A 144179-nucleotide genomic window follows, 5' to 3' on the forward strand; every position below is an offset into this window, starting at 1 on the left:
TGACATAGCTCCTTGAAGAGTTGGGCCTTGAAGGCTGTTCCTCGGTCCATTAGGACAAACTCCGGATACCCAAGGATTTGTACCCAATGAGTGTAGAACATCTGGGCCGTGGTTTTGGCTGTAAGGTCCTTAACGGGCACTACGACAACCAACTTGGAGTAATGGTCCACCATGGTGAGAGCATAAGTGTAACCGAACCGGGCAGGAGACAACTTGACATGGTCTAGCGCGACCCACTGGGCAGGCCTTTTACTCTGGATGGATGGAGGGGTGCTCTGGCATCTTTGCGCCCATTCTTGGTAACGTTGCAGACGGCACACTCACTGCACCATTTCTCGATGTCTCTCCGCATCCCAATCCAGTAGAACCTTTGTCTTACAGTAGCTTCGGTTTTGTGGACTCCAAAGTGTCTCGACTGATCATGGTATGCGTTGAGCACCATCGCTGCGTCTCTTTGGGGAACCAGAATCTGATGAAGTCGATCACCAGAAACCGGATCCAAAGAGTTTCGGTACAACTGTCCCTTGTGCATGAACAGTCGTTTCAACTCGTCACACTGGGCCCGATGTAGACGGGTTGGTACCTTTTTCATCAGAAGGTAGTCCAACAGATCCCCCATGACTCGACTTTCATCTTGTAGAGTCTTCCAGGTGTATAGGTCTTCCTGGACCTTCTCAGACTTGGGTTCACCCTCTTCAAGGGCGGTCACAGTATTCTGACGCACAAACCTCTGGTAACATGGGGGCATCTCCATGTCTTCCCACTCGTCCTCGACAGGTGGTACTTCGCCGGGGGTCATTCGAGACAGTACATCGGAAGTGACATATGACTTGCCACTTCTGTACTTGATGGTGAAGTTGTAGTTGGCTAATCTTGAGGCCCAACTCTCCTCATTAGCACCCAATTTGGCAGTATTCAGATGGGCCAATGGGTTATCATCCATGTAGATAGTGAATGTCGTGGAAGCCAAGAAGCCTTTAAACTTCTCAGTTATGGCCCATACAAGGGCGAAGAGTTCAAGTTTGAAGGAACTGTAATTTCCATTGTTCTTATCTGCTCCTTGCAGATTACGACTGGCATAGACTATCACTTGCTCTTGCCCTTCTTGAACTTGGGACAGGACAGCTCCCAGACCTCCAAAGCTGGCATCAGTATACAACCGAAATGGCTGACTGTAGTCTGGATAAGTCTGGATGGGTGGTTCAGTCAACAGGTGTTTAAGAGCTCAAAACATTGTCTCTTGCTCTTCGGCCCACTCAACAAGTAGTCTTCCACTGTAGTTCTCCTTCGCCGTACCCCTGAGGAGAGCCGCGAGGGGTTCTGCAATCTGAGCGAAGTGGGGAATGAAGCGGCGGTAGTAGCCGGCAAATCCCAGGAAGCTCCTGATGTCTTTCACTATGTGCGGGGTAGGCCAGTTCTTGACAATCTCTACCTTCTCAGGATTAGGCTGGACTCCCTCGGCGCTGACAACATGACCAAGGTAGTGTACTTAAGGTTTGAGCAGATGGCACTTTGACGGCTCAATCTTCAGCCCATGTTTGAGCAATACTTGCAAGATGGCTGATAGGTGACTAAGGTGCTCCTGGTAGGACTTGGAGTACACGATGACATCATCTAGGTACAACAGGACACTTTGAAAGTTTAGATGGCCCAGGCACCGCTCCATTAGATGCTAAAAAGTAGCAGGGGCATTGCACAGCCCAAACGGCATACTCTTGAACTCAAACAGTCCCATGGGTGTCACGTAGGCTGTCTTCTCTCAGCCTTCCTCTGCCATAGGCACTTGCCAGTAATCACTGGTTAAGTTCAGGGTGGAGAAGTGTGCTGTAAGTGACTCTTTGATTCTTGGAAGAGGATAAGTGTCCTTATATGTGACATTGTTCAGTTTCCTGTAGTCAACACAAAAACAGATGGTCCCATCTTTCTTCTTAACCAAGACAAGGGGCACCGCCCAGGGACTCTGACTCTCTTGAATAACGTCAGCGTCCATCATGTCAACCAGCAACCAATCATTTGATACATGCCTGGCGTAACCGGACGGTGTGTTTCTTTGATAGGTGGGCTGTGCTGGATCATGGACGTGTGTCCAAAGTTTGTGGAGTGTTTATTGAAAGCCTCGTGGTACCTCTTGGCGACATTGATGACTCCACTGACTTGATCTCTTGGAGTGGTCTCGTCTCCCACTTGGAGTTGTGCCCACCAGAGTTCAGGGGGACTTTTGGCGGATCCCAGAGTCACTTGGGCTGCCCACTGTCGGGCCACCTTGCGTTCTGTTAAGATGTCCCTTGACTCTAGAACATACAGCTGGGCGACCGGGGTGTACTTAAGAAAGACTGTAGCAACATAAGGCAGATTTACTATCCGGACTGGAACTGTCCCATTGGTGACAGTGACAAGGCTTCTTGCGGCTCGGACTAGGGAATGATCTTCCAACTGCATAGGCTCTAGCAGGGCTTGCTAGTCCTTGTTTCTTACTCCAGGACGAGCACGGCACCAGATGTTTGTTTTTGTGTTGGGTTGTAAGGTCACCTACCTCATGTCCTGGATTCGTACTCTGCAGATTTTACCATGCTGGTTGGCAAACTTCTGCTCCGCCTGTAGGACCTTCAAGTGGTACTGCGCAGCCCGCTGGCCTGAAGCGGATATTTAGGGGAGAAAGGCATGCAAAGAACCTATGATTCCAGCAAAACAGTGTTTCATAATATTCATCCCCAATATAAACTCTGCAGACCCCTTATCAGAAACATCAGTTACAATCCCTCCCTGCCCTCTGAGTACATGTTTCCCCAACTGGATGGTTCGCTCCCAATATCCATGCCTGGGTATTGGTTTCCCGTTACCTGCTACTACCCTAAAATCAACATCATCAGGTTCACACAACAAATTAGCCTTCCAGTATTTATAAAAAAACATTTAGATATAGTAGACACTTGTGGTCCTGTATCTATCAATGCCTCCAATTGTACACCTTTTACAATGATCTTTACATAGGGCAGTGCTTCTCAAATAGTGGGGCGCGCTCCCCCTGGCTCCGTAAAGGGGGGCTCGTTTGACCGGATATTGGATATTGGATTGTCATATTGGATGTCTAGATCGGATTATCCGACTCACTCGCAAGCGGCGTCCCACACGGCGTCGGTTGCCTAGCAACTCTACAGCTGGATCTTACTTACAGCCCTGGGTTGTCAGTGTGGCTGCCTGGGAGAGGCGCTTTGAACTCCGGGGTGGCGCGCTGCTACGTTCAGACGTGAGGTCACATCACCGGGGTGATGTGACCTCACGTCTAAGCGCAGCAGCCCACCATGTCGGAGTTCACTGTGCCACCGAGCCACCGAGCCGCCGCCCTGCTCTCTCTCGTACAGGCCCTGCTTGTCCTCAGGTACAGATCCCTGCTTGTCCTCCATGTAAAGAGCCCTGCTTTTTGTCAGTGTACAGAGCCCTGCTTGTTGTCAGTGTACAGAGCCCCGCTTGTTGTCAGTGTACAGAGCCCTGCTTGTTGTCAGTGTACAGAGCCCCGCTTGTTGTCAGTGTACAGAGCCCTGCTTGTTGTCAGTGTACAGAGCCCTGCTTGTTGTCAGTGTACAGAGCCCCACTTGTTGTCAGTGTACAGAGCCCTGCTTGTCAGTGTACAGAGCCCTGGTTGTTTTCAGTGTACAGAGCCCTGCTTGTTGTCATTGTACAGAGCCCTGCTTGTTGTCAGTGTACAGAGCCCTGCTTGTTGTCAGTGTACAGAGCCCTGCTTGTTGTCAGTGTACAGAGCCCCGCTTGTTGTCAGTGTACAGAGCCCTGCTTGTTGTCAGTGTACAGAGCCCTGCTTGTTGTCAGTGTACAGAGCCCTGCTTGTTGTCAGTGTACAGAGCCCTGCTTGTCCTCAGTGTACAGAGCCCTGCTTGTTGTCAGTGTACAGAGCCTCATATACGTTAATAAGGATACAGTGTTATGCAGAGGTGTACTTATAACAATTTTATAGACAAATGATACTATTTACAGTCGCGCGGGGGGCGCAAAATGTTTTCTTCTTCCTAGGGGGGGGGGGGGGGCATGACAGAAAATAATTGAGAAGCACTGACATAGGGCCAGGGGGCGACATAAAGTAAGAATCCCGACTTAGGGCGCTCTGGGTCTGGACCTGGTGACCTGGTTTTCCTGAGGGCCGGTCGGCGACCTCAGGAGAAATCTGTTTAAATCCCAACATTGCATTTTCCAATGTGCAGATTTATTGCAATAAGTACAGAAGGGTCTTTGTGTCCCGGGGGCCTATTGGGTGGAGGATTGCGGGGGTTAACATGGCGGGGAGCAGAGACAGGTTTCCTATGTAGGGGCGGTTCACGGTCAGGTGGACCCCGACTGGCAAGCTCCTTTACAGCCTGAGTCTATTGTTCAATGTCCTGCTTAACACTCTGGAATTCTGAGGCTCTATTGACTTGTAGGGTAGTGGACACTGGAGCGGGGGCCGATGGTGGTGGTGGAATGGGTCCGGCTACTGCTCCTAATGGCTCTGGGACAGGGGCACAAATTTAATCCGACTCAGTCCTGGACTCTGTGACCTGAATAGTCAGCCTCTTAAAAGCGGGGAAGGACAAACTGGGGTTTTGTACTGCTAACATCCTCAACTGAGCTTTGTCCCACTAATTATGAGCCCCATCAATAAATCTGTCCATCAATACTTTGTGCCCTGATCGGGAGTTATACCATCTAACTTTTAAACAGACTCTAGGGTATTTTGTAGGGCTACGGCATAAGCTCTTAGTCTCACCTGGTTTCTGTCACCTCTCATATAACCGAAGACGTATCTGTGACAGAGAATGTGACTCATATACCTGGTACAGTACTTAGAAGATCTGCTCTACAGTCGCCTTCTCAGAGGCGAGCCAGGTGCGGACTTCCTCAATTTCTGGTACTTGTAATTGTCCTGTGAGCAGCTGCACCTGTTGATTAGGAGGGGGAGAGTAAAATACAAACAAACTCTGGATCTTCTCCTTGAAATCCCTTAGGGTGAAGGGGGTCTCCGTTGTAGGTAGGGAGGACAGGATTCCCCAAGAACACTAGTGCTGATACTGGAACCCCTACATTGTTGATGTGGACTGCAAGCAGAATCGGCAGCATTCCGACCGCTGGAGCAACAGACGCTCCCGCTGCTGGCTATGAATTGGCACTGTCGCCAGTTTGATCTGGAGAGCTGGGTGCTGACATCCTGTAGATCTCTTTGAGTGCACTGTCACTTTAAGATGATTTGAGTGCGCTGTCTCTTTAACCCCTTAAGGACCCGGGGTTTTCCCGTTTTTTTTTTTTCATTTTTTCCTCCTTACCTTTAAATTTTGCACCTAAAAATCAATATGATGGCTTATTTTTTGCGCCACTAATTCTACTTTGTGACGACATCAGTAATTTTACCCAAAAATCTACGATGAAAATGTAAAAAAAAAATCATTGTGTGAAAAAATTGAAGAAAAAACACCATTTTGTAAATTTTGGGGGCTTCCGTTTCTACACAGTAAATTTTTCGGTAAAAATTACACCTTCTCTTTATTCTGTAGGTCCATACGATTAAAATGATACCCTACTTATATAGGTTTGATTTTGTCGTACTTCTGGAAAAAATCATAACTAAATGCAGGAAAATTTATACATTAAAAAATTGTCATCTTCTGACCCCTATAACTTTTTTATTTTTCTGCATATGAGGGCTAATTTTTTGTGCTGTGATCTGAAATTTTTACCGGTACCATTTTTGTATTGATTGGACTTTTTGATCGCTTTTTATAAATTTTTTCATTATATAAAAAATGACCATATATACACTATTTTGGACTTTTGAATTTTTTTGCGCGTACGCCATTGACCGTGCGGCTTAATGATATATTTTATAACTCGGACATTTCCAAATGCGGCGATACCACATATTTTTATTTTTTTCACACCGTTTTTTTTTTTATGGGAAAAGGGGGGTGATTCAAACTTTTATTAGGGAAGGGGTTAAATGATCTTTCTCAACTTTTTTTCCCCACTTTTTTTTTTGCAATGTTATTGCTCCCATAGGGGGCTATAACACTGCACACACTTATCTTTTACATTGATCAATGGTTTCTCATAGGAAACCATTGATCAATGATTCTGCCGCTTGACTACTCATGCCTGGATCTCAGGCACTGAGCAGTCATTTGACGATCAGACACCAGGAGCAGGTAAGGGGACCCTCCTGCTGTCCTACGGCTGTTCGGGATGCCGCTATTTCACCGTGGTGATCCCGAGCAGCCCGCTGAGCTAGCTGGGGGTAGTTTAGTTTCACTTTAGACGCGGCAATCAACTTTTAATGCAGTGTCTAAAGGGTTAATAGCGCGCGGCACCACCATTAGTGCCGCGCTATTAGCCACGGGTCCCAGCCATTGTTAGAGACCGGGCCAGACCCGCTATGACGGGGCCTCGCGTTATAGAACGGGAGCGGACTAAGGGCGTACAAGGCCCTTGGTCCTTAAGGGGTTAAGAGGATTTGAGTGCGCTGTCGCTTTAAGATGATTTGAGTGCTCTATCTTTTTGGTGATGTGCTGCAGCAGCTTAATCTTGGCTGACTGGGACCCTCTGAGTGACGCTCCCCCGCTACTAGTGGCCAGTACCCGGTGACACTGCTGGGCAGTAAGGGGTTGATGTGACTCACCACCAGTGCTGGAGACTCACTGCACGAGATCGTTGGTTTATGCAGAGTCTGCGCTGCAGCTGGTGCTTGACTATATATCACAGAGCCAGACGCAGCCGCCGGAACCTTCAATACAGCTGCGCCCAGGGAACTTCCTGTTTGGTCCGGCTAGTAAAGTCTTCTCCCGTGCAACACAGAGCGGATCTTTAGTTCCTCCTCGCACACTGAAGAGGCGGGGAGGAGCTGTGGCCACTCGCACATGGGGTAAAAACCTTTAACCCTTTCAGGTACTGACTTTGTACACTCTGCAACGGCAATTAACAGTCTTTCCTTCACCTCCCCCTCTATTTCACCAGCACCACCAGTAACACTTTGTAGTGACAACAGTCCAGTACACTTTTCTGGTGCAAACTTCTGTCGCATCGGCATGCGAATTTTCTCAGACACAGTTCAGACTGGGGGAGGGGGGAGTACTTGTAGCTTTGTGGCATATGGCACACACCCGAATCCTGTTCATAATGCCAAAAGAGAGTTGTGGTGCGCCACGGGATGTGATGTGTGGTGTAAGGGGGCAAATGTAATGTCCCCAGGGGTAGATGGTATTAACCCTTTCTTGTAGTGACACCGTGGTTTGGCCTTATAACCACCTGAAGGTAGTACCACTAATCCTAGGTTAGGCAGGCGCAATAAAGAGTCCAAGGTCAGGTTAAGTGTAACGGTAGCTTTACTGAGGTAAGACAGATGGTACAGTCTATGCAGTTCAGCCAATATCCCAGAGAGGTGGCCAGTGACACAGGGAGACCTCACAGGCTTGCAGTGACTTGACTATAATGCAGGCCACGGTGACTATAGATGACTTGACTTGAGATGGTGACAGACAATTGAGATGACTATACTTACTCAGGACAGACTGGTGGCTGTAGGACTTTAGGCTTGAGGCCTCCAATGGCTGGACACAGGCACTGGAACACTTGACTGCACTGGACCTGAGCAGGAGCTCAAGAGCATGAAAAGAGAGAGATTACAGCCCCTCCCCATATTATAAAGGGGGGCAGTGCAAGGAGCCCATAGGTCACTTGGGAGGTCACCTGGTCTCTGGGGGTCTCTGGGTAACAATATAACATGCGGTACAGATTTAAAGGTATATTACACTTATAATATATAACTATATATGACGTGTAAATATTATAGGGTTTGCTGCAGGAGAGCCCCAAGGAAACACAAGGACTCTGCCTGACAGGGCAGAAGTACAGTACGGCAACATCCCGTAATGGGACATTACAATAGTGTCTATTTACCTCCCACTAATCTCAACCTGCACCCTCCTCCTCCCCAGAGAGTTACTTAACTTTGATAAATGGCACCCAGTTGCAGGCATTGAAAGTCTTCCTCTTCCAAGATATGAGCTGGTGGCCAGGTCTGTGGTGGCGCACGAAACACAAACCAAGTGCCACTGCTCCACCAATAGTGTGGGGGAAGGGGAGGGGGCGTTCCTCTCTGCTCTCCTCCTCTGATCTTCTCTTTCTAGGCAGGCAGCGCGCCCCTTGTGCTGATTTTCCAGGACCCCATGCTGCAGATGTACAGAAAAAAAGATTGCTGGCAGCAACGTGCCATCTCTAAGGCTCAGACAGCGCCTGTCTGCTTCTGGGAGAAGGAGACTGCTTTACCAGCGGTCTCCTACTTTAGTGCTTGGCTGCTGCATGGGGGTGCAGCTGGGGTCCGGGTCCTCTGGGAGCCCGAGCCATTTACTGCTGTACTGGCTGTACCCCTGATGACGGCCTTTATCGCACTTTATTGCATGTTTGGCAGTAGGGCCTTTAATGGGGTACTCCGGTGCTAAACATCTTATCCAAAGGATAGGGGATAAGATGTCTGATCGCGGGGGTCCCACCACTGGGGACAGCTGGTACGGCACTCCCGTCATTCATGGACGAGCGAACTCCGCTCCGTGCCAAATGACTGGCGAGTACAGCCACCACAGCCCCTCCATTCATGTCTATGGGAGGAGGCGTGATGGCTACGTACTAGCCGTCATGCCCCTCCCATAGAATGAATGGAGAGGGCGTGGCGTGATGTCACGAACACGGAAGCTCCAAGCTTTCATGTTCCGGATGCCGCCACTGCCGGCCTGGAGATTGCCGGCCTTTGGATAGGGGATAAGACGTTTAATCCCCTTCCTGTGCCACTCTAAATTTTCAGATTAGCCCAGATCAGATCAACACAGGTGCTGAAAGCAGCTCCTCACTTGGCTCTAAGGTGAGTCAGTCTGCACCAGTTTTTTTTTTGCCTCATAAAGGGGACATTATAACCTGTGTCAGTAACACATTTGTTGACTGTGTTAGGTGGCTGTTAGTCAGCCACCTGTGGTGGCCCAGTATGGGATGGTGTTTCCCCGTACCTTTCCTGCCCAGTCAGGCAGTGTCCCTCAGTGTCTCAGTGTTGTATCTTTAATAAATGTACCATGTGATTGTTACTCAGGAGGTACTAGTTACCAGCTGACCCCAAAGGGGACTTATGGGCTCCCTGTTGGTCTCCCCCATATAAACCCTGGGTGGAGTTAGCTTCTCTCTCTTGTTCCTGAGGTCCAGTGCAGTCAAGTCATCCAGTGCAGTCAAGTCATCCAGTGTAGTCAAGTCATCCAGTGCAGTCAAGTTAGTGTGTGTGTCCAGAACATTGGAGTCTTCAATTCAAGTCCTGCAGCCACAAGTCAAGGGCAAAGTAAGCTAAAGTCACAGTCCTGTCGGTCAAGTCAAGTCTTCTATCTATCCAGTGTGGCCTGAACTAAATTCTCCTGTCCACTACAAGTCCCAGCAAACCTGCGAGGTCTCTGTGTCACTGGTCACCTCCTTGGGCCCTGGATGTACTGCATAGACTGTAACAACTGTCTACCCTCAGTAAAGCTACCGTTGCCTGTAACTTGGCATCGGAGTCTTAATTTCCCCCGTGCCTAGCCCAGGATCCAGCGGTATGCCTTCGGTAGGTTAAGGCTAAACCACGCCCTGGCATCAGGAATACAAGGGGTTACTACCATCTGCCCCTAGGGCAACAACATCTGCTCTGTACCACACACCTCGCCATTACCACACAGCTATATAAACAGGACAGAGATCTATATACTGTATATGGAGCTTTTGTTCTGTGTTGTGAGGCACAGTTTATAGCAGGTTGCCAATTTTATGGGGGTAGGGCGTTGTGTTCATCATAATGAAGAACTCCATGCTGCCGGCAGCCTTAATTTTGCCCTGACGAAGAATAATTTTAATACTAATCATTGACTTCAGAAGATTAACTTACAATTCTTGAATATGGATTTTCCAGCTTGAGTTCTGCCCTCGAGTCACTGAATTGTTCGCTGCTAGGTGAAAGCTCTTTGTACTACAAACAGGCTTTATACGTTCCTAAGCGGCGCGAGACTGCCGCGTCCTTTCTATCCGCAATAAAGGAATACAAATATTCTTATAAATAAGATATCCTGCGCCAATTTGTAAGAAAGGAGATTGTAGCTTTATAACAACAATTAGGAGCTGCAGCCCCTTATTATGTTTTTATTCATGGTCTAGTGCTTTCGGCGAGATGTTCTGCGCAGCCAGACAAACAAAGCAAGCGTTTTGATATTCTGCCAATTTAGGGAGAGTTTGTTCTCTCTCAGGGCGGCAGATGATGTATCGTTGCATCATTAATAGGTGGCACAAGGCTCATTCATAATGAACAGCAACTGTTCTATTTGTGCTCTTAGCATGATTTTAGTCATTTAGGAAAAACACTATATTGCGGTCTTAGCGAAGGTGTTCTGTTCTGAGGAGATAATCATCACACCGCTGGCTTTCAGGGGTGACCAGTAAATAAATCTTCCCATGTAATGTTATTTCCAGGACTGTGCTCTGCATAGCGCGTGGACGGAATAACAGAGCGTACCATGTGAAAAATATAGGAAATTATCATCGCCTGGATGCAAAAATAATATTCTTTTTCTATTGGATCAAAGTTTCTCTGGTTAGAAGTGTCAGTGTTACTTTAAGTAAGATACGGAAGGTTATTAAAAGCTTTAAACAGATGCATACATTCTTAAAGCCGTACTCTACAGGCCAGCGTTCGGCACTAAATGTTCCGAACGCTGTTTTTTGCACTGCGGGGGTCGGCCACTCCCCTCGCGATGTCACAGCCACACCCCCTCAATGCAAGTCTACGGGAGGGGGCGTGACGGTCTCCCATAGACTTTCATTGAGGGGGCGTGGTCGTGACATCACGAGGAGTGTAGCCGACCCCCGCAGTGCAAAAACAGCATTCGGAACATTTAGTTCTGAACGCTGGCCAGTGGAGTACCCCTTTAAGGGTGCGTTCACACGCTAGTAACTAGCAGCGGATTTCCCGCCGTGGGAAACCTGCTGCGAGTCACTCTACCTTTCATTTGAATGGGTACGCAGACAGTCCGCAAATCTGACACTATTGCGGACAGTCTGTGGACCCATTTAAATCAATGGTAGCGTAACTCGCAGCAGGATTCCTGCAGCGGGAAACCCGCTGCTAGTAATAGCGTGTGAACACACCCTAAAGAAGATGTCGAGGGAAACAAAATGTATTCCCTATGCGGTCGGACCCCCCACGATCTCCCATATGGGGCCCCAGCTCGGCTCGGCTCTGCTCTACTAATGTGCATTTCGTATCCAGAAGGTCAGGTGGTCGAAACATGCCCCCTCCATTCATCTCTAAGGGAGAGGAAGAGACACAGTTGCTGTGTGTTCGCCTCTCCCATAGAGATGAATGGGGGGGGATTGTATCGACCAGCTTGGTGCGAAACATAATTTCCTGGAGCAGAGTCGGGGCCAAGCCGGGTCCCAGTATGGAAGATCCCCACGATCAGACACTTATCCCCTTTTCTGTGGATAGGGGATACATTTTGTTTTGCTGAACATCTTCATTCACTTATCTCTAAACTCTAGATATCTTGTTTTCTATTGTGTCCTGTAATTCTATTGTGTCCTGTGCTGAGCCTACACTGCTGCAGAAGGGAGCTCCCCTCTGCAGAAGCTCTGCACAGGGGATGAAACAGCAATAGGAAGATGCCAGCTGGACATCTTTTTATTACCTAATGAACTATAGAACTATGGGCAGTGATTTCTAAAGCTAGCACTTCTGTTTTATTGGAAGGGATACATTATTCACATCTGTATTTTGTTTGGCCAATATAAAAGGCAAAATGTGTGGTCAGAAATAATTCGGAATACAACCCAAGGCCTCATGCACACCTTGGTATTATGGCTACACCTTTGTACAGAGCTGCAAAATGCATGGGGCATTACTATACTTCCATATGCATATTTTGTATTGTGCTGTAAATCTCTTATAGAATTCTACGGGAGACTATCCCAGACATAGTGAGCAGTGTTCAATGAAGCACCATATGGACATACACATATGGAGTCCCTGCATCTCGCTCCATGTGCTGCCATAGACACCGCCTCAGGCACACAGCTCTTCCAACGTCCACTGACAACATTGAGTACAATAGAATATAATTTGGGTAAATTTTTGCAGGGCACAGAATGTCAAAATTTAAGAGATTGTCTCTCAAAGATGTCAACTTTGAGACTCTTCTATAATGGACCTTGCCCATCCATGCATTACATTTTTTGCCAACCATTTTAATTGCTGCCAAATGTGGATGTTCCTGTCAAGAGAAGCCAATGTTGTCAGATTATCATAACGCTGTGGCTATTTTTTGTGAACTGGCAATTTCCTGTTGGAGTTTTCTTCTTCAACTACAAATCCCATAGTTCCTTGTTTGTAAGTGTGAGGTGACTTTTCTCTCTCCCAAACATCAGCCACCCCACCCATTGAAACACAAAATGAGCTGCATTCCATTTAATAGACCAGTGTTCTCCAACCAAGGTGCCTCCATCTGTTGCAAAAATACAGTTAGTTGCAGAATGATCTCCCTCCCACCCAGCAGTCGCTCCACCCATTGAAGCAGGACAGGCTCCATATCATCACTGTAAGACAACAGTAATTTTGTATGCTGTTCAAAATAAATATTGGGGCAAAAATTACAGACCACCATCACACACAGGTACAGAAATTATATTATGAACTACACTAACTTTACACCCCCCCGTAGCATAGTCAAATCTCCCGGAATACCCCTTTAACTTCACCAACTAGAAAGTACCCAATGAAAAGCTATGGGCCTTAGTAAGGGAATGGGTTCAATTCACAATAGAAGGTGCCCACAGTATAACAGTGTAAAACCAGTATAAGACAATAAGATTGCGAAAGTGCAATGCAAAATGAGCACAACTTCAAAGTGATAGCGGGGTCAGCTGGCCGGAGGGAAGGGTAATGGTCCACACTGGGACAGATGGGCGGGCGGCCAATCAGGTGGATGAGCGGGCAGTCACACTTGCGGGCAGACCTGCTACACTGCGGAAGGAGAAGGGCTTCCTGGACTTGGTGCCGTATGTGCCCTGCCTCTCCTCCTCCACTTAATGCAGCGGCAAGGCAGGGGTGGGACAGTCACGGCGTGTCCCCGCCTATCCCAGGTCCTGATGCTGCTGCCCTGCCCAACGTCCTCATGCAGACTCCGCTGCTGCTGGACGGACAGGTCTGCTAGCAACAGCTGTCATACTTATTTATTAACATGATGGCAGCGCCGGCCATCATGTGAGTGTGGCAAGGGGGGCCCTCCCGGCCCCCCTCGGCTAAGGGGCCCGTTTGCAATGGCGACCATTGCGACCTCCATAGCTACACCACTGCTAGAAAGATCTCTGTACTGTCCATTCATATATTTGTACATTGTGATTAAATCGCCCCTGAGACATCTTTTCTCTAAACTAAATATGGATGGAGTTGACAAAACCATCTTTGCCAAATTTTTGGTGTATACAAATTGCATTTTTGTCACATTATTGACTTTTTTTTCCCCTATTTTTGCATTTCCCTTGCAATAACACTCTCCAGATATATGTATGTCTATACAGAGAGCTGTCAATCACTGAGCAGGACCGCCTACTTTTCTTCAAGAATGAGCAGAGATTTACATGAATAAAACTATCCTGGAAAATTTTCAGCAAAACTGTATATCAATGTGCTCAGCTGATTGATCCCTGCAGAGTCAATATGACAGGTTCCCTTTAAGATCGTAGAATGATATAGTCTTAATAAATTCCCTCATATGTGACCCTTGCTAGTCTGTTGGCCTTATGTCTTGGGCTTCCTGCAAGCGCATAGCTATGGGGGGGGGGGGGGATTGGGGTCAGAGGTAATCTTACTTTGTCCACTAATGGGCCCCTCTGCCCATAAGTGGATGTCAGTATCATAAATGATGCCTGGTGTGTGAAGGTCCCTGCATTAGGATTGTATTAGGAAATCAAACCAATGGGAATAACTATAAAAGTATAAAGTAACTTTCAAAAGAAATTGCGTTTAAAAAACACCAGTTCGTGATAGTGAATATGGTAGTACGTTAGGACTCCAGGACCTAGGTAATCCAATGCAGATGGCTAGTTAACACCTCCACCACTGTTAAAGGTATATCACTCCTAAGTACAAGGTGTCGTACATAGGTAATAAATGCAAAAATACCTAACACCGCCCTCCCTACGTGTTTCAGTCAAGTATACAAGACATCATCAGGGGACAAAAAGCAGTGTGAAAATAAATTTGCATTGATTTGCAATGGGTCCAGAAGCCTCGTGTTCTACTTCTGGCTCTTTGGCAGTGCTTATTCAGCACAATCAGATCTACATTTTGACCAAATAATTTCCACTTATGAAGCATCTACCTTATCTTAACACCCCAATGTAAAATGATTTCACACACCACAATAATTATCATTCATATAGAACAGAATTTTACAGTCCTCAGTTGCCTTTCCACAAAAGATTAGTGACAAGCAGATGGCTACTTGGCTATAGATTCTGTACATTGCGGCATTGAAAAGCATTATCTGACATAGATAAGACAGAAGGGAGTGTGACATGATATCTTGGAGGTTATGTCAGCGGGTGGCTTATTAAGGATGGCTTCCTTCTCCAGGACTGAGCGGCGCTCCCAGCAGGGACGTCATTTGTGAGTTGCTCCAGGTATGCTATTAGTTGTCTGATGAGATTCACCGGCATGTCACTAATGATTGACAGACATTATGGAATCCCAAGCGATGCCACTTATTTGACTGTATCTCCAGTTTTTAAAAGGTTGTGTATTTGACAGGTTGATAACTGATCCTCTTGCTGAAGTGCTAGTATTTCTGGAATGTGTCCTATTCTCAGCTCTATCTAAAATTAACATAATGAGAAATATAAACTTTAAGGTTTTATTTCTGTCGATGAATTATTGATCGTACCGGCTCATTTACATATAGCATTTACCTCAGTTAGCTTAGTGCTGCTGTTAACTAGCTGGCTGAAATGAATGGGGTTGTCTCCTCGCTGACAATGCTATGAGACCCCCCAAAAAACTGATGACATTTTAAGTGCAAGGCTGCGTATATCTCCAACAGCGAAGGCTACGGAGGAGATGTAGTTGTTATGTACAGCTCTGTTCGCACCGTTATGCACCGTTCCCTCTGATCCTCCTGCATCCTCTTGGTAGTTGTGTCATGTTGATAAGTGACCTACACCTGCCACTTACTTTACTGCCAGGAATCCATTTGTTTCGGGTGGTCTGTTTAAAGGGGTACTCCGGCCCTAATACATCTCATCCCCTATCCAAAAGATAGGGGATAAGATGTCTGATCACGGGGGTGCCGCCGCTGGGCACCCCGCAATCCGCACCCACCTTTGTAAGCTCTCCGCAGCACTGGAGGCTCCAATTGTGAAGCCTTACGACCACAGGGCCGGAGTATCGTGAAGGACGTCACGATACTAGGGCCCTATGGTCGTAACGCTTCACACTCGGAAAAGAGTGGACAAAACAAAAAAGAAATTCAAAAAGTATAGAATTTTCTCTGCAGCATACAGCTGCTAACAAGTACTGGAAGGGTAAAGATGTTTTAATAGAAGTCATTTACAAATCTGTTAACTTTATGGCACCAGTTGATTTAAAAAAAAAAAAGTTTTCCACCGGAGTACCCCTTTAATCCTGGTGTCTTCCCTGCTCACTGGATACTTTGATAAAACATGTATGTCTTAAAGGGATGATCTGCCCTAAATGGTGGCCCCCAACTGGTCAATGGACTCTACTCTAGCACAATGCAAGGGAAAGGGAAGTCAGACACATCTGAATTAAAGTCAGCATGACGTAGGGAAAACTATTAACAAACCAAGGGTGATATCGGAAGAACAGCGCAGTGAAGGATCATGGACAAAAGACACCTAAGATCAAGTCAGGTCAAATCTGAAAGTCATGTAAAATCAAAAATCACAATGCAATAAGAGAAGTCAGAAGAAGCAAGAGAGGAGGTCAAGAAGTCAGGGAAATTAATAAACTAAACATCAGTGGAACACAAGGGCATCAAATACATCCACTGTCAGGTTTAAGTATCCTTCCCTCCAGAGTCCCCTAGGTGCCTGCAATAGGCCTTGCTGCTCAGGTGTTCCTTTAATATTTGTTATGACCTTTGTCTGTTAATATTGTGGAGTGATCCCCCCAACCTACGTTGACCCCACCCCGACATACAATCATTTCAACATACAATGGCCTCTCAGAGGCCATCGCATGTTGAAGGCAGCATCAATATACAATGCTTTTGAATGTCGGGGCCATCGCATAAATGGCTATCCGGCAGCGCAGACTGCTTTAGCTGCCACCGGCTAGCCGTTTAAGGTGCCCAGTCACTCAGATGGTCACTCACCTGTCCCCGGTGCTCCGGACCGTACTCTTCAGGATCCCCTGCATCGCCGTCGCTCTCCTTTGTCGTCATCACGTCGCCACGCACGCCGTCCCATCATTCAATAGGAGCGGCGTGCGGGGTGACTTGATGGCGATGAAGAGCGCAATTCCAGGCAGCAGAGACGGTCTGGAGCGGCGGGGACACCCTGGGAATGCGGCGACAGCGATGGAGGGCGATATCCAGGGCAGCGGTGATGGTCCAGAGCGGCGGGGACAGGTGAGTATAACGTCCTATACTTTACATTGCACGGATCCCTCAACATACGATGGTTTCAACTAACAATGGTTAATTTGTAAGGATTTACCATCATATGTTGAGGGACAACCATGTTTAGAATGTTCTGCACTATATGTTTAAGAAATGTACAGGATATCTGTAAGGAGGTATGATGCAGAGTCACCCTGACTGCCCAATGGGGGGTCCCCTAGCTAGGCTATACATTGTAGGGGGGGGGGGGGGAGTTATACAGTGTTAGGAGTTTAGAGAGCTTAAAGGGGTATTCCCAGAAAAAACTTTTTTTTTATATCAACTGGCTCCAGAAAGATAAACAGATTTGTAAATTACTTCTATTAAAAAAATCTTAATCCTTCCAGTAGTTATCAGCTGCTGAAGTTGAGTTGTTCTTTTCTTTCTGACAATAGTGCTTTCTGCTGATACCTCTGCTTGTCTCAGGAACTGTCTGAAGCATTAGAGGTTTGCTATGGGGATTTGCTCCTACTCTGGACAGTTTCTGAGACAAGCAGAGGTGTCAGCAGAGAGCACTGTTGTCAGAAAGAAAAGAACAACTCAACTTCAGCAGCTGATAACTACTGGAAGGATTAAACATTTTTAATAGATGTCTGTTTAACTTTCTGGAGCCAGTTGATATATATATAAAAGTTTTTTTTTCCTGGAATACTCCTTTAAGTGCAGAGCTCAGTGTGAGCTGCAGTGTGGAGTAGAGACAGCAGGAGTGTAAGATGATTCAAGGGAAGCCTAAAGCAAGCCTTAAAGCAAGCGACCGCACCATTATGCATGTGTTCCCCACCCAGGAAGAGCCAGTGAGTCGACAGGGCACACAGTGATAGTTCATACCCAGGCTATGTAGCATTACAAAACCCTAGTCAGAGTGGGAGGCCTCAGAATTAATTCTAAAATCCCAAGTATACTACTACAAGTCACAGCTAGTCTACAGGGCTCCCAAGGGTTACTCTGCATCTCCTCTACTCTAATCTGCGCTGTAACGATTGTAACATCTACTCCTGCCTCAGTAAAGACAGTTATCCTTAACCTGGCAGCAGTGTATTTATTATCCAGCGCCTGCCCAGGAGAAGCTGTCCTATCCTTGGACTATGTAGGTTAACGGTGCCCTGGCATCACGAATTGATACATCTCACCACCCAAGTCACGTACCATACCACAGTCTGTCTAACTCTCCTTGGCTGCCACACATAATTCTTAATACATTTTGCATATTTTACTGTATCATAAATTTCTCAGCTCTATTTGCTGCTTAAAGCTGCAGGCAATGTTGGATAGCTGGTACATAACCAAAGTGTACATTTTCTGGAGCTGATGGCAGTTTCCAAAATGGTCTTTTTTACTTTTAAGCCAAGTGTCAAGGAGGTAGTGTTGAGTTGCTTAAGTTTCAGAGCCTGGCCCACCTTCTCACTTGTCCTCACCTCCCAGCGCCTCTTTGATTCACATGAAGCCCTGAGCAAGTAGCACTTGAACAGCTTGGCTCTGCCTCCTTGATACTTTCCCCATTATGTTTAAAGGGGTTCTCCACCATAAGGTGATTTTAGTACGTACCTGGCAGACAGTAATGGACATACTTAGGAAGGATCTGTGCTTGTCTTGGGGCTAAATGGCTATGTTGTGAGATTACCATAATACTGTGGCTAGCTTTTTCTTCTTTTGCCTACAAATCCCATAATTCCATTTTCCTCCCTCCCACACATCCATTCAAAAGATCTGTGGTTTTCAATCAGGGTGCCTACAGCTGTTGCATTAGTTGCAGTTTGATCTTTCTCCCACCAAGCGATCGCTCCACCCATTGAAGCAGACAGGCTCCCTGTCATCAGCTGACTAGTGAGTCAGGTCTCGGCCGCAACCTGGGAAAAATCCGAGACAACAGTCATTTAGTATGCTGGTAAAAATAAATATTGGGGTAAAAATCACATCAGAATTGTGAGAAAACCGTCACACACAGGTACAGACACTATATTATGAACTACACTAACTTTACAGCCCCTGTAGCATAGTCAAATAAAAAGAAATCCTGAAATACCCTTTTAATGATTCCTTGCTACTTTTTATATTGGGTGCTGGTTGCTATGTAGCTTTGCTCTATTCATTACAGCTAAATAACAACTGTTTAATCATTGTCGCAGGTGATCGACTGCCTGTCTCATCAGACATCTGATCTGACCTTCCCTCATGTTTCACACTGCAGCTCTGCTGGTTGGGGTGTTAAAGGGGTACTCCGGTGGAACACTTTTATTTTTTTTTTTTTTTTATATTAACTGGTGCCAGAAAGGTTTACAGATTTGTAAATTATTTATATAAAAAAATCTTAATCCTTTCAGTACTTTTTAGCTGATGAATACTACAGAGGAAATTTTTTTCTCTTTGGAGCCCAGTGCTCTCTGCTGACATCACGAGCACAATGCTCTCTGCTGACTCCTCTGTCCATTTTAATAACTGTCCAGAGTAGGAGAAAATCCCCATAGAAAAAATATGCTGCCCTGGACAGTTCCTAAAATGGACAAAGATGTCAGCAGAGAGCACTGTGGTCATGATGTCAGCAGAGAGCACTGTGTTTCAAAAAGAAAATAATTTCCTCTCTAGTATTCAGCAGCTAATAAGTACTGGAAGGATTAAGATTTTTTAATAGAAGTCATTTACAAATCTGTTTAACTTTCTGGCATCAGTTGATTAAAAATAAAAAGTTTTCCACCGGAGTACTCCTTTTAATGGAACACATTACATTGCAGATCTGTAGGTTGTTCATTCTAGCTATCTTGGAGGAACATTTTTTTTTCAGTGAAATAAACTAAAAACAGCGGAGGTATCTCTTAATTTTTTCGCGACAATGTGCAGAGCGCGCCACTTAATTATCTGCTGTTGTTTACATTGCTGTTTCTGAATATTTCATCGTAATGCGTCTCATGTTTCGTTAAGCCCTTGTTAAGCCATTTATTACCCTGACATGACATAATGTTAATACACGTGAACAAATTCTATGTGCAGGTTGCTCAGTACTTTGAAGGCTCCCATTAATATTACAAAGCCCCATTAATAATGGAAAACTTCGTTTTTAACCTGATGGAAGAATGCGTTTTAGTGTAATCCTGAATTTCGCGCATCATCCGAAATCACGTCAATAACATTGTCATTTTTCCAATCCAATACCGAAAGTATGCAGCTCCCCTGGGAGAAGACTTTGCTGGAGTTAGAGAAGTCATTCATCAGGACCATATCATTTTAACCTTTCGTTGTAAGAGGGTCACTTCCTTGAACCAACCGCGGTCCTTGTGGGAAATCATAGGGCTGTGCGGCTGCTCTGGTTTACATTGGTCTATATTGAAAGCATCTATCACTATTGTTGGCCTTCAATTCATATTTTATGCCCTGAAAGACATCAGATCAGTAATGTGCTGTGTGCAGGAGTCAAAATCTTGGAAATAAAAGAAAATGTAAGTATGTGAGATGTTTCTGTGCCTGGAACAAGTGCCGGGTCATCAGGCTTTCTGGATTTTTAAATGATCAAGTTATAAGGGAAACATGGAGGTGTTGATCAGTGTAAGCTGTATTTTTTGCTCTGGATGACCTGTCGAATTCTGCATTATACAGACAACACATTAATCTGAATGAGCACTATGTAATATATATTTTTCTCTATGTTGGTGCTGCAGGAAAGTTCAACCATATACTGCCAGGTTTCCTCACAGATTACAGCCTATTGCATGGGTGGAAGCAGAGAGACGCCTTATGATGAATTTATTTGTCTAGGGACCCTTTAAACAAGTAAGGATTGTCCAACATGGAGAACCCCTTTAAAGCGTACCTGTCATATTACAAGAAATAATATTACACATTAGGTCACGCAGATGCTTTACATGTCTTTTTTGTGTGTCTAGCCTTAGTATTTCACACAAACCCTTTTGTACTGCTGCTTGCTCATTCTGACATCCACTGCTCAGAAAGGGACATATCCGAGGCAAACACTGAGCCCGCCCTCACTCACCATGCATTCACTTCCTCCCTGAGTCTGTGCTGTGCTGGGCCTCTTTATCCTATGTGTGCGTTCACACTGTGGAATTTACGCTCGCTGACTTCCGGCGCAAGGGCCGTGGGGCACTGAGCCGTCACCATTGATGGCTATGCAGTGCTCGCGGAATCCGCGTAAGGAATGAACATGTTCTTTCTTTGCAAGGAACAATATCAGTGGCGGAATTGTCCGCTGCAGAAAATCCGCAGTGTGAACGGGTCGCGGAGACCCATTCACACTAATGTTAAGTTCACACGGCGGAATTCCGCTTGCCGAGTTCCGCTCCTGGAATTCCGTGGGAATTCCATAGTGTGAACACACCCTATCACTGCAGGCTGCTCTGTAACCCCTTCCTCTCTGTTTTCATGCTGCAGTCTAATAGGACAGGAGTGAGCACAGAGGAATGCTAGTCCCGCACTCACTTCCTGGACTTTGTCGCAGCCTGTGCTTCAGCTGGTACAAAGAATTATGTTCTGGATGGTACGGGGACACCTAGTGATCTTTTTTTTTTTTTAGATACTATACTATACTAGGAGCCCACATGAAGTTATGATATTATTCCTATTATGAGTTTTGTTATTATGGCTATGTTAAAACTCATCACTGGAACTTTTAAATAATCAGTATCTAATGTTTTGAAAATAAATATTGTAAATATTGTAGTATTTGTAAACCATGAATAAAGAAAAGACAAATCTAATGCCTTTGTGTGTTCTACTGTATATCCTATCATCCCTTCAAGAATTGGTAAGTTTCAAGTACACATAACAAAAAATGTACTATAGAAAATATGGTGGGTCGGTCCATCACATAGCCAACCAACCAATCACTGGTTGAGGTGGGACACCACTGTGGCCAGTAATTGGCTGAGCTGCACTGTGATGGATCAATCGCTGGAACATAGGAAGGTATGTACATGTTTTTCTTTATTAAAGGGGTACTCCGCACCTAGACACCTTATCCCCTATCCAAAGGATAGTAGATACGATGTCAGATCGCGGGGGTCCTGCCGCTGGGGACCCCCTGGGATTTCGGAAGCAGGACCCACCTGTTGCGGCTTCAGGAAATGCTGGAGGCTTCGGCTCCTGACCATGGTGACGTGAGACCGTGACATCACGACTCCGCCCCCGTGTGACATCATGCCCCGCCCCTCAATGCAAGTCTATGGGAGGGGGCGTGACATCTGTCACGCCCCCTCCCATAGGCTTTTATTGAGGGGGCAGAGCGTGACATCACACGGGGGTGGAGCCGTGACGTCACAATGCGAACACGCTCCAAGGACTGATTTTAACGGCGGGTGGCGTGCAAGATCGCCAGCGGCAGGATCCCCGCGATCAGGCATCTTATCCCCGATCCTTTGGATAGGGGATATGATGTCTAAGCGCCGGAATACCCCTTTAAGTTCTGCAATCTGGGCATTTGTGTGTAAACAAGCTTACCACCGGAGTACCCTTTAAGGTAAAATATACAGTACATTATGTACATTGTAACAATTTTTCACTAGTTTTAAGATTGTTGCTTGATGTTGGTGAATAGAAAAAAAAAATCTTTCTATGGACTGACACAGTGTACGGCGCTCATACACTGCAATGACCCAGACACCTCTGTCAGCCAGACATGATCAGGACGGGTTATTTCAGCCTCTGGATGTATTAGGAATAGTTACGTCTTTCCTTGGCGTGTTTGCTCATGACGTCTACCTTTCAATGGACTTTCACAGTTTGGTTCATTTAAGGACTGGAATAAGTTGCTTTAAATGAAGTGTGGGGAAGAAGCACAGAGCTGACTACGACAGAAACCCAACTTATCATCGAACTTGTGATCACTGAGCACCAGCTGGGGACTCTGTCACATTATTGGCACAGCTGAGCTGCTAAAACAGATTACTCCATGCTTTTCATCAAAGACACCTCCAAATCTCATATTTCTAGTTGTAACACTGCATTCATCTTGAAGACTGTGATCTTAATACCCAACATGTTAGTAGAAATTAGAAATGCATATCGCCAACATTGCAGCACCCAGGAATCTGCATCGATTGCTTTTATTCACCACTGGAATACAACCTGCACAGGGGTATTCTGCCATCAGAAAATTGTTTCTACATAAAGCTACCACCCCAAAAATATACAGAGACCAATGGACTTCAAAGGTGCGGTGGGTCTTTGGGGCGCTGACTCGGAACAGGCACATCAGGTGAGTATAAAAGGTTTATTAAAATACAACGCGTTTCACCGCACATGCACAGCATGTGCGGTGAAACGCGTTGCATTTTAATAAACCTTTTATACTCACCTGATGTGTATGTTCCGAGTCAGCGCCCCAAAGACCCACCGCACCTTTTGAAGTCCATTTGTCTCTATCTACTTGGTTGGGAGGCTGTAGACCGGGCTCTAACAATCCTTACACGCTGTCCATTGTTGTGTGTGAGCTCACACAACCACCTGGGGTAAGAGGCTTCAAAAAGAATCCTTCTACCAATACCTACCCAGTCGGTTTTTACGCTATGCAGCGCTCTCTTTTATATTTTTAGATGCCAAAATATACAACTTACTAATATGTCAGATAATAAAAGCGGCACTCCAAGCTTGAGAAAGGCCTCATTGTGAGGCTGAAATGTCGTACTTTATAGGTGAATAAATCAGTTTTGGAGTCTGAAGAGGAGAGCACCCACCTGTGACTTGAAGTCATTTCTACAGTGCCGGTTTCCCTTTGCTACAACTGTTTCAACTTACTAATATAGTGTTATCACAAATTGTATTTGCTTCAGCATGTTTTTTTGTATGATTCACCCCTGACCGGAAGTTGTGTAGTCCTCTCAGTGTCATTGTGGTGTTGTCTCAGCAGCTCCTTGACTTCTCAGGGGGGCAGGGCTAGAGCTCAGTGACAAGATCCAGCCAAGACAGTAGAAGATGATATTAGGATGTCTGATCAGTCTCTACAGCTACATCACCATCTCCGTCATACACCGCCAAACATGGTATGGGTCATTAAGTAGGAAAATTACTCTTCCTATAGTGAGATAAATTTAAACTTTTTTTTATATGATCATAAACCACTACATACGTCTATGACTTGGTATACAGCAGGGGTGCTTGATTAAAATTCAAAGAGGTCCAGTTAGAGAAAATGTCTTTAAGTAAAGTTCTGGAAACTCATAAATCATCTTGTGTTATCATTCAGTGCCATGGCCTGTAGCTAGTAGCCCCCTTATAGGTAGCGGCAGCCCCCCCTGTAGGTATTGGCAGCCCCCCTGTAGATATTGGCAGCCCCCCTTTAGGTAGTGGCAGCCCCACTGTAGATATTGGCAGCCCCCCTTTAGGTAGTAGCAGCCCCCCTATAGATAGTTGCAGTCCCACTAAAGGTAGTAGCAGCCCCCAGTGTAGATAGTAGAAGCCCCCTGTAGATAGTAGCAGCCCTCTGTAGGTGGCAACAGCATCCTCCCTGTCGATAGTAACACCCTCCTTGTAGAAAGCAGTAGCCCCCTAAAAATAGTAGTACCCCCCCCCCCCCCCTGTAAGTAGTAACAGCTTTCTGTAGAAAGTAACAGCCCCCTCTAGATAGAAGCAGCCCCCCCTGTAGGTAGTAACACCGCCCTGTAGATAGTGGAGTCCCCACCTGTAGGTACTTACAGCCCCCCTGTAGGTAGTAGCAGCCCCCGCCTGTGGGTAGTAAGAGCTCCCCTGTAGGTAGTACCCCAGCACTTATAATGTACTACGGACAAGTTCAGCTCTGCTTCACCATCCTTTACACTGTGTCCTATGGATCAGCTTTTGACATTCATGTCTCTTCTGCTTGAGCGCAGTGTAATGCTATAGAAGAAGCAGAGTTTTGTGAATGCCACATGTTTCTCCACAGAACGCCATGTTACAAACCGGGGAGTTGAGCGGCAACATTTTACTGAAAACTCATCCGTAGTACAGTATATGAATAAGTGCTCCCTTTCAGGGACCGCAGGTATACAGGATGGGTCATCACTGCCAGACAAAAATATCTATACTGAACCATTCAACCTCTCCTCAAACTAAACTAAAAAAAAAAAAACAATAAACTCTATAGGTATAGTCACACATACTGTATCCTGCGCAGGATTTGATGCACAGGATTTTCTGCTGCAGATCTCATTGTAAACTAAATGGCTGAGCGCAGCTTCTAATCGGCAGTTACAAATCCCGCACATCAAATCTGCGCAGGATCCTGTACGTGTGAATGTACCCTATGGGAGAGATTTCTCAAAACCTGTGTAGAGGAAGAGTGGTGCAGTTGACTATGGCAACCAATCAGATTGCTTTTTTTTTCCACAGGCCTTTTTAAAAAGAAGAAATCTGATTTGTCAGTATAGGTAACTGAAACACTTTTCCCCTACACAGGGTTTGATAAATCTCCCCCTATGAGCCAGAGCTGACAGCTATCATCGGCTCCAGCTCTGATGGATAGAGTCAGCTTCTATTAACATGATGGCCATACACTGTAATACATGATAGATAGTGTATGGACAGATGTTGTCTGAATAAGACAATCCCTTAAAGGGGTACTCCCCCCCTAGACATCTTATCCCCTATCCAAAGGATAGGGGATAAGATGTCAGTACGCCGCGGTCCCGCTGCTGGTTCGCTCTGTGCGTAATAACGGGCGATACAGGAGACTGAGCCGCGTGACGTCATGGATCCGCCCCTCGTTACATCACGGCCCGTCCCCTTAATGCAAGTCTATGGCAGGGGGCATGATGACCGCCACGCCCCCTCCCATAGACTTGTATTGAAAGGGGCGGGCTGTGACGTCACGAGGGGCGGAGCCGTGACGTAACGATGCTCCGGCCCCTGTATTGCGCGTCATTACGTGCAGAGTGAACTCGCTCTGTGCTGTAATGAGAGCGCGGTGCCGCAGCGGGGATCCCGGGGCTCCCCAGCAGAGGGACCGCGGCGATCTGACATCTTATCCCATATCCTTTGGATAGGGGATAAGATGTCTAGGGGCGGAGTACCCCTTTAAAGCGTTTATATCACTCATCCTAACCATGTACATCTAATTTTTATGTGTCTAGCACCTTTATTTATTTTTTATAACACTTTTAATTTAGCTCACTAGTCTGAATTCCTCTCAAAGGGAGGGGGCGTGGCCTCACTGTGCGGGTCTCCGCCCCCTCCCTCAGTATGCTGTCTGCTCACATCTCCCCTAGCATTACCAAAACTACAACTCCCACTTTGTCCTCACTGACAGTATCAGGACACAAGCTGAGAGTGGGAGGATTTTTCCTCCAGCTATGAGCCCTGCGCTCACAGCTGTCAATCAAGGAAGTGTGTCCATGACATAGGTGATGACGCATGGACACAGCAGGACTAGTCAGTAGTTTGACTGGCTTTTTCAGTATGAAATACTGAAAATTTTCTAATGAAAGCAATTGCAAAAGAAATTGGTTTTGCATGCTTTACAACATATCAAAAGTTTTTGTATCTGACAGTGCCCACTTAAAGCATGCCTGTCAGATCCCCCAAAAAATCCTAATTTGAAAAAATCCTAATACATCAAATTTTTATGCCTCTATCATCTTTATTTATTATAACAATACCTCTTTTCATTAGCTCACAGTGTTAGAAGTCCTCTCAGGGGAAGAAGGTCTTGTGGTGGTGGGAGGTGATTAGTGTGTCTGCTCATGCATTCTTGTCCAGGAGTCATCTTTTGTCCATGACTCATGGACAAGCTGATGCTGCTGCAGGACTGGTTAGTGTCCCAATAGATATGGGGACCCCTAGTGGTGGGATTTTCAGGAGCTGTTTTCTTTATTATATATTTAAAACATTTAAACAACCAGATTACAAAAGGTCTTTCTTCACCAGTAACAACATATAAAAAGTTTTTGGATCTGACAGTGCCCATTAAAGGAAACTAACCATAACCCAATAACTTTGATAGCTATTTCTGTTCAGCAGCTATTTGTCTTGACTACCCCCATATAAATAAATCCTTGGCTAGACTGACTATCCATCAGTAAAATGGCTCTATAATGCTGCCTACAATTCCCATGAATCATCTGGCTGAGGGTGTGACACTTGATCACTGCACCTGGTCATCTAATTACGCTGCTGGTGCTAGACTTCAGCTAGGTGAACTTATAGACTCATAGGTGGGTTTAGGTCAGTTCACAATGTGCAATGTTAATGTGTTTTCTTATTTAAAGTGGGCATTTTTTGTTGTTGAAATATTGCCACAAGACGAAAGTGATGTGACGTATAATGCGGTATGCGATATCCATAATGCAATATCATTCGTCATCAGTCATTTTCTAAAATCAAAGCAAAAAAAAAAATGACGCGCTTTACCAGATAATTATGTTAAATAGCACCTTTCTGGCCATGATTTTGGGAAAATCACAATAAAAACAGATGAAAAACAACAAGAAATGCAATGTGTGACAGTCTCAGGAGAGTTGTATAACTTCTATACATCCTGATGCCATAGAGATAGCAACAGTATACAGATAGAGCTGGAGGGTGGTGTATAACTACTATATATCCTGATTCCATTGAGACAGCAGCAGTAGTATACAGTTTTGGGTGGGGAGTAGTCTAAGAGATGCTAGGAGGGATCTAGTAGGTGATGATGTCCCCTGCAGTTCAGAGGACACCAGCTGACCCAGGACTGACTTCCTTTCGATGCATTAAGCATACTGTATGACATTTTGTAATATATCTTATTAGACAAAAATGCTTCTCTCTTCTGTTATCAAGCTTCTTTTCTCTCCCCCGCCTCCTTTTTAACTGTATTCTACTCTGAAAATCAGCTCAGCTTTTTCCTTTGTCAAGACATCCAATACAAGTCTATGGAAGGGGGATGAGGGAGCTCTGCCCTCCAGCACAGCTCCCCCCCTCCATAGACTTGTTAAGCTGTGTAACATTCTGTGAGTCAGACTAGTGATCACATGACCACATTACAGTAATGGAATGCATGAATTCAGCTGTGCTGGAATAAAACAGATGGCGCTGTATGACTAGTGAATGCGCGTGATATGGACAAAAAATGAACAAACCTGGAGTGCTTCTTTAAATACCGTATTTTTCGTCCTATAGGACGCACCGGCGTATAAGACGCACCCTATTTTTAGGTGCAAAATCTAAAAAAGTAAAGATTTTGAACCCAATAGTGGACTTCAACCTGCAGACCTGTAGTTTTGCAACATCTGGAGGTCTGCCGATTGAAGACCACTGCATAGGAGGTAATACTCACGTATCCCCGCCGCACCGGACCCGTCACCGCTGCCCTGGATGTCGCTCCATCGCTGTCGCCGTGTCCCCGTCGCTCCGGAACATCTCTGCTGCCGGACGAGTATCCTCGCTCTCCGTCGCCGCCATCACGTCGTTACGCACGCCGACGCACGTACGCGACGACGTGATGACGAGGAAGGTGAGCGCCGGCCATACAGCGGATCCCTGAACGGAGAAGACACCGAGGAGGCAGGTAAGGTCCCTCCCGGAGTTCTGTAAGCACTAACCCGGCTATTCAGTCGGGCTGTTCGGGACTGCCGCGGTGAAATCGCGGTGGTCCCGAACAGCCCGACTGAACAGCCGGGTTAGTGTCACTTTTCCTTCAGACGCGGCGGTCAGCTTTGATCGCCGCGTCTGAAGGGTTAATACAGGGCATCACCGCGATCGGTAATGTCCTGTATTAGCCGCGGGTCCAGGCCGTTGATGGCCGCAGGGACCGCCGCGATAGGTGTGTATTCGCCGTATAAGACGCACCGACTTTTCCCCCCCAGTTTTGGGGAAGAAAAAGTGCGTCTTATACGGCGAAAAATACGGTAGGTCAATATTTTCTCCATTTTATCTTCATATCCTAGAACTTCCTTTGTCAATATAGTCCTGGCTCCGAGAATAATTTGTCACAGTAAGAGCTGTATTGAAGGCCATAGACCAAGCTACAGTATACAGTATACATTAAACTACCCTTTTTGGTACAAATACACTGGCTTAAAGTAAACTGAAGCGTAAACACATAGCCGACTTCTAAAGAAACATTCTCTAATCCGAGCCATCTGTGAGCTCATGTCGCTGTAATATACATGATAAATTAATAAATCAGGAAGTTTCACAAAAGGAAAGTATCATGAATAAATGGCGAAATACGTGACAATCAGTCACATTCATAGGCTCTAACACTTCAGCCCATATGCTGCCTGGTAATTGCGGAGTCTCAGTTAATGTATGTTGGCACGTCAACACACATAGTGTCTGCTTGGCAAACCTAGTTTATGTCACTTCTGCAAGTACTGGTAGAAAAAAGTAACATATGCAATGGAAGTATCATCGTCACCTTAAACTTTTATATCCAATTTATGATAATCTGTGCATTTTATTTTTAAACTCTTCTAAAGCTCTTAAATTTTCTGTATGTGGCATTCGAGAAGGTTTTGTGTTGTTTTTTTTTAAAGGGACATAAATCTAGTTTGAAAAAAAAAATTATACAAAGCAGTTCTCTATAAAGCTGAAGAATTATTATTATTTATAATAATAATAATAATAATTATTATTATTATAACAATTATTATATATTTGTTGTTATTATTATTATCAATAATACAAATACTAATCAAAATGTATTAAAAAAAATAATTATTATATTATCATCAATAATACTAATAGCTATAATTATAATTATTATTATTAATGATAATAATAACAACAAAAATATTATTATCAATATTACTAAGAATAATACATAATACTACTACTAATAATAATAATAATTATGTCATTGTTATTATTATTATTATTATATATTATCAATAATACAAATACTAATACAAATGTATAACAATAATAATAATTATTATTATTACCATCATCATCATCATCATCATCATCAATAAAACAATATTATTATCAATAGCACTAATAATAATTCGTAATAATAATAATTGTTGTTATTATTAATACTACTACTACTACTAATAATAATAATAATTATGTCATTATTGTTATTATATATTATCAATAATACAAATACTAATAAAAATGTATAACAATAATAATTATTATTATTATCATCATCCTCATCATCATCATCATCAATAATACAATATTATTATCAATAGCACTAATAATAATTCATAATAATAATAATAATTGTTGTTATTATTAATATTACTACTACTAATCATAATAATAATAATTATTATTATTATTAGAAAAATGGTTTAAAAATGTACAACGCGTTTCGAAGCAATGTGATTGTACTTGAGAAAGAAGCTGGTCCGGCTTCGAAACGCGTCGTACATTTTTAAACCACTTTTATTAAAACCCTACTGGTACAGTAGCGTATCCTCTATTTTATGGTGGGCCGCACACTTTGGATCTTCTTTGTCTGGTGGAGTGTGGAGTTTGAATTTTATAGACTTCGCCTTTGGAGTGTGTAGGAGGAAGTAGCTGCAGCCCTTACTTGTCTTTGTATGTGTTGTGCCGGGATTAGCACTACCTTCCCAGGTGAGGCGGTGCTTGGCTCACCCACCTACGATGTTTTTTACTGGAAGGATTCACACAAGGAAGCGCTTTTTGCTTTTGTGTATTTCACTATATCTGTAAGTGTCAGATAGGGAAGGGAAGAAATGAAGTGCTGCACTCACCATTCGTGATCAGACTTCTTTATTCAAGTGAACTCAGCAGGTGCATAGGTCAGTAAAACAGGGACGCCTCCTTGAGTCGTCCCTGTTTTACTAACCTATGTACCTGCTGAGTTCACTTTAATAAAGAAGTCTGATCCCAATTGGTGAGTGCAACACTTCATTTCTCTACTTTTGCATTGTGACATTGCATATGTTCTTCATCTATGTGCCGAGCATCACCAGCGGACAACTACAGGACCATGTTCACATAACAGGACCATGTTCACATTATCTAGCATGCTGTTTAAAGGGACAGTATACCGATATTGAAGTGCCAGGCATCACTCTTTTTTATGCAGTTGGATCTGCTATATCTGCTATATAAGTGATTACAGTATTAGAGCAAAGGGACACATTTATTGAGGGAAAACTGTACAACTAAAGGGAAGCTCTAGTATTGCTGCTTCTATCCTGGATACCAAATGAGATACAACTGGGCATAGTGGCATACTGGTTCCTTATGGCATTTTGCAGCACATTTTATTATAGATGGTGCAGCTGGGCCTGTAGATCCTGCACACTTATAGGTCGGTGAAACGAGCACCATAACTGCTCAATTGACGATAAAATATGGCAACCAGGCAGACCAAGGAAGTATTGCATTATGATACAGTCTTCCTGAACCTCCACCATTGAAAAAGGGGACGCAGTTCCCCGAAACGCGTCTAGTGTTAAGACAACCCTGCACATCATCTGAGACAATTGTTACCGGTCCTCACCTACTCTCTCACCTGCTCCCCGTGCCGTCGGGGTAGAGAGGATACCTCCAGCGTTGCCATACGCTGCTACGACCGCTAGGCTTCACAGCGCTGCCACACGCTGCTTCCCAGCCATCATCTCCAACCCCCAGCACCGGGGTGATACATTTCTCCCGTGCCGCCGGGACAGAGGGACGTGTATCCGGATCGCAAGCACAGCTGCACTCACCTGACTGTGCACACTGTAGCCGGTAAGAGGCAATAAGTGCCTGAACTGTATAGCGATTGCCCTCTTGCATTCAGTTCCCATGCCGTCGGGGTAGAGGGGGCATCGCCTGTATCTCTGCACCTAAAAACGTTTATAGTGGGCCCCAATCTGGAAGGCTCCAGAGCTACCGAAAATTTGCCTTATTGGATTATCAACTTTTTTGCTAAGTACTTTCATCTGGATTAATCCTGGCTCCTATAATATGACTTTACATTATAACTAAACAGATACTGTTTGCACTGTCCCATTGCCCCACTTTCATTGTCTCATTGTCCAATTAGTGAAGTGCAATACCACTGTGTATATTTTATATTTTTAGCATTTTATACCATTGTAACCATTTTATCTAGTGATCAGTCTGCGACAAGGGCCCTGCCGCTTACCTCACATCATTTTTCCAAATAAATGTTATCATTTTATGCTATTTTAGACACGTTTTCTTTTTTCTCTCTCTCTTTCTTCTAATTTTTGACCATATATCTTTTACTCTGACCTAGCCTAGCAGGACTGCCTCCCCCTTTTTACACTATTAGTACTCTTTCTTGGCACATGGGTATGTGCAACGCAGTATCCTCGGTATAGGTTTTCTCTTTTTACGTTGAGCTTCCACATTTTTTTAATATATTTTCAAGTGTTGCATTATGGTTTAGCCATTCCTGGTAAACCCTTGTGTGGGCGAGCGATATCTTAACCCCTTAACGACGCAGGACATATATTTACGTCCTGCGCCGGCTCCCGCGATATGAAGTGGGATCGCGCCGCGATCCCGCATCATATCGCGTCGGTCCCGGCCGGGACCCGCGGCTAATACCACACATTGCCGATGGCGGCAATGTGCGGTATTAACCCTTTAGAAGCAGCGGTCAAAGCTGACCGCTGCTTCTAAAGTGAAACTGAAAGTATCCCGGCTGCTCAGTCGGGCTGTTCGGGATCGCCGCGGTGAAATCGCGGCGTCCCGAACAGCTGATCGGACACCGGGAGGGCTCTTACCTGCCTCCTCGGTGTCCGATCGACGAATGACTGCTCCGTGCCTGAGATCCAGGCAGGAGCAGTCAAGCGCCGATAATGCTGATCACAGACGTGTTAATACACGCCTGTGATCAGGATGAGAAATCAGTGTGTGCAGTGTTATAGGTCCCTATGGTCCCTAAAGTTAAAAAAAGTGTTAATAAAGGTCATTTAACCCCTTCCCTAATAAAAGTTTGAATCACCCCTGTTTTCCCATAAAAAAAATAAAACAGTGTAAAAAAAATAAATAAATAAACATATGTGGTATCGCCGCGTGCGTAAATGTCCGAACTATAAAAAATATATCATTAATTAAGCCGTACGGTCAATGGCGTACGCGCAAAAAAATTCCAAAGTCCAAAAAAGCGTATTTTGGTCACTTTTGATAACATAAAAAAATGAATATCTAACTTTTAGTGCATTAAAGAAGTTATGTGAAATAGTATTTACCTATGACTTTGTGACATGTAGTTATGACATTCCTTTTGCATAAAGAGGTTCATTATAGAGGGCACAATATTGTATTGCCATGGGCAGCGCTTGCTCCACACTGCAGCCTACTGACCATACAACATAGATGGCAGTGTATACTGATATAAGTGCCAGGAGATGAGCTACAACCAACTGTGACACAATTCACTGTCTACTGGACTTATTTCAAGACATTCAGAATTCAGAATAATATTAGTAATAATTCCGTAAGACACAAAGGTGGGAGTCGGTATTTATTTTATTTTTCCTTCTTTTTCTGGTTCTTACCTGATCTTCCAAACACATTTTTGCCTGTAGTAAACAACTGGGGTGAGGGTGTGATGAGGGCAGATGGAATTACCCTAGGGGCAGACGGCATTAAGCCGTTGTGTTCGTGATGCCAGGGCGTGGTTTATCCTCTACACCACCCGAAGGTATACCACAGGATCCTGGGCTAGCAAGGGGGCTAGACAACGGCAGCTTTACTGAGTCAGACAGATGTAACAGTCTATACAGCTTGGCTAGGCCCAAGGATGTGACCAGTGGCTTCAGAGACCACAGGGCTTGCTGGGACTAATAGTGGACTTGGACAATTTGATGCAGGGCCATTTTGACTTGGACTGACTTGACTGAGACTGACTATGACAGACTTTACCCTATTTGTAGCTTACCAGGCTTTGACTTGGACCTGTGGGGTAGTGGATCCGTGGCTGCATTGTAGGCTTTAGGCCTCTTGAGGACACCAGACACTCTCTCCAGAATTGACCTTGCTGCAACTCAGCACTAAAGAGAAAGAGACTGAGGAAGCTCCACCCAGGGCTTATATGGGGTAGACTCAGGAGGGGTCCCATAGGTCACCCTGTAGGTCACATGGTCACTGGTACCTTCCCTGGTTACAATCACATGACAACAACACTTAAAGGTATATAACTTTATATGTACATTACACCATATACCATAGGCACTTAGAGGAATACATAAGAAACAAGTACAGGGGGGGGCCAAGGGGTCACGGAATGGAGTTTGCCTGACAGGGCAGCAAAGATGAAGGGGTGCAACTCCTGTACCGGGCCACCACGCATCGGGCACAATCTTCTACCTTTCTGACTTCATATCACTTTCGGCCTATAAATACTGTATAGCTGGCAAGGCTTAATATGTAAGACAAGCTTAAAATAATGTACATATCCATCTACCTAGTTATCGAATAAAATGTAATATTTTGCAACTCTGCAGAGATGGCACTTTATGGCCATTAAAGGACTATTAATGGCTCCCTTTTAGACCATTTACTTTATAGACCGCTGCATTGAGAGGAAATATAAGAACCAAAACATCACATATTCCAATACTGCTTAAGGACTATGCTAAACTAACTCCCTTCTTGTTGGCATACTTAGAAGATAACCTCAGAAGACCTTCCAGTAGATAGATGTATCCTCATAGCACTTCACAGGTGATCAGAAAACTTTGTGTTGGGTTTTAAAGACTTTAAAAGAGGCTGAGAAGAGCTATAAGTCAACTAATCTTTTGGAGTGTTCATTTTGTTACTATGTTAATTTACTTTGTTACTTTACACATTTAAAAAACTTCACACTTTATAATAGATATGTCATTAGATTTGATCTGTTTGTGTTGCTAGAACAAATGAGAAGTGCTCAACTGAGTGCTCCTCTTACTGTCTCTCTCCTCGCTGCAGGACACGTACTCTATAGAAGTCTATGCACCCCATCCTCGTTCTAGTGATCATTGGGAGTCTGAGCACTCAGAACCCGACTGATCAAAACTAGAGACATATCTCTATGGTGACCCAATTTTAGAGACGAGCTGTGGGTGAAGGGGGATACCTGTTGGGACATATCATGGTGGCCATACTGAATTGCACCATCTTAAATTCAACTTAATGGGGTACTCCACCCCTAGACATCTTATCCCCTATACAAAGGATAGGGGATAAGATATCTGATTGTGGGGGTCCCGCCACTGGGACCCCTACGATCTCTGCTGCGGCACCACAGTCATCCGATTCATAGAGTAAACTTCACTCAATGCCTGATGACTAGCGATGTGGCTCTGACTTCACAGCCACGCCCCCTCCGGTGCCGCAGCCGGTGTTCTAAACAAACGCCGGGTGCTGCAGGGAGATCGTGAGGGGTTCCAGTAGCGGGACCTACACGATCAGACATCTTAACCCATTTTCTTTGGATATGGGATAAGATGATAAGATGTCTAGGGGCAGAGTACCACTTTAAGTTTTTGAAATGGGATAGCAGGAGTGTGATACATCAAACTGGATAGAGAATCCCCCCCCAAAAAAAAAAATTTTTTTTTTATTGATTTCCATGCTAACAGATATTTTTCTTCTGTAGAGGTGATGTGAATGGTGGGCATTTATCAAGCAGAATGAGTTGAGACCATCCTCATTTCTGGAGAATAAAGTCCCTCACAAGAGAATTCTACCCATGCTATTACCTCCCATTATCTACAGTGCAGTTGACAAGTTCCAAGTAACAGGTTTTGTCCGGGTTCTTTTGCCACAAAAATGGACAACCAAGAACTGCAGTTCTGACCTCATTGAGCAAGAGCACCTATCATAGCACTGTCTGAGTTCATGCCATGCGGCGTCAAGCAAGTCTTTTCCAGGCCTCCAGCTAGGCTGTCCAGCAGCTTCCACTCTTGGAGTTACCACAGGGAAGAACTCCACACACAGCTTTCTCTGGCACTGTGTGCTGCAACTTGCAAAATCCCCCTCAGCTGGTGAGGCAGCCTAGCTTTAAGGCTGAGAAAAGCCGGCCTGGATTGTAGGGAATGACCCCCACCCTACACTTAGTCATTCCCAGTAAGAGCCGTCCCGGGTTGGCCTTCCAGCCATACTACAGCCACAGTATCAGTCTGCACCGCAGCACAGACATTGGAAAATTACCGGCTCTTACCTCATCAAGGCCAGGAACCTTGGTGACACATATTGTCCATCAATCACCATACCTTTCACCTACTCACATAATCTATATATATAAAACAAAAAAGAAGAGACTAGTGGCAGTGGGCACTGACTGAAAAAAAGGCAATTCCATATGGGTAAATGTAGCGTGGAAAATGGCAGAGGTAAAACTGCAGGTGTATAGCGACATTGCGGGTGCTCAAACTTCCTGTACGCAGAAATAAAGTAAAATATCCACAATAAAGACCGAAAAACATAGAAGGACACTGACTGGAATATATGTCTTCTAATTCCTCCTGCTGGAGTACGGAACAGCGGGATGATCACATCGGACACTGTGATTTTCCCGCTGTTCAGTACTCCAGCAGGAACAATTAGTAGACATACACTGCTCAAAAAAATTAAGGGAACACTTAAACAACACAATGTAACTCCAAGTCAATGACACTTCTGTGAAATCACACTGTCCACTCAGGAAGCAGCACTGATTGACAATCAATTTCACATGCTGTTGTGCAAATGTAACAGACAACAGCTGGAAATTATAGGCAATTAGCAAGACACCCCAATAAAGGAGTGGTTCTGCAGGTGGTGACCACAGACCATTTCTCAGTTCCTATGCTTCCTGGCTGATGTTTTGGTCACTTTTGAATGCTGGCGGTGCTTTCACTCTAGTGGCAGCATGAGACGGAGTCTACAACCCACACAAGTGGCTCAGGTAGTACAGCTCATCCAGGATGGCACATCAATGCGAGCTTTGGCAAGAAGGTTTGCTGTGTCTGTCAGCGTAGTGTCCAGAGCATGGAGGGGCTACCAGGAGACAGGCCAGTACATCAGGAGACTTGGAGGAGGACGTGAGAGGGCAATAACCCAGCAGCAGGACCGCTACCTCTGCCTTTGTGCAAGAAGGATCAGGAGGAGCACTGCCAGAGCCCTGTAAAATGACCTCCAGAAGGCCACAAATGTGCATCAAATGGTCAGAAACAGAGTTCATGATGGTGGTATGATGGCCCGACGTCCACAGATGGGAGTTGTGCTTACAGGATGTTTGGCATTTGCCAGAAAACACCAAGATTGGCAAATTCGCCACTGACGCCTTGTGCTCTTCACAGATGAATGCAGATTCACACTGAGCACATGTGACAGACATGACAGAGTCTGGAGACGCCATGGAGAACGTTCTGCTGCCTACAACATCCTCCAGCATGACCGGTTTGGCGGTGGGTCAGTAATAGTGTGGGGTGGCATTTCTTTGGGGGGCTGCACAGCCCTCCATGCGCTTGTCAGAGGTAGCCTGACTGTCCTTAGGTACCGAGATGAGATCCTCAGACCCCTTGTGAGACCATATGCTGGTGCAGTTGGCCCTGGGTTCCTCCTAATGCAGGACAATGCTAGACCTCATGTGGCTGGAGTGTGTCAGCAGTTCCTGCAAGAGGAAGGCATTGATGCTATGGACTGGCCCGCCCGTTCCCCAGACCTGAATCTGATTGAGCACATCTGGAACATCATGTCTCGCTCCATCCACCAACGCCACGATGCACCACAGACTATCCAGGAGTTGGTGGATGCTTTAGTCCAGGTCTGGGAAGATATCCCTCAGGAGATCATCCGCCACCTCATCAGGAGCATGCCCATGCGTTGTAGGGAGGTCATACGGGCACTTGGAGGCCACACACACTACTGAGCCTCATTTTGACTTGTTTTAAGGACTTTACATCAAAGTTGGATCAGCCTGTAGTGTGGTTTTCCACTTTGATTTTGAGTGTGACTCCATATCCAGACCTCCATAGGTTGATAAATTTGATTTCCATTGATCATTTTTGTGTAATTTTGTTGTCAGCACATTCAACTATGTAAAGACGAAAGTATTTCAAATGATTAGTTCATTCATTCAGATCTAGGATGTGTTATCTTAGGGTTCCCTTTATTTATTTTGAGCAGTGTATGTTCCGGCCAGTGTCCTTCTATGTTTTCTGGTCTTTTTTGTGGATATGTATATATATATATATATATATATATATATATATATATATGTATATATTTTGTTTCCATAAGATTGAGGAGGAACTTGATTGGCATATGGCAGTGACAGCATACCAGCATAACATAATACTGAAGAATACTGACAGTAATATTTAGGCCCTCAACTTCTTAAGGACCAAGAGTGTACCTGTGCTCCCTGAGTCTGCTTACTTTCTATAACGCAGCGCCACGGCCATGTCATAGTGGGTCAGGCCTGGCCTCTGACAATGACCGGGACCCGTGGCTAATAGTGCGTGGCACGCGTGCACTTAACCCTTTAGACTCGGACCTCAAGGTTGATCGCCGCGTCTAAAGTCAAACTAAACTGCTGCCGGTTATCTCAGGGGGCTGTTCGGGATCGCTGTGGCGAAATCGTGGCATCCCGAACAGCTGTAGGACACAAGGAGGGTCCCCTTACCTGCCTCCTTTTGTCCGATCGACGAATGACTGCTCAGTGCCTGAGATCCAGGCATGAGCAGTCAAGCGGCAGAATCATTGATCAATGGTTTCCTATGAGAAACCATTTATCAATGTAAAAGATCAGTTAGTGTAGTGGTATAGCCCCCATGGGAGCTATAACATTGCAAAAAAAAAAGTTCATAAAGATCATTTAACCCCTTCCCTAATAAAAGTTTGAATCACCGTCCTTTTCCCATAAAAAAAGGGTAAATAAAAATAAACATGCGGTATCGCCATATGCGGAAATGTCTGAAATATAAAAATATATTAATTAAACAGCACGGCCCGGCGAGTACCACTCCAACCACCACTGACACCCTCCACATGAACGTTGCGCGCATCACTAGGGGCGCAATCCCTTTTCCTTTTTTTTCCTCTTTCCATTGTGACCACTACAAGCCGACATTCAGAGCCACCAGGCTGCAGCCGGGAGCTCGCTCTGCAGTCCCTCTTGGGACTGCTGTCAGTGCATCTGCAACGTAAAATATGTTCCCAACGGGACCCCACATTCACACCACAAATGATCTGTTGGGTGGAGGCACAGCTGCAGATATGTACCCCAGCTCTCAGGTATCGAAGGCTTAGGATTGGCATGCTGAGCACAAAAAGGTAACAAGGGTAAGGGACACCAGGGATCAGTTTAGACCTATTTTTCTTGGGACAACCCCTTTAAGCAAAGCTCCAATAATACGGGTCTATACAGCTTGGCTCATTGTCTCATTGAGTTTGGTCTCTACTTACAGTGGTCCAGAAAAGACCACTGTATGGAGAAAACTCTGAGGCCAATGTAAATTGAGGGACCACTGTACAGAAAAGGTACACATCATGGGCCATTGAGGACAAACCCAGTGGCCCACAGCTGAATTCAGTAGCCAGGGACTGCCTCTCATAGCCGGCATACGGCAATCACCATGGCCGGCTATGAACCTTTAGATTCTGCTGTCAAAGTTGAAGTCCAGCATTGGTTATGGGTTCCGGCTGCTATTAGCGTGTGCTGTGTGCTGAACTTCTGAGCATGCATTATAGACTGGGTGTAAGAGGTGTGCCTCTTTAAATTTTCCTGGTTGTGTACAGAGTTTGTGCTGCTGTGGTTTAAATCTGGCCTATCCCTTGTTCTGTCTCTTTGGCCAATTAGGTGCCTTGTGTGGCAACACCTGGCCAGCTCTGCCTATTTAAGCTGTGTGCTTATACATCTTGGCTGTAAAAAGACATATGGGAAGATTTAACAAAACCTGTGCAAAGCAAAAGTTGCCCAGTTGCCAATAGCAACCAATCAGATTGCTTCTTTCATTTTGCAGAGGCCTTGTTAAAAATGTAATTAGCAAGCTGATTGGTTGCTATGGGCAACTGGGCAACTTTCCCTCTGCACAGGTTTTGATATATCTCCCCCATAGTCTCAGTAGCTAGCGTTTCTATCCTGCATCTGCATCTATCCTGATTTTTTGTGACTGTCTCTGTTTTTGGATTACTCACAGGTTCTGGTCTCTGTACATTACTGTCTTCTTGGCTACCTGACTCGGCTCGCTAACAATCCTTTGTGTTCTTTTGTCTCCCTAGTGTATTGTATGAGTGTTTATTTACCTTTCGTATCTTGACTGTATTTCCCGACCTTACTGTGTTTTCTGTAGTTTGTTATTTTAACCTGTGATAACCCTGCACTTATTCATAGTAGGGTTTGTCTTCAGGTTTTGGAGTCGTTGCCTCGGGCGACTATGCAATAGGCAGGGACAGAGGTTCTGGGTAGATCTAGAGAGCACTAGCCCATACGTGACACTGGGGTTATTCCCTAGCTCTCAGCAATCTTTGCCTCGCTGCTCCATTATCAGTCTACCACACAAATTTTTCCTTTTGTTTCAGATTCCATTGTACGTTAAGGTGAAGCAGCCCCATATGGTTGTGTGTATGGAAAAAAAGAGCCTTAAAGAGTACCTGTTATCAAACCATATTTTCTAAACTAACTGCAGTTATATTTCCTAACTACTCCTAACACCCCCTCCTGCCCTTTAAAAAAAAAGTCAGAGCTTTAAAAAAAAAAAAAAAAAAAAAAATCAGATCTCTGTATCATACCTTTCTCCTTGCTCACATTGTGTGAGCTTCCGGCAGAAGAAAGTGGGCGTTCCTCAGCAGGCTCGACGTCACTGAACCCTACGAGAGCTGTGACTCACCATGCCCCACACCCACTTCCTGAGTTTGGTCTCCTGCCAGGCTTGGAGGAGACCAAACTGACTGACTAGCGGCAGGGAACAAAACAGAGCCACCTAGTGACCGTTTTTTCAATCACATTAAAAACATATAAAGGTTGAGATTTTTTTACCGCAAGTAAATAGCAAAGTATCTTATAATTGCATAAGGAGCAATATATTAAAAGTTTAGTTTGGTGACAGGTTCTCTTTAAAGAGTTATGGCTTTAAGAAGCTGAAGAGGAAAAAAACTAAAAAAAAAAAAAAAAAAGGCTAAAAACACTGAACAGATATTACGATCCAGAAAACTTAATCTGCTATTTCCAATGGAGCGCGTCTAAATTTGGAAACATTACAAAGCAGCTGCATCAGAACGCAGTGATATATATATATATATATATATATATATATATATATATATATATATTTTTATTTTTTTTTTTTTTTTTTTTTTTTGTTCTCTTACAATATTCTGCTTATGCAAAAAGACCTGCAGAAGAAGTGGGTTATGTTGTTTGGGTTTAGTGTTCCCAGGTGTCTTCTCATTTTTTATTTTATGTATTTATTTTTGTGTTTGAAGATTTTGGAATAACTCAAGATCATGTAAAAATGTCACAGGGTAAAAATCAAATATACTACTGCACAGCCCTAACAAGCATCCTCTATGAATTACGTGCTCCCCATGGTAAAGCAGCATGACGTTATCCACTGTGCTGGGGCAAGTCAAATGAGGATTTATACTGTGGGTGTAGTCATATTTCTTTGCAATGCATGAGTTGCTTTAGGTAATCCTTTACATTGATGCCTTTTTTTTATTACTTGTGGTAAAACAATTTTATTCATGCTTTCATACATGGAATTCTTACCGGCAACATAGCAGTGTTTCCCAACTAGGGTGCCTCCAGCTGTTGCAAAACTACAACTCCCAGCATGCCCGGACAGCCCATGGCTGTCCGGGCATGATGGGAGTTGTAGTTTTGAAACAGCTGGAGGCACCCTGGTTGGGAAACACTGTTATATAGTAACCTATAGAGAAATATAACAAGACTACTGTGTTACTGTTTTTCTGTGAATTACTATACATTTACTGTATAGTGCTTTAGTAGAAGCAATGTGGAACCAAAGGGATGGCGTTACCGGAAAATGACCTAAAGTTTAAATCAAGTTTTTATGTTAATCGTATTTTTTTGAGAATTTTTGGTGATGTTTTTTTTTATGTTCTTCTAATTTTCATTTCCATATTTTGAAATAATTTTAAAATATTGCCAGTTTCCATTCTCACCACTAGGCCTTTCTGTAATGATAAGGAGAAAGTGATGTCTACGGCATACAGAGAAAGGTAACACTAGTATGTAGAAAAGACAATAGGAGCTCAGCCTTCCCTCTTTGTACAGGTCACAGAGGTCACCGAGCGTGCTTACCAGCCTTCCCATTACAAAGAATTAGGAATAGAGTTGTTCATTGTGCCAATGTCCATGCTAAATGCTGTTGACCCCTTAACGAAATGAACCCTAAATGTACAGCACCATGGGCTTGTACTTGCTTCACAGTTAGTGATTACTAATAGCAGATGTCAGTGATCATGCCGATGTCCGCCACTAACCCTTTAGATGCCCTGATCAATGCCCTGATCAATGTACAGGTCACGCTCCTATTGTCTTTTCTATATACTAGTGTTACCTTTTCCTGTATGACGTAGACATCACTTTATCCTTATCATTACAGAAAGGCCTAGTGGTGAGAATGGAAACTGGCAATATTTTAAAATTATTTCAAAATATGGAAATGAAAATTTGAAGAAAAAAAAATCACCAAAAATTCTCAAAAAAATACGATTAACATAAAAACTTGATTTAAACTATAGGTCATTTTCCGATAATGCCATCCCTTTGGTTCCACATTGCTTCTACTAAAGCACTATATAGTACTTTTATTACAATGTACAATTGGTTTTGCAAAAAAACAAGTCCTTATATGGGTCTGTGGATCAAAAAAAATAAGTGTTATGGCTATTAGAAGGCAAGGAGGAATAAACTAAACTTCAAAAATGAAAATTGTCTGTGTCCTCAAGGCCCAATAAGCCGTGTCCTTAACCACTTAGGAACCCAGGGTGTACAGGTACGCCATGACGCCCTGGTACTTAAGGACCTAGGGCGTACCTGTACGCTTGTGAGAATTTTGGTCCCTGCTGCGCGCCAAGCGGGGACCGGACCGGGATACCTGCAGAATATACCGTGACAATGGCCAGTTGGGTCCTGAGACCCCACATGTCGTCGATTGCTGCAGATCACCGGTGAAATCACACCGGCGATGTGCGGCAATTCCGGTCATACGGGTCTTGTGTGACCCGATGACCCGGAGTTAGATGGTTATTGGCAGTTTAGTATACACCGCCAATCACCTCCTGGAGCTGGGGGGAGGTGGCGATCCAGTCACCCCCCCCCTGAGCTCTTCTATTGGTCGGATTGATCGTCCGACCAATAGCAGCCAGCAGAGGAGGGGTAAATGTCCCCTTCTCTAAGCTCTGCTCGCCCACCTTGTTCAGTCAGCGGGCAGAGCTGAGAGAAGAGTTTGTGTGCAGGGACAGGCAGGAGGTTTAAAAAAAAAAAAAGTCCCCCCCCCTGAACCCCTAATAGGTCCTCAAGGGTCCGCCGCACATTTTGCAGCACGAGCCGGGCCCTATTAGGGTTTCAGGGTGCTGCATTTGCCATTCCCCCCTTTTTTTGAGGGCCACAGCGTTATTTTTTTTTTATAGCGGGTGTGTTCTAATCACACACCATTATATAAAGTTCACACCAAACACATACACTACACTTCCCCACTTCAATGAATGGTGCGCCATTGATGCAGCAGAAATGAGGACATTTTGGGGCCTCGTGCTACATATAGGCCAGGTCAAAATCCAAGTGTCAGGCAGTACTGGAGCAGGGACATCCTCTACCTGATCCTGCTTTACAGTATGGTCATGACACGGAAGCGGTTCGAGGCCATTCTGAAATGCCTACATTACACTGATAATGCGGCATGTCCCCTCTGAAGTGATCCTGCCTATGACCGGCTTCACAAAGTGAGGCCGGTCATCGATCACTTTGGGGTCAAATTTTTGGAGGCCTACGTACTGCTCAGGGAGCTCTCGGTAGATGAGTCTCTGATAATTTTTAAGGGGAGACTCATCTTTCGCCAGTATATTCCCTTGAAGCAGGCGCGGTATGGCGTGAAACTCTACAAACTTTGTGAGAGTACCTCCGGGTACACTTACAAGTTTAGAGTATATGAGGGACGAGATTCCCGCATTGAACCCCCAGAATGTCCCCCCACTCTGGGTGTTAGCAGTAAAATCGTTTGGGACCTTGTGCACCCATTGCATGGATAAGGGTTGCCACCTTTACATGGACAACTTTTATACCAGCATCCCTCTGTTCATATCCCTTGCCGCCAGATCCACGTCCGCTTGTGGGACCATGCGGAAGAACCAGAGAGGCCTTTCTCTAAATTTGATCCAGACATCTATGCCCAAGGGTCAGTCCCGTGCCCTTACCCATGAAAACCTGTTGCTGGTCAGGTATAAGGATAAGAGTGATGTCCATATGCTGACCATAATTCATGGTAATGGCAGCTCACCTATCCCTGTGCGAGCTACCACAACACCAGTCCTCAAGCCTGATTGTATTCTTGACTACAATTAGTATATGGGGGAGTTGATCTCTCTGATCAAATCCTCAAGCCATATTATGCCATGTGGAAAACATGGGTATGGTACAAAAAAGTTGTGGTCTAATTGGTACAGGTTGCCATGTACAACTCTTTTGTACTTTCCCAGCATGCTGCCAACACAGGGACATTCCTGCAGTTCCAAGAAGAATTCCTAAAGGCCCTGATCTTTGGCAACCGGGAAAGAGCAGGCCGGACTTCCCAAGGAACTGAAGTAATAGGTGCCAGGATTGTCCCAGGCCAACACTTTCCAGGTGAGATCCCCCACACAGGAAAGAAGGGACTATCCCAGAAAAAATGCAGAGTGTGTAACAGGAGGGGGATACGGAAGGACACCACAACTCAATGTGACACTTGCCCCGACCATCCAGGCCTCTGCCTTAAAAATTGCTTTAGGAAGTATCACACTCCCATGCAGTACTAAATGTTCCCTTTTTATTTTAATTTCCCATAATTTGACCACAATGTGCAAAGTTCAGAGTACATTCCAACTTTTAACCCAATAAACCACTAAATTGCCCAAAAAAATGTTTCATAAAAAAAAAATAAAAAAGACCTGATAAGAACTCTGGGGGTATTTTTTTTCCAAAAATGGGTCATGGGTCACTGAGTCACTGTCATCGGGGCCTTTTTTTATGTTGCCTCGAATGCGCAGCGCTCTCTTTCCACCCGAGCGGGTGTGCATCTGAGGCAACAGGTTAGGGACGGCCACACACATCACATTCCCACAATGATGATTCAAAGCATAGAGTTTGGGGTGGGTATGTTTTTTAGTTTTGCCTATGCTCTGGGTCATCCTTCTGGGAACATAACCTGTTTTATGATTTTACGTCCCACTGTACCCCATTTTAGTAATTTACCCCATGTAACACTCCTTGGGGGGGAGGGGGAGGGTCCTGCTGTTCTGGCTTCATAGGCTATGTAAATGCTCAAGGCCCTTGACTGCGCTCCTGATCTTCCGAGACCTGGTGTGCACCCTCAGAGCTGTTTACGTCCAGATATAAGGTATGTCCTTACTCCAAAGAAATGTATTTACAAATTGTGGGAGTTTCTCCTGTTACCACTGAAAATTAAAAAATTGGGGGAAAACCAGCATTTTAGTAAACAAACAAAAAATTAATTTACACATCCAAAGTTGTCAAACACCTGTGGGGTGTTAAGGCTCACTGTACACCTTGTTACATTCCGTGAGATGTGTGGTTTCCAAAATAGTATGCCTTGTTTTTTTTTTTTTTTTTGCTGTTCTGGCAGCATCTGTATCTGTATTTCAGAAAAACTCACTCTCCAAAATCCCATTGTCGCTCCTTCCCTTCTGAGCCCTGTTTTTTTTTTTTTTTTTTGCTGCCCTGGCACCATAGGGGCTTCCTAAATGCGACATGCCCCCCAAAAACCATTTCAGCAAAATTTGCTTTCAAAAAGCCGAATGTGACTCCTTCTCTTCTGAGCATTGTAGTGCGCCCGCAGTGCACTTGACGTCCACACATGGAGTATTTCCATACTCAGAAGAGATGGCTTTACAAATTTTGGGGGGCATTTTCTCCTATTACCCCTTGTAAAAAATGTAAAATTTGGGGGAAAACCAGCATTTTAGTGAAAAAAAAAAATCATTTACACATCCAAAGTCGTCAAACACCCGTGGGGTGATTAGGCTCACTGTTTCCCTTGTCACGTTCCTTGAGGGGTTTCCAAAATAGTATGACGTTTTTTTTTTTGCTGTTCTGGCACCATAGGGGCTTCCTAAATGTGACATGACCCCAAAAACCATTTCAGCAAAATTTGCTTTCCAAAAGCCAAATGTGACTCCTTCTCTTCTGAGCATTGTAGTGCGCCAGCAGAGCACTTGACGTCCACACATGGGGCATTTTCACACTCAGGAGAGATGGGGTTACAAATTATGGGGGGTATTTTCTCCTATTACCCCTTGTAAAGGTAAAAAAATTTGGGGAAAAGCAGCATTTTAGCGAAAAAAAAATCATTGACACATCCAACTTGTAACGAAAAGTCGTCAAACACTGTTGTCAAAAAGCTGTAAATAAAGTTAGTATCGTTCATAATTTTGTGTCTGAACTTGGCTTTGATGGTGGTCTCACAACTCTTCTGTGATTTTTACCTCAATATTTATTTGTGTTGTTTCAGGTTTTCCCAGGTTGCCGTGCAGCTGAGACACGACACCAATCAGGTGATGAATGGCAGCCTGTCCTGCTTCAGTGGGTGAAGTGACTGCTTGGTTGGGAGCAAGATAATTCTGTAACTAATTGTATTTTTACAACAGCTGGAGGCATTCTGTCAGAAAACACTGGTCTTTTGAATAGAATGCAGCTCATTTGCGTTTCAATGGGTGGGGTGGCTGATTTGTGGGAGGAAGAAAAAAAACCTCACACTTACAGACAAGGAACTATGGGACTTGTTGTTGAAGGGAGGAAACTCCAACAAGAAAAAGCCAGTTCACAAAAAGCTAGCCACAGCATTATGTAATCTCACAACATAGCCATTTAGCCCCAAGACAAGCACAAATTCTTTCCTAAGCATGTCCATTACTGTCCGGTAGGTATGTACTAAAATCACCTTATGGTGAATAACCCCTTTAACCCCTTAACGACGCAGGATGTAAATGTACGTCCTGGTGACGTGGTACTTAACGCACCAGAACGTACATTTACATCCTGAGCATAGCCGCGGGCATCAGAGCGATGACGGCATCATGCATGGCAGGTCCCGGCTGTGGATCGCAGCCAGGGACCCGCCGGTAATGGCGGACACCCGCGATCCGCGGATGTCCGCCATTAACCCCTCAGATGCCGTGATCAATACCAATCACAGCATCTGCAGCATCGCGGTCACTTAACAGGATGATCGGATTGCCCGCAGCGCTGCCGCGGCGATCCGATCATCCTGCATGGCAGACGGAGGTCCCCTCACCTGGCTCTGCGGCCTTTCGGGAGTCTTCTGCTCTGATCTGCCTTCCCGCTGAACAGGATTAGCAATCGAGTGATTGCTTTAAATAGTCCCCTATGGGGACTATTAAAGTGTAAAAATAAAAGTAAAAAAAGTAAAAAAATAAAGTAAAAAAAATGTGAAAAACCCCCTCCCCCAATAAAAACGTAAATTGTCCCATTTTCCCCATTTTACCCTCAAAAAGTGTAAAAAATTTATTTTATATACATATTTGGTATCACCGCGTGCGTAAATATCCGAAATATTAAAATAAAATGTAAATGATCCCGTATGGTGAACGTCGTGAACGTTAAAAAAAAAAAAAAAATAGCTGCTTTTAAAAAAAAAAAATTAATAAAAAATGTAATAAAAGTTTTGTATAAGCAAATATGGTATTAATAAAAAGGTAAAGATCACAGCGCAAAAATGAGCCCTCATACCACCGCTTATACAGAAAAATGAAAAAGTTATAGGTCTTCAAAATAAGGGAATTTTAAACGTACTAATTTGGTTAAAAAGTTTGCGATTTTTTTTTAAGCGCAACAGTATGGGAATCATTTTAATCGTATTGACCCAGAGAATATAAAACACATGTCATTTTTACCATAAATTGTACGGCGTGAAAACAAAACCTTCGAGAATTAGCAAAATTGCGGTTTTCTTTTTAATTTCCCCACACAAATAGTACTTTTTGGGTTGTGCCATACATTTTATGATAAAGTGAGTGATGGCATTACAATGGACAACTAGTCGCGCAAAAAACAAGCCCTCATACTAGTCTGTGCATGAAAATATAAAAGAGTTATGATTTTTTGAAGGGGAGGAGGAAAAAACGTAAAAATAAAATTGTTTGAGTCCTTAAGGTCCAAATGGGCTGAGTCCTTAAGGGGTTAAAAGGGAACTTTATTTATTTTTTAAAACAACTGGTGCCAGAAAGTTAAACAGATTTGTAAATTACTTCTATTTAAAAAAATTTAACCCTTTTTAGCAGCTGTATGCTACAGAGGAAATTCTTTTCTTTTTGAATTTCTTTTTTGTCTTGTCGACAGTGCTCTCTGCTGGCACCTGATGCCAAACCTATGCTGCTCTGGACAGTTCCTGACACGGGCATCAGGTGTCAGCAGAGAGCACTGTGAACAAAACAAAAAAGAAATTCAAGAAGAAAACAATTTCCCCTGTAACATAGAGCTGCTAAAAAGTACTGGAAGGGTAAATATGTTTTAATCAAAGTCATTTACAAATCTGTATAACTTTCTGGCACCAGTTGATTTAAAAAAAAAAAAAAAACCTTTAAGAAGTTAAAACTGCTCAGGCAAGATGGCTGCCCACATAATAATATACAACAAATTTAAATAACGTCAGAAAATAGACAAAGATTAGAAAAACAGAACACATTTCTGTATCTGGCTCCAGTTAGTTCAAAGAAAATCCAGGCAATACATTCACTTCAAGGTAAAGGTCGGGAAGCCTATAAAAGAACTCACAGTATTGAGGCATCATAACAATAAAGCAATAAAAACAGATGCACAAGTTTACATTGTAATTGCAAAAGCATGGCTGTCCGGGCATGCTGGAAGTTGTAGTTTTGCAACATCTGGAGGGCCACACATTGGAGACCACTAGACTGTAGAAGAGGTATGCTCCATACCTAATGGCCTCTCTCTGTATGTTATCTCTTCTGAAAAGTACCTTTTAAAAGGGTACTCCGATGGAAAACATTTTTTTTTTAAATCAACTGGTGAAAGAAAGTTAAACAGATTTGTAAATTACTTTTATTTAAAAATCTTAATCCTTCCAGTACTTATCAGCTGCTGCATGCTACACAAGAAGTTCTTTTCTTTTTGAATTTCCTTTCTGTCTGACCACAGTGCTCTCTGCTGACCCCTCTGTCCATGTCAGGAACTGTCCAGAGTACAAGCAAATCCCTTATACAAAACCTATCCTGCTCTGGACAGTTCCTGACATGGACAGAGGTTTCAGCAGAGAGCACTGTGGTCAGACAGAAAAGAAATCCAGAAAGAAAAGAACTTCCTCTCGAGAATACAGCAGCTGATAAGTACTGGAAGGATTAAGATTTTTAAATAGAAGTCATTTACAAATCTGTTTAACTTTCTGGCATCAGTTGTTTGAAAAGAATATTTATCACTGGAGTACCCCTTTAAATACTTAAAGAGTACTTGTCACCAAATAACATTTTTAACATAGTGTTCCTTGTGTAATTATCAGACACTTTCCCATTCACTTGCTTTTAAAATTATCAACATAACTATGTTTAAAATGTAATATAAAAAAAGGCTCTGTTCTGTTCCCTGCCACAATTAATACAGTGAGTTTGGTCTCCTCCCGGCCTGGCAGGAGACCAAACTCAAGAAGTGCTTCCCTGCACTGAGCTTGATTGAAAGCTGCACAGAAAGTGAAAGCTCCACAGATTCTCACAGAAAGCTGCACAGATGCATGCCTGCTGGTAAACGCCCACTTTTTCCTACTGGGAAATTGCACAATGCAAGCAAGAAGAAAGGTATGATACACAGCTTTTTAAAGCTCTGAAATTCTTTTTAAGGGCTGGAGGGGTGTTAGGAGTAAATAGGGAACATAGCTTGAGGTAGTTTAGAACAGTTTATGATTTATGAAAATTATTATTCCAGGATTTTATGTTTATTTTTTATTTGACTATGCTACAGGGGCTGTAGTGTAGTTCATAATATCGTGTCTGTACTTGTGTTTCATGGTAGTCTCGCAATTCTTATGTGATCTTTGCCACAATGTTTATTTCTACAGCATACAAAATTACTGTTGTCTCTGGTTTTCCCAGGTTGCAGTGAGCCCGAGACAGTACATCACTAGTCAGGTGATGACAGAAAGCCTGTCTCCTTCAATAGGTGGAGCAACCACTGGGTGGGAAGGAGATCATTCTGCAGGGAATTGTAGTTTTGCGACAACTGGAGGCACCCTGGTTAGAGAACACTGGTCTATTTTTGACAGCAAAGCATGGAAGGCAGCTCACCTGTGCTACAATGGGTGGGTTGGCGGATGTGTAGGAGGGAGAAGAATGACCTCACACTTACAAACACCAACAGGAAATAGCCATTTCACAGACATATAGCCACAGCCTTATGGTAATCTCACAACATAGTCATTTAGGCCCAAGACAAGCGTAGATCTTTCCTAACCATGTCCATTACTGTCTGGCAGGTACGTACTAAAATCACCCTGTAGTGGATAACTTTTTTAATTCTTCACTCGTCATAGAGACATGTCAAAAATATTGATCAGTTGGAGTCTCAGTCTTCAGACCCCCACAGATCGCTAGCTCGCTGCTCTCCTGATCTCAATGCATGACACATTAAGTATGTCTATGGAGCCTGTTTGTCTATGGAGCCTCTGGCTGATTAAAACTTTCAACATGTCTCTATGACACGTCCAAAATTATTTCAAATGACAGGGATACTTTATTCTCCAAGCAATCTAAGGCCACTAAAATGTTTTTTTGCTTTTTGTTTATAGGAACAATATTATGATGTTATTTCGGCTTCATAAAGTGATTGTACAGACTTAACAAACTATATTAAGTCTTGGAAAAAAAATAGGGAGAATGTCAATCCATTTAAAAAAAAAAAAAAGAGATGCTGTAGTGTTAAAGTGCTAGGAAACTAGGAAACATTGAAGTCTATCAAAGGCATTGCCATTTTTCTCTATTGTAAGGCCCAGTTTCTCCCACAACATGGCCTAAGTACTTCTTCAATGACAATTTTGAAATTGTGAAATTTGAACAAAAAAAGAGAAATTGATAGCCAGCTGTCATTATATCTGTGAAGAAAGGGCCACTTATCAATACTAGTCTACATAGTGAACTGTAAATATGGTTGAGAAAGGTGTGAAACTTTAGTAGTAGGCTCAGTTCTTCCTGATACACAAAAAATGTTGCCTATGTATCGATTCCACATGATAATATCTTGTAAAAATAAAAAAAATGGGCTACTGCACATGAGCATATTGAATGTAGGTAGCACATTAGAACCTACAGTGTCCTTTCTCCTTTGAGCACTTAACTGATCACCAAAAAAGAAAGGCTGTTATGATTCGGCTAGCTGGATGTGGATCCTCTGTGTCAGCGAGGGATTGGCGTGGACCGTGTCGGGGGACCGGTTCTAGGGTTGCTACTGGTATTCACCAGAGCCCGCCGCAAAGCGGGATGGTCTTGCTGCGGCGGTAGCAACCAGGTCGTATCCACCGGCAACGGCTCAACCTCGCTGACTGCTGAGAAGGCGTGGGACAGAAGGACTAGGCAGAGGCAAGGTCAGACGTAGCAGAAGGTCGGGGCAGGTGGCAAGGTTCATAGTCAATGAGGATAGTAGGAGATCTGGAACACAGGCTTTGGACAACAATAAACGCTTTCTCTGGCACAAGACAACAAGATCCGGCCAGGAAGGGAAGGGGAAGTGAGGTTATATGGACAGGGAGCAGGTGGAAGCTAATTAGACTGATTGGGCCAGGCACCAATCATTGGTGCACTGGCCCTTTAAATCTTAGAGAGCTGGCGCGCACGCGCCCTAAGGAGCAGAGCCGTGCGCGCCAGGACGTGACAGCCGGGGACCGGGACCGGTGAGTGACTTTGGATGCGATTCACGAGCGGGCGCGTCCCGCTATGCGAATCGCATCCCCGCCGGCAGAGTCAGTGCAGCGCTCCCGGTCAGCGGGTCTGACCGGGGCGCTGCAGAGAGAGGAACGCCGCGAGCGCTCCGGGGAGGAGCAGGGACCCGGAGCGCTCGGCGCAACAAAGGCATTCTTATGTAAAACATGGGGCAATTCTTCCAAACAGAATTGTTTTTCATATGGACGGACCTGAGGGATTTGACCAATGAACATATTCTAAGGAAGAATCAAGTCCTGTCATAATCAACAACTTTTTATCTTTTCATTTTCAAAACATTAATCTTTCTAATATACTTCATAAAAATGTTTTATCTCCATTTTAGGCTGAGCACTCTGAGCCGACCAGGCAGGGAAGAAGTTAACTAAGGATACTGAGCAACACTTCTTAACTCCTTGAGGGTTTTACAGTAACGAGCAATCTACTTGACTTAGTTACCCAACCTTTGAAAAAAATATTAAAAGTAGCAAATTTGCTGAAATGACAAAAAATCTTCATACCTCTCTAATACCAATCCAGCTTTGATATTTTGTTGACCACCCAGGTAAACTGGCAGCCAGCAGCCACCGATCAGTGACCTCATTGGTCACGTGCTATACTTCTGGCAACATGGCTATATCCGATATGCAGCAATGTCAACAGTATAGATATTCTGATATACTGATTTGCTGTAGCGGTCATAAGCCAGTGATAGTGAAGAAAGACTAGGACGGCCTTCAGACCATTTTAAGCAATTTGCCTTATCTGCCAAGGGTCTCTAAAAATTAAATGCAATGATATCAGTGTCATGTTTGTCATTCCCTACTGGTAATATAGGTCCTGCATCAATGTCCATCGGTATGCACAACCTTTAATTCCATTACCCTTATCTGTGGTAGTTTAACATTCCAAAGAATCCATCCTGTTTGATCAAACTACCCGGAGACGACAGTTTAAGCTATTGCATCCATTGGCCAGTTGGGGTCAATTAACATAACTGTGCCAATTAATGAGCACTGTTTGCCTGGATGGTAAATTTGACACCTCCACCAGCCAAACAGACTCCAAGACCTGGTGTCAATAGAGAAGAGAGGTTTGGGAAGTAGCCCCCTGGGAAAATGCCATGTCTTCCCACAGCCCCTATCTTATACAGTTAGATTCTCCATCACACTACCGTTAAAATGAGTCCTAACATGACCCTTGTGTATTGATCCCTGCCCGAACTGTATGCACTGGGTAAATCATACACCATAAGGAGCTCATGTCAGGTGCCCCTAGAGAGAGGATTTGATGGAGAACCCAAACATAAGAAAAATTATGTTGGTGCCTGGCCCATGATAGAAGATAGAGGACATTTCCTATTCTTTGGGCATAAAGGTATCATACGCAAATGGGCAACATTTATCTCTCCTCCTTGTCCCGCCCAGGGGCTGAACATAGAGGGATCACCTGTCCATAGCATATAAAACTACAGACCTGGGGGGGCTAGGGTGCGCTTTCATAGGGACAAGATCTAATTTTGGATGCCAGACACCATTTTCTACTAGACCCCATGGAAAAAAACTCTAACTTTTTGTAAGTAAGGATTCAATTTTTTTCCCATTTATTTGTATTTTCTGTGTGGTGAAACTTTGTCTTGTTAAAATCTGCTTTTTTATGTACTGTGAATATTTTTCTTTCATAATAAATCATTCATTTATTAAGTCCCGCCTCATGTCTGGTAAAATGGACGCACATTGTCCTTGAAGAGAGCTAAGTTATAGTCTTAAATTTACTTACCTGTTTGGCTACATTATAGCATATTTTTCCTGTTTTGATATACTACTGGGGATAGTAGATTATATTTGGGAATTGTAGCATATCCAGATTGGATTGATAGCTTCCTGTCGGCTTGAAATTGACAGGTGGTGGCAGCGATACCTTTAAATTGTCTGGTGTAAGAGGGATTTTGTATCGTTATTTTCGGTCTAGTGTGGACAAATAGTGATTTTATAGATCGGTTTGCAAAGATGAGGATATTCACGAATATTGGCATATTCTCATATTCGCGAATATTCGCTCTCCAGTCTAATACAGTAAATAGTATTGGAGCCTTCTTTAGACCACAAGCTGGAAGCAGGGAGGGATGAGATCACTGTGATGTGTTCTGTGAGAAAAAAAAATCATGAACATTCGTAATTACGAACATATTCGCGAATATGCCAAATTCGCATTAAATATTCGAATTTGCGAATATTCGCGCTCAACACTAGTAGCAGGACTGAGCTACTGAGAATGTGTGACCACCAGCAATGGTCACAGTAGGTACTGAGAAAACAAATGAACACGAGGTGGTGTCAAAATAGCTTTGCAGTATTTAGACAATGTAGATTTTTGTTGCCAATGAATTCAATAAAAAAATTGTTTATATATGGTTATGTAACAACATAAATAAATAAATAAACAAACAAATAAATAAATAAATGCTTCAATCTTCATGCATGACCTGTTGAGGTACTGTACATTGTTGAGGTTGAGAAACAATGATGTAAATCAAAGTGATGACAGAAGGAGGTGAAACGTCCCCGATCTATCTACATTCCATTAGATGTCACATGTAGGATGTCACTGCCGGGTGACATAATAACACAAAGTGTAATCTCCACTTCTGAATGTGAACAGGGTTTCGCCATTGAATTGTATTTGATAGATGCAATTAAGAAAGCAATCTAGCGTTTTTGTGGCCGGCCTTTACCTGATGGTGAAATACAATCTGTATTGTCTGATGCCTTCATCTGTTGTCACATGTGATTTCTATGCTGCCGCTTCATTCTACTTGAAGACAATAGCTGGACTTGCTCTGATATTTCAGTCATAATAACCAGGGTGACCACACAAAAATACAGATCTAGCAGTTGGATTTGCCATTGGTACAACACATTACAGTGTAATAATGGTACCAACAACAATCTTTCAGTCATTATGGTTGTTGCAAAACTACATCTCCCAGCATGGCCAGACAGCCTTCGGCTGTCCGTGCATGCTGGGAGATATAGCTTTGCAACAGCAGGAGGGACCCTGGTTGGGAAACACTGACATAATGCAACATACACCAAAAATCATCCACCCATGTGAATGTTCTTTAGTTAAAGGGTAGCTCCCACCATCCTTTTTTTTATTTTCTCTGTCCCTGCCTATTGCCCATCTATCCCTAACCCCTCCCCCTGCCTTTAATTTTTTTTTTTTACTATATTAAAAAGTCCTTTTTGTCTGCCTGGTAGTGTGCTCACTACCAGGCAGACTTCCCCAGCAGGCACGACATCACTGATGCCTTCTGGGGCCGACACTTCCGCCCTTAGTTCTTCTACACAGGGTGCCTCCAACTGTTTCACCACTACAACCCTACAACTCCCAGCTTGTCCTGACATCTATTGGCTGTCAGGGCATGCTGAGAGTTGTAGTGGTGAAACAACTAGGGAGGCACCCTGTGCATCCCCCCCCCCCCCCTCAATAAATTTGTTATGGCCGCGGCGCTAATCATACCACCCCCCCCCCCCCCCCCGGAATGAGTACTACAACATATCAAAAAAAATGTTTGGTGACAATGCCCATTTAAACATGGATCATCTAAGAGGGAGCATGGAGAGAGCAGCGGGCCAGATTCAGTGCAACCTTACAGGCAATATCCAAGGGGGGATTCTAGCTCCAAAAGTAAAAAGTAAGACTTTAATAATACAAAAAAAACACATACATATATATATATATATATATATATATATATATATATATATATATACAAATTTACTAATGTTTCCTCATAAAATGTGGTGGATTTGAGCTCTGGAAAATCCGACAGCTCAGAGCATGTGTAAAGAAAAAAAAAAAGAAAATGTAGGGAAAAATCGCAAAATACAAGATATAATAGTAAACACCATGGAAATACTTGTCAGGAAAAACAAAACAAAAATAAAACTAAACACCACTTTTAGGGGGAGATGTATTGAAACCTATTGAAAGCAAATGTTGCCCAATCAGATTGCTTCTTTCATTTTACAAAGGCCTTGTTAAAAATGAAAGAAGCGAGCTGATTGGTTGCTATGGACAACTGGGCAACTTTTCCTCTGCACAGGTTTTAATAAATTTCGTAAATGAGGCCCAATGTGTTATTTATATATCATTGTTGCTTTTCCTCTCTTAGGGTGCGTTCACACGCTATTACTAGCAGCGGGTTGCCCGCTTCGGGAATCCCGCTGCGAGTTACGCTACCATTGATTTAAATGGGTCCACAGACAGTCCGCAATAATGTCAGATTTGCGGACTGTCCGCAGACCCATTCAAATGAATGGTAGCGTAACTCACAGCGGGTTTCCCACAGCGGGCAACCCGCTGCTAGTAATAGCATGTGAACGCACCCTCACAAGGTTTATTTAAAGGGGTACTCCGCTCCTAGACTTCTTATTCCCTATCAAAATGATAGGGGCTAAGATGTTAGATCGCGGGGGTCCTGCCGCTGGAGACCCCCGGGATCTCGGCTGCAGCACCCACCTGTTGCGGCTTCCGGCAGCGCTGGAGGCTCTCATCCTAACGCCTCACGACCACGGTGACAGGAGATCGTGACGTCACGACTCCGCCCCCGTGTGACATCACCTCCCGCCCCCTCAATGCAAGTCTATGGGAGGGGGCGTGACGGCTGTCACGCCCCCTCCCATAGACTTGCATTGAGGGGCAGGGCGTGACATCATGACTCCGCCCCCGTGTGACCTCACGCCCCGCCCCTTACGTCACCGTGGTCGGGAGCCGAAGCCTCCAGCATTTCCAGAAGCGCAACAGGTGGGTGCTGCAGCCGAGATCCCAGGGGTCCCCCCGCGATCTGACATCTTATCCCGTATCCTTTCGATAGGAGATAAGATGTCTGGAGGTGGAGTTCCCCTTTAAGAAGCCTGGGCAATACCTGGTACTCAGCCGGTTATAGCAGGTTCATAGCAGGTTATGTGCATTAGGCCTATGTAACCATATAAATTCGCCTTATTTGCACTGATATAACTTCCTCTGATTCGCCTCAATATTTCTACAACCGTATTTGAAATCGCCATGACCAGCTTCTCTTCCTTGATGTTCGTGGAATATGCGTCTACAATGGAAACACATCCACAATCTTATTAGTTTTACTATGGCTCCGCTCCTGCATGTGACACCGGAATGAAATAAGCATCTCATTTCAGCCGGTGTGTCATTCATAAAGCCCGGCCTATAATCACACGACACATAGGCTTTGTTTACCGCACGTGTCGTGCTCCCTAAATCCAATTTGGTTGCTGTAACATGACAAATGAATGGTGACTTTTATTAATCATAGCTTGCTTTACCAGGTAGTACACGACTTGTCTCGGTGAAACACTTAATTATTTTTACTGCTACCGGTGTCAGGATAATACAGACCTGTCATTCCCCAAATGTCACATATATTGCTGGGTTATCACATAGGTTTAATCGCTGCCTTGTGATTTATGGCGCACGGCTATATGCTTCCATATGCTCGCCTTTTCTGTAATTACCCTGCATGAACCACAATGGAAATCCGAAGGAAAGGTGGTGGTGAGCATTATTATGTCATTTTTTCTTCCTGTTGGGATGCCTGTGGTCTCCCGATAAATACATTTATGTTTATGTATTTAGAGATAACGCTGTAGATTAGGCTATAAGAAGGCTACAGGCTATATAGGAATCTTACGGGCTTTGTTGTGTCTGCAGGATTGTCTCATACATATGGAATGTGAATATTTGCCCTCCAGGAACTCATAAAGACAAATAAAGGATGCTTGATATGAGCTAAAGCCACATAGGGACAATATGCGTAATGTTCCGCTACCTGTGTTCCAGCTGCCATATATCAGTGGTTGTTGTGTTGCTGTGAAGAAACTTTCTTCAAACTGTATACATTTGTATGTGAGGATACTGTGAGATGACTTGCAAAACTGTTTAGTACGTTGCATTAATAGTATACACGGAGGAATAATGTGATTGCAAGGGTTAAAGATTTGCATATGCCTTGTATCAGAGGAATGATGACTTAATCACATTGAGGGGCATTTACTAAGGGGTTTAGTCATTTTTGCACCTACCCTATTTTTTGTGCGACTTTCTCTAGCAAGAGCTAGAAAGTCAAATTTTTTTTCCCGCTTAATTTACGCAAGTTTTCATTTTGTACTTGCAGTGGTCAGGTATTTATTAACTGAGACAGTCGCAGTTGCGCAATAAACTGTCGTAACGGCCGTAAAAAATGACTAAATTTACTCCAGCTCCAACATGGAGCAGGAAAAGCTAATGCCGCCCGGGTTCCGACATAATTTCTCCCCGCTACCCTCACTGCGGTACCGGGACACTACAGTGATTTACTTCCCACCCCTCTCACCTGCCAGCGCCACACAACTCCCATCTGTCTGCTGTTGCAAGACTACAAGTCCCAGCATGGCCTTACAGTGAGGACACGCTGGGAGTTGTAGTCTTGTAGCAGCGGGAGCTGAGCGGCACGGGCGGGAGACAAGGGGGGGATATCAGTGTCCCCATAAGTGAGGGTAGCAGGGAGGCCGTATGAGGAGCCCGGGCGGCTGCACTGTAATGTCAGCCCGGGCTCCTGCCCTGAGAGCCAAAAGCTTGGGCTGTCCAGGCATGCTGGTGTTGTAGTTTTGCAACAGCTGGAGGGTTTGTGGTCTGTAAACTGTAGTCCTCCAGCTGTTGTAAAACTAAACAGCTGAAGGGGACCGGCGAAGACGTTCACTTACCCTTCCGAGGCTCCAGCGACGATCGGTGACGGAGATCGTCGGGCAGCACTGTCGCGCGGCAGTGACGTGCAGCGCTGGATCCTACGGAAGCCGGTAAGTTGCCCAAGCCCTAAAACTGTTTCCCAACCAGGGTGCCTCGAGATGTTGCAAGACTACAACTCCCAGCATGCCTGGACACCCTTTGGCTGTCCAGGCATGCTGGGAGTTGTAGTTTTGCAACATCTGGAGGCACCCTTGTTGGGAAACACTGGCCTAAAACAGTGTTTCCCAACCAGGGTGCCTCCAGATGTTGCAAAACTACAAGTCCCAGGTTGGGAAACACTGTGCCCGGCCTCCGCCCCACCTTACTGTAAGGGCATGCTGGGAGTTGTAGTCCTGCAGCTGGGGGCAGGGGACAAGCTTGTCACTTGCCCACACATCTCCTGCACCACACAACTACAACTCCCAGCATGTCCTTACTGTAAGGGCATGCTGGCAGTTGTAGTCATGCGGGGCGGGAGATATGTGAGCAGGTGATAATAAATGTACTAACCCATTTTTTTTCTTCTCATTTCAGATCCGTGTAACAATGGTCCTCGCCCTCCCTGGTAACGTCAGGCTGTTACTGTTTGGTTGGTATTTGGCTGAGAATGAAAATAGGGGGGACCCTATGCGTTTTTTTTTTAAATAAATAATTAAATATAAAAAAAAAACACATAGGGTCCCCCCTATTTTTTTCTCAGCCAAATACCAACCAAACAGTAACAGCCTGAAGTTACCAGGGTGGGCGAGGACTATTGTTACTGGCCCTCCCCAGCCTAAATAACGCCAGCCTGTTACCGCCTAGGCCCAGGAGCGCTCTTCCCGGCACCCCTGTGGTGTTGGGTACCGGGGTAATAATTGGGGGATAGCGCTAGCTGTTTTTGCGGCTAACGCTAAGCCCGGCTTAGTAATGGACTCCGTCTATAAGACAGCTTCCACTACTAAGCCTGTCTAGTAAAGTAAAAAAAAAAAAAACACAACAGATTTAAAAAAATGTTATTACAAAAAACACTCCCCCACAAGCCCTAGTTAACCATTTTATTAACATAAAGCAAAGAAAAACGCTGGTCTTCGAAGTAGTCCACCGAATCCGAAGGAGTCCACAGGATACACGGATCTGTAGAAGAAGGAACAAAAAAAAAAGTGTAAGTACATTTAGGGAGAAAAAAACTGTGTTAAAAAAATGTAATAAACACACACACACACACTAAACGCCGTTTACCACTATTCTGAGCCCTGACTACAATTTAGTTATTGAATTATTTAGATGTGGTGAAAAGGCTAAAAAAAACTCAAAAACAAAAAATCCAGAAGGAAACCTAGCAGCCAAACCTATTCAGACAGCAGGAAAAAGGAACAGACTATTTTTTCTGCTACATGAAGTAAATTTCCCACTTTTGCCTATGTGTGCCAAATTTATTAATGCCGTGCAGCAATTTAGTAAATTTGTCGCACATAGTCAAAAATGAAGTAGAAAAAAACAGGGTAAAAACCAGACTACATAGTAAAAGATTAGTAAATGCCCCTCATTATACTTAAAGGGGAACTCCGTTGGCCAGGGTTCTGAAATACCGTAAATGTTCTGAATGCTGCTTTTGCACTGCGGAGGTAGGCCACGCCCCTCAAGACATCACAACTATGCCCCCTCAATGCAAGTCTATGGGAGGGGGCGTGACAGCCGTCTTGCCCCCTCCCATAGACTTGCATTGAGGGGGAGTGGATGTGATGTCTTGAGAGACGTAGATGTCTTGAGAGACATAGAAACTCCGAGAACACTGTAGGAAAAGTCCCTAGTCCAGCCTCCTCTGCCCAGAAGGGTGGGCCCAAACCTGGCTAAGGCAATGAGTCTGGCTAAGGCAATGTTCGCACATGTATAAACTGGCTCCAGAAAGTTAAACAGATTTGTAAAATACATCTAATAAAAAAATCTTAATCCTTGCAGTACTTATCAGCTGCTGAAGTTGAGTTGTTCTTTTCTGTCTGGCCACAGTGCTCTCTGTTGACACCTCTGTTTGTCTCAGGAACTGTCCAGAGAAGGAGCAAACCCCATAGCCAAACTCTCCTGCTCTGGACAGTTCTTGAGACAGACAGAGGTGTCAGCAGAGAGCACTGTGGTCAGACAGAAAAGAACAACTCAACTTCAGTACCTGATAAGTACTGGAAGGTTAAGATTTTTTAATAGAAATCATTTACAAATCGGGTTAACTTTCTGGAGCCAGTTGATATGAAAAAAAAAAAAAAAGGTTTTTCACTGGAATACCTCTTTAAGGGTGCTCTTGGGATGTGTTCCCACATTCAGGTTTGTTGTCAATGATGTCAGTGGTAGTGCCCTTGCTTTTCTTTGTTCTGCTGATTTCTGTGCCCACTTTCCGCAGTGGTGGACATAGAACTACTGCTTTTTCCACATACAGGCTTGTAGAAGTGCATGAAGCAAGTATTTGAAGCACAAACAATAAATATGAAGGATAAATTGATGGGGACACTGAAGAAGAAAATTCAGGGGAATCAGATCCCATAGTAATATATATATTGGATATCGGGATCTGTGTGTGAGGGATTACTTTCTATACAGGTCAGGGAGGAAGACAGGAGACTAGAGTTACTCAGTAACAAACTGCAATGCATCCTGGGAAATAAAAATGCCCTGTACCCCTGATGGCGGTAAGTAGAAAGGGGAAGATATTACTAGTAGTGATGAGCAGCATAGGCCATATTCGAATTTGTGATATTTCGCTAATATTTGGACGAATATTTTCTTATACTTGCGAATTTTCCATATTCGCTATGTTCGTTCTCTTTTTTTTTCATACGGTAATTCGCAATGAAATTCGCATAGTGCGCATACGCAATTATATCTTTCCCCTAAAAGAAGGGAGGGATCGGTGTCCAGTCTGTAAGTTCCGATATTTGCATAAATATTCGCATAAATATTCGAATAAATTCACTTCAAAAAAAGAATATTTGTCATTAGGAATATATATCACTATATTCTAAATATTCACCAAATCGTGAAGTGAAATCGCCGATATTCGCGGTAAAAATTAGCATTTTGAATATTCCCGCTCAACACTAATTGCTAGCTGTTTTATGGGCTAGGTTTCCACTTGTTTTTTATTTTTCTGGCAGTTTTTGGATATCTGCCACTGCAGTTTTTGAGCCAAAGCCAGAAATGTATTCAAAAGGAACAGGACATATAAAGGAAGGACTTATACTTCTCCTCCCTTATGGATCCACTTCTGACTTTGGTTCAAAAACTGCCTTGGCAGATATCCAAAAACTGCCAGAAAAAAAACCAAGTGGAAACTTAGCCTAAGTCCCGACTTAGGCTGGGTCCACATCACGTTTTCTCCCAGACGGGAGCGCATACGGCAGGGGGGACGTGAAATCTCGCGCTCCCGTATGTTTTGGTATGCGCTCCCGCATGTGATTCATTTCAATGAGCTGGCCGGAGTGAAACGTTCGGTTCGGTCGGCTCATTTTTGCGCCGTATGCGCTTTTACGAAAACATACGGGAGCGCGAGATTTCACCTCCCCCCTGCCGTATGCGCTCCCATATGGGAGAAAATGTGATGTGAACCCAGCTTTAGTAATGAACGTCATCTATTAGATGGCTCCACTGCTAAGACAAAAACAAGTTAGATAAAAACACACACAAACCATAGTAATAAAAAAAATATTTTTGAAATATAAACACCCCATTTAAAAAAAAAAACAAAACTAAAATGCGAGGATCAACATAGTCCTGTTTTTTTTCCTGTTAGAAAAAAAAGTTAAAGGGGTACTCCGGTGAAAACCTTTTTTTCTTTTAAATCAACTGGTGGCAGAAAGTTAAACATATTTGTAAATGACTTCTATTAACAAATCTTAATCCTTCCAGTACTTATTAGCTGCTTAATGCTACAGAGGAAATTCCTTTCTTTTTGGAACACTGATGACATCACGAGCACAGTGCTCTCTGCTGACATCTCTGTCCATTTTAGCAACGATGCAGGCAAAGGGCAGCATGGTGGCTCAGTGGTTAGCACTGCTGCTTTGCAGTGCTGGGGACTTGGGTTCAAATCCCACTGAGGACAACAATAATTAAAGTGTTGTTATTATTATAATAACGTCAGCAGAGAGAACTGTGCTCGTGATGTCATCAGAGAGCATTCCAAAAAGAAAAGAATTTCCTCTGTAGTATTCAGCAGCTAATAAGTACAGGAAGGATTAAGATTTTTTAAAAGAAGTAATTTACAAATATGTTTAACTTTCTGCCACCAGTTGATTTAAAAGAAAAAAGGTTTTCACCGGAGTACCTCTTTAATAAAATATAAAAAAAAAAAAATAATAATAATAATAATACTTACCTCTCCTCCGTCCAGCATTGTCTAGGTCATTTTGTTGAGGGATTGGTCTGTATTCATTGAGCTGTAATGAGCTTGTAGGCCTCATACCAGTGTTCTCCAACCAGGGTACCTCCAGCTGTTGCAAAACTACAACTCCCAGCATGCCCGGACAGCCTCCGGCTGTCCGGGCATGCTGGGAGTTGTAGTTTTGCAACGGCTGGAGGCACCCTGGTTGGGGAACACTGCCTTATACAAAAGCCTGTGAATGCCTAGGTTTTCGTTGTCGCAAATTCCCAGTATACAAATCCATCATGTGTTGAGTCTGTTTGAACCAACTGTGTATAAAATGATTTGCAATCACTAAGAATACACACGGTATATCTAAATATATATTTTCATCGGGTTTCGCCACTTTGGTAAAGCCTGTTGATACTATTTATTACTTAAATGCACGCACCTTTATGATCCTTCAACTTCAGGCTAAAGAAAATTCATGCTCATCTCCAAAACTCCTTGTTATTCGTGTGATGATGTATCGGACCGTATTCGCAACCTGACAGGGTTATCAGTCAAGAAAAGTCTATATTTGGATGGTGTTAAAATAAAGCGCACACATCACCGAGCACGGCCTTCTCATGTTCCACTTTGGTGGTTTTATCACTTTCGAGATTAATTGACTAGTTATTGGGGAGAAAATAAAGAAATTAAATCACCTACAGGCCGCTTCTTGCCCACACAAGTTCCTTTTTAATCCGGTTGGATAATTTGTGACTCCTACGATGGTTGTTCCCCATCACTGAGCCTGAAATCGAAAGTGACCGGAATAATCAATGAGCAGAATGATATTATTGTAAAACCGAGAGGACCAAGTCCACATTTGACGGCTTTAGTGAGCTTGAATCTAGATGTATTATAGATAAATGAACATCAGAATGAGAGGCCGGGGAAGTCCTGTCTGGGGCCCTGCCAGGTCTGGATGCAGCGAAACAGTTTCTTGTACATACACAACGCCGCAAAGCTTCATGTATTATTCTATTGGTTCCAGCAGTCTATGGGCTTAAAGGGGTACTCCGCCCCCAGACATCTTATGCCCCATGATCTCCCTGCTGTCCCCCGTGTTCACTTAGAGAGTCCGGTGCAGCACCGGAAGCTTGTGATGTCATGGCCGCGCCCCGCTCATGCCGTCACGAGCCACGCCCCCTCAATGCAAGTCTATGGGAGGGGGCATGACGCCGTCACGCCCCCTCCTATAGACTTGCATTGAGGGGTCATGGCCGTGACGTCACGAGCCTCCGCCCCACATCGTCAGTCGTCCGACTGTGCGGAGTGAAGTTCACTCCGTGCACCGGATGTCTGGGGTGCCGCGGCAGGACCCATCAGATATCGTATCCCCCATCCTTTGGATAGGGGATAAGATTAGAGATGAGCAAACTTACAGTAAATTCGATTCGTCACGAACTTCTCGGCTCGGCAGTTGATGACTTATCCTGCATAAATTAGTTCAGCTTTCAGGTGCTCCGGGGGGCTGGAAAAGGTGGATACAGTCCTAGGAAAGAGTCTCCTAGGACTGTATCCACCTTTTCCAGCCCACGGGAGCACCTGAAAGCTGAACTTATTTATGCAGGATAAGGATAAGGATAAGTCATCAACTGCCGAGCCGAGAAGTTTGTGACGAATCAAATTTACTGTAAGTTCGCTCATCTCTAGATAAGATGTCTAGAGGCGGAGTACTCCTTTATACTGTACCTTCAAATGACTTTGATTTGATCTGGAGACATACAGAAGTTTTATTGTTTTTTTTAACAGAAAAAAATGGTGGCATGCTCCTTTGGCTGATTCATTACAGATGTGCTCCTAGTCCTTTTGTAATACAGTGCAGTACAGAGGGACATGGAAAGCAAGAGGGTTCTATGTGGTGCAGTACAGATACTGGCCCTGATTTACTAAGATTGTGTGTAGTTTTCTTTGTGGTTTTTAATACCATAAAAAAAAGTTCCATGGTATTTACTAAGGTTTTTATACATTTTGCACTTTTTCCCTACATTTTGTTTTTTTTTTTTACACCTGCTCTGGTCTGTCTGGTTTTCCTCAGCTCAAATCCACTAAATTTTTTGTGGAAACTTTAGCAAATATGTAATTTTTTTGTGAAAATGTCGGGAACACGCCCCTTTTCGGTGGCCGCACCCCCTTTCCAAACGGTCACGCCCCTTTTTCGTGTTTTCTCAGTAAAATGGAGAGTTAGTCGGGTTTTTCTAAATTCTGGTGCAAATTCTGGCGCAGATAGAATTTTTGGCGCAATGCACCAGAATCTGGCGCACAACCCGACAAAACATGTCCGGTTTTGCAATAGTAAATGAGGGCCACTGTGTAGGCGAATCCAAGCACTACTTTAAGCCACTAGGTCCTAGCACTCTATCTGTAACGGCGCCCCAACATGACATTTATGATACTTCACTATTCATGTGTATGTGTCAATAAGTATTCAACAGGACACAAATGTGACTTTTCTTAATGCATGCCCTACACAGAAGCTATACTCCTAATCACACAGTATTTTGGTCCATTTAAAGGGGTTATCCAGGAAAACACTTTTTTTTATAAATCAACTGGCTCCAGAAAGTTAAACAGATTTGTAAATTACTTCTATTAAAAAATCGTAATCCTTTCAGTACTTATGAGCTTCTGAAGTTAAGGTTGTTCTTTTCTAAGTGCTCTCTGATGACACGTGTCTCAGGAACCGCCCAGTTTAGAAGAGGTTTGCAATGGGGATTTGCTTCTAAACTGGGCGTTTCCCGAGACAGGTGTCATCAGAGAGGACTTAGACAGAAAAGAACAACCTTAACTTCAGAAGCTCATAAATACTGAAAGGATTAAGATTTTTTTAATAGAAGTAATTTACAAATCTGTTTAACTTTGTAGAGCCAGTTGATATATAAAAAAAAAAGTTTTTTCCTGGAATACCCCTTTAACCATAAAACAGACCAAAAAGGACTGGTTTATGGCTAAAATGACAATAAACAGCCCAGCTGGTGGCACAGTACATTGGGGTACGCAAGAGCAACTGATGGGAGTAAAGAGTTAAACCTTGCGAAATCAGTAGGTGTTCTGAGCTAGTTATTTGGAAACTAATTGAAGGAAATCACGCCAATTGACTCCAGGCAGTAGAAAGATCTAAAAATCTGGCTGGAGTATTCTAATTGCTAAGAGGTCCTTGACAAACTGTTTTTTTTTTCGTTCTTTTTTTTTTTTTTTTTTTTTGCACTGGGCTGTTTTTGTCCCAGAAATGACCGGTCAGCCAATTTCATGATAGAGGATAAAAGAAGGATAGAAAAACCTTAAAAAATAGATGCAAAAAACAGATCAAATGAGAAAAAACTATTTTTCAGCCTGTCTTTTAAGGCTGACAAGATGAAAGAAAAAAAAACACTATTATTTGAAATATGAACAACCCTACAAACATAACCATGGGATATCCCTCTCAAATCCAGCATCATGTCTCCATGTCTCACCAATGCTGGCACCATGTGCATCATTTATATTGGTTGGCATCTCCTGACCCTTGACTGGGTATCAGTTACTGTATCTAGTCAGTGCCTTCCTTCATTAACTTACACCTAGCTTTTCCAGCTAGCCTTCCAGGATTTTACCCTTCCACAGCTCACTCCGCAGTATTTTCTGTGTATCTCTCCTGCTTTGACTCCTGAACAAAGTTTTTAATCTGTCTTTATCTTTTCCTTCTGGATTTGTTTCTACTAATTGACCTTCAACTCCTTCTGACTACTCTGTGGCCCAACCTTGCTCCTGCATTCCACTTCTAACTACCGTATATACTCGAGTATAAGCCGACTCGAATATAAGCCGAGGCCCCTAATTTCACCCCAAAAACCCAGGAAAAGTTATTGACTCAACTATAAGCCTAGAGTGGGAAACACATCATCCCCCCATTTCATCATCCAGACCCCCGTCATTAACGCCCCCCGTCATCATCACCCTGTCATTTTCACCCCCGTCATCAACACCCTGTCATCATCCTCCCCCCCCCCTATCATCACCGCCTGTCAATCAGTGGTTTTCAACCTGCGGACCTCCAGATTTAGCAAAACTACAACTACCAGCATGCCCGGACAGCCATCGGCTGTCCGGACATGCTGGGAGTTGTAGTTTTGAAACATCTGTGCCTTCGTCATCATCCAGACCCCCCTTTAGTTTTCTACCCGCCTCCCCTCAATGGGAAGGAAGGGTGAGCTGGTCCAAGCCATCTATGCTGCAGGGATCGTCCGGTTGGGAGGGTTAGTCGTTCCAGGATGTCCATTTTCACAGGAAGGACTGGCCCCGGACTAGTGATGTTGCCTTGACGACGATGCACAGGGACGTTGATGCGCAGGGACGTCTGCTGTGCATGGACGTCCCTGTGCGTTGTCGTCAAGGCAACGTCACTAGGCTGGGTGAAGAGGACTTCCCTGTGAAAATGGACAGCCCGGAACGACTAACCCTCCCCACAGAACGGTCCCTGCAGCCTAGATGGTTCGGACCAGCTCACCCTTCCTTCCCACCGAGGGGAGGTGAGTAGAAAATTAAAGGGGAGTCTGGATGATGATGAAGGCCGCAGTGGTCTTTAACCTGCGGACCTCCTGATGTTTCAAAACTACAACTCCCAGTCGATGGCTGTCCGGGCATGCTGGGAGTTGTAGTTTTGCAACATCTGGAGGTCTGCAGGTTGAAGACCACAGAGAAGGGATTGACAGGCGGAGAGTTCACTCGAGTATAAGCCGAGGGGGGGCGTTTTCAGCATGAAAAATTATGCTGAAAAACTCGGCTTATACTCGAGTATATACGGTAGTAACTTCTCTGAAGACTTCACCCTGGGGATCCAACAGGCTAAGGCAAACTTCCTTTTGCGAGTACCTCGTAAAGAGTGGGATAATTGTAGGACATTGTAAGTTCACCTGTTCTGTAGACAGCTCAGTCCACAATTTAGACAGAGCCTGTGACCAGGGCGGACTCTGCCTATAGGAAAAATATCCAGTCGCCTAGAGCGCACTCTGATGGGGGAGCCGCTTTGCCTGCAGCAATAAAGTTAGCCAGCATCCGAAGCACCCACCCATCCAGCAAAATCCTGCCACCACAATAGTAAGGTGATTACATGAGGAGGAGGTTTGTTACAGTGTGTCACCCCAGTAGTAAGGTAATTACACGAGGAGGTTTCTTACAGTGTGTTACCCCAGTAGTAAGGTAGAGCATGTCAAAGGGTGAAGCCAATGGGCGGGGTCAAGAGGGGCAGTAAAATTAGCTTTTGCCTAGGGTGGCAAAAATCATTGCACCAGGCCTGCCTGTGACCTTCACTGCGCCACTGAAGGCAAGGCAAATGCAAGAGGGGGGGAATAAGCTATATTTTTTTCTGAAGCACTGTGGAGGAACACTACTATAAGTGCACTATTACTAATGGGGAACTCTGGGGAGCATAAGCACTATTGGGGTCACTACTACTAATGGTGGCATTTGGGGAGAACTATTACAAAGGGGAACTATTACTAATGAGGGGACTTTTGGCAGAATTTATAGTATTGGTGACACTATGGGGAGCAGACTGGCATAGTTGTACTTGGGGACACTTTTACTATGAGGGGCATCTAGGCACAGTTAGTTTTCTTTGTAGTATGGTGGAATACTGTTAATGTTGAGGGCATTCCTGTTGGCACATCTAAATTTTGGGGAACTGAAGGAAAGCACCATTACTTTAAGGAGCCATATTTTCTAGGCACAATTATTTTTAAGGGCACTATGTGTGAAGCCAATTACTGTATGGAGCTCTTTGAGGTACAGTAATTTCAGGTAGAATATATGTATGGCACTAATGATTAAGCAATACAGTACTTGGGAGCACTAGGCATCATAGCAAGAGTGGTACTAGAGGTAGCTACAGAATCATAAGTAGGGAGGGTCATTTAAAAGGGAAGAACCTGTGGTGACCCTCAGTGAAGACGGAGCCACGGGGTGTAGTGGTGTAGGTGTAGGGGGCAAGATGGTATTAACCCCAGGGGCCAGGTGTTGTTCACCCCTAATGTTCGTGATGCCAGAGTGGTTTTTGGGTACCGGAACCACACGAACGGTATCTCTGCTATTCCAATGGCTTGGCAGTGAAAGGAGAGTCCACAATGGTTTCACGGAGGCTTTGCTGAGTTAAGACAGGTGTTATTATCTTCACAGCTAGGCCAGAATCCCAGAGAGGTGGCCAGGAACACAGAAGGACCTTGCAGCTTGCTGGGACCAACTATACTTGTAATAGACTTTAGATGCTTGACTTTAGGCCTTGCAAGACTGTAGGCAGTGACAGCAAACATAGACTAGACTTACTGGAATGACTGTAGATTTGAGGCCTCCCAGGTAGCTGGACACTAGCACTGAGAACTCTGATCTTGACTGTTCCTCAGCAGGGAGCATAAGAGAAAAAAAAAAGAATTGTAATGGCGGCCCCCTTATATAGAGGGGGGCTGAGCCAAAGCCCATTAGTCAAGCTGCGGGTCATGTGTTAAGCTGGTACCCTTTAGGTAACATGTGATAACATAAACATAACATGTGACATCTCACAGGTCCTTTAGATGACCTCTCACAGGTCCATTATACAAACTATACATTAATACACTGACTACAATTCTATTACAATAAACAACAGTATAGTAACAGCAGGGGAGACACTGCAGGAGAGCCCCAGGTCACTGAGGGACTAGACCTGACAGGGCCTAAGTGAAGTGTAGTACCATGTCCTGTACTGGGACATCACAAATCTAAGTATTGAGACTGTTGGCAATTATGCCTAAGATGCATGGGCAGAAAATTTGCACAGACAAGCTAAGGCTAGAAGTAGTGTCATGGCAGCATGGGCCAAACTGAAAAGCTAAGAAAGGAGAACTTCTACAAACAGAGATGATATCACCTGGGGGGGGGGGGGGTCATAATTAATTGCACTGTATTGCCTGTGTATGATCCAAAAATTTGGTTTGTCCACTTCTGTCGAAGCTCAATAAAAAAGTTTGATTCCGACAGAAATAGAACTAGCTAGCGCTAACCCGAGCTTGGCTATTTCCGCTTAATCTGTTCTTCTATATATTCCACGATGTAGCAAGCTACATCATGAGTTGAGGTGGAGAGTACAGTAGAGTCAACCGAGCCAGAAAAGCCAAGCTCGGCTATTCTGGCTCAGCTGGCACTTCTGAACTCTCTGCTCCACTCCCATGATTTAGCCAGCAACGGGCTATGACATGGAAGCATTGCAATGAGTACAGCAGAGCCAGCTGAGTTAGAACAGCCAAGCTCGATTTTTCTGGCTTGACTGGCTCTGCTATACTCCCTGCTATGGAAGAGTACAGCAGGGCCAGCTATTATGCCTGGGGAGCCTCAAACATGATGGGAGTTTTAGTTATTTCTTCAGGATACAGATTACTAAAAGGATTAATGAAGGGATTCTAGGAATATATATTTTAATAAAGTTGTTTTAAACCCTTATGTGCAATTTTTATACCCATTTTTGGTTTAATAGTGAAAGTGTATGTTATTAAACTGGGGCTTAGCATTAGCCCCTATACTCTTGTATGGACTACAGTAATATCCATCCTATGACTGCGTCTGACCAGTGTTTTATTCTCCTGCATGCTCTGTAGTAATATCTATAATGTGACTGTGTCAGATCAGTGCTGTATTCCCTTGTATGTTCTGTGGTAATATCTATAATGTGACTGTGTCTGACCAGTACTGTATTCTCTTGTATGTTCTGTAGTAATATCCTTCCTGTGACTGTGTTTGATCAGTGCTGTATTCTCTTTTATGGACTGTAGTAATATCCTTCCTGTGACTGTGTTTGATCAGTGCTGTATTCTCTTGTATGTTCTGTAGTAATATCCTTCCTGTGACTGTGTTTAATCAGTGCTGTATTCTCTTTTATGGACTGTAGTAATTTCCATCTTGTGATTGTGTCTGATCAGTGCTGTATTCTCTTGTATGTTCTGTAGTAATATCCATATTGTGACTGTGTCTTATCAGTGCTATATTTACTTGTATGGACTGTAGTTATTTCCATCTTGTGATTATGTCTTATCAGTGCTATATTCTCTTGTATGGACTTTAGTTATTTCCAGCTTGTGATTGTGTCTAAACAGTGCTGTATTCTCCTGTATGTTCTTCTGTAATAATATCCATAAAATAGCAGTGTCTGATCTTTGCTGTTTTCTCCTGCATGTTTCTTAGTAAAAAGTTTTGTTTATGATGTAAAAACTACTATTCATCTAGGGGCAGTGTGCTGGTGAGCCAGTGCTTCTGGGTCTAGTATGAAAAATTTGTCTATAGTGCCTTTTTTGTCCTTTAGGGAGCATAGCTACTCATGATCTGTGCATGTGTGCAAGACTGTACGCTCTCTGGGGTTGAGAGACTAAAGCAACTGGATGCTAATAGTGCTAATAAGCACTAAATAATTAAAGAAGGTCCATTGGGTGATTCAATCTATCAGGTCTATGTAGTGGTAGCCAATAGATTCAGCAATATAATGGGAAGTTTTACATTTTCCGCTGCTCCAGGTTAAGGATTTCCAGTTCCCTGTTGTAAGGTTAAGAACCTCCAGCTCATGACTTTCACCTTAAGAATCTCCAGCAGCCCATCTAGTGATCCACCAATTCCCATTGATATTAATAATGCAGCTATATAGGGCAGACATTCTCTCCAGGTACGAAACCAACACTGCATTTCTTGTATTCATTTACGGCAAATAAACGTTAAACAGTTTTTATTTCCGCTTTAATTGATTTGCTTACACTTTTTTTTCCCGGTTTTGCATATTTGGCTGTGCAGTTATCGCGTCCGGTTATTTATTATTTTAATTAAAGCGTTCTCCGCTGAGTGATGACACAACTAATGGATCCTGGAACCCTGTAGTAATTAAGTATTTATTAAGCCGGCGTCACGCAGAATGTAAAAGCCATAAATAGAATGAGGTAACCTAGATTCTGCTGTCATTTTCTTCCAGGGTTATCTAAATTAGAAATGGCTGCCATTAAGCAACCCATACACACAGAGCATATTCATTCAATAAACTATTTATTTTACCCATTGTGCTTCTGAAAGATTATTTTTTGTTCCGCACTGTGATTCTAAGGCAGCCATTCTCTGAATATGTTTTATGCTGCTGAAAATTGTTCACTGCCTAAGTGAAATAATGCAATTTGTGGGACTGTCGTGCTGTTTCAGGACGTGCAGAATTGGCTCCCATGGATGAAAGGGAAAAAAGAAAAAATCAATAGAAAGATAAGGAATTGCTGTTGTTGTAACATAACGGGAATTGACGGAAATGATCAGTATGACAGACTCGGAGCAATGTAAGGAAAAATCTCCTATCTGTGGAAGAATGCTGTATTAGCATATGTTTACCATGTGGAGATTACATACACTATCCATAGAATAACATTACCGTTCTGGAAATTTAAGCTTGTTATTCTCAAAGTTTTATCCCAGAATATTGGTGACCTGTAAGCTGCTCCGAGGTGTTCCGCTTGAAAAAAAGAAATCAATATAAGCGGCTACCAAATGGAGGGAAGATAAATCACACATCGCTCTCTTGTAGCCGCTGTAGCAATTACTCAACTGGTGATTACAAATTGCTGGTTATTACCGGCTTTACAACCAGACAAACCTAAATGCCAAAAATTTCTAAAAACCTTTGCTCCTTGTTCTTCCCTCGGCTACAGTATGTCCCAACGAAACACCATGAAGTGTAGCTATACAGTGTTAGGCAGTTTTATTAAAAAATACTAAAGTGTAGTATAATGTACAACAGTTAATTTTCAAAATCAATTTATTTTTACTTTGGGGCCAAAATACCTTTACCATTGTCCCCGTTCTCTGCCACCATTGCACCATTACCACCATTGCACCGTAGTCAGTGTGAGGCCCTTGATGTGATGTAGTCTTGTACTGGCGATGGGTGCTATATAGATGGAGTGGGAGATGTCACATTAACAAGCAGCAAAAAAGTGGGGACAATGGGACAATGCTCGGTAAAGGCATTTTGGGGCCGATTTCAAAATGAAAGAGATTTTGAAAAATGACATGCACCATGCTGTACTATAGTCGTTTTCCATAAAATAGCCTGAGGCCCTGATCACCCTATGGGAATTCCAAAAGGAATTTCCACAAGAAAATTCCAGGCAAATTCAACTTACATCATTCTCCTCCAGAATTGGCACTTAAATGGACCCAATTATCAGAATTGATATGCTTGGTAATGTTGGCAACGTGTAATATATGGTAAAATCTGTATCCTCACCATCCCCGGGGGCCATTTTTGCCAACAGGGATGGTGAAGATATGAAGTTAAAATGTCTCCCCTCGGCCGCCTGGCAAGTATTCCCCTGGATGGGGACTTATACTTACCAGAACCCGTCGCTCCCTGTCGCTCAGGCCGAGGCCCCGCCCCATCAGCTTGACGGCTCGTGTCATTGCTCTGCTCCTTAAGCAGACAGAGCAGAGTGGTGATGCAAGCCATCAATAAAGCGTGTCAACACGGCCAGAGTGTCCGGTGCAGGTAAGTCCTGCCACTGGGGATCCCCGCGATCTCCGAGCCGTAGCCATCATGCTTTCTCCCATAAACATGAATTGAGGGGGCATGGCGGCTGTAGTTGCCATTCATCTGGCACGAAGCAGAGCTCTCTCCATTCACGGATGACTGGGGTGCCATGTCAACGATTGTGGGGGTCCCCAGTGCCGGATAGGGAAAAAGATGTTTTTCGGCGGAGTACCCTTTAATGACCAGACACAATTTTTCAAATATAGCATGTGTCTCTTTAAGTGGTAATACCTCTTATATGCTTTTATTTAGCGATGCGATTTTGAGAAAGTTTTTTCGAGACAGGCGAGATATTGATATCGGCAGCTGTGGCGGACCCCAGCTGTGTGTTTTGAGAGTAATGATACTCAATTCCCCAGATCCAACCAATTCATTGCCCCTAGGTACAGTCCTGACCGTATATGTTGGCACCCCTGACATTTTTCACGAAAATTAAGTATTTCTCACAGAAAAGCATTGTAGTAACACATGTTTTGCTGTACACATGTTTATTCCCTTTGTGTGTATTGGAACTAAACAAAAAAAGGAGATGAAAAAGCAAATTGGACACAATGTCAAACCAAACTCCAAAAATGGTCTGGACAAAATTATCGACACCCTTTCAAAATTGTGGAAAAATACGATTTTTTCAAGCATGTGATGCTCCTTTAAACTCACCTGGGTCAAGTAACAGTTGTGGGCAATATAAAAATCACAGCTGAATCAGATAAAAATGAGAGAAGTTCACTTAGTCTTTGCATTGCGTGCCTGTGTGTGCCACACTGAGCATGGACAACAGAAAGAGAAGAGAACTGTCTGAGGACTTGAGATCCAGAATTGTGGAAAAATATCAACAATCTCAAGGTTACAAGTCCATCTCCAGAGATCTAGATTTGCCTTTGTCCACAGTGCGCAAAATTATCAAGAAGTTTGCAACCCATGGCACTGTAGCTAATCTCCCTGTGCATGGACGGAAGAGAAAGATTGATGCAAGGTGTCAACTTAGGATAGTCCGGATGGTGGATAAGCAGCCCCAAACAAGTTTCAAAGATATTCAAGCTGTCCTGCAGGCTCAGGGAGCATCAGTGTCTGCGCAAATTTCTGTCAACATTTAAGTGAAATGAAACGCTATGGCAGGAGACCCAGGAGGACCCCACTGCTGACAGTGACATAAAAAAGCAAGACTACATTTTGCCAAAATGAACTTGAGTAAGCTAAAAATCCTTCTGGGAAAACGTCTTGTGGACAGATGAGACCAAGATACAGCTTTCTGGTGAAGCACATCATTCTCCTGTTTACCGAAAACAGAATGAGGCCTACAAAGAAAAGAACACAGTACCTACAGTGAAATATGGTGGAGGTTCAATTATGTGTTCGGGTTGTTTTGCTGCCTCTGGCACTGGGTGTCTTGAATGTATTCAAGGCATCATGAAATCTGAGGATTACCAATGGATTTTGGGTTGCACTGTACAGCCCAGTATCAGAAATCTGGGTTTGCGTCTGAGATCTTGGGTCTTCCAACAGGACAATGACCCCAAACATATGTGAAAAAGCACTAGAAATGGATGGCAACAAAGCGCTGGAGAGTTCTGAAGTGGCAGCAATGAGTCCAGATCTAAATCCCATTGAACACCTGTGGAGAGATCTTAAAATTGCTGTTGGGAAAAGGTGCCTTCCAATAAGAGAGACCTGGAGCAGTTTGCAAAGGAAGAGTGGTCCAACATTCCGGCTGAGAGGTGTAAGAAGCTTATTGATGGTTATAGGAAGCGGCTGATTTCAGTTATTTTTTCCAAAGGGTGTGCAACCAAATATTAAGGTAATGGTGCCGATAATTTTGTCCAGCCCATTTTTGGAGTTTGGTGTCACATTATGTCCAATTTGCTTTTTTTCCTCCCTTTTTTGGTTTAGTTCCAATACACACAAATGAAATAAACATATGTATAGCAAAACATGTGTTACTGCAATCCTTTTCTGTGAGAAATACTTCATTTTCTTGAAAAATTTCAGGGGTGCCAACATTTACATCCATTACTGTACACCGAAATTGTTTTTCTACATAGAGATTTATCAAAACTGGTACATAAAAAAGCTGACTAGTTGCCCATAACAACCAATCAGATTGCTTCTTTAATTTTTCATAGCCCTTTTTAAAAATCAATGAGGCAATTTGATTGGTTGCAGTGGACAACTGGTCAAGTCTTCTGCACAAATTTGGATAAATCTCCCAATGACTGCTACATTATTATGGTTTTAGGTGTTACTTTAGCCTGAGATCACATTAGCGCATTTGTGTATTAAAGGGATTATCCACCATAAGATGATTTTAGTACGTATCTTCCAGACAGTAATGGACATGCTTAGGAAGGATCTGCGCCTGTCTTTGGGTGAAATGTTGTGAGAATATTATAAAGCTGTTGCTATCTTTTTGTGACCTGGCTATTTCCTGTTGGAGTTTGTTCCCTTAAAGGGGTACTTCACTGGCCAGCATTCAAAACATTTAGCTCCGAATGGTGTGTGTGCTCTGCGGGGGTCGGCCATGCCCCCTCATGATGTCAGGCCACACCCCCTCAATGCAAGTCTATGGGATGGGGCATGGCGGCCGCATAGACTTACATTGAGAGGACATGGCCTGACATCACGAGGGGGCTAGCCAACCCCCGCAGCATACACAGAGCATTCAGAACAAAATGTTCTGAATGCTGGCCAGTGGAGTACCCGTTTAACCCCTTAAGAACCAAGCCAATTTTCACCTTAAGGACCAGGCCAGTTTTCATTTTTGCACTTTAGTTTTTTCCTCCTCTCCTTCTAAAAATCATACCACTTTAAATTTTGCACCTACAGACCCATATAAGAGCTTGTATTTTGCACCACCAATTGTACTTTGTAATGACAGCAATCCTTTAATAACAAAATCTACCGCAAAAAACAAAAATATATTTATTTGTGTGGTGAAAATGAAAAAACAAAACACAATTTTGTAACTTTTCGTGACTTCCGTTTCTACTTTTCATTTCAGCAAAAATGACACCTTATCTTTATTCTGTAGGACCATACGGTTACAAGGATACCACATTTATGTAGTTTTTTTTTTTCATTTAACTACTTTCAAAAAAAATCCTAACTACATGCACCAAAATTATTATATTTAAAATTGTGATCTTCTGACCCCTATAACTTTTTTTTTATTTTTCCGCATATGGGGCTATATGAGGCTCAATTTTTGCGCCGTGGTCTGTAGTTTTTATTGGTACCATTTTTGTTTTGATGGGACTTTTTGATCGCTCTTTATCAGTTTTTTATGGTAAATGAAATGACCAAAAATGCACAATTTTGGACTTTTTGGGATATTTGTTTGCGTGTACGCCATCGACCGTGCAGTTTAGCTAACCTTATATTTTGATAGTTCGGACATTTATGCACATGGCGGTACCCCATAAATTTTTATTACATAATTTTTTTTTTTTAATGGGAAAAGGGGGCTACCACATGCAATCTTTAATTTCATATACTGATGAAAGCTATGCCTTAGCATAGCATTGATCAGTGTTCTTGGCGCTCTGCAGCTCTAGCCTGCTGAGCAGGCTTGGAGCAGCAGATCGCCGAACGGACAACGAAGAGGCAGGTGATGACCCTCTCGCCGTTTGGTAAGCTGATCGGGACATCGCAATTTTGTCGTGATAGTCCCGATCAGCTCCACTAAGCTGCCGGGATAGTTTCACTTTCATTTTAGATGCCGCAATCAACTCTCAACTGATCAAGGGTTAATGCTGGGCATCGGCCCGAACGGCGGTGCCCGGCATTAGCTGTGGGTCCTGGCTGCCCATAGCAACCGGGATCCACAGGGTTCCACTGGTGAGAATGGTTTAAACCCCGTAAACCCCGTAAATGGGACCAGGGCATACATGCAGGCCCTTGGTCTTTAAGTACCATGGTTCGAGGAAGTACTTGTACGCCCTTGGTCTTGGACTGGTTAAACTACAAATCTCATGATTCCTTGTTTCTAAGTGTGAGGTCACTTTTCTCCATCCACACATCAGCAACCCCACCCATTGAAACACACTTGTAACCCCTTTAATACAATAGACCAGTGTTTTCTGACCAGGGTGCCTCCAGCTGTTGAAAAAACAGAATGATCTTCCTCCCACCTAGTGGTCGCTCCACTCATTGAAGCAAAGACAGACTCCCTCTGATCACCTGACTATTGATGTAATATCTCAGGCTGCACTTCAACCTGAGAAAACCCAGCACTCATTTTGTATGCTGTTTAAAAATAAACCTTGGGGCAAAAATCACCGAAGAATTGCGAGACCACCATGAAACACAGATACAGATACTATATTATGGACTACACTAACTTTATAGCCCCTGTAGCATAGTCAAATAAAAAATAAAAAATACCAGAATACCCCTTTAAATCTGCTACATCTGCAGTTCGCCTAAATAAAAACAGGCCTTACAAACTATAAGCAGACTGTCATACTGACCGTGTTACATTTGGGGACATGTCTCTAAAAAACACCCTCCATAGATCAGGGACCAGTTACTGGAGTAATACACTAGCTATTGATTATAGTGACCCAGCCAACAAAAAGAATAATTGCTATTGCCACCAGCAAAAGCGGAGAGACAAGCTGTAAAAAAAGTCAGCTTGAAACAATCTTTCCTAACAATATTCCGGCAGCGCCAGCGAGCATTGATTATTACGTTAACACCTCCACGACACCAACATCAGAGGTACAGTATCGCTTTCATGGCAACAGGAGCGGCGTCGCACTCCGTGGAAGCCGCGTGTCAGATCATTACTATCACATTGGAAAATCAATTTATCTAAACTGTTCTTAATTAGCTGTGCATACTTTAAAATGGGAGCAAGGACATAAATGACACCAGAATTCATTATCTGGATGTGATATAGATAACAGTAACTTGCCCCTTTATTCTATGTTCAATTTCATGCACTTAAAAGATATGGAGAAAAGCACAAGAGAGAAATGAGCGAACGCTTTATAGAGAAGAGTTCACTCTGTACATAGTATCCACCTTGGTGCCTTATAATAACATGTGGATCCCTTCATAGGGCATGTTCACACTGAGGAATTTACAAAGAATCATTTAGGTCAGGAAATTCTTCAAATCTGTTGTCTGGAATTGGAACAGAAGTGGTGGGGAATATGAAGAGGAATTTGGTGCAGAATTTTTAAATGGTCACCTATTTTATTTTATAAGAAAATTTTATTTTTGATTTATAGAAGTTTTGGCTTATGAAAAAAAGACCCCCCAGGGGTCCTTATACCATTCAGAACATAATTCTGTCCTGCTGCAGCATTATATTTGTCCCAGCTGTAGCACAGGCAGGGACAAAGTCCAGAGAGTGAGGGCGGTACTAGCACTCCTCTGTGCTCATTCCTGTCCTATCAGACTGCAGCAGGGAGGAAGGGGTTACAGAGCAGCCTGCAATGATTGGATGAAGAGACCCAGCCTTCAGGGAGCACCTGGGAAGAGGAGTCATATAGAGTTAGGACACGCCCTTTTCAAAGCATAGGATGACAAACCAAGTGGGCAACAGAAAGAAGGTATTTGTGAGTGAAATATAGGTTCTAGACATTTAACACTTATGTGGTGTGCCACGGGGGTGCGATGAGGTGTATGGGGCAGATGTTATTAACCCCTAAATGTTTGTGACACCAAGGCGTGGTTTTCCTAAGTAACCACCCGAAGGTCGCTCCGCTATCCCAAGGTTAGGCAGGGCAATAATAGTCCAAGACCAGGTTAGGGTTAATGGTAGCTTTATTGAGGTAGACAGATAGTAACAGTCTTTACAGCTAGGCCAGGATCCCAGAGAGGTTGCCAAAAACATGGTAGGGACCTTGCAGCTTGCTGGGACTTGCAGTGACTTGACAGACTTTAGGACAGCCACGCTGATTATAATAGACTTGACTTGACTGAGGATAATGACAGCAGACAGAGATGACTTGACTTACTGGCATGTGGCTGTAGGGTAGGCTTGAGGCCTCCAGGTGTGAGAGATGTCTGGACGGAACTTGACCTCAGCAGAGAATGAATGACAAGAGAGAGATTGTGATGGCTTCTCCTCTTATAAAGGGGGCTGAGCAAGGAGCCCATAGGTCAAGCTGCAGGTCACCTGGTTAGCTGGTGCTCTCTGAGTAACAAACATGTGACTTTAACATATGACCACATTATAACTAACTCAAAGGTCCTTTTTACATAATACATTATACACTATGGGGAAGATGCTGCAGGAGAGCTCCTAGGACACAGAGGGATTCAACCTGACAGAACCTAAGTAATGTACTATATCCCATACTGGGACACCACACTTATATATGCAGGATCCGAATTAGGTACTGAGTCTTATATACATTTTTTGTGGCACATGACACGCACTTTAAGAGAAAATATGGTGGAGGATAAGTACTACAATCACCAATGGCTCTCAATTCTCCTTTAAAAATTCAGCACGAAAAGTTTGCTTCAGTGCCAACTCAATTCTACTCTATTACTAATTTCGCCAAGAAAGATAAAATCCCATTGACTTGGCCTGCTCTTCCTTCCCTCTCCCTAGGAGGGAGTTTCCCCGCCCCCTCTCTTTTCTGTCTCTGTCATCACCCCTGTTATTTCTTGCCTGGTTTTACCTCCCACCTCTGCCCCCCCCCCCTTTCACCCATCCCTTCCTCTCCTTCCCCCCCCACCCCTCCCAATATATATATATACTTCATGGAGGATTGTACTTGCCTATCGGACAGGTGGCCCCTTTATATATGGTCATGTTAATGCATCTACTGCTCCGGATATTACTGTTTGTTCTAATTGTACTCCTTCTTTTGTACTATTGGCTTACTGTTATTGTTCTTACCCCATTGACTTTAATGGGCCTTTACCGACTAATTTTGCCAGAAGAACGAACATGGCGAATAAAATTTAGCATCAGAATTTCATCTGCGGAAATTTCCCAGTGTGAACAAAGTGGAGGAAAGACATTAAAGGCAATAGAACTTTAATTTAAGGCATAAGTAAAACTGAATACTGGTGAGTAAATTCCTCATGATTTCCTCAGTGTGAAAATACCCTTATAGTATAGATCCACCCCCCCCCCCCCCATTTCCAGAGACAGATGCCATGTACAGTAAGCAGAGGTGGAACTTGTAGCTTTTGGGCCCCAATGTAAAATCTGCCATGTGTACCACGTGACATTCATACTACTGGTGTCTTCTTATGGTGCCTTGGGGCCTCCTCAGTCACAAGGCCCTGATGGGACTGTTATTTCGGCACCCCCTTTAGTTACACCCATGACTGTAAGTAGAATTAGAAACTTGTGGGTGAATCTGACAGCAAAGGCAACTCCAATTTCATCACTTTGATTTCATTAAAGGGGTACTCCACTGGCCAATGTTTAAAAGTATGAAAAGTATGGTCGTCTCACCCCTCCCATAGACTTGCATTGAGGGGGCATGGCCGTGATGTCACGAGGGGTGTGACATCCCTTTAACATTAAAATATTAGAAACTCAGTATTATCAGATTGAATTCTTGTTCTTTCAGAATGCCGAGGGGAAACATTTCCACCCAGGAATTTTAAAAAGTTCTTTAAGCAATAAAACCTTTGTTAACTCTTGAAAAATTCTGTTTCTAGCCGGAGATTCACTTGCTTCCCTGTCTGCGTAGAGTAAATGGAACCCCAAGAGGTGAAGTTATCATCTAGCTTGAAATCTTTTTGAACTCCTGATATATTAATATGACAGTAGAGAAAAGCAAAGAAAAGAGTGATAGAACATGTGTGTACATAAGACTTAATAAAGTCAGCTCTACCATCATAAAAAGAGAAATAAAAATCAAAAATGTTATTTTTCTGACCTTCATCATGACCTAAAGCGGTATTTCAAATCCCTCCGGTTTACCTTTCTATCTCTGTAATAAATGAAAGAAACATAATGATATATAAATCATGGATGAAGAATACATTGATAGGTTTCTCGATTTCCCAGGACAGGTAAATGAAACCTCAACTCGTATTGAATTCAAGTGCCAAAGATTGAATTTAATCATTTTCATTACCTTCCTATAAATATCCAGTAAAAGGTAATGAGTATGATAATGAGTATGTAGGAAATTGTTCTCAATTGAACTGTCAAATTGAAGGGAAAAATATATATATAATTTATCCCAAAAATATTCAACTTCAATTAAAATTGTCAGTTCAATGGAATAATAATAATAATAGGCAATGTCGGACAAGAATACCTTGGGCCTACCGGAGAAAATAATTCTTGGGGCCTGCTCTTCTGGCCACTGTTTATTGTGTAATTTAATGTGCCTAAAACTAGGTCTGAAAGGCAAATATAATGTAAGGAAGGGCAGGGAGTTTTTTTTCAACAAGATGATAATAATTATAATAATAATTATTATTATTTATTTAGCTAACGCCAACAGATTCCAGCTGCACTTTATAGTAAAGAGAGGAAATCATTTTTTTACTGAAATAATTTGTTGTACAATAACAGAATATCATTTTGTGTAAACAGCCACTAAAAGGGGTTATCCAGGAATAGAAAAACTGAGTTAATTTATTTTAAAAACAGCTCCATGTCTGTCCCCAGGTTGTGTGTGGTTGTGGCTCAATTCACTTCAATGGAACTGAGCTGTAGAACCACTCCCAACCTGGAGACAGACAGGGAGCGGTTTTTGAAAGAAATAACCACTGTTTTTCTATTCCTGGATAACCCCTTTATCCTCTTAAGGATGGTCAACACATTTTTTTTACAGCTGTGATTAAGTGTTCTTCTTCTAGCTTGCTGTGTTTTCATGGCAGCATAGCTCCATTGTATCGGGATTAAGGGAGATCGGCCATCAGTATGATAGCCAGGCTTCCGCTTTAACTACCAGGAGTGGCAAAACATCTGCTCGGGGTAGCTTAACACTTCCTATTGCACAGTCAAATCAGGACTGCTGCATATGAGGATAGTCTCTGTGCTGTTTTCCCCATCGGCTGCCTGGTGAAGTAATTGCCAGATCGTCACCGACAAGCTGGGGTGTTTTGAAGGTCCACAAGCCTACCATGGGTATCTGTGTACCTGGCCATGCTATGCAGCATGGTCTAGTACAATGCCTGTCTGCGTTACTCTAGAGGACTTGTGCAATGTATAGCAGAAGCGATAAGTCCCCTTGTGGGACTAGAAAAAAGGAAAAATAAATAAATAAAATGTAAATAAAAGTATAGCAAAAAAGAAAAAAAAAATTCTCCCACAACCCCCTCTCCCAAAAACAAAAAAAATACACATATTTGATATTGCCACGTCCGTAAGGACCTGATCAATAAAATGATTTTATTATTCATCCCACAAGATGAACTCTGTAAAGAAAAAAACAAACAAAAAACAGAGATAGCTGTATTTTGTTAATCCTTTTTCCAAAAATGTAAAAAGAGATTGAAAAGCCATAGATATACCAAATCGGTACCAATAAATCAAACTATAAAGAGGACTATATATGCAATAGTTACCATTTTTGGCACAATTAGGGCTTCATATAACAAAATAAAGTACTATATAAAGAGTTCATATAACAATGAGGGGGCTGGCGTTTATTTAACCTTTAGTCCTTTCTATGGCCAGATTTAATGTTGCAGCTTCATAAATTTGCCTACAGCGGTACGATAGAGCTGCCATATACCATATGTATATGAGTATACAACAAGGGACACAAGGAATGATGGAAGTAATTCTACGCTGCCAGTCGTCACTCAATAAGGTAGAAGCCATTGGGTACTGCTTAGTCTTAAGTGGTCTTTTCGGGGTGGTCTTTTCATCAGGCGTGTACAATAAAATGAAATACATGTATATAAAGGAATCAGAATACACGTCACTTTCGTGGGAGTGACAGGTATTCAGGTACACCCAAAATTGATTAAAAAAACACTAGATAAAAGATATATAAGATGCAAGAAATATAATATATAAAATCACAACAAAAGTACCACAATAAAAATGAAAATAAGACAATAGTATACAAAAGGATTAAGTAGTTGTTCTTTCAGTCCTCTAATTCAATCCTTCTGGGTATAATGTGTTAACCCTAAAGATCCAGAAGGATTTCCGATTGATTAACTGCTGAAAGCGATTTGGGCAATTCTCAGGGATGAAATCAATAACACATAAAGATCACCCACTCATATCACCAGCGTACACCATAGTTATATGTTGGATGGTCCAACCTATGTATTGAATACCACACTAGCAAGTTAATAAATACACCACGTATGATGAGGAACAATCTTCCCAGATGCCACTACCAAAAATGGATCAAAAATATACCGTATGGCCAATATCAATGAGTAAGGAAAAACTGTAGCTCTAATACTGATTTTAAAATACTGTCTAATAATTTACATGAATGTTTTAATGAGAAGGGGTACCCCAGAAAAGTTTTAAGTGTTGCCTTTAATAAAGTGAATACATGACAGCAAAAAGATTTAATTGGAAAAAAGAATGCACTAAAAATTACAACTGAAAAAAAAGAATGAACACTGAAAGGAAATTGAATTTTATTACAAATTATAATTCTTGTACTAAGGATATCAGAAAATTCTATATAAACACTGGCCAGTACTATTGATGGACCCTATTTTGAAGGAACTGGTTCCAAAAAAAACATTCGGCCCCCAGTAGAATTAAAAAATCTAACACATTGGGTGCGGGATCCTCTTTCCCAGCATCTAATGTTCTTGTCACTGGCACCTCTCGCTGTAGGCACTCACGATGCCTCTGTTGTACATTGATACCCACTGAAGGCATTGGCAAATTTACATCAAGATCAACAGAATCTGCTAATTGTTCCTCATCATACGTGGTGTATTTATTAACTTGCCAGTGCGGTATTCAATACATCGGTTGGACCATCCAAACACTGCGAGCTACAATTAATAATCACTGACATAACATAAATATCAAGTTTATGCTTCACAGTTTATCCCGCCACATAACTATGGTGCACGCTGGTGATATGAGTGGGTGATCTTTATGTGTTATTGACTTCATCCCTGAGAATTGTCCAAATCGCTTTCAGCAATCAATCGGGAATCCTTCTGGATTTTTAGGGTTAACACGTTATACCCAGAAGGATTGAATGAGAGGATTGAAAGAACAACTACATAATCCTTTTGTATACTATTGTCTTATTTTCATTTTTATTGTGGTTCTTTTGTTGTGATTTTATACATTATATTTCTTATATATTATATAATGTATCTAGTGTTTTGTAATCTATTTGGGGCGTACCTGAATACCTGTCACTCCCACGGAAGTGACGTGTATTCTGATTCCTTTATATACATGTATTTCATTTTATTGTACAAGCCTGATGAAAAGGCCATCCCGACCTTGAAACGCATTGTGTATGTTTAATAAACTTAAGAATAAGCAGTACCCCGGGTTTCTACCTTATTGAGTAACGACTGGAAGCGCAGAATTACTTTCATCATTCCTTGTGTCCATTGTTGTATGCTGTGCACTCCGGTCGGGCATAGGAAGTCTGCAGCAGCCGTTTCAGAATCATAAGTTCTTCTTCCTATGTGATGTGAGCGTTGTGCCTCGGATATTGCACAACACTACAAGGTGAGCATATCTCTCACCTGCCTTTACATGGTGTTTACCTACTGAACCTGCACATTGGATCGCTCCTGTTCTCCCCTTTTGTTTCCATATGTCTGCATATGACAATGATGTGGCTCTGTTGACCTTGTCCCATTCTATACAGTAAAGCTAAAAAGTGATCTGCAGATAAATATAGTTTCTAAGCTATATTTCTTCCACGACTCTGCAATTTCCTGGATGATTTTCTGGTCAATATTGTTTAACCTCACAAACTGTGTGAATGAAAAGGTTTATTTGGTTTATGCGCTCCCATTTTCCATACAGCGTTAAAGCATGTTGAGATAATATGTTCTCAGATTCTGGCTCCATACTGATATGAGGCAGTTCTTTGCTCTGGAAGACCACATATGTCCTTAGAAGTAAATGTACGCCCTACAATACTAATTTTCCCTAGCAGTCATAATTACACTCCAGCTCCCTTCACAATCGCTATTGACTGAAGGGTTGGCTTCACCTGGGGATCATGCAATTTCAGGAGATATTTACCAAACCAGACAATCCCTTTAAAGGAATGCCAAATCACTTTTGACATTATTGCATTAGATATAAGAGAAGACTCCATAGGAAAAAAAAATTCTCCTGCCCTTGGGGCTGGATCATCTCACCTCGAGGTCACCCATCTAGGGAATTAAATTATTACACTTTTTTTTGACATGTAACAAAACATTATTGATCCAAAAAAAGCCAAAAGCGCTACATTACTACTTTTATTGCCAGGTAATCAGAGTCTATCGTTTACTGATAACAAGGGCTGAGCACACCATCAGAAGGACAGGCTGTAAAAACTTCAAGTTGGTGAGACCATTAGCGAATGTTCATTGTATTGAATAAGCTTCAGTCGTAAGAGGGTGTTGTATGTCATGTTTATTATAGAGCTTTTATAGCTCTGGAATAATATATGTGCACAGAAAAAGAAGGAGTGTATCTGACACATCAAATAACAAAAAAATGATGTAATTAAGATTCTAAGGCCTTAACGTTGTATATATCCATATTATTAAATTAGACTTAAAGCGGTACTCCTCCCCTAGACATTTTATCCCTATGGAAAGATAGGGGATAAGGTGTCTGATCGCGCAGGTCCGGCAACTTGGACCCACCGCAATCTCCGGGGTGGTACCCCGGTGGTCTGAACACTATGTTCTGAATGATGGTTTGCACTGCCATGGTCATGACATCATGCCATGCCCCCCTCCATTCATGTCCATGGGAGGGGGGTGTGACGGCTGTCACGCCCCCCTCCCATAGACGTGAATGGAGGGGGTGTGGTATGACGTGAGATAACGACCATGGCCACCCGAACCCATCGTTCTGAACATATTGTTCAGAATGCCAGAGTGCCGACATGGAGATCACAAGGGGTCCCAGCAGACATACAGGCATATTATCGCCTATAGATAAAATGATGTCTAGGGGCAGAGTACCCCTTTAAAGGCCATTACCAATGATTTATTGGCAATAAATGGACTAGATACGTTCCCAATACTATGCGTATAACAAGATTCGATGCCCTTGAATAAAGTCAATTTCATTATTTTGCTTGGCTCTTCTCTTAGCACCAAGAAATTTGAATGGATTGATCTTCACGTGACTATCTCTTCCCTTGTAGAACGTTGATCCCCACTTCTCAATAGATTCTGATTCCAGGGTTAGACATTTATAGTATTCCCTATGTTTTACAACTAAGAAACCCCTATATAACCCTTCAGAAACCCCTATATCATGTGGATGAGAGGGTCCAAACCAAAATCTTAGCATAAAGTGGCACATAGGTATGATTGTCATCTATTAGAGGTATGTACAGAATGAGCAAAATTACGAAGTTTCGGTCTGATATTGATGTTTACCATGTAACTAGAGTTTTTTTGTGTTGCCTTTTATTTAATGGGATATTCTGTGATGTTTTAGTTTATTTGACTATGCTACAGGGGCTGTAAAGTTAGAGTAGTTTATAATATAGTGTCTGTACCTGTACCATGGTGGTCTCGCAATTCTTATGTGATTTTTGCTCCAATGTTTATTTTTAACAGCATACAAAACTACTGTTGTCTCAGCTTTTCCCAGGTTGCAGTACGGCCCGAGACATTACATCACTAGTCAGGTGATGAAAGGGAGCCTCTCCTGATTCAATGGGTGGAGCAACCACTGGGTGGGAGGGGGATCATTCTGCAACTAATTGTATTTTTGCTACAGCTGGAGGCACCCAGGTTAGAAAACACTGGTCTTTTGCATGGAATGCAGCTCATTTGTGTTTTAATGGGTAGAGAGGCTTATGTGTGGGAGGCAGGAAAGGGACCTCACACTTACAAACAAGGAACTATGGGACTTGTAGTTGAAGAAGGAATCTCCAACAGGAAAAAGCCAGTTCCCAAGAAAAGATAGCTACATCGTTATGGTAATCACACAACATAATCATTTATCCCCAAGACAAGCACGGATCCTTCCTCGGCATGTCCATTAGTCTCTGGTAGGTAAGTTCTAAAACCACCTTATAGTGGATAATCCCTTTAATGATTTGCATCATATCTGTTACGCAGAACGCTCCAGGTCCCTGCTCCTCCCCGGAGCGCTTGCTGCGTTCTCCTCTCTGCAGCGCCCCGGTCAGACCCGCTGACCGGGAGCGCTGCACTGACACTGCCGGCGGGGATGTGATCCGCATAGCGGGACGCGCCCGCTCGCAGGTCGCATCCCAATCTGCTCACCTGTCCCGTTCCCCGGCTGTCACGTCCTGGCGCGCGCGGCTCCGCTCTCTAGGGCGCGCGCGCGCCAGCTCTCTAAGAATTAAGGGGCCAGTGCACCACTAATTGGTGCCTGGCCCAATCAGTGTAATTAGCTCCCACCTGCTCCCCGCCTATATAACCTCACTTCCCCTTCCCAGCATGGCCGGATCTTGTTGCCTTGTGCCAGTGAAAACGTTTGTGTATGTTCCTAGCCTGTGTTCCAGACCTTCTGCAGTGGCCCCTGACTACGACCCTTGCTGCCTGCCCTGACCTTCTGCTACGTCCGACCTTGCTCTTGCCTTTTCCTTCTGTACCACGCCAGTCTCAGCAGTCAGTGAGGTTGAGCCGCTACCGGTGGACACGACCTGGTTGCTACCGCCGCAGCAAGACCATCCCGCTTTGCGGCGGGCTCTGGCGAATACCAGTAGCAACTTAGAACCGGTCCACCGGTACGGTCCACCCCAATCCCTCACTGACACACTGAGGATCCACCACCAGCCTGCCGAATCCTAACAATATCCTATACTTAACATTTTAAAAATGTGAAATTTTAAATTTGTGTTTGTATATTTTATGGTAACATTTCCTATATTATTTTTACAACTGTACAACACCATTTGAAAAAATATATAATTTTCTCTCAGTTTTTTTTTTTTCCTTTTAGGACTACAGAGATAAATTATATTAACCTATCTAACCAAAATGATACATAGATGCTATGTGCTTCTAAATATTCATGTATGAGGGTAAAATCACAACTATTATTGTAGGCAAAACGAAAGATGTCATTGTCATTTATAACCAAAATGATAATGAAAAAGAAACAGTGACTGCATTACGTTTGCCCGAGGCAACAGAATCCTTGCCAGAACCTGATCAAGGGCAAATTTAATGACCTCACAAACCCATTCCCTGCCTGCACTGGATGCCCTATGATATATAGACAGAGGATGTTCTGCTTATAGCTGTTGACCCATCCAGTAAGATTGAAAGCTGTACTTTACTTGACCAGAAGGCCATTATGCTCCTCTCAGGAACAATTCCCATATGCTTTGCCACAGTATATAAGGGAATTATTCTATACAGCACATACTATGGACAACACAATAAATCCTAATACACAATAAAAAATATTCCGAAATTGTTCTTCCCCTCATATAAACATTACAACATATGAAGATAAAGGCGCATCTCAAGCATTTTCACAATATATATTTTTTAGGCTACTACTTGATATTTTTTTTTATTTTTTTTTTACAATTTGTTATGGCCTTGAGAAAAAAAATCATAATAATAAAAAAATAAAAAAAACTATTTTTTTTACCCATTATTCTGCACTCAATACTTCATAGTGAGAATGTAAAAATAGAGTTGTAAAAGTTTTTTTGTAAAAATAAAATACTAATATTTTGCATTGGCAATAAGTATAAAGTCCCTTTGCTATGAAACTTAAAGGAGTACTCCGGTGGAAAACAAAGGTTTTCAAATCAACTGGTGCGAGAAATTAGTACAAATTTGTAAAATACTTCTATTCAAAACTCTTTAGTTTTACAGTACTTATCGGCTGCTGTATACTACAAAGAAAGTTGTGTAGTTCTTTCCAGTCTGACCAGAGAGTGCTCTCTGCTGACACCTCTGTCCATGTCAAGAACTGTCCGTAGTAGAAGCAAATCCCCATAGCAAACCTATCCTGCACTGGACAATTCCTGATATGGACAGAGGGGGCAGCAGGGAGTACTGTGGTCAGACTGGAAAATACTATGCCACTTCCTCTGAAGTATACAGCAGCTGATATGTGCTGGAAGGATTAAGATTTTTAATTTGAAGTAATTTACAAATCTGTTTAACTTTCTGGCACCAGTTGATTTCAAAATATTTTTTTCCATTGGAGTACCCCTTTAAAATTAGGCTCTGGAATTTCTCTTGATCGGTGATGGCTGATTGGCCATGATTGGGGAATACATGGCCCTGTCTATATAAGGTCTCACAGCTGGCAAATTCATATCAGAGCAAAAACCTAGCCATGGGGGGAAAAGAACTGCCTGTAAAGCTACAGATCTGTTCTGCTGCACTAAAAGTGCCCAATAGCACAGTGGCCTCCATAATTCTTAAATGGGAGAAGTCTGGAGCAACCAGAACTCATCCTAGAGCTGACCTCCCCACCAAATAATAGTAATAGTAATAAGGGGGAGGGCTGTGGTAAGAGAGATGATGAAAAACCAATCACTCTGGCTTAGCTATTCTCTGGAAAGACCTGAAATGCCACTGACAGTCCCCATCCAACCTGACAGAGCTTAAAGGGGTACTCCAGGCCCAAGACATCTTATCCCCTATCCGAAGGATAGGGGATAAGATGTCTGATCGCGGGGGTCCCGCCACTGGGGACCCCCGCAATCTAGCATGCAGCACCCACCTTTAAGCACTGCAGGAAGCACTGGTGGCTTTCAGACATCTTATCCCATATCCTTTGGATAGGGGATAAGAAGATGTCTTGGGGCTGGAGTACCCCTTTAAGAAGATCTTCAATGAAGAATATAACAAAATAAAAAATAAATTCCCAAATCCAGGTGTGTAAACCTTTTGGTCTCATCTCCAAGAAGACTGGAGGCTTGAATCACAGTCAAAGGGGTCTCCACTAAATACTTAGGGTAGGGTCACATCTGCCATAGTTTGCTGCATATCTTCTGCAGCTTGACTTAAATGGGTAGGAAAATATGCAGCAGCAAATATGCAGCAAAATACAGCACATGTGACCCTACCCTAAAGGGTCTGAATACTTATGTCACCACAAGATTTTCTTTTTCAAAGAAGTACCAAAGATTTCTTTGCCATGATGGGGTATTAAGTGCAGAATGATGAGGGAAAACAGGATATTTTAGCAGAAGTTTGCAACACAACAAAATGTGAATAAAGTAAAAGGGTCTGAAAACTTTCTGAATGCATTCTACCTGTGGCCAAGGCAAAAATAAAATGAAATGTTACTATCTTAGGGTGCCCTGATCACACCATGTTTTACAGTTTCTTGATACACACTTACATTCCTTAAAGGGGTACTTCAGAGGATTTTTTTTTTCCAAATCAACTGGTGCCAGAAAGTTAAACAGATTTGTAAATTGCTTCTATATAAAAATGTGAATCCTTCCAGTACTACAGAGGAAGTTGTGTAGTCCTTTCCAGTCTGACCACAGTGCTCTCTGCTGACACCTCTGTCGATATCAGGAACTGTCTAGAGCAGGAGAGGTTTGCTATGGGGATTTACTCCTACTCTGGACAGTTCTTGACACAAACAAAGGTGTCAGCAGAGAGCACTGTGGTCAAACTGGAAATAACTAAACAATTTTCTCTGGAGCATACAGCAGCTGATAAGTACTGGAAGGATTACGATTTTAACCTAGAAGTAATTTACAAATTTGTTTGACTTTCTGACACTTGTATTTCCTCCCGAGTACCCTTTTGAATATGACGATTTATAGTTTGTATGACAATTCAGGGAATAGATGAGTGTGAACTTACTTTTAATAACTGGAGCAAATATCAGGTGATATCAGGTAATTTCATGCCCATCTGACTGATTTTCTGAAATTGTCAGACAAACTATAAACCCACATATCTTGGAAAAAGGAAGGGCATATCAAGAAACTGTAAAATATGTGTGATCAGGGCATTCTAAGCTATTTAAAAGGTTACTCCATTGATAGACATCTTATCCTCTATCCAAAGGATAGGGGATAAGATGTCTAATCGGGGGGTCTGGCCGCTGGGACCCCTCCCCCCACGCGCGTTCTCCATACAGACACGTGGCGTTCTGAACATTATGTTTCGAATGCTGGGTTCGGGCAACTGTGACGTCATGCCATGCCCCTCGTGATGTCACACCATGCCCCCTGCATTCATGTCTATAGGAGGGGGCGCCCCCTCCCATAGACATGAATAAAGGGGGCGCAATGTCACATCATGACGGGGGCCTGCATGGAGATAGTAGGGGGTCCTAGCAGCTTGACCTCCACAATCAGACATCTTATCCCCTATCCTTTGAATGGGGGATAAGATGTCTAGTAATGGAGTACCCCTTTAATGATACAAAAATCTCATTATTAGTGAGTTTGCCCCTGCTCCCCTTTAAAGGAGATGTCTGGCGCCGACTTTTTCTATTCCGTCCTGCCCGGGCTGCAAAAAAAGACAAAACAAACTTTCACTTACCTCCATATGTTCCCCCGGAGCTCCGCAACAGCTGATCGGTCGGCCGGGCTGTTTACTTCCTACTTCCTTTAGCCCGATACGTCACACAATGCTTCAGCCTATCACCCGCCGAGGCGGGACATCACTGCAGCCGGTGATAGGGTGAAGTGCTGTGTGACGTACCGGGCTAAAGGAAGTAGGAAGTAAACAGCCCAGCCGACCGAGCAGCTGTTGTGAAGCTCCGGGGGAACATATGGAGGTAAGTGAAAGTTTGTTTTGTCTTTTTTTGCAGCCCAGGCAGGACGGAATAGAAAAAGTCTGCGCCGGACATCTCCTTTAATAGGGGCATTGTAAAGGTGGGTTGCAACATAGCAGTAGTATTCAAATTTTCTTTCGGCACTGGAAAAACATTGGGACATTGAAAAGATTTCACTAGAAACCTTGACATGTGATGTAGACTCATTAATAATGAAGTTCCACGACATCTCTCTCCCCAGTACTATTACCACCATGCTAAAAAATTAGGAAAACCCTGTCAGAGGATCCTTGCATAAAGTAGAGACACTGGTTTTAGTAAGAACATTCTAATACTTACTGTACATGCTACAAAACCAAGGTGTACCTTAGGATAATAACTCAGCAAACTATTAGTACATGAAAATATTTGTATTTATATGATTATTGATGTTTTGTAAATACCTCACAACCTGTTATATACAGTGCGTTCCTGTGATCCGCGGAGCCTATTAATCACCAGATCACATTCTTTAATTATGAAGGTAAAAAATAACATAATATTTCTCGAGACCTTTTGGTCCCAGATGTAAAATCTTCAAGATACAAAATCTTCATTTTTTTTAATACCACGGAAGTCATAAAGTAATTAAATATGTATGTCCACAAAATTTCCAGGGGAATAATAGTCCCCTAGTGAAATCTAGTCTCCTTGAATTATTAAAAGCTGAATTTTTTATTTCAACCTAATTTTACAAGTGCTTTACAAAAACACACAGCTTGGAGGGCTTTGCTTTCAGACTCTGGACTTCATGAGAAGGACATATCTCATCTCTATTAATAGATAAAGCTAGAACTAACCCATTGATACTATAAGGATGGGTTCACATATGTGCGGCGCCCGGCATGCACCGGAGGGAAACTGATGCTAGAACTGATGACATTCATTTGAATGGGGCAGTTCACAATCATCCAGTATCTCAATTTTGATGCCCGATGGTTGGACACACCAGAGGGCACTGGACAGGGGAACACAGCTTGCTGCGTTCCCCTGTCCGTTGTCCAGAAACAATGGACACCGGATGCCATACAACTGATGACCACTTGTCATCAGTTGTGGCATCAGTTGCGTAGAGATTTAGGCTGAGTTCACCTATGCTGGATGCCGGACATTTGTGAACCCACCCTAACTTGACTGCTAATCTTATGCAAGTGGAATCACAAATCTACCACCTATTGGAAAGACACTATTAGCTATCTTCAGTACTGCAGAGAGTCCACTGCTTTGCATTGGTCCTTGTTATTGCCCCAACTATTTATTTATTTATTTATTTATTCATTCATTTATTCAGTTATTTATTTATTCATTCATTCAGTCCTTTATTTATTCACTCATTCATTTATCCAGTTATTTATTTATTTATTTTTATTACATATAGCACATTTTGTACTATGATGTTTTGGGGAAGCTTTAAAGGCATTTCTGGGCTTTATGAGAAAAAAAAAATGTAAGCTGCAAATCCGATAACATAAGTGAAGAGGAGCCCATACCTTTTGAAGGTTGCTTTAACTTGCTAAAGCAATGACGTCCCATACAGCTACATGAACACTCCATGACATGAACACATGTCAGTAAGCATGACCCGTGACTGCTGTGACCCATGACTAGAAAACACTGACAATGTAATTTCATTATGTTTGGTCTAAATATAAATGGTGGAGATTTTAGGGACCATGTTTATTAAAAGGTTACAATCTCAGGGGCTGTAGAACATTTGGAATTTCATCAACATTACTCACCTGACTATAATGGAATTCTGCACTCGGAAGTCTGCAAAGAATATCCTATACTGCAGACTGATGTAAAACAGGATCGTCTGATATGTCGAAATCTGGAATTGGTAGCTACAAACTGCTATATCTACAGTATATCTATGGTGTTCTGCATATATATTCTATCACTGTGTGTATATCTACTCTATTACTAAGTTATTGGTAGGTCATCAAGGCTTTTAGTGGGTAAACAGTAATCCCGTGTACCTTTCACTCAGGCCCCACGCAATTCTTTTAATCCGTCTGCTTGTGATTGTAGTGTAGGCAGAAGGCGTGCCCCTTACCCCTGTACTGGGGAATGCCCCTTTGCACTGTGCCTGGCAGGTTGTTGGGGTGCCCTTGGTGTTGTGGGTGCAGGATACCAGACACAGGGAGGTGAGGAGAAGGTGTAATGTAATTTTAATTGTCAACTTGTAGATGGTACAAAACAGTTCTTGAACAGTTCCCAAACTGGTGACACTGAAGCGGTTACTTTGCATGCATGCAGAAGAAAGGTGTTGCTGCAGGAATTTGGTTGTTTTGGCTTGAAATAAGTTACTTTGATTGCTGGTACTCTACACTGGTCTTCTGCTATACCACTAGACTTTCTGTACCTGGACTATTGTCTGTGTCTTTTGAGGATATAGCTTGACTAGATCTACACCACCTTGAAATTAGATTTTTTGGGTTCTCTAGCTCAAGGCCAATGCTGTGGCTTCCTGATCAGGATTATTTTCTTGGGGCTGTCCTGTGTACCCTATGCAGGGGTCCAACACCCATTATTTGGCCTGCATCATATTTGGTGCATCCAGGAAAGATGTCCCTGATGTAGGTCGATGACTGGACCGGAAGCAAGTGTTGTCCAGTGTTCTTTGTATGCAAAAGATAGTTTTGTATGTAAAAAAAAAACATGACCCTACCAGCTTCTCTTAGTAGCAAATTCAGTAGATCTGGCCATGCATTAGGTTACAGTGGACTTCTAATACTCCCCTGATGACAGATGTTGAGGAGGAAAGAAGCGTCGGTCATGTCCTTTTGTTCTTAGGAAGATAAGTTGCCCTGACCACTTTTAGAGGGAAAAAAGAGAAAAGAAACCTTTATCCAGGATGACCTACATTAGAAAAATGTTGCTTCAAAGTATATATATATTTAAATTTCTCTATTGAAGAAAATAAATACTTTACACATGTGTCTACTTTTTCTTTCCAGGGTTAGGGCTTTCATACGATTCTTTAAATCTCAAGGGTCTAGTTTTCATTAGTTAGAGAAGCTTCATCCATCCCATCATGCACGCAAGGTACCTGCAGCCGGCAGCTAATGAGCATTTATTCCCTTTACTGCGTCCTCAGAATTGCGAGTCCTTATACATGAAACTCAAGGAGCACTGGAAAAGGTCAGAGGAGAAAATTTATAGGCCTCTAGCTACTGTGCATCAGTACAGCCCATTAGAGCAAAACAGGAGACCCAGAAAATAAGATCTGCATTGTTGGAGCTTCTCAACATTGTCTTTCCGGATTTAGAAATGTGTGTTCTACAATCTATAATATAGTAGCTGCCCATGGAAATGTCATTGTGACAAGTTTCTATCTATACAAGTTGTCAGCTGTATTACCAGAGCACAATATAAACCTGATATATCGACGATGTGAAACAACAGTAACAGATAACAGCGAGTGCGCCCTGCAGACAAATACTATATATAATCATTTTGACTTCTTTTGTGGATAGTAAATAGAATAATATTAGCAGAGAACGAAAGTAAACAGAATTCATGAATGGAAATTAAATACAATATACAGTATAATAAAGGTTAGTACGTTGGGTAATGTTTAATCAATTTGCAATGGAAAATGTAAGACTGTAAAGGAGTAAATACAGTGACCCCCCGACCTACGATGGCCCCGACATACGATAATATCAACATGCGATGGCCTCTCAGAGGCAGCATCAACATACGATGCTTTTGTATGTCGGGGCCATCGCATAAACGGTTATCCGGCAGCGCAGACTGCTTCAGCTGCCACCGGATAGCCGTTTACGGTGCCCCGTGAGCTCCGGTGATGTCTCTTACCTGTCCTCGGGGCTCCGGCGTGTCCTCTTCGGGATCCTCTGCATTGTCGGCGCTCTCCATCGTCATCATCACGTCGCTGCGCACGCCGTCCCGTCATCCAATAGGAGTGACACGCAGAGCGACGTGATGGCGGCGATGGAGAGCGCGGATGCCGGGGAAGCAGAGGCCTTGCCGGAGGGTCGGGTACACCCCGGTGACGCGGCGACAGCGATGGAAGGCAACATCCAGGGCAGAGGTGACGAGCGGTGACGGTCCGGAGCGGCGGGGACAGATGAGTACAACTTCCCCTAATAGTGGTCTACAACCTGCGGACCTCCAGATGTTGCAAAACTACAACACCCAGCATGCCCGTACAGCCAACGGCTGTATGGGCATGCTGTGTGTTGCAGTTTTGCAACATCTGGAGGTCTGCAGGTTGTAGACCAATGTCCTATACTTTACACGGATCCCTCAACATGCGATGGTTTCAACAAACGATGGTCCGTTTGGAACGGATTATCATCGTATGTTGAGGGACCACTGTATTTTTCAGATTTAGCAGTCTTCAAGTACCAGTGTAAGCTTGGAGATATGTCCTTAAAAAGTTGTAAAAGCACCAACCTAATAGCACATATAGCACTTGGCAAAGTAGATCTAAAAAAAAGTCTGAGTTAGACAACTGGTAAAATGACAATGAGAATGTGTGTCATTCCTGTCATTTTGCTGTAACAAAATCCTCTATTTATTGCAGGGGTCCTGTGTAAAAACATGGGGAACCCTTAGGCTAGGTTCACACTACTGAAATTCCGCCTCTCTGCTTGCAAAAGTTTCGTACAATAATTTCCACCTCCAAAGCCTATTTTCTGTTGCAGGTGGAAATTTTTTTTTTTTTTGACACGTGTATTCCGCCCCTATTCCGGACGGATTTTCCGCCCCCAATTAAAAATGAAAAATTGAAGCAGAAAATAGGGTAGTGCACTAAGGATGAAAGTTCAGCCCCTTTTGGACCATTTGGTCACATGACCAAAACCAGGTTAAAATTCTGACTAAACTCCGTACAGAAATTCCTCCTGCAATCTGCTTCCAACCGGCTTCTATTCCGCGTTGGGTAAAAATTCATCTTCAAATGAGAGTCCCATTGAAGTCAATGGAATTCTGCGGTGAAAATCTGCCTGAAGAAAGAGCACCACCAATTTTTGAAAGCAAAAATTCCACTCACAAATTCCACTTCAAAAATTCCAAAGTGTGAATGGGTGCACGGAAAACCCATTGACTCCCACGTACATTTTAGTAAGCAGAATTTCTGTCTGCAATTTCAAAACGGAATTGCAGGCTAAAATTCCGTTGTGTGAACCTAGCCTTAGACCCCACCCTTAGTCTATCCGATGCTAAGCATTTTAGCATGTGACTGTAACACCAGAACTAAACACAGTACTTAAAGTACCATAACTAGACACATTATTTATACTAAAAGTGTATAAATATGTATGAAATTATACTGCTGTTATTTTGTTTAGAAAAGGGTATTAGAAAGGGTATTAGCACTTTATCAACAACCTCGAAAGGATAGATCTTTTGACATTACATATAGTATCAAAACAAAACACTGTACACCGATACAGTACTGAAACTAAATAAAAAACATAAACACAGTACCAGAATCATAAATACAATAAAAACATACATAGAATCGAATTCAATGCAAAACCAGCATACATATTGGCCCTCATTTACTAAGAGTGTTGTGTAGGTTTCTTTGGGGGTTTTAATTCCCTACAATTTATTTTCCACGGTATTTACTAAGGTTTCCCTACATTTTCCACTTTCCCTACACTTTGCTTTTTTTACACACGTTCTGATCTGTAGGGTTTTCTTCAGCTGAAATCCACCACATTTTCTGTGGAAACCTTAGTAAATATGTTGGGATTTTGTGAAAATGCCAGAAACATGCCCCTTTATGTGACCACACCCCCTTTTCCCAACGACCACGCCCCTTTTTCGGGTTTTCTTAGCAAAATGGAGAGTTAGTTGGGTTTTTTTCAATTCAGGTGCAATTTCAGGCGCAAATTCAGGCGCAGACAGAATTTCAAGCGCAATGCGCCCGAAACTGGTGCACAACCCGACAAAACATGTCGGGTTTGCAATAGTAAATGAGGGCCATTGTCTCTCCTGACAGAGACCCTTTTCTGCCATGAGTCATCTAACCGGTTGTACAGGCTGATGACACTGATGACAATGATACTTATTGGTCCCCACTTAATGCCTGGAGATGCACTGTTGGGAAACACTGTCCTAGATGGCCAATCACGAAGAACAAGTACAAGGTAATCTACAAAGTACACAACTCCAAATACGGAATTATGCACATATTTTCCCAAGTAGAAAGGGGGAGAAAAAAAAGTATAAAGTATGAAGGAGAGTATAGAAAAACCCCAATATCAGAAATAAATAATACAAGAGGAGGTATATAATGCAAATAACTATTGCACAAAACAGCCCACACGATACCCGACACATGTTTCATCTAATGCTTTCTGCAGGGGATACCAATTATTTTAAAAGTATGAAAACTTGTGAAGCTAAAATAAAGTGCGGATGTTGGGGATTTGCAATTGAATAACATTTTTTAAAAATAGACTGAATGTGCCACTTATGTCTATAAGCCCCCTCCCGGTAATAAAGGCAAATGGATCACTAAGGATCTGTTGTAAAATGGGCTTCCCTTGGGTGCACACTAGTGATGAGCGGCAGGGGCCATATTCAAATTCAAGATATTTTTGTATGTATGGACGAATATTCGTCCTATGTTTGCAAAATGTGCATATTCGCTATGTTTATTCCTTTTTTTTCCTTGCGAAAATTAATTATGAAATTTGCATAGTGCGCATGTGCGATTATATCTTTTACCTAAAAGAAGGGAGGGATCAGTGTCCTCTGGAAAAGCCGATATTTGCATAAACATTTGCATATTTGCATATACGAAATATTCGCGCTCCACACCGACTCACACAGTAAATAATATTGAAGCCTTCTTTGGACCACAAGCTGGAAGCAGGGAAGGATAATCACTTTCTTTTTTTTTTTTTTGCACAGTACATATCATTGTTGTAAAGTGTACTGTGAAGATAAAAAAAAAAAATATTAGCCATTACGAATATATCACTATATTTGTCACGATGCCGGCTGGCAGGAGGTGGATCCTCTGTGCCAGAGAGGGATTGGCGTGGACCGTGCTAGTGGATCGGTTCTAAGTCACTACTGGTATTCACCAGAGCCCGCCGCAAAGCGGGATGGTCTTGCTGCGGCGGTAGTGACCAGGTCGTATCCACTAGCAACGGCTCAACCTCTCTGACTGCTGAAGATAGGCGCGGTACAAGGGAGTAGACAGAAGCAAGGTCAGACGTAGCAGAAGGTCGGGGCAGGCAGCAAGGATCGTAGTCAGGGGCAACGGCAGGAGGTCTGGAACACAGGCTAAGAACACACAAGGGAACGCTTTCACTAGGCACAAGGGCAACAAGATCCGGCGAGGGAGTGCAGGGGAAGTGAGGTATATATATGGAGTGCACAGGTGAACACACTAATTAGAACCACTGCGCCAATCAGCGGCGCAGTGGCCCTTTAAATCGCAGAGACCCGGCGCGCGCGCGCCCTAGGGAGCGGGGCCGCGCGCGCCGGGACAGGACCGACGGAGAGCGAGTCAGGTACGGGAGCCGGGGTGCGCATCGCGAGCGGGCGCCACCCGCATCGCGAATCGCATCCCGGCTGGAGGCGGTATCGCAGCGCACCCGGTCAGTGGATCTGACCGGGGCGCTGCAGTAACGAGAGTGTAGCGAGCGCTCCGGGGAGGAGCGGGGACCCGGAGCGCTCGGCGTAACAGTACCCCCCCTTGGGTCTCCCCCTCTTCTTTGAGCCTGAGAACCTGAGGACCAGACTTTTATCCAGGATATTGTCCTCAGGTTCCCAGGATCTCTCTTCAGGGCCACAGCCCTCCCAGTCAACCAAAAAAAAGGTTTTCCCTCTGACCTTTTTGGAGGCCAGTATCTCCTTCACAGGAAAGACGTCCGAAGAACCGGAGACAGGAGTGGGAGAAATAAGTTTAGGAGAGAAACGGTTGAGGATGAGTGGTTTAAGAAGAGAGACATGAAAGGCATTAGGAATACGAAGAGAAGGAGGAAGAAGAAGTTTGTAAGAGACAGGATTAATCTGGCACAAAACTTTGAAAGGACCAAGATAGCGTGGTCCCAATTTGTAGCTGGGAACACGGAAGCGGACATATTTAGCGGAGAGCCATACCTTGTCTCCGGGAGCAAAAATGGGGGGAGCTCTTCTTTTCTTATCAGCAAACTTCTTCATGCGTGATGAAGCCTGTAAGAGAGAATTTTGGGTCTCTTTCCATATGGTGGAAAGATCACGAGTTATTTCATCCACAGCGGGCAAACCAGAGGGCAAGGGAGTAGGGAGGGGGGGAAGAGGGTGACGGCCGTACACCACGAAAAATGGGGATTTGGAAGATGATTCAGAGACTCTGAAGTTATACGAGAATTCGGCCCATGGTAGAAGATCTGCCCAGTCATCCTGGCGGGAGGAAACAAAATGCCGTAAATAATCACCCAGGACCTGGTTAATTCTTTCTACTTGTCCATTGGATTGAGGATGATAAGCAGAAGAAAAATTTAATTTAATCTCGAGTTGTTTACAGAGAGCCCTCCAGAATTTTGACACGAATTGGACGCCTCTATCCGAGACGATCTGCGTGGGCAACCCGTGAAGACGAAAAATGTGTACAAAAAATTGTTTTGCCAACTGAGGCGCAGAAGGAAGACCAGGAAGAGGAATAAAATGTGCCATCTTGGAAAATCGATCAACGACCACCCAAACAACAGTGTTGCCACGGGATGGGGGTAAGTCAGTAATAAATTCCATACCAATCAGAGACCAAGGCTGTTCGGGGACAGGCAGGGGGTGAAGGAGACCAGCAGGCTTCTGGCAAGGAGTCTTGTCCCGGGCACAGACAGTGCAGGCCCGCACAAAATCAACAACATCCGTCTCCAGAGTCGGCCACCAATAGAAACGAGAGATGAGTTGCACGGATTTCTTGATGCCCGCATGGCCTGCGAGATGGGAGGAGTGACCCCATTTGAGGATTCCGAGGCGTTGGCGTGGAGGGACGAAGGTCTTCCCTGGAGGAGTTTGCCTGATGGAGGCTGGAGAAGTGGAGATCAGGCAGTCAGGAGGAATGATGTGTTGCGGAGAGAGCTCTACTTCCGAGGCATCCGAGGAACGAGAGAGAGCATCGGCCCTGATGTTCTTATCGGCAGGGCGAAAGTGAATTTCAAAATTAAACCGGGCAAAGAACAGAGACCACCTGGCCTGGCGAGGATTCAGCCGTTGGGCAGACTGGAGATAGGAGAGATTCTTGTGATCGGTGTAAATAATAACTGGAAATTTAGATCCCTCCAGCAGATGCCTCCATTCCTCAAGTGCTAATTTAATGGCCAGTAGCTCTCGATCCCCGATGGAGTAGTTCCTCTCCGCCGGAGAGAAGGTCCTAGAAAAAAAACCACAGGTAACAGCATGCCCGGAAGAATTTTTTTGTAGAAGAACCGCTCCAGCTCCTACTGAGGAGGCATCAACCTCCAATAGGAAGGGTTTAGATGGGTCAGGTCTGGAGAGCACGGGAGCAGAAGAAAAGGCCGACTTGAGCCGTTTAAAGGCGTCTTCCGCTTGAGGAGGCCAGGACTTAGGATTGGCATTCTTTTTGGTTAAAGCCACGATAGGAGCCACAATGGTGGAAAAATGTGGAATAAATTGTCTGTAATAATTGGCGAACCCCAAGAAACGTTGGATAGCACGGAGTCCGGAGGGGCGTGGCCAATCTAAGACGGCAGAGAGTTTGTCTGGATCCATTTGTAGTCCCTGGCCAGAGACCAAGTATCCTAGGAAAGGAAGCGATTGACATTCAAACAGACATTTCTCCATTTTGGCATAAAGTTGATTGTCACGAAGTCTCTGAAGAACCATGCGGACATGCTGGCGGTGTTCTTCTAGGTTGGCAGAAAAAATCAGAATATTGTCCAGATACACAACAACACAGGAATATAAGAGATCACGAAAAATTTCATTAACAAAGTCTTGGAAGACGGCAGGGGCGTTGCACAGGCCAAAGGGCATGACCAGATACTCAAAGTGTCCATCTCTAGTGTTAAATGCCGTTTTCCATTCATCCCCCTCCCTGATACGGATGAGATTATAAGCACCTCTTAAGTCCAGTTTGGTAAAGATGTGGGCACCTTGGAGGCGATCAAAGAGTTCAGAGATAAGAGGTAGAGGGTAGCGGTTCTTTACCGTGATTTTATTAAGACCGCGGTAGTCAATGCAAGGACGTAGGGAGCCATCTTTTTTGGACACAAAGAAAAATCCAGCTCCGGCAGGAGAGGAGGATTTGCGGATAAACCCCTTTTCTAAATTTTCCTGGATGTACTCAGACATAGCAAGAGTCTCTGGGGCGGACAGAGGATAAATTCTGCCCCGGGGTGGAGTAGTGCCCGGGAGGAGGTCAATAGGACAGTCATAAGGCCTGTGAGGGGGTAGAGTCTCAGCTTGTTTTTTGCAAAACACATCAGCAAAGTCCATATAGGCCTTAGGGAGGCCGGTTACAGGGGGAACCACAGGGTCACGGCAGGGAGTACTGGGAACCGGTTTAAGGCAGTCCTTGAAACAAGAGATACCCCAGCTCTTGATCTCCCCCGTGGACCAATCCAGGGTTGGGGAATGGCGTTGGAGCCACGGTAGTCCAAGGAGAATTTCGGAAGTGCAATTGGGGAGGACCAAGAACTCAATTTTTTCTTGATGAGGTCCGATGCACATTAGAAGGGGCTCCGTGCGGTAACGTATGGTGCAGTCCAATCTTTCATTATTAACACAATTGATGTAGAGGGGCCTGGCGAGACTGGTTACCGGGATGTTGAACCTGTTGATGAGAGAGGCCAAAATAAAGTTTCCTGCAGATCTGGAATCCAAGAAGGCCATAGTAGAGAAGGAGAAGGTAGATGCAGATATCTGCACAGGCACAGTAAGGCGTGGAGAAGCAGAGTAGACATCAAGAACTGTCTCACCTTTGTGCGGAGTCAGCGTGCGTCTTTCCAGGCGGGGAGGACGGATAGGACAATCCTTCAGGAAGTGTTCGGTACCGGCACAGTACAGGCAGAGATTCTCCATGCGGCGTTGTGTCCTCTCTTGAGGTGTCAGGCGAGACCGGTCAACTTGCATAGCCTCCACGGCGGGAGGCACAGGAACGGATTGCAGAGGACCAGAGGAGAGAGGAGCCGGGGAGAAAAAACGCCTCGTGCGAACAAAGTCCATATCCTGGCGGAGCTCCTGACGCCTTTCGGAAAAACGCATGTCAATGCGAGTGGCAAGATGAGTGAGTTCATGTAGATTAGCAGGAATTTCTCGTGCGGCCAGAACATCTTTAATGTTGCTGGATAGGCCTTTTTTAAAGGTCGCGCAGAGGGCCTCATTATTCCAGGATAGTTCAGAAGCAAGAGTACGGAATTGTATGGCGTACTCGCCAACGGAAGAATTACCCTGGACCAGGTTCAGCAGGGCAGTCTCAGCAGAGGAGGCTCGGGCAGGTTCCTCAAAGACACTACGAATTTCCGAGAAGAAGGAGTGTACAGAGGCAGTGACGGGGTCATTGCGGTCCCAGAGCGGTGTGGCCCATGACAGAGCTTTTCCAGACAGAAGGCTGACTACGAAAGCCACCTTAGACCTTTCAGTAGGAAACTGGTCCGACATCATCTCCAAGTGCAGGGAACATTGTGAAAGAAAGCCACGGCAAAACTTAGAGTCCCCATCAAATTTGTCCGGCAAGGATAGTCGTAGGCCTGAAGCGGCCACTCGCTGCGGAGGAGGTGCAGGAGCTGGCGGAGGAGATGATTGCTGAAGCTGTGGTAGTAGCTGCTGTAGCATCACGGTCAGTTGAGACAGCTGGTGGCCTTGTTGCGCTATCTGTTGTGACTGCTGGGCGACCACCGTGGTGAGGTCAGCGACAACTGGCAGAGGTACTTCAGCGGGATCCATGGCCGGATCTACTGTCACGATGCCGGCTGGCAGGAGGTGGATCCTCTGTGCCAGAGAGGGATTGGCGTGGACCGTGCTAGTGGATCGGTTCTAAGTCACTACTGGTATTCACCAGAGCCCGCTGCAAAGCGGGATGGTCTTGCTGCGGCGGTAGTGACCAGGTCGTATCCACTAGCAACGGCTCAACCTCTCTGACTGCTGAAGATAGGCGCGGTACAAGGGAGTAGACAGAAGCAAGGTCGGACGTAGCAGAAGGTCGGGGCAGGCAGCAAGGATCGTAGTCAGGGGCAACGGCAGGAGGTCTGGAACACAGGCTAAGAACACACAAGGGAACGCTTTCACTAGGCACAAGGGCAACAAGATCCGGCGAGGGAGTGCAGGGGAAGTGAGGTATATATATGGAGTGCACAGGTGAACACACTAATTAGAACCACTGCGCCAATCAGCGGCGCAGTGGCCCTTTAAATCGCAGAGACCCGGCGCGCGCGCGCCCTAGGGAGCGGGGCCGCGCGCGCCGGGACAGGACCGACGGAGAGCGAGTCAGGTACGGAAACCGGGGTGCGCATCGCGAGCGGGCGCCACCCGCATCGCGAATCGCATCCCGGCTGGAGGCGGTATCGCAGCGCACCCGGTCAGTGGATCTGACCGGGGCGCTGCAGTAACGAGAGTGTAGCGAGCGCTTCGGGGAGGAGCGGGGACCCGGAGCGCTCGGCGTAACAATATTCTAAATATTCCCGAAATCACGAAGTGCCGATATTCACGCAAAAATTTTGCATTTGAATATTCACGCTCAACACCAGTGCACACTGGATCAGTGCAGCAAATAACCTCAGACACTGGATAGAATAAATTAAAGGGAATCTTTGTTATGCGAAAACACATTTCGAGAGATTAATTCTTTATTCGTCAGGTCCCTTATACACAAGACAGAGAATCCAAAAACAAATGCATCCCTTATTATGGTGCCAGGATTTGCCATTGTGGATACTAGAGTTTCATGTTTGATACTCTCTCTGCCCCTAAGTCTATCTAAAAGGGCCGCAAGAAAGATGCATGGTCTTTGTGCATGTATGGCCTTTTCCTAGATAATAGATGATGTTACATATGTTTGACCTTTTTTATTTATGAAGAACTAAATGTTGGTACATTTACAATATTTACACACACACACACACACACACACACACACACACACACACACACACATATATATATATATATATATATATATATATACAGTATAGACCAAAAGTTTGGACACACCTCATTCAGAGTTTTCTTTATTTTCATGACTATGAAAATTGTAGATTCACACTGAAGGCATCAAAACTATGAATTAACACAAGTGGAATTATATACATAACAAAAACGTGTGAAACAACTGAAAATATGTCATATTCTAGGTTCTTCAAAGTAGCCACCTTTTGCTTTGATTACTGCTTTGCACACTCTTGGCATTCTCTTGATGAGCTTCAACAGGTAGTCACCTGAAATGGTCTTCCGACAGTCTTGAAGGAGTTCCCAGAGATGCTTAGCACTTGTTGGCCCTTTTTGCCTTCACTCTGCGGTCCAGCTCACCCCAAACCATCTCGATTGGGTTCAGGTCGGGTGACTGTGGAGGCCAGGTCATCTGGCGCAGCACCCAATCACTCTCCTTCTTGGTCAAATAGCCCTTACACAGCCTGGAGGTTTGTTTGGGGTCATTGTCCTGTTGAAAAATAAATGATGGTCCAACTAAACTCAAACCGGATGGAATAGCATGCCGCTGCAAGATGCTGTGGTAGCCATGCTGGTTCAGTATGCCTTCAATTTTGAATAAATCCCCAACAGTGTCACCAGCATAGCACCCCCACGCCATCACACCTCCTCCTCCACACCAGCACACCTGTGAAGTGAAAACCATTTCAGGTGACTACCTCTTGAATCTCAATAAGAGAATGCCAAGAGTGTGCAAAGCAGTAATCAAAGCAAAAGGTGGCTACTTTGAAGAACCTAGAATATGACATATTTTCAGTTGTTTCACACTTTTTTGTTATGTATATAATTCCACATGTGTTAATTCATGGTTTTGATGCCTTCAGTGTGAATCTACAATATTCATAGTCATGAAAATAAAGAAAACTCTGAATGAGAAGGTGTGTCCAAACTTTTGGTCTGTACTGATATATATATATATATATATATATATATATATATATATATATATAAATATATATACATATATGAATATGCAAAGTAGCTCATTACATCACCTTTTCAGGTAATGTTCCCTGGTATCAGCTTAGCTCCTGTTAAGGAATATAAAAAGCTGATCGGGATTTTATGCCAAGCCAGACTACTCCCCAAAAGGGAAGTTTCTACCCATCTAGCCATATATATATATATATATATATATATATATATATATATAAAGTAAAATTAAGGGAACCGGCACTGTACAGTAGGACTTAAAGTCCAAATCGGGTGCTCAGCCTTCACAGGTTCAAACTCCAAACCCTTCTTAAACAACTCCAAAAAAGGAAAGCGGCACTCCAATGGCAGAAAAAAGTTGTATTTATTCACCCATCAAGTCAAGTGCGACGTTTCAGCCTCACAATGAAGCTTGAGAAAGGCTTCATTGTGAGGCTGAAACGTCGCACTTGACTTGATGGGTGAATAAATACACCTTTTTTCTGCCATTGGAGTGCCGCTTTCCTTTTTTGGAGTTATATATATATATATATATATATATATATATATATATATATATATATTTATATTTAGCCATATTTACTTCTTTAAGCTCTTTTGCCCAATAACATTTACTTCTTTTACATTAAAGTAATTGTATCGATATAATGAATACGGAATGAAAAGATTTATTCTGATATGTTTCACTAGACTTTTCCTCAGGGCTTCAGATTACAAACTACTCTGTTCCGACTCCAGACATCTTATAAAGTCAACACAAGACAGCGGCTGAAACAACCTGGAAACGGCTGACAGGAGAAGAATAATATCTCGTATAAGAACCTGAAATATGGGGGCAAAATATATAGACTGTTATTGTTACAATACTTGGGAATATGAAGTGGATCTTTACGGAGATTCAACATCTTCATGAGTGCTGTCAGAAACCTGGGAGACTCATAATTCCAAATTCTATTTCGGAAATAACTGGGAGCTGTTCCGATAAATTACTTCCACTAGAAACCAGATAGTCTTCCCCTCCTTCTCCCGGGCTGCTTTGCAATTACTGAGTTAGGGTAAGAAGGTTTAGGTTGGACCATGGGGATTTAATATCTCAGGCACTTCAATCTTGGAGAAGACCTATACTGCTGCAGTTTCTGAGAAATTTCTCTAGAGACATCAAACAAGCGGGCCGGAGGCAAATCTTTTTTAGTGATTTGTGACTTGTATATGCATGATTTCACTCTTAATCCATAGTGTTGCTTGTCAGGGAGAAGATGTATCTCAGAATTAGGAACCTGATGTGCCAAGATGGATAGCTACCCAGAGATCAGTCTAGTGCTGCTTTCCATTGAGGCCAAGGGATCTAGAATGAACCCAAAAGCTCTGCTTGGGTCAATAATTGACTGACATCTGGATGGATATTTTCTTTTACTGAATTCAGAGCATTTAGGCTGCAATGTTTTGGCCGCCTTTCTGGAGAAATCAATCACTGAATTACATTATAAAAAAAGAAAGAATATCTTTAGGTGTGATCTTTTAATGTGTAACAAGTCTTCAAGATTTTCACTCCTAAGTGTAAATTTTAAAGGGTTGTAATCTAAGAGTACTCATGTTGTATGTACCAGAGCACTGGCATCTAAGAAGGGGGTTGTCTGCTTGTGACTAAAGTTGAGCCTATTGACTCAGCCTTTAAATGGGTACTCCCGGGGAAAATTTTTTTTTTCTTTAAATCAACTGGTGCCAGAAAGTAAAACAGATTTGTAAATTACTTCTATTAAAAAATCTTAATCCTTCCAGTACTTATTAGCTGCTGAATACTACAGAGGAAATGGTTTTCTTTTTGGAACACAGAGCTCTCTGCTGACATCACGAGCACAGTGCTCTCTGCTGACACTATGACCACAGTGCTCTCTGCTGACATCTCTGTCCATTTTAAGAACTGTCCAGAGTAGGAGAAAATCCCCATAGCAAACATATGCTGCTCTGGACAGTTCCTAAAATGGACAGATATGTCAGCAGAGAGCTCTGTGTTCCAAAAAGAAAACAATTTCCTCTGTAGTAAACAGACCCTAAAAAGTACTGGGAAGATTAAGATTTTTTAATAGAAGTAATTTACAAATCTGTTTAACTTTCTGGCACCAGTAGATTAAAAAAAAAAAAAAAAAAGCTTTTCCATGGGAGTACCCCTTTAAGGGGTTATCCAGGAATAAAAAAATAAGCAACTTTTTACACCCAGTGTAATTCAGCCACTATATGGTCTCTTCATGCTGCCAACACCTGCACGCTGTGTCATTCAGCCACTATATGGTGTCCTCATGCTTCAGCCTCATCCAAGCTGGGTCATTCAGCCACTATATGGTCTCCTCATGCTGCCAACACCTCCACGCTGTGCCATTTAGCCACTATATGGCCTCCTCATGCTTTAGCCTCATCCAAGCTGTGTCATTCAGCCACTATATGGTCTCCTTATGCTGCCAACACCTCCACACTGTGCCATTCAGCCACTAAATGGTCTCCTCATGCTGCCAACACCTCCACGCTGTGTCATTTTGCCTTTATATGGTGTCCTCATGCTGCCAACACCTCCACACTGTGTCATTCAGCCACTATATGGTCTCCTCATGCTACCAACACCTCCACGCTGTGTCATTCAGCCAATATATGGTCTCCTCATGCTGCCAACACCTCCACGCTGTGTCATTCAGGCACTATATGGTCTCCTCATGCTGCCAACACCTCCACGCTGTGTCATTCAGCCACTATATGGTGTCATCATGCTGCCCACACCTCTACACTGTGTCATTTTGTCTTTATATGGTCTCCTCATGCTATCAACACCTCCACGCTGTGTCATTCAGCCACTATATGGTCTCCTCATGCTGCCAACACCTCCACGCTGTGTCATTCAGCCACTATATGGTCTCCTCATGCTGCCAACACCTCCACGCAGTGTCATTCAGCAACTATATGGTCTCCTCATGCTGCCAACACCTCCACGCTGTGTCATTCAGCCACTATATGGTCTCCTCATGCTGCCAACACCTCCACGCTGTGTCATTCAGCCACTATATGGTCTCCTCATGCTGCCAACACCTCCACACTGTGTCATTCAGCCACTATATGGTGTCCTCATGCTGCCAACACCTCCACACTGTGCCATTCAGCCACTATATGGTCTCCTCATGCTGCCAACACCTCCACGCTGTGTCATTCAGCCACTATATGGTCTCCTCATGCTGCCAACACCTCCACCCTGTGTCATTCAGCCACTATATGGTCTCCTCATACTGATGCCACCTACAGGATCTGTCATTGTGCCGCTCTGCAGCAGTGATTCCAAAAGCGATGCCTGTAATCTGCATGCAATACCGAATAACAGTATTATTTCACTACCCCAGCACACTCCATATGCGTTTTAGAACACAGCAAAGTGTTCTACACCCCTATTGAGGCTCTATGTAGTCCAGAAATAGCTGTTTTCAATATAGATTCGCCGCAAATAAATTTGGATCAAACCAATTTTTTTCAAACAATTTATCGAATCGGCCGAATCAAATTTTTCAAAAGTTAGCTCATCTCTAATCGGGGGTGTGTGTGTGCAACTGCCGGGGGGGGGGGGGGGAAGGGGGTGCTGGTGACTGAGAGGGGATGACGGAGAGGGGGATGCAGGTGACAGGGAAGGGGATGATGATTTGGATGTGAAGGAGTATTGGCTACATGGTGGGGTCTGATTCTGGGGTCTGTATTATGGCGCGGACTGATTCTGTGGTCTGTATTATGGAGGGGTCTGATTCTGGGGTCTGTATTATGGTGGGGTCTTATTCTGGGGTCTGTATTATGCTGGGTGGTGATTCTGGGGTCTGTATTTTGGAGGGGTCTGATTCTGGGGTCTGTATATGGTGTGGGGTCTTATTCTGGGGTCTGTATTATGGTGGGTAGTGATTTTGGGGTCTGTATCATGGTGCGGACTGATTCTGGGCTCTGTATTATGGTGGGGTCTGATTCTGGGGTCTGTATTATGGTGGGTGGTGATTCTGGGGTCGGTATTATGGTGGGTGGTGATTCTGGGGTCTGTATTGTGGTGTGGACTGATTCTGGGGGTCTTTATTGTACAGGTCTGAGTTAAAATGGTTGTTCTCACTGTAAAGTCCTTACAGCGAGAACAATATATAGGGACAATTCTGTAAAAAACCTGTCCTGTGACAAGCCACACCCCCACAAATCCCACCAAAGTAAGCCACACCCACAGCAAGCGACACGCAAAAACAATTTGGGCACAGCACTACCAAAAGGTTGCCTACTCCTGCTGTAGGGATTTCCTCAGCTCAAATCTGCAACATTTTCTGTGGAAACCTGTTGGGTTTTTGTGAAAATGTCCGGGAAACACCCCCTTTTGGGTAGCCACGCCCTTTTCATGTTTTCTCAGTGAATTGGATATTAAGTCGTTTTTTTTTTCAAATCTGTCATACGTGTCGGGTTTACAATAGTAAATAAGGGCCTCTGTGTTTTTTCATTGAAATAGAAGTGGGAAATTTCTAATCCTGGACAGTTGGTGGGCCTTGAGGACTGTGTTGGGACCTCTGATTTTGATGGTCCATTGTATGGCTTAAAGGACAACTGCAGCGGTATGACACTTATCCCCTATCCACAGGATAGGGGATAAGTGTTTGATTGCGGGGGGTCCGACCGCTGGAACCCCCCGCGATTTCCTTAACGGGGCGCCGCAATTAGCGCTCATGGTGAGCGCTAAGGCGCATAGCGTCGACCTAGAGGTCGACGGTGACGCCCCGTCTCCTCCCCGTCCCCATACAGTTCTATGGGGAAGACGGGGAGGCACGAACGCTGCCTCCCCGCCTCTCCCATAGAGATGTATGGAGGAGGAGTGCCGGCTACAACGTCATGCTGCGGCCGGCACGCTCCCTGCACGGGACAGCCGAGGCCCTGTACAGGAGATCACAGGGGGTCTCAGCGGTCTTGATTCTGTTCTTGGAACTGTGAAAACTGAGAAAGGAGTTTTTATTTTTTATTATTGAATCAGAAGAACATCTTATGTAAGAACATCTTATGTAAATCATTCACTTGAAGGGGTTATCCAGGAATAAAAAAAACAGAGCAAATTTCTTTAAAAAATTTAAAAAAAGCTCCACGTCTGTCTTGTCACCCAGGTTGGGTGTGGTATTACAACATGGCTCCATACACTTAAATGGAACTGAACTGCAGAATCACACCCAACCTGGAGACAGACAGGGAGTGGTTTTTGAAAGAAATTAGCTCTGTTTCTCAATTCCTGGAAAACCCTATAGCAAATACTACATGTTAGCTATCCATCACAGAATTGTGATATGTAGGTGACTATAGATTGGGCACTGTGTTACACTTGTCTATAAAGGGGTATGGGACATTGCAGTCAGCAATTTACTACAAAGAATCTACAATTTCATGGCCTAGGTAACCGAATCCAGCATTAACCCCCTAGGGACTCAGCCTATTTTCACCTTAAGGACTCAGCAAATTCTCATTTTTGCATTTTTGCTTTTTTCTCCTTCCTTTCTAAAAATCATAACACTTTCAATTTTGCACCTATAGACCCATATAATGGCTTGTTTTTTGTGTCACCAATTGTACTTTGCAATGACATCACTTATTTTAGAATATAACCTGCAGCAAAACTAAAAAAAAGATTATTTGTAGGGTGAAATAAAAAAAGAAACATTTTATAAATTTTGGGTGCTCCCGTTTCTACGCAGTGCAATATTTGGTAAAAATGAAACCTTATCTTTATTCTGTAGGTCCATATGGTTACAAGGATACCCAATTTATGTAGGTTTTATTTTAATACTTTAAAAAATTATAAACTACATGCACCAAAATTAGTATGTTTAAAATTGGCATCTTATGACCCCTATAACTTTTTTATTTTTCCATGTATGGGGCGGTAAGAGGGCTCATTTTTTGTGCCGTCATCTGTAGTTTTTATTGTTACCATTTTTGTTTTCATGGGACTTGTTGATCGCTTTTTATTAATATTTTCATTGTATATGAAGTGACCAAAAATGCACAATTTTGGATTTTGATATTTTTTTATGTGTTCGCCATCGAATGTGTGGTTTAGCTAACCTAATATTTTAATGGTTCTGACATTCACACACGCGGCGGTACCACATATGATTATTTTTATTCTTTATTACATTATTTTATTTTAAAAATGGGAAAAGGGAGGTGATTAAAACTTTTAATAGGGAAGGGGTTTTACACTTTTTTTTCAAGCCCCCATTGGGGCTAAAACATGTAATCTTCTGATTGCATACACTGATCAGTGCTCTGCCATTGCAAAGCACTGATCAGTGTAACCCGCGCTCTGCTGCTCCTGCCTGCTGCGCAGCCATGGAGCAATAGATCGCCGATCGGATGACGGAGAGGCAGTTGAGGACCCTCCCGTTGTCCGGTAAGCTGAATGGGACATCGCAATTTTGTCCCGATAGTCCCGATCAGCTCCGCTGAGCTGCCGGGATTCTTTTACTTTCGTCTTAGACGCCGCGATCAACTTTGATTGCGGAGTTTAAAGGGTTAATGCCGTGTATCGTCCCGATCGGCCATGCCCGGCATTAGCAATGGGTCCTGGCTGCCTAAAGCAACTGGGACCCATGGGGTTTAACCCGTTCTCTACTGGTGAGAACGGTTTAAACCTGGTAAACGGGAACAGGTACGCCCTGAGTCCTTAAGGATTGGGGATGCAGGGTGTATTCATATGCCCTGCATCCCCAATAGTTTAAAGGAGTACTCCGGTGAAAACTTTTTTTTTTTTAAATCAACTGATGCCAGAAAGTGAAACAGATTTGTATATTACTTCAATTAAAAAATCCTAATCCTTCCAGTACTTATTAGCGGCTGTATGCTACAGAGGAAATTCTTATCTTTTGGGATTTCTTTTCTGTCCCGACCACAGTGCTCTCTGCTGACACCTCTGTCCATTTTAGGAACTGTTCAGAGCAGCATGTGTGTGCTATGGGGATTTCCTCCTGCTCTGGACAGTTCCTGACATGGACAGAGGTGTCAGCAGAGAGCACTGTGATCGTGAAAGAAAAGAAATCCCAAAATAAGTACTGGAAGGATTAAGAATTTTTAATAGAAGAAATATACAAATCTGTTTAACTTTCTGGCACCAGTTAATAAAAAAAAAATTAGTTTTGCACCAGAGTACCCCTTAAGAATCGACCAAATATAGGACATCATCATTTCCTGATGATGTATAGAAACTGCATGTAGGCCTTGGGGCCATAACATGTTGTTGGGTAGCCTGGACCTACAGCAAGCTCAGATTGATGATCTATTGCATTTTTTAGGAATATAAAATTGGGGAGATTTATCAAAACCTGTGCAGAGGAAAAGTTGCCCAGTTGCCCATAGCAACCAATCAGATCGCCACTTTCATTTTTCAGAGGCCTTGTCAAAAATGAAAGAAGCGATCTGATTGGTTGCTATGGGCAACTCAGCAACGTTTCCTCTGGACAAGTTTTGATAAATCTCCCCCCTATATTGTAATGCCAAAAACTAAATGTATGTAGGTCGTGTTTACAGATGCTTTACTCCAGATGTTGCAAAACTTCAACTCCCAGCATGCCCGGACAGCCAACGGCTGTCCGGGCATGCTGGGAGTTGAAGTTTTGCAACACCAGGAGGGCCTCAGATTGAGACCACTGCTTTAACAGTATGTTCCATTTCGAGTTGACAAAATTGACCAAACCATTTTTATTTTTATTAAGCAATATACCATATTATCCGAAAGATTGTGTCATGTCAAAAATATTTTCTTTTTTTCAGGCAGACAGACGTTATTGGATTAGGTGGCAATAGCTGGAAGGCCATAGAGTCCTAATGCGGAAAGCGCTTTGCTTTAGGGAACCGGTTTTGATAACCTGAGCCGAAAACAAGGGGAAAATCCAGTGATTAATCTCGGCCTTAAAAGTATTGTTCATAGATTTTACTGTCTTCTCCAGTGACATCCTGGACAGGTTCCCCTTGTACATACAGTGGGACTGTCAAATACTCTGACCTCCCTGGCTCTTTGCTTCCACACTGAGTTTATTAGGATTTATGGTACTATGTGTGTTGTATGTACTGATTTATATTTTATATACAGTATTTTATTGCATCATGAAGTCATGGACGTGTTCTTGCCGGTTACCAAGAGACAGTACTCTTTAGGTTAATGAAAAAAATGACCACTGTCTCTTTTCTGAGGACCAGTAAAAAATAAAATAAATGGAATATTTATATATATATATATATATATATATATATACATATATATATATATATATATATATATATATATATATATATATACATATATATATATATATATATATATATATATATATATAAAACTCAATGGGGGAGATTTATCAAAACTTGTGCAGAGGTAAACTTGACCAGTTGCCCATAGCAACCAATCAGCTTGTTTCTTTCATTTTGCACAGGCCCTTTTTAACCCCTTCCCGCTATTGGACGTATGCATACGTCCAGGCGAATTACACGTTCGCGCAAATGGACGTATGCATACGTCCAAGCAATCTCCTGCTCTGCCGCGGGCAGCGCAGGAGATCGCGGGTGGGACTCAGCTGTCAATCACAGCCGGAGTCCCACCGCAGCTGCCGGGGCCGCGATCGCGCCGGTCCCGGCAGCATTAACCCCATAGATGCCGTGATCAGTTCCGAGCGACCGACCAATAGCAGACTGGGGGCGTTAAAGTTCGGTTTCCCCCGCTATGCCCACCCATCGGTGTCCGGGCACAGCGGGGGGAACCGTGTAGTAGCGGCGGCGGCAGCGGCGATCACTTACCCGGCGGCGGCTGTGATCACGGCGGCGGTGGAGGTGAGTATGACGCCGCGTGTCCGGGAGTCTGTTGCCTAGCAACATCTGCAGGGCAACAGTTTAGAGAGTGGTCTCTAAACTGTCGCCCTCCAGATGTTGCAAAACTACAACTCCCACCATGCCTTGACAGCTGTGTGCTGTGTTGGCATGCTGGGAGTTGTAGTTTTGCAAGATTTAAAGGGGTTCAGGCTAGAGATCACTGACAGTGGTCTCTAAACTGTAGCCCTCCAGATGTTACAAAACTACAACTCCCAGCATGCCCAGACAGCAGTTTGCTGTCTTAGCATGCTGAGATTTGTAGTTTTGCAACATCTGGAGGGCCACAGTTTAGAGACCACTGTCAGTGATCTCTAGCCTGAACCCCTCTAAATCTTGCAAAAGTACAACTCCCAGCATTCAGGAACAGCAAATGGCTGTCTCGGCATGCTGGGAGTTGTACTTGCGTGCCTCCAGCTGTTGCATAACTGCATCTCCCAGCATTCCCTTTGGCAATCAGTACATGCTGAGAGTTGTAGTTCTGCAACAGCTGGAGGCACACTGGTTGGGAAATACCGAGTTAGGTAATAGGTCCTATTACCTAACTCAGTATTTTCCAACCAGTGTGCCTCCAGCTGTTGCAAAACTACAACTCCCAGCATGCACGTTCTGTCAGTGCATGCTGTGAGTTGTAGTTTTGCCCCCCCCCCCCCTCCCATGTGAATGTACAGGTTACATTCACACTGGCGGCGGATTACAGTGAGTTCCCTGCTTCAAGTTTGAGCTGCAGCAGCCGCAGCTCAAACTCCTAGCGGGAGATTCAGTGTAATCCGCCGTCAGTGTGAATGTAACCTAAAAACACTACACTACACTAACATAAAATAAAGAGTAAAACACTACATATACACACGTACACTGCCCCCCCCACCACCCCTTCCCCCCCCAATAAAAATGAAAAACGTATCCTACAGCAGTGTTTCCAAAACGAAGCCTCCAGCTGTTGCAAAACAAAAACTCCCAGCATTTCCGGACAGCCATTGACTGTCCAAGCATGCTGGGAGTTTAGCAACAGCTGGAGGCACCCTGTTTGAGAATCACTGGTGTAGAATACCCCTATGTCCACCCCTATGCAAATCCCTAATTTAGGCCTCAAATGCGCATGGCGCTCTCTCACTTTGGAGCCCTGTCGTATTTCAAGGCAACAGTTTAGGGCCACATATGGGGTATCGCCGTACTCGGGAGAAATTGCCTAACAAATTTTGGGGGGCTTTTTCTCCTTTTACCCCTTATGAAAAGGTAAAGTTGGGGTCTACACCAGCATGTTAGTGTAAAAAAAAAACATTTTTGTACACTAACATACTGGTGTTGCCCCATACTTTAAAATTTAAAGAAAAAAAGGCTCCAAAATTTGTAACACAATTTCTCCTGAGGACGGAGATACCCCATATGTGGGCGCAAAGTGTTCTGGGGACGCACAACAAGGCTCAGAAGGGAGAGTGCACCATGTAAATTTGAGGTCTAAATTGGTGATTTGCACAGGGGTGGCTGATTTTACAGCGGTTCTGACATAAGTGCAAAACAATAAATACCCACATGTGACCCCATTTTGGAAACTACACCCCTCACGGAATGTAACAAGGGGTACAGTGAGCATTTACACCCCACAGGTGTCTGACAGATCTTTGAAACAGGGGTCTGTGAAAATGAAAAATAAAATTTTTAATTTGCACAGCCCACTGTTCCAAAGATCCGTCAAATGCCAGTGGGTTGTAAATTCTCCCTGCACACCTCATTACCTTCCGTGAGGGGTGTAGTTTTAAAAATGGGGTCACATGTGGGGGGGTCCACTGTTCTGGCACCACGGGGGGGGCTTTGGAAATGCACATGGCCAAATTCTCTCTCCAAAAGCTCAATGATGCTCCTTCTCTTCTGAGCATTGTAGTTCACCCCCAGTGCACTTCACGTCCACTTATTGGGTATTTCCATACTCAGAAGAGATGAAGTTACAAATTTTGGGGGGTATTTTCTGCTATTATCCCTTGTAAAAATGTAAAATTTGGGGGAAAACAAGCATTTTAGTGTAAAAAAAATTTTTTTTTTTTACATATGCAAAAGTCGTGAAACACCTGTGGGGAATTAAGGTTCACTTTACCCCTTGTTACGTTCCCCAAGGGGTCTAGTTTCCAAAATGGTATGCCATGTGGTTTTTTTTTCTGTCCTGGCACCATAGGTGCTTCCTAAATGCGGCATGCCCCCAGAGCAAAATTTGCTTCCAAAAAGCCAAATGTGACTCCTTCTCTTCTGAGACCTGTAGTGCACCAGCAGAGCACTTTTCATCCCCATATTGGGTGTTTTCTGAATCGGGAGAAATTGGGCTTCAAATTTTGGGGGGTATTTTCTGCTATTACCTTTTTTAAAAATGTAAAATTTTTGCTAAACCAAGCATTTTTGGTAAAAAAAAAAAATTTTTTTTTACATATGCAAAAGTCGTGAAACACCTGTGGGGTATTAAGGTTCACTTAACCCCTTGTTACGTTCCCCGAGGGGTCTAGTTTCCAAAATGGTATGCCATGTCGTTTTTTTTTGCTGTACTGGCACCATAGGGGCTTCCTAAATGCAACATGCCCCCCGAGCAAAATTTGCTCTCAAAAAGCCAAATATGACTCCTTCTCTTCTGAGCATTGTAGTTCGCCCGTAATGCACTTCAGGTCAACTTATGGGGTACCTCCATACTCAGAAGAGATGGGGTTACAAATTTTGGGGGGGATTTTCTGCTATTAACCCTTGCAAAAAATGTGAAATTTGGGGGGAAACACACATTTTAGTGAAATTTTTTTTTTTTTTTTTTACATATGCAAAAGTCATGAAACACCTGTGGGGTATTAAGACTCACTTAATTCCTTGTTACGTTCCTCAAGGGGTCTAGTTTCCAAAATGGTATGCCATGTTTTGTTTTTTTTGCTGTTATGGCACCATAGGGGCTTCCTAAATGCAATATGCCCCCAAAAAAACATTTCAGAAAAACGTACTCTTCAAAATCCCCTTGTCGCTCCTTCGCTTCTGAGCCCTCTACTGCGCCCGCCGAACAATTTACATAGACATAAGAGGTATGTGCTTACTCGAGAGAAATTGGGCTACAAATTCAAGTATAAATTTTATCCTTTTACCCCTTGTAAAAATTCAAAAATTGGGTCTACAAGAACATGTAAGTGTAAAAAATGAAGATTTTGAATTTTCTCCTTCACTTTGCTGCTTTTCCTGTGAAACACCTAAAGGGTTAAAACACTTACTGAATGTCATTTTGAATACTTTGGGGGGTGCAGTTTTTGTAATGGGGTCATTTATGGGGTATTTCTAATATGAAGACCCTTCAAATCCACTTCAAACCTGAACTGGTCCATGAAAAATAGCGAGTTTGAAAATTTTGTGAAAAATTGTAAAATTGCTGCTGAACTTTGAAGCCCTCTGGTGTCTTCCAAAAGTAAACACTTGTCAATTTTATGATGAAAATATAAAGTAGACATATTGTATATGTGAATCCAAAAAAAATATATTTGGAATATCCATTTTCCTTACAAGCAGAGAGCTTCAAAGTTAGAAAAATGCAAAATTTTCAATTTTTTCATCAAATTTTGGGATTTTTCACCAAGAAAGGATGCAAGTTACCACAAAAATTTACGACTATGTTAAAGTAGAATATGTCACGAAAAAACAATCTCGGAATCAGATTGATAAGTAAAAGCATTCCAGAGTTATTTATGTTTAAAGCGACAGTGGTCAGATGTGCAAAAAAGGGCTGCGTCCTAGAGGTGAAAATGGGCGGTGTCCTTAAGGGGTTAAAATCAAAGTAGTGATCTGATTGGTTGCTATGGGCAACTGGGCAACTTTTTCTCTGCACAGGTTTTGATAAATATCCCCCAATGTGTGTGTGTATGTATGTGCATTCCAGCATCACGTCCAAGCGGCTAAAGATATTAACATGAAACTTGGCACACATATTACTTATATGTCAACAACAAACATAGGATAGGTAATTTAACCCTTACTCACCCCCATTTGCCAGGGGCGGGGTTTTTTGTTTAAAGTCCCATACATGTCTATGGGAAATATATGTTACTGCATAAAGTCCAAACGGCTGGAGATATTTCGATAATACTTGGTCACATGTTACTGATATGTCCACTTAAAATATAGGATAGTTAATTTAACCCTCAACTACCCCCATTTGTGAGGGTCAGGGTTTTTGTTTAAAGTGCCATGCAAATCAATGGGAAAGGTATGCTCCATACGGCTGGAGATATTTCAATAATACCTGGTACGCATATTACTTATATGTCAAATAAAAAGATATGATAGTTAAATTAACCCTTACCTACACTGTTATATAAAAGATGGCCTTTTGTTTCAAGTCCCATGCAAGTATATGGACTTCCCGTACCTTACTCCACAAGCTCCGCTCTGCATCTCCTGGTGAATGTGTCGGTTCGGCTTGCAAGCCACACCCCATCTCACAAAGACAGGACAGGATATGGGGTTAAGATATGGGGTCGGGATATGGGTAAAGGATATGGGGTCGGGTTATGAGGACGGGATATGAGGTCGGGATATGAGGTCGGGATATGAGGTTGGGATATGAGGTCGGGATATGAGGACAGGATATGAGGTTGAGATATGAGGACGGGATATGGGGACGGGATATGACAACAATATATGAGGATGGGATATGAAGTCAAAAGCTTCCTCCTTTGTTAATTTTCCTCCCCAACAAGGATTAGGAAGGAAAAACCGGGCAACGTCGGGTACTCAGCTAGTAATAATAACAATAATAATAATAAATGTGTATATATATATATATATATATATATATATATATATATATTTATATATGTTCTCAACCCCTTCATGACCAAGCCAATGTTCATGTTATCTTTGTCCTGTGGGTCAATACGATTACATCATAACCCACTTTATATAGGTTTTGCTTTAATTCACAACTTTTTTTCCCCTAATAATGTAATATGCTTAAAATTGTCCTATTCTGATCCCTATAACTTTAAATGTTTCTGTTTTTTCAGACCACCATTTTTTTCAGACCACTGCTTTAAAGGGCTACTCTGGTGGAAAACTTTTTTTTTTTTTTAAATCAACTGGTGCCAGAAAGTTAAACAGATTTTTAAATTACTTCTATTAAAAAATCTTAATCCTTCTAGTACTTATTAGCTTTTTTTTTGAAACACAGAGTTCTCTGCTGACATCACGAGCACAGTGCTCTCTGCTGATATCTCTGTCCATTTTAAGAACTGTCCAGAGTAGGAGAAAATCCCCATGGCAAACATATGCTGCTCTGGACAGTTCCTAAAATGGACAGAGATGTCAGCAGAGAGCATTGTTTTACTTTTATACATTACTTTTTAATATTTTTTTCTGATATATGATGTGACCAAAAATGTGCAATTTTGTGTTTGACATTTCTTCCCCCCATTTACGTCATTATTGTATGGGGTCATACACATTATATTTATGACTTTGGACAATTCTGCATGGGGCAATGCCAAATATGTTTATATATACTGTATATATATATTTTTTGTACATTATTTATGTATTCATTCATATATATTTTTTAAACTGGGAAAAGGGGAGTGATTTCAATTTTATTTGGGAGGAGGGCTTTTTTTAATATATTTTTTTAAAACTTTATTTTTTCTTTTTACACTTGGAATTCCTATTCAAAGGCTATTATAAGCAATCATTTGATTGCTTGTACTGATGAATGCTATGCTACTGTATAGCACTTTCAGTGAAATCTTTCAGTAAATTGTATCACTGTGGACAATTCTGCATGTGGCAATACCAAATATGTTTGTTTTTATTTTTTTTAAACTGGGAAAAGGAGGGTGATTTGATTTTTTCGGGAAGGAGGAGGGCTGTTATATATTATAACAATATAATATTATATTAAAATGTATATTTTTCTTTTTTTTTTTACACTTTGAATTACTATTCAAAGACTATTATAAACAATCATATGATTGCTTATACTGATGAATGCTGTGCTATAACATAGCACTTTCAATATAATCAGTGCTGCCTTCTGAGCTCTGCTAATACAATCTGCCTTAGCACTGATAAGGCATACCGTATTAGCAGATCTCAGAAGACATAACTTCGCCATCATAACTGTCCACGCTGCAGAGGTGCCATTTGGCAACCCCAAAATCTTGGTAGCTGTCATTTGGTCATTAAAATGCTTAGCAGGCTAAATTATGGGCATCACCTTGATCACTATTGTTCCTCATTAATGGTGAGTGCCCTCTGCTGATAGCAGCCAAAACTCACCGTCTATAAAGGCAGCTCAGCTCCTGAGCCCACTGCACAGTAACTGAGCATGTACATGACGTAAATGTACATTATGTGTTGTGAATTGGTTAAGTTAGAGATTTTTTTCAGATGTTTTGATTATGCAAAACATATTCCTAAATTCCTAAAATTCCTTGAATCTACTGCAACTGGCCTTGGCCTGTCTCTGTCTAGAGACTTATGCTGTCCCCTCTGCAGGGGCGTAGCTATAGGGGGTGCAGAGGTAGCAGTCACATCAGGGTCCTGGTGGCTTAGGGGGACCCAAACCACATCTGCTCCATAAGAGACCAGTATTATAATTGGCATATGGGGCCCTGTTGCAGATTTTGCATTGGAGCCTGGGAGATACAAGTTATGCCTCTGCCTCTCTGACCTGTTTGTCTTATAACCAAACTTTCTATGAGACATATATATATATATATATATATATATATATATATATATATATATATTTATATTTATTTTTTATTTTTTTATTATTATTATTATTTTCGTTTTTTTACATATATCTTTATAGATGCTATTAATGCCATTGTTGCCTGTGCAGCTAAACAACGAGCTGGTGGGACAACCAGGTACCCAGTCCTGGGACCCACAGGACTCTACTTATGCCCCTGGTGTTAAAAGGGGAACATACCTAATTATTAATTGATGAGGAAAAATGGAGAGTTAGTGAAATCTGAAGATCGGATCTGGCATTTTATGGTTGTGATCCCCACTCTATAGTAGCCTTCGGAGTTCATGTTAATATGTTTGCTAATATATGTACACAGGGTTACCCTGCGAGATGAGGTGACACTGTTTACTGCATCTGTTAAATGATTATTTCTTACATTAAAAGGTCATTAAACCTTAGAAAGCATAAACACCCTAATGTTACCCTTACGTACAGTATGCGAATGCTACTACTTTATCCTTAATTTAATCACTAAAGTAATTTATCTCCTGAGAGTCTCATTTTCATCCAAGTGCAATTATATTTCACAGTGTGCATGTTGATTAGGCAGAAACACCGAAATAATTCATCAGAATATTACAAAAATAATTAATCATCCATATACACCGGGAAAAAAAGAAATTACACTTCTCCCTCTTCTATTAAATAATTAAGCACTTTAATTCCAAAATGATGTATGTTTAATGGAAAGCATGAAATAATCCGTCATATATATGTACACATGAATATCGAGTTATACCCTCCCAGATGATTGTACAGCATGATGTCATGCTGATCTTTGCTTATTGTACATAATGATGGAGGTTAAAGTGTAATGGATTATTAGTACATAGCAGGGTCATTTACTAAGATAATGCATAGATGACATCCATACCATCTATGTAACTGTATTCGACTCACAGTTAAAGGGGTATTCCAGGCCAAAACTTTTTTTTATATATCAACTGGCTGTGGAAAGTTAAACAGATTTGTAAATTACTTCTATTAAAAAATCTTAATCCTTCCAATAGTTATTAGCTTCTGAAATTGAGTTGCTGTTTTCTGTCTAACTGCTCTCTGATGACTCACGTCCCGGGAGCTGTGCAGTTCCTATGGGGATATTTTCCCATCACGCACAGCTCCCGGGACGTGACATCATCATTGAGCAGTTAGACAGAAAACTTCAGAAGCTAATAAGTATTGGAAGGATTAAGATTTTTTAATAGAAGTAATTTACAAATCTGTTTAACTTTCCGGATATATAAAAAAAGTTTTTGCCTGGAATACCCCTTTAATTGTCCAACTAATTGCTAATGTTAAAACATTAAACTTTGGTTATCATTAGTGAATCGGTAATGTAGAGGCATTAGACTGTAGATTTGAGGAAGGGGGAGGGGATGGGTTAGGGAGAGTAGGGAAGGAATACCCAGAAACCTGTCAGCCGGCTGCAGAAGGAGCCTCCCCCATTTGGTTTGTCTGCAGTAAAAGCAGGGCTCAAGTACTGCAGGAATACATGGGAACGGAGTTCCTGCACTTTTTCCACAACAGGAGCACAGTTCCCATTAGCAGTAGTTCTGCAGCACCAGTCCTTGAGTGGAAATCTTGGGGGAGTTCCCAAAATGTTTTCCCAGTACTTGACCCCTGAGTAAAAGGTGAGGTAAACAAAACCCAACGAGATAACTACATTTGTATTGGCACATATTCAATGTAACCACAAGATGGTGAGCCTTTAGATTTAAAAAAAGTAATCCGGGAGCAGGAAAGGTATTTCTTCTTCTTGCTTCACTGTCCTCCACTTCAGCCTTGCTGTAGTCTTGGAACTATAAGTTTCAAGATGGGATGGAGGGGTAGACGGGAGGACAATAGGCGGATCACTTTATCATAATCATCATATGTTGGTGAAACCAAGCCTGCATGGGATGACCAATGGGCAGTATTGTTAACATTGCGAGGCCATTGGTCACCATATGCTAAGATAAGAGGTAAGTCCCAGGATAAAGTTAAGTCGGACAGTCATACGGCTTATGTGGTGGCAGGGTCTCAGCCTTCTTTATGCTGAAGACATCATAAGCCACATACTTTGTAGATATTATATACAGCCTGGATGGCACTGTGAGAGGAGATGCTGGCTGAGCCTCAGACAGGCAGGTGGTATGACAATGAGGACACCATCAAAAAATCTGTCCAGTTTGCCAATGAGCATAAACCCTGGAGAATAGGATTAGTGGAGTCTGGCAGGACGTAGAAGAAGATCTCTTTAGAGTGTAGAAACAAACTCAAGGCTTTACAGGTGTGGTACAAACATGATTGGCTCAGGAAGAGTTTGATTGTCCATTAACTATTGTTACTACCAATGGGTCCTCTAGGTGGATAGAACTGTGTAACCAGGGCTTGCCAAATATAAAACTCCAGGGTCAACAAGAAGTTCAGGGAGAGTCCAGAAAGACAGGCAGGGACATACAGGCTTCTAACCATAGTTACGTTTATGGGTACATATAGCTTAGTTAAAGCAATCTTTATTGCCTAGAGTCCCCAATGACCCTAGGTGTTGGAGTTTTCTGAAATGAGTATAAAATTGCACAAGAGGGCCATACTGCCACAGTAGAGGCACACATTTTTAATCAGGTGTTCTACCTGCATAGGTTTCTCAAACGTAAAAGAAGTGGGAGTCAGAATAGGTCTCTGGAAAGAGGATGAAAGTCTTTGTGTTCTCTTGACTTGGGAAGCTTGCATGAAGCATAGCGAAACACAAATGTCAATGTGGGTGGCTAGAGAGACCAGACCATTCAGAGAGGTAGGTCAATCTCTTCCAACAAGTTCCCTTCTAGTTCACTCATTAGGACCTTCCTAGAAAATAGGAATTGTATAGTGTACTGACCCACAGTCATAGAGCCCAGACAGAGGCAGAGGATTGCAGAATCAGCAGACAAGGCTCTTCGAACATTAAAAGTGGCTAGGAAGGTCTGTAGATTAGAAGTCTCTTGGCCACCATGTTCCCATAGAGGAATGTCTCCAGAGAGCAGGGAAATAATAAAGGTCATCTACCACTCAGATGGAAACTTGTCATCATGTGGAAACCTCTGCAGGTCTTCAAAGCACCACTGTAGGGTGGAGACAAAGGCAACTGGACACCAGAAGTGCCAAGGAGTGAACATGATGCAGCAGAGAATGCATTAGCTGCTGGGACCTCTGGTGCAGATGGTGACATAGCATCCAGATGTATATACAACAATAAAAGAAAAATGATGGGCACACCAACCATGAACCACTAAAACTGGGTGCAACCAGTTGTCAATAATATGACACGTGTAAAAAGGAGAGGAAAAGCTGACAAATATAAGCAGTTGATGAACACCTAAAATGACTATGATATATACAGTATAGAAATATGAATTTTATGTGTCTAATAAAATTTACATATATATATATCATAGTCATTTTTGGTCATTTTTGGTGTGCATCAACTGCTTATAGATGTCAGCTTTTCCTCTCCTTTTTGCATATAGCATCCAGATGGGCAAAAATATTGTTCATGAACTGCAGCGGGACAACCTGGCAGAACTCTGGCACTGATACTCTGATAAATCCTGCACAATAGACTTGAGTTTGCCACTGTGGTCCATAGCCTGAACAAACTGTAACTCCCAAACAAGTTTGGACCCATTGTGTTACCTTACTGATTTGACTTAGGGCCAAACTTGGGAGCAGGGTTTAGGTATCCTCTAGGTTTTTACCCTTTATTCCATTCTGGATGTGGAAGCTCGACTTACTTTTGCTGCTAGATGATACAGGTCACTGCCCCAAAAGTTTTCCTTGTCTTGGTAACAGCTGGTTAAGCAGGGCAGACACACAGCAAAGGTAAAGCTGGCATAACTGGTCTGCAGTTTGGTGGTAATAGCAGAGATACAACACAGTTACTAGCTGAAAGCAGCACAAGTAGATGGCGCTGGTCAGCAGTAGAAGATTCAGTCAAATGAGGGTTAAGCAGCCAATAGTTGTAGATTTATTTGAGCTGTAGATGTTCGTTAGCAGCAGGATTTATAGCTGGCTAAACACAGGCAAAGGTTCAGTGTTAACAGTCCTGGTCATGCACAGAGGATCAGCGTGGTACACAAGGTTTAAGCACAGGCAACATCAGGTAAACAGGCACAAGTCAAATACAAGATTGCAGATCAGGAACAACACATCTTCACTATAGCAAAACCACAATATGGCTCAGGCACAGATGAGTGGGTGGAGCAGCCTTAAAAAGTTAATGCCAGGCAGGAATAGGTGAAGGACACTTTGGAAAATCGCACAGTGGCCCTTTCAGTTGCAGCCAGTACACGGACACATTCCCTATGGGAAAGACCAGAATCAGCTATACTGTAAAAAGCAAGGTTGAGCAGCGATCGGAGCCTTGAACAAGCCACATGCTGAAGGATGACAACTGCCGGTGTTACTCTGTGAAAATGCTGAATATATACATAGTAATACAAAATCTTTATTAATAAAGTGCACACAGATTGCACATCGCTGTACAGTTAAATTGGTTCCCTAACAATTAAAAATTCTCCTATCAGTATTGGAGGAACCCCATGCAAACACAAGGAGAACATACAAACTCATCAGATATGTTGGCCTTGGTGGGATTTGAACCCAGTGCCCCAGCACATGGCAACAGTGCTAACCACTTAGCCACCGTGCTGCCAGCTACATAGTTTAGTTGCATAATAGTTGGAAAGTACTGCTATAAAGCAGATAGCATAAAGTCACCATCATGTTTTTCTTCTAGTAAAAGGCACATAATTTGTACGCTAGTTCTCTGAGGTAGAGCCCTGCATAGGGATTGGGAGCCATGGGACAAAAAAAAAAAATTGAGGGTGCGTGCAGTAATGAGGTTATTGCAGGTGAGAGAGGGCGATCACAGAACATACAGCAGGTCCGACAAAATCCTATGCCTAGTCCCACAAACCACTGAAATGCCACAGGGGGCTAATAAAATTCCACAAGTTGGTGATGAAATGGCACTTTGGGGAGGGGGGAGTAATGAAATGCCATGGGGTACTATCTCTACAAGCTGTGACAAAATATTTGCGGGAGCAAGCGGGATAGGGACACACACATGTTGCGGGAGAGGGAGGAACACCCACCTTGCGGGAGTGGGCGGTCATGGTCAGAAATCCAGCAGAAGCAGGATCAAGAAAACAGTCCTGCACAGGGCTCTACTCTGAGGCTCTGCTCCCACTATACCATGGATGGCTGTGTGCCTGTAGACAAGTCCATTGCAGGTACATAAAAGGGCCCAGCAATGGATGGTGAATTTCAATCAGTTCAGAACGGGCGTCTATTAGCAGCTTTATATTTAATTTCCTGGATCAATTAGTTTTCGATCCTTAAGGAACATGCTGGACTTCCCCATGACATTACAGGACAAGACGGAATGATTTGTCTGGGCGACAGCTGATTTTCTCTGACTTTAATCTTTAAAGTAATTTAACAAGGCAGATTTCAGGTTAATCCTATAAACCTCTGACTTCGCAAGTAATGTAAAATAGGTAACACCTGCAAGAGCTTTTTATTGACATTACTATACGAAGAGAATGCAGAGACATTAAATGTTATTATTTTATGGGCATTTTAAATCCCTAGTATACTTAGGACAAGTCCTAGGTTAAAGGGGTACTCCGGTGGAAAAAAATTTGTCAAATCAACTGGTTAAACAGATTTGTAAATGACTTCTATTAAAAAATATTAACCTTTCCAGTACTTATCAGCTGCTGTATGCTCCAGAAGAAGTTGAGTTGTTCTTTTCTGTCTGACAACAGTGCTCTCTGCTGACACCTCTGTTCATGTCAGGAACTGTCTGGAGCAGCAGAGGTTTGCCAAGGGGTTTTGCTCCTACTCTGGACAATTCCTGACACAGACAGAGGTGTCAGCAGAGAGCACTGTGGTCAGACAGAAAAGAATTTCACAACTTCCTCTGCAGCATACAGCAGCTGATAAGTACTGGAAGGATTACGATTTTTAAATAGAAGTAATTTACAAATCTATTTAACTTTCTGGAGCCAGTTGATATGAAAAAAAAATGTTTTCCACCAGAGTACCCCTTTAATATAAGGGTTCCTTGATAATAAGATAAGGGTTTGCCGGTGCTGTTACCACCAGTGATTTGGCTGTGGCAATCTAGCAATAAGTGCTTAATTTCTCTGCAGCGCCACCATGTGGGGGCTGCGTGTGTACTGCCTGGTAGAGTGAAATGTGGAAAATAGATGAATGTCTTAGGTCGGGTTCCCACTTTATAACTAGGAATAACATAGGGTATTTAAAAATGAGCTTTATAGAATCAGCTTGTCTCTTGAAGATCTGCAATATGACAAGTGGCTGTCTTATTCCGTCTTTTTTGGTCATCTAAGTTTACAGATCAGAAAAAGAGATGTAGCCATAGGGCAGTGTTTCCCAACCTCCCGCTATTGCAAAATTACAACTCTCAGCATGCCCGGACAGCCATTGGCTGTCCGGGCATGCTGGGAGTTGTAGTTTTGCAACAGTTGGAGGCACCCTGCGTCCGCCAAATATGAGTTATTTGAAGTAGTGGTAGAAGTAACATTTGCAATATAATAAAATAATAACGCAGTTATTATAAAAATTATTTGTACATTTATTGGTTACAATGAATTAACATAAAAGAGTATATAAACAGACCATGATATCAATGAAGAGATCTAAAAATTAATTATACATTAATAAGTTTGGTTAGTAATCATCAACCTTAGTCACAGAAGTTCGTTAGCTCAGATATCATATCGGTATTACTTTGCAAAGAGAATCTAACATCAAATGATTTCAAATGGGAATCTAATCTCTAGGGATAGAAAATGGAGTTATGAATATTACTCCACCCAGTTCTAACCACAATTATCTCTGGTAAGATACAGTACTAAATATATATAATTTATAGGAAGCTACTAATTAGAAAGACTTAAATTAAGTTTCCTTGTGGGAATTATTATATCATGGGGGGGGGGGGGGGGAGCAGAGAAAGATCCATAGACTATGATATATGCAATAAGTGATTACATTGATCCCCATAAGATGTGCCCTGTTCATCTGCAGTAGAAGGGTGTGTGGCTTATAAACTACTATTATCATCTCAATATGGAGATTATATAAAGCCCGGTCTGCTCCTCTACATGATATACTTACATCCACATTAAAAAGAAGGTAACTTAAAGGGGTATTCCAGGAAAAAACTTATTTTTTTATATCAACTGGCTCCAGAAAGTTAAACAGATTTGTAAATTACTTCTATTAAAAAAATCTTAATCCTTTCAATAATTATCAGCTGCTGAAGATGAGTTGTTGTTTTCTGTCTGGCAACAGTGCTCTCTGCTGACATCTCTGCTTGTCTCAGGAACTGCACAGAGTAGAAGAGGTTTGCTATGGGGATTTGCTTCTAAACTGGGCAGTTCCCGAGACACGTGTAATCAGGGAGCACTTAGTCAGAAAAGAACAACTCAACTTCAACAGCTCATAAGTACTGAAAGGAATAAGATTTTTTTATAGAAGTAATTTACAAATCTGTTTAACTTTCTGGAGCCAGTTGATATATATATATATATATATATATATATATATATGAATTCTTGGATAACCCCTTTAATTAAATGAGAAACCTGTGTATCTTACCAATAGTATGCATAGTTGGATATCTGGATAAAGGAAAGATGGCTGCCTGTGGTCCATGGAAATGCCTGAAGTCATAACCGGTTATCAGAGAAGAGAGGACTATGGGACAAAGCTCCCCCCCTGACTCTTCATGGCTCCGCCCCTTCAGGTAGCCTCTAGGAACTTCTGTAATGGGATCCTCCCTTCATGAGGATCTGTGATGCTTCCTCCTTGATGGGGGTCTTTTCCTTCCTCAGCCTCCCATGTCTCCCTCACACATGCTTTTAGCTTATTCCTTATCTTAAGTATCCACCCAAACAAATATCATGTCATCCAATGATGGCTGGGTGGGTGCGAGTATGGAGATCAGGGTCTAGTTATATGACATCACAGCTAAACATTAATTTACTATAATTGTGTTACAGATGCAAAGGATTATTGAGGCCACTGCATTACCTGTATAAGCATCAAACATTTTTGTATTACAATGCCATGGGAAGTTTTGGGTCAAACTTGTTCAGATCACTCAGTGTATACAGAGCAGACCCCCCCCACCCAATGGAGTAAAAAATGATAGACAATGGCCCTGATTTACTAAGAGTGTTGTGTAGGTTTCTTTGTGGGTTTTAATTCCGTACAATTTATTTTCCACGGTATTTACTAAGGTTTCCCTACATTATTCACTTTTCCCTACACTTTGCATTCTTTACACATGCTCTGATCTGTAGGGTTTTCCTCAGCTCAAATCCACCGCATTTTCTGTGGAAACCTTAGTAAATATCTTGGGTTTTTGTGAAAATGTCAAGAACACGCCCCTTTTTGGTGACCCCACCCCTTTTTCAGATGACCACGGCCTTTTTTTGGGTTACTCGATAAAATGGAGAGTTTGTCGAATCTGGCCCACAACCCGACAAACCATGACGGGTTTGCAATAGTAAATGAGGGCCAATGAGTCTCACTCTCAAAGACTTTCATTTGCGATTTGCAAACATTATGTCTTGGTATTGTCTTGTCTAATCCACTTTGTTTACTTCACACATTCCACTCTGTCTTATGTGTTTTTCTCAAACTTTCCATCCTCTCAAATTAAGGTGAACTGACTTATTTGATTCAAGATGGATGCCTGAAACTATCTATATCTCTCATTTCATAAGATCTGATTTTATCGGTACCAATATAGCCCAATACCTGGTCGGCAAACACTGCCATAAGGGCTGAATATATACCAGCTGAAGACTAGTTTTTTGGACAAAAAAAATATATATAATTAAAAATGCCGGAAAAACTGCAATTGCATTTCCCTACATCTTTGTGTTTGAGTTTTTACCTTTGTGTGGAAATAGCTTATTTTTTATTTTTTTTTAAAGCAATTTTTCCTATTCTTGTGTTTACTCCCTTTTAAAACTCTTTAGCATAAATAGGATTTATTTTTAATTAAAGATAAGAAAAAAACGTAAATGCAAACCCCACATTGGCTCTCATTTACTTAGAAAATCGGGTTGTAAGTCTATCTTGCTTTCTTACCCGACTGCTTTTTTCCCCTGATATTCATTATTATGTCGCATCCTGTTTGTCGCACTGGGTTTTGTTGGTTTTGGTTTCCAACTCCTCTGAGTTGTCGGGAAAAAATCAACAACAATTCAACAAATTTGGGTTCGAAACCTTTATAAATACGTGGGAAAGCTCAGAAATGTCGGGTTATGCCCCTTTTTCGGGTTTGGGAGAATCCACATCGGGTCCGTCGGGAAAAAATGTTGCATCGTGTCGCAGACTGGCGCACGATGTCTGCGACATGGCGCAGACAAAGATGCGCCAAAAAAACACGACAAAACAAGTCGGGTTTACAATAGTAAATGAGGGCCATTATGTTTTTAATGGTGTTTTTTCTCTCCTTTAGACTTATATGGGAGAAGAATGCAAAGAGAAAATAAAACTGTCACAACATTCTGCAGTTTTGAAAAACTGCACACTGAGCTCAAAAATGCAGAAAAAGGAGGAGTAAAAAAATGCCAAAGAGAAAAATGTCAAGTGTTGCCATTGACTTACAGTTAACATCTTGGCTTAATGGGGAGAGATTTATTAAGGGATTTAGAGCAGTTTTTTTGCTTACAAAAGTCGCACAAAAAGTCGCACGTGCGCCTAAGCGAATTTTTGTGCGACTTTTGGCTGTAAGCAAAAATGAACAAAAGAGCTTACCAAAGCAAATTTCAGTTTTCACGTTGCAGTGGTCACACACACATACACTTATCTCTCCTCCGCCGCCGGTCGCCCCAGCTCGTCTCCCCCCTGCCCGGTAATCTCCCGCAACCCCCCACTTATCTTTCCTCCGCCGCTTATCTTTCCTCCGCCGCTGGTCAGCTTCATCTTGCCGCCTGTACATCTCCCACCCTGCCGCTTGCTGTTACAGGACTACAACTCCCAGCATGTCCTTTCAGTGAGGACATGCTGGGAGTTGTAGTTGCAGCGGTGAGCGGGCCAGTGGTAGATGCAGGTCGGCCGGCTCCCCAGAATATGAAATTACAGTGCAATCTCATATTTCCCGCTCTGAGCTGTGATTGGCCAAGACCGACCAGCCAATCACAGCTCAGACCGGGAAGTATGAGAGTACACTGTAGTTTCATATTCCGGGGAGCCGGCCGGCCTTCATCTACCACCGGACCGCTCACCGTTGCAACTACAACTCCCAGCATGTCCTCACTGAAAGGACATGCTGGGAGTTGTAGTCCTGTAACAGCAAGCGGCAGGGTGAGAGATGTACAGGCGGCAAGATGAAGTTGACCAGCGGCAGATGAAAGATAAGCAGTGGGTTGCGGGAGATTATCGGGCCTGGGGGAGATGAGCTGGAGGGTGGGAGTAGACGAGCTGGAGGGTGGGGGGAGACGAGCTGGAGGGTTGGGGGATGAGCTGGAGGGGGGATGAACTGGAGAGGGGGAGATGAGCTGGAGGGTGGGAGTAGACGAGCTGGAGGGTGGGGGGAGACGAGCTGGAGGGTTGGGGGATGAGCTGGAGGGGGGATGAACTGGAGAGGGGGAGATGAGCTGGATGGGGGGGAGATGAACTGGAGGGGGGGATGAGCTGGAGGGGGAGATGAGCTGGAGGGGGATCAGCTGGAGTGGGGGAGATGAGCTGAAGGGGGAGATCTGCGGGGGGAGATCTGCTGGGGGGGAGAAGAGCTCAAGTGGGGATGAGCTGGAGGGGGGTAGATGAGCTGGGGCGGAGATGAGCTGGGGGTGGGGAGATGAGAGATGAGCTGGGGGTGAGGGGAGGAGAGATGAGCTGGGGGTGAAGGGAGAAGAGAGGAGCTGGGGGGAATGAGCTAGGGGGGGAGATGAGCTGGTGGGCGCCACCAGCTGTTGCTAAACTACAACTCCCATTACGGGAGTGGTAGTTTAGCTACAGGGTGCCCTCAGCTGTTGCTAAACTACACCTCCCATCACGGGAGTAGTAGTTTAACTACAGGGTGACTCCAGCTGTTGCTAAACTACATCTCCCATCACGGGAGTAGTAGATTAGCTACAGGGTGCCTCCCATCATGGGAGTTGTAGTTTAGGAACAGCAAGACTCCAGCTGTTGCTAAACTGGAATATAATGAAGGAGGTCCCAGCACTCACCGATGCAAGCAATAGGTATTTATTGTATATCCAAGTCACAGGACGCGTTTCGGCACTTAGCCTTCCTCTGCTGTCAACTGGATCGCTCGCAGGCGCCAGTTATATGCACGAGGAGGCGCCCTGAAATGACGTCACTTCCACTAGCCGGCACGCCGGGAGTGACGTCACGTTGTCATAGTGACATATCAACAAGGCGTCATATGTAAACACAGAGCATTACATGTACAATGTCATGTAGCAGTGTAATTCATACATAGTAACAAGAAAAACAGTGCGCCTCATCCACTAAAGAGCAGCAGCGGGGAAAGAAACATCAGGTAATAGCAATCATCTAGCTGTTCACTGCTGGACAGACGCGGTGCTGTGCGCGCTCCCCCTGCAGGGGGGAGTTGGTGCAGCTAGAAGCAGTCCGAGGACGTATTGCAAACGCCTATGGCGGTAAGGTACTAAGACCCCAAAAGGCCACTCGCGTCTGGCAGTGAACAGCGGCGCAATAAAATCCTGTCATTTTAAATGGGGGAGCGCAGCCGCGCATCCAGCCGGAGCTGGTCACCCACTGAATGACAGTCAGGGAGGATCCACCAGAGCATATATAATCATGGGATCTGGTCACAAAGAATAATGGTGGTGTGATCCCATATCTGAAAAATGGAGAATTCAACAGTGCAAGGTAGATATAATGTCAGACAAGGCAGATGGCTAGTAATAGGAGCATAGCGTCCATATAGCATCCATATCATCCTAGAATAAAAATCCAACAATCAACTGGTGGTCACAAGGAGAAATAAGTAGTGACGAGGTGACATTGTAACCATTTTATGTCACCCCCTCTTTTAGGTAAAGTGACTTGCTCGATTACCTGGAATTTAAGTTGGGAGATGGAGTGACCTTTCTCTTTGAAATGGAATGGAACAGGTAACAGGTAATTACCACAGCGGATGGTGAATTTGTGTTTATTGATTCTATCCCTAATTGTCTGCATGGTTTCCCCTATGTACAGTAGTCCGCACGGGCATTTTATCACATAGATCACATTTTTGCTTAAACATTTCTGATATCCCTTAATCTTATATGTTTTGCCCGTGTGGGGGTGAGAAATTTTGTCACCCTTTAACACGTTGCTACATTGGGAGCATTGAAGACAGGGAAAGGTACCATTGTGCCTAGATGTAAAGAATCTCTGTGTAGATATGCATTCATCTTGCTTGGGTAAGGCTGGGTTCACACCTCGTTTTTCAAATTCGGTTACCGTATACAGTTTTCCGCTAAACAACGTATGGAAAAAACCGTATGCAACCTTATATAACCGTATGACTCCAAATTAAAATGTATACGGTTTTTCCCCGTACAGTTCTATCCGTTTGCATCAGTTTTTGACAACGTTTTTTTGACAACGGTATCCTCTGTCTCTAAATCTGGACTCCATCTCGTCAAGTCTAGTCAGTTGTATGTCAGGGTCACTAACAATACGCTGTACTCTTTTAAATTGGGATTTGGGAATCGCCTTTTTAATGCTATGTGGATGCGCACTGCTGAAGTGTAAAAGACTATTCCTGTCTGTTGTTTTCTGACACAGGTCTGTAGTGATACTCCCCAGTGTGTCTCTTTGGACCAGAGTGTCCAAGAAGGGGATGGATTCCTGGCTGAGTGAGAGGGTAAATTGTAATTTAGATAATTGAGATAGGTCAAGAAGGACATGATGGTGTCACGTGGCCCCTCCCATATGCAAAAAATATCGTCAATATATCTACACCATATCTTGGCGTGATGTTGAAAAGCCGGGTGGTTGTAAACAATTCTTCAAAGAAAGCCATGTAGGCATTTGCATATGGGGGGGCCACGTTTGCGCCCATCGCCGAGCCACGTATCTGTAGATAGAATTTTTCCTTGAACCTGAAGTAATTGTCATATAGTATAATTTTGAGTAGTGAGATAAAAAAGTCCTTTTGGATGTCATTGTATGTACTTTTTTGTAATAACCATTCTACCGCTCTGATACCTTTTTCATGTGCTATTGATGTATAGAGACTGACTACGTCAATTGTGACTAACCAGGTGTTGTCGGAAGTGTCAGTGATATTATTAAGAATGGAAAGAAATTCAGATGTATCCAGCAAGAAGGATTTTGTTTGTCTAACCAAAGGTGTAAGGGTTTTCTCCAGGGTAACGGACAGGGGATTGAGAGCAGAGTCTATAGATGCCACGATGGGGCGCCCCGGAGGGTTAGTTAATGTCTTGTGGACTTTTGGTAGAATATATATCACGGGTGTGATGGGAAACTGTTTAATCAGGAAGGTCCCCAGCTTGGCATCTATAGTCCCGGCTTCCAAAAAGTGTGGTAAGATCATGGATTTCTTTTTGTATTTTGGGCAAAGGATTACTCAGAAGGAGCTTATACGTGGAGCTGTCAGAGAGCTGGCGCAGAATCTCTTTTTCATAGACTTGGGTATCCATGATAATGATGGAGCCCCCTTTATCGGCCGGTTTTATAGTAAGCTCGCCATCGCTCATCAGTTCCTGTAAAGCTTTCCTCTCTTCCCTAGATAGATTATTCCTGGCCTCCAGTGTGTTTGACATATGTCTGGTAGTCATATTCTCTACCTCTTGCTGGATTAGTTGGATAAATGTTTCAGTAGGATGGTATGTGTGTGGGGGATTGTATCTGCTCTTATTTCTAAGGCCGAACTGCTGAAGTGTCAGTGCCTCACTCCCCTGACTTGATGGAGTGCCTGGGATAGTATTACTGGAAAAGTGTGTTTTTAGTCTAACATTGCGGTACAGTCTGTGTAAAGCCAGATCTAATTGGAATGTGTTAAATTTGCCTATCGGACAGAAGGATAAGCCCCTCTGGAGTAGGTTGAGCTGTGTGGAACTGAGAGGTTTGGATGAAATGTTAATGACAATGGATTTATCCCTACCTGAGCTTGGGTCTGTACTTGGGAGCCTCGTGTGTCTGTGGTGGCGGCCTGCCCTCCTCGTTTTTTTGGGGGTCTGCGCCCTCCCCGGGTCTTGGGAAAAGGGTAGCGTGCTTGTTAACCACCTGATTGGTCACTGCTGGAGCAGGAGGAATGGTATCCACCACCTGTGTATCTCCCCAATGGGCGGGCATTTCCTTGTGAATTTTGCCATCTGTAGACAGTTTTGTTTAAGTAGTCCTCTGTGTCCCTTAAGAACTTCTGACGTTTAGTAGCTTCAATGTCCTTTTTGTATGTCTCAAGTTGTTGGTCCAGATTGTCCTTCAGGGTTTTGAAGTCCCCCTCGTCCAGACAGTCCTGTAATTGTAGTTCCACACCCTCGATCTTAATCTTGGAGGCGTTGATAGCTGTATGCAATTTATCCACCGTCAGGGTTATGATGTCCAGTGAACACTTGTTAATTATTCTTTCAAAATCTTTACAATATGTGGGATCATCCACAAAAAGAGTAGGGCGTAGGTTAACTCGTAGACCTCTAGGGATCCTGCTCTGTCTGTGATACTCAGTCAGTGTCGCTGCATGTAGTTCATACGACAATAGTTTACGTGATTCTTTTTCGAAGCCACGTTTAATGAACTCACTTGGAGGAATCTGTAGAAATTCTGTGCTGATGGTTGGTTGAGAAAAAATCCGGGCAGTCTCCTCAGTGTTAAAGGATAACGTAGTGGACATCTGGCTTGCAATTCAGGTGCACGTACAAAATGAGTCAATGGTAGAGCAATGGTCAGCACTATCTGAAAAGTGGTGGTGCACGAGGAGAAGAGTAATGTAATATAATGAAGGAGGTCCCAGCACTCACTGATGCAAGCAATAGGTATTTATTGTATATCCAAGTCACAGGACGCGTTTCGGCACTTAGCCTTCCTCTGCCGTCAACTGGATCGCTCGCAGGCGCCAGTTATATGCACGAGGAGGCGCCCTTAAATGACATCACTTCCACTAGCAGGAACGCCGGGAGTGACGTCACGTTGTCATAGTAACATATCAACAAGGCGTCATATGTAAACACAGAGCGTTACATGTACAATGTCATGTAGCAGTGTAATTCATACATAGTAACAAGATGGCAAGATTCACAAGGAAATGCCTGCCCGATGGGGAGATACACAGGTGGTGGATACCATTCCTCCGGCTCCAGCAGCGACCAGTCAGGCGGTCAACAAGCACGCTACACTTTTTCCAAGACCCTGGGAGGGCGCAGACCCCCCAAAAAACGAGGAGGGCAGGCCGCCACCACAGACACACAAGGCTCCCAAGTACAGACCCAAGCTCAGGTAGGGATAAATCCATTGTCATTAACATTTCATCCAAACCCCTCAGTTCCACACAGCTCAACCTACTCCAGAGGGGCTTATCCTTCTGTCCGATAGGCAAATTTAACACATTCCAATTAGATCTGGCTTTACACAGACTGTACCGCAATGTTAGACTAAAAACACACTTTTCCAGTAATCCTATCCCAGACACACCATCAAGTCAGGGTAGTGAGACACTGACACTTCAGCAGTTTGGCCTTAGAAATAAGAGCAGATACAATCCCCCACACACATACCATCCTACTGAAACATTTATCCAACTAGTCCAGCAAGAGGTAGAGAATATGATTACCAGATATATGTCAAACACACTGGAGGCCAGGAATAATCTATCTAGGGAAGAGAGGAAAGCTTTACAGGAACTGATGAGCGACGGCGAGCTTACTATAAAACCGTCCGATAAAGGGGGCTCCATCGTTATCATGGATACCCAAGCCTGTGAAAAAGAGATTCTGCGCCAGCTCTCTGACAGCTCCACGTATAAGCTCCTTCCGAGTAATCCTTTGCCCAAAATACAAAAAGAAATCCATGATCTTACCACACACTTTTTGGAAGCCGGGACTATAGATCCCAAGCTGGGGACCTTCCTGATTAAACAGTTTCCCATCACACCCGTGATAAATATTCTACCAAAAGTCCACAAGACATTATAACTAACCCTCCGGGGCGCCCCATTGTGGCATCTATAGACTCTGCTCTCAATCCCCTGTCCGTTACCCTGGAGAAAACCCTTACACCTTTGGTTAGACAAACAAAATCCTTCTTGCTGGATACATCTGAATTTCTTTCCATTCTTAATAATATCACTGACACTTCCGACAACACCTGGTTAGTCACAATTGACGTAGTCAGTCTCTATACATCAATAGCACAAGAAAAAGGTATCAGAGCGGTAGAATGGTTATTACAAAAAAGTACATACAATGACATCCAAAAGGACTTTTTTATCTCACTACTCAAAATTGTACTATATGACAATTACTTCAGGTTCAAGGAAAAATTCTATCTACAGATACGTGGCTCGGCGATGGGCGCAAATGTGGCCCCCCCCATATGCAAATGCCTACATGGCTTTCTTTGAAGAATTCTTTGTTTACAACCACCCGGCTTTTCAACATCACGCCAAGATATGGTGTAGATATATTGACGATATTTTTTGCATATGGGAGGGGCCACGTGACACCATCATGTCCTTCTTGACCTATCTCAATTCAATATGGGAAGAGTTACAATTTACCCTCTCACTCAGCCAGGAATCCATCCCCTTCTTGGACACTCTGGTCCAAAGAGACACACTGGGGAGTATCACTACAGACCTGTATCAGAAAACAACAGACAGGAATAGTCTTTTACACTTCAGCAGTGCGCATCCACATAGCATTAAAAAGGCGATTCCCAAATCCCAATTTAAAAGAGTACAGCGTATTGTTAGTGGCCCTGACATAAAACTGACCAGACTTGACGAGATGGAGTCCAGATTTAGAGACAGAGGATATCCCGAATATATTCTCAGAGAAGCCAGAAGTGACACCCCACGTACCAGAATACAACCTACTACCCAACGCATACCATTTGTACGCGAGTTTCACCCGTGTACGCCCAAAATAGACAACATCGTACGTAAACAGTGGCATATACTGCAGGAGGCATATCCCAACATCCCTTAGTTTACTTTACCACCACTGATTTGCAACAAAAGAGCACCGAAATTATCCAACAGCCTGGTACGGGCCTTACCCAAACAAGATGAATGCATATCTACACAGAGATTCTTTACATCTAGGCACAACGGTACCTTTCCCTGTCTTCAATGCTCCCAATGTAGCAACGTGTTAAAGGGTGACAAAATTTCTCACCCCCACACGGACAAAACATATAAGATTAAGGAATATCACACGTTTAAGCAAAAATGTGATCTATGCGATAAAATGCCCGTGCGGACTACTGTACATGGGGAAACCATGCAGACAATTAGGGATAGAATCAATAAACACAAATCCACAATCGGTTTTGGTAATTACCTGTTACCTGTTCCATTCCATTTCAAAGAGAAAGGTCACTCCATCTCCCAACTTAAATTCCAGGTAATCGAGCAAGTCACTTTACCTAAAAGAGGGGGTGACATAAAAAACGCTTATTATTTAGGGAAGCCTTTTGGATTCACACCCTGCAAACTTTAGAACCAAGAGGGCTCAATAGGGAATATGAAATAACCAGCTTACTGTGAATTTCTTCCTGACCTCTGTTTTTTCCTTTTAGCTATCACAAGCTCGGTCTGATCCTGGCAATTGGGGAGGTGGGTTGGCTTAGTCTATCCCCTCGGCTGATGGGTATGTTTTCTATGTCTAAGTTTGTATGCCTCAGCATATAACTTGGTCTCCTGATAGACTATATGGTTCTGCTACTATGTAGCGAGGTGGCTATTACTACTATGCTACGTGCTACAATATCACCTCGTCACTACTTATTTCTCCTTGTGACCACCAGTTGATTGTTGGATTTTTATTCTAGGATGATACGGATGCTATATGGACGCTATGCTCCTATTACTAGCCATCTGCCTTGTCTGACATTGTATCTACCTTGCACTGTTGAATTCTCCATTTTTCAGATATGGGATCACACCACCATTATTCTTTGTGACCAGATCCCATGATTATATATGCTCTGGTGGATCCTCCCTGACTGTCATTCAGTGGGTGACCAGCTCCGGCTGGATGCGCGGCTGCGCTCCCCCAATTAAAATGACAGGATTTTATTGCGCCGCTGTTCACTGCCAGACGCGAGCGGCCTTTTGGGGTCTTAGTACCTTACCGCCATAGGCGTTTGCAATACGTCCTCGGACTGCTTCTAGCTGCACCAACTCCCCCCTGCAGGGGGAGCGCGCACAGCACCGCGTCCGTCCAGCAGTGAACAGCTAGATGATTGCTATTACCTGATGTTTCTTTCCCCGCTGCTGCTCTTTAGGGGATGAGGCGCACTGTTTTTCTTGTTACTATGTATGAATTACACTGCTACATGACATTGTACATGTAACAGTCTGTGTTTACATATGACGCCTTGTTGATATGTTACTATGACAACGTGACGTCACTCCCGGCGTGCCGGCTAGTGGAAGTGATGTCATTTCAGGGTGCCTCCTCGTGCATATAACTGGCGCCTGTGAGCGATCCAGTTGACAGCAGAGGAAGGCTAAGTGCCGAAACGCATCCTGTGACTTGGATATACAATAAATACCTATTGCTTGCATCGGTGAGTGCTAGGACCTCCTTCATTATATTACATTACTCTTCTCCTCGTGCACCACCACTTTTCAGATAGTGCTGACCATTGCTCTACCGTTGTTAAACTGGAGGCTCACTGTTGCTAAATTACAAATGATGGGGGTTATAGTTTAGCAACAGCTAGAGGCCCCTTGTTTGGAAATGCTGGTTTATGGATGTTTTCCCAAAGGAAGGGGGCCATAAGCATACAAACCAATTTCCGTGTTTTTTTCTTCTCATTTCAGATCTGTGTATGCAGAGGACTTCTTTGGATCTGGTGGATTACGTCGATGACCAGTGTTTTTTTTTGTTTTTTTTTGTTTAATATTAATAAAATGGCTAACGAGGTCTTGTGGGGAGTGTTTTTTGGAATGAAAGTTTTTTAAAAGTGTTGTTGTTTTTTTTTATTTCTTTTACAGGCTTAGTAGTGGAAGTCGTCTCATAGGCGGAGTCCATTACTAAGTTTGGGCTTAGTGTTAGCCCCAAAAACCGCTAGCGCTAACCCCCAAGAGCTGGTACCAAAATGGCGTTCCTGTGCCTAGGCAGTAACAGGCTGGTGTTATTTAGGCTGGGGAGGGCCAGTAACAATGCTCCTCACCAACCCTGGTAACGTCAGGCTGTTGCTGCTTGGTTGGTATCTGGCTGATACTGAAAATACAGGGAACCCTATGCTTTATTTTTAATTTTTTTCATGTTTGGGCATTTTTTCTGCGTGTTTTTGCAAAATTAAAAAAATAAATAAATAAAGTGGAAACCTAGCCAGGGGAACCGATGGTCCCTTTCCTACACAGTAGGATCAAGGTATGTGAAAGGGGCCATTGTACACATTTTTGGGGCCAAGTAGATTTAAGATGTGTCTCAGATTAGAAACAACCACAAGTGTCTGTGAAACAAAACTTACATTGCGGTGGCTTATACTTACTGTGAAGTTGTGAGCATGGACTCTGTATGGCCTCTGTTTGTATTACAGACTGATAGGCACAGTGGGGGGGGGGATTTAATAATGGTCCACAAGAGAATTACAGTCGGCACTGCCTCTCTTTCTCTAAGACACACAGAATAGACATAGACTTGCCAGTGCTCATAAATTCTTGCTCCAGTCGGTGCTCAGTGGTACAAAGACATAGCTTCAAAGTAAATACCTTCTGTAGAAAGAAACCACGGCACTCGGTCTGGATGCAATTAAAAGTCTGGAGGTACATGGACATGTCAGGAGGGGGAGAAGAGACGGGACTACGTCCGTTTCACAGATCACTCTGCTTCTGCTGGTCCCACCAAAGTATCAAAATGTTTAAAAAAAATTGCAAAAAAACCCATGTTTGCACATAAATGTTGTTATTTTTTTGGGTGGGGCTTAGTGTGAAACAACAACAGGTGAAAATTGTAACTGGAATCGGAGCTCGCATCTGGCGTAGAGTGCGGCATAGGCAACCTTAAGGCTAGGATTCCACTTGTTTTTTTGGGGGGAAAAAACGCCAAGAAAAACACCAATTCTGCCGCATGGCGTTTTTTCGGCCCAAAAATGCTGTGGCCAGATGTTAGCTGTAAATCAATGTGAAATCGCAAAATTCTTTTTCCACTTGGCGTTTTTCACTTTGGCGTTTTTTTTTTATCCTTTTGGCATTTTTCACTCTATTCTTGCATTTTTGATATCGTTGGTATTTGTAGCATGTTTAGCCACTGGCGTTTTTTTAGGCTGCATCGGGGTTGACCATGATTTCAGACCTGAACAAAAATCGTGTGAAATCGGATGCGGATCAAATCGGATGTGTGTACTGGATCCGATTTTTTAATGGAGGTCAATGGATCCGACTTTATATACGATTTCATACAATTTTAAGTTATAAAAATCGTGTACTCAGGTCGGATGGAGAAATTGGAGAAATTGTGATGTGAATGCAGCCTTAGTCAAAATCGTGCCGTTTTTCTCCCATAGAAGTCTATGGGAGTGAAAAAAAACGCCAAGAAAAATGATATGTGGGTTTTAATCCAAAAAAGTGAGGTAGATACCTTTTTTAATAAAATTTTGTAGGGTACCATTAAAAAAAAAAAAAAAAAAAGATACAGTAGTGAAGGAAAAAATTGTATGTAACAAAAAGTATTTTTTTTTATTACAAAATTTTTATTAATTTTTAAACAGGGATCAATATGTGTGGGCGGTTGGGGACCTAAAAATGTAGCTGACAATAATTAAAATGTAGTCTGTGCGTGTTTTTCACTTTATTTTTTTTCCTTTTTTTTAGTTAGTACTATTACTCCCAGCATAGAACACACTGTTTCATGATGGGAGTAGTAGTACCTGTACTAATTGACAGATCTCCCGTTGCGATCCTCCTATATAATGTATAGATGCGGCCAGACACTCATCTATGGTCCCTGCACTGCCGTATATATACACCTATTCGTATTTCCCGCAGAGAGCTGTGATCTTTCCATAACTGCAGGTACTACTACTCCCAACATGGAGCACACTCTGCTCAATGCTGGGAGCTATATTACCTGCATTAATAGACAGATCGCAGCGAGTGTCTATGAAGATACTACAGCTCCCAGCATGGAGCAGAGTGTGCTCCATGTTGGGAGTAGTAGTGCTTGCAGTTAAGGACACATCACAGCGGGTATCACTACTGACACCCACTGCGATCGTCCTGTCTATATCAGAGATGGAGCGACTGTATACATTGCTCACATCTCTGCTCTGTACTCGGCCACTCACTCATTGATATTTCCCTCAGAGCTGTGATTGGCTGCAACCATCTGGCCAATCCCCACTCTGGGTGGGAAATATGAATGATGTTCTATTTACATCACTGGCCGGAGTACAGAGCAGAGATGTGAGCGATGAATAGAGCCACTCCACATCTCTGCTATATTAGGGATGATTGCATCGGGTGTCAGCACTGAGACCCGGGGCGATCTGTCTTTTACTACAGGTACTACTACTCCCATCATGGAACAGTCTGTTCCATGCTGGGAGTAGTAGTACTACCTAAAAAATGTAAAAAAAAATAAGACAAAAAGTGAAAACACACACTTTATTAAAAAATAATGAAAATGTTGCTATAAAATATATACATTTCGTTTAATAACATTTTTTCCATCACTGCTGTATCCTTTTTTTTTTTTTTTTTGGTACCCAACAAATTTTGGGTACCAAAAAAAAAAAAAAAACGCCAAAAGATGCCAAAAATGAAAAAACGCCAGAAAATAATTGCCAAACGCAGGACATTGCACTGGCGTTTTTTCAGGAGTTTTTTTTTTTTAATCCCAAAAAACAAGTGGAATCCTAGCTTAAATGCACCAGATTTTTTGAGAATCATGTGCCCCATTTAATAAACCTCCCCGCAGCTGACGTGGAACAGGCTTTTTACAGAAGACTAGAGTTTGAATTGCCAGTATTAGTAAACTCCCCCTCCCATGTGC

Source organism: Hyla sarda, chromosome 3, assembly GCF_029499605.1.
Source record: "Hyla sarda isolate aHylSar1 chromosome 3, aHylSar1.hap1, whole genome shotgun sequence".
NCBI classification, from domain to species: Eukaryota; Metazoa; Chordata; class Amphibia; order Anura; family Hylidae; genus Hyla; species Hyla sarda.